We start from the raw sequence: 104,913 nt of genomic DNA, 5'->3' as shown, positions 1-104,913 counted from the left end.
CTAGAGCTTTCTATACCATCACACTCTAGAGCTCTCTATACTATTACAGTCTAGAGCTCTCTATACAATTACAGTTAGAGCTTTCTATACCATTACACTCTAGAGCTCTCTATACTATTACAGTCTAGAGCTCTCTATACAATTACAGTCTAGAGCTCTATACCATCACAGTCTAGAGCTTTCTATACCATCACAGTCTAGAGCTCTCTATACCATTACAGTCTAGAGCTTTCTATACCATCACAGTCTAGAGCTTTCTATACCATCACAGTCTAGAGCTTTCTATACCATCACAGGCTAGAGCTCTCTATACCATCACAGTTTAGAGCTCTCTATACCATCACAGTCTAGAGCTCTCTATACCATCACAGTCTAGAGCTCTCTATACCATCACATGCTAATGCTCTCTATACCATCACAGTCTAGAGCTCTCTATACCATCACAGTCTATAGCTCTCTATACAATTACAGTCTAGAGCTCTCTATACCATCACAGTCTAGAGCTCTCTATACCATCACAGTCTAGAGCTCTCTATACCATCACAGTCTAGAGCTTTCTATACCATCACACTCTAGAGCTCTCTATACTATTACAGTCTAGAGCTCTCTATACCATCACAGTCTAGAGCTTTCTATACCATCACAGTCTAGAGCTCTTTATACCATCACAGGCTAGAGCTCTCTATACCATCACAGTTTAGAGCTCTTTATACCATCACAGTCTAGAGCTCTCTATACTATCACAGTCTAGAGCTCTCTATACAACTACAGTCTAAAGCTCTCTTTACCATCACAGTTTAGAGCTCTCTTTACCATTACAGTCTAGAGCTCTCTATACCATCACAGTTTAGAGCTATCTATACAATTACAGTTTAGAGCTCTCTATACAATCACAGTCTAGAGCTCTCTATACCATCACACTCTAGAGCTCTCTATACTATCACAGTCTAGAGCTCTCTATACAATTACAGTCTAGAGCTCTCTATACCATCACAGTCTAGAGCTCTCTATACCATCACAGTCTAGAGCTCGCTATACCATTACAGTCTAGTATAAGAAATAAACTGATCTATCGTCATGATCGACACCTCGAAAGATTTGTGCACAAATATATTTGCCTTCAAATTATTAACAATTCAAAACATTTTCATGCACAGGCAATATTAGAGAGGCTGAATACTGCAGTGTTGTTAGTGTAAAAACAGCAGGTGTGGGCTGCTTATCCCGCTAGTTGAGTTAGAGTAATGATAACAATAGTATATTTCTGGTACTCAAAACCAAAAACAAAAATGTCATCTTTGCCCAAAGATGCCAAAAGGTTTTTGTAACAACGCTTTAAATATCACGCAAAACTTTTTTTTTTAGATGTAAATGAAGCATAAAATGGCCTGAGAGAACATTGTAGAATACAATGTAACTACTGTACAATAGAGTACAGATGAATGATCATCATAGCCCTAGATTATTTAACATTTTTACAATTTATCCCCCCTCCAAGCACACCCCCATTCAAACCTCTCCCCACCACACCCCCACCACTACACCCCACCACCACATCCCCAGGTGTTTAATAATATCGTTCAAGTTAGTTAGCCATAGATATTATTGGCATATGATTTCTGTGATGCTTAGAAATATAGATAGAGGTAGTGATAGAGATACTAGATGTAATTTACTCTAATTTAGAATAAATGAAGTTTAAATAAATTTAACTTTTATATTTTTCATTATTTGGTATTTTTTCATGTTTTGTTTTGCATTTCCACCAGATTTTTCAAATCAAAACTGCAATGTTTCGAGAAATTCAGAATGTCGTCTACTGGTAATTACTTTGGGTGTAGAGTAAAATATTTTTTTCAAATTTCGTGTCATAAATGGCAATATTTACAAACTGAAGTACTCTTAAGCACAAGTGTGATTGTTTAAGATTTTTTTCTAATATTGTGGATATTTGTGAAATTTCTAAAGCGAAACAAAGGCATAAGAAAATGCAGGCCATGTTGTGCTCATATAGAATGATGAAAGGCAGATAGTTGGTTTATTGACATGTTATAGACTTTTTTAGGCTTTTCCTTTAAATTATGTTTTCTAAAAATAATTTTGTATTTTATTCGATGCATCATCTAGTTTATCGCCAGTCTTCTAACTTAAACAAATAATAAAATCAAATAGTAATTTCAATCATTAACACACGGAATGATTTTAGTAGATTTTGGATACACATCTGATTGTTTGCATTCGGGTACATGTATTTGAATTTGTCTTGCTCAGGCTTGTCTGGTTAATAATTGGCTGTGAGCAACATATGACACTAAGGCATAGCTCCTTAAGAATACCAGCAGGTAAATTAACAAATGACAAGGTCCAATTATATATGAATAGATACACATTCTTTCTACATTCATTCATGCGTCTGTTGTGTCTCACCTCTCCAGTTGACCGGGCACTGGGTGACAAAAATCACAAAGGGACTCTATGCCGTGATTCAGTGAACAGCGTGAACAAGGCTCAATTTACGTACGTGTACTTTAGTACTGTCTACATGTAACTTTTGTTTGTCCAGACCTCTCTTCAGTCTGGCAATCTTGCGTTACCTGATGATTGTTATTCTATTGACCAGATGCCAATAGTACTCATATTCTCACTCCTATGATATCTCTCTCACCAGACCTCATAAATTAACCTTCTCATTCGTTTAGAGTTCGCTGACCTTGAAATCTTTTACACAATTATGTACTTGTAGGAATCAATGCTTGTAGCGTGTTAACTTTGCCTAATCCATGGTTATCGATAGATTGTAAATTTGACAAACCTGTTAAAAAATTTTCTTCACTGTTGACACAAACATTTTTTAAGATAATTCTAACATATTTTTAAAAGTATGAAATATGAGCCGAAACTGCTATAAAATAACAAAATAAAAACAAAAGCATTCAAAATAAAAAAATAATTATTATTATCGGCTATTTGAAGTATTGAAAGGATTTAGCAGCCAATTTGAAACCAACATTCGTATGAAGAAGTCTAAAGAATAACCTAAAGGAATATTAGTAGCTAATATCAATGAATGCCACCTCTACTAAACGTCCTGTGAAACTAAGGCTATCAGAACTCTAGCTAAATCTAACTTTATGCATGAAATAAAAAGGCTAATCTTTATTTCACATTGTCAATAGAAAATATAAACCCACAAGCATGTAAACAGGTTTAAAACTAATGCACGGAATGTTACACAAACAAAATTCATAAATCACTTATTTGTTATGTTCCTTCACTCGTGTGCTGGGCGCTTGACCAATTCTGCGCAATTATTCTTTAGCGAAGGCTTTACACAACACTCTACTGAGCAACACTTGTTGTAGGCTTATGCTTGAGTGATTTGTATTAAGATTTACAACACCGCTGATGATTCTTGTATTATTATATGAACCTTAAATCTAAAAATTGCGAAACTCGCTAAAATATAGGGACATTAATCATCATCATCTACATTCTGATGTCACTAGCTAAAATTCATCTATATAAGCTGGAAATCTCTTTCGATTATCAAACGTCATACATTTACATGAGAAGCAGTTTTCGTGCGCTTCCAGGAAAATAGTTTGACTAGTGTTATATTGTACGGTAGATGAAAATGCTCTCTTCATATTGTCGAGCTCAGCTGTTGGGTCTTCTGGCTGTCTTAGTAAGTCAAAATATATATACATTGTATAATATAGTATTAGCCCTTAATAATCGATTATATTACAACTCCTGATAGCTTTTCGTGTACTCAAAAAGTTATATAAGAAGGATATTACATAATAATGGTTTACATTAAATACAAAAAAAGTATTAAATGATTTGCAGAGCTTTAATATATTCTATATACATGACATTCAAGTTCCGAAGCTAATCCATGAGTATGCCCAATGATAAACAAATATTAAGTAATATAAATAGTAGAATAATTCTTAACATGCTCTCTAAAACTGAATTTTAGGTTCAGTATAATTTTAATATGATAGGACTTTTATTTTTTAGTTTTTTAACTAAAAAATTTGGTTGATGGTTCATTTGGTTGTTTATGTTACAATGTTTGTTTGTTTGAACATTAGTGTTCAGCTTACTGCGGTTAAGGATTTGCCAAAGTAAGCTTTTATCAACCTGTGTGTACTGCAACATAGGTCAACACGGTTAACAGTAACACATTATCCCACCAAGTTAATAACTGTGAAACAGATGGAAATCCACTTTAACATAGCCCTCTAAAATTACCGTCTAGTTTAAAGTTAAACATATGCTAGATATTCACAAATAATTTGCTCTCTTTTTATATTTACAATCTTCACATTTGTAAAAATATAGCATGATTATTGTACTTTGTTTCTTATGTATAATATCTAATCAAATATATACACATGTTTGTCAAGGCAACATATATATGACTTATCTGTTGTCAAGGCAACATATATATGACCCATGTGGAAAGTTTAAAGCGCATAACAGAATTTACATAAAGACTAAACTGCCTACAGCTCAACATAAACACTTTTTACTGTTTTGCATGAGCCTATGTCAAGGTCATCACCAAATGCTAAGAACAACTCAAGTCTCAACTGAGCTATTAAAAACATTTAGGTTTTTGATTTTGTGTAGTCCAGTAACAAAAAAATGTGTTGTCTGTAGATCTCTATCACACTAGCCAGGAAGCAAAAGATCTTGGTGCAAAATGGGGTGGCTTCCAACAGAGTGCGACATGGCATTATCAACCTACCATTGGGTAACCAGCCATCCCTCTTCCAGCTCTTAGAAAGCAGCAGTAGAAAGAACGGTGTCTACTTTTCAAATCTCTCAGGTATCAGAAGCAGCAGCTATAGTTCTCTTTCCGAACTGTTAGAAATTGGAGAGGAGAGAGTAAAGCGAGGATCTCCACCTCAAGGTTGCTTAAGTGTCTGTCTTCAGTGCTTTCTGGTTGGAGAACATACAGACATGGAAGGATGCATGACAAGCTGCTCCTTCGGTATCTACACTTTCTGTCCCAGCTATGGCCTTGAAAGTGTATGAGGATACCTGAGGCACCTTGCCTTGTGAAACACTACTTGACATAGTAATGCTACATTGACTTGGAATCTCTTCTTTACTAACTTAAACGCAATCAGTACGTAATTCGTAATACCTCTATGTTTATGTGCATAGTACTTCTATTGTCTACTTGTTTATGTACATGCATAATAAGTCTATTGCCTATTGTTTGCCTGATCATGATATATTTATGGTCTACTTTAGGATTAGGATATATATATATATACTGTATATGCAAATGTACGAAATTGCCAGTAGTTAAAAACAAAGACATATACAAAAAATAGAGTATACAAAAACATATATATATATAAATATATATAAATATATTTATATATATATGTAGGCTATATACATATATATTTATATATGTATTTATATATACATATATATACATATATATGTATTTATTTATATTTATATATATATACATATATATACATATATATGTATTTGCAGGCATGATACCTCTTTATTTTTTATGCACATGCTTAGGTGACAGACTTGAATTTTTAGTCATTTCACAGTCACATGTGTCCTTGCAATTATTATAATTGATTCACCTGATAATCATATAGAATGCGTAGATCAGATTGCTCAATAGCATGCATTTACTTTTATCTAATAATATATAGATTTTATAACAGTTTTAAAAGACCAATTTTGAAATTTTTAAATAATTATGTGCCAATACACTTTATAGTCATGAAGTAAAACTAATGATATACTAAATGTATGGAAAGCATGTCAGCAGTATAAACAAAACGGTATTTGTGCTTAATATTGTACGTTAGCAGGTTAGTGCGTGGTAGTGGTACACGCTGGTATGTTCCAACTGTCAATCACCCTTTTTGCGCATGGGTAATCACACTAATAATGTCCACTACCAACGAACAACCTACCTATGGCACCAAATACGGATAGCCTCAAACCATTGTTGTAAAGCCTAAAATGCTGCAGCGAATTATAAAAGAAGCAGGAACTTAGCAAACTAACTGGATGGTAACATAATAAAACTGCAAAATGACCGAGTACTATTATGAGTAATCAATAAAACTATAATAGAACAATTAATGGTAAACTATGGTGTGACTCAGAACAAACAATCAAGTACCTCAAACAAACTATTAAACAACTAACAGAGAACTATTAAACAACCAACAGAGAACTATTAAACAACTCACAGAGAACTATTAAACAACTAACAGAGATCTATTAAACAACCAACAGAGAACTATTAAACAACTAACAGAGAACTATTAAACAACTAACAGAGAACTATTAAACAACTAACAGAGAACTATTAAACAACTAACAGAGAACTATTAAACAACTAACAGAGAACTATTAAACAACTAACAGAGAACTATCAAACAACTAACAGAGAACTATTAAACAACTAACAGAGAACTATTAAACAACTAACAGAGAACTATTAAACAACTAACAGAGAACTATTAAGAGTAATCTATATACAATTATAATAAAATACCTAATCCTGTACTATAAAATTGCTCAAAGCTTTAGAATAAACCACAGAAAACTAAAGAGTAAATCGTGATTAAATTATCAGATAGCTAACGAAGAGCCACAGCGAGTAGTCAACATAGAGTATGATAAAACAGCTAACTATGAATTATAATACGACTCACGGAGAGATTTAGTTACTCACAAGAAAACTGTGTGTTAACTAACAGAGATTTATAATCAGATAAACAAATATTTGGTTTGGGAGAATGGCTTTAACAATATGAAACATCAATACTCTACTCACAAATTGAAAATATTATTTACTAACCAATAAATGATGTCTGAGATGTCTATTATTTTAGATAAGGTGAATAATCAGATGTAATCAACTTATCTGGATATGGTGGGTTACTACACACCTTATCTGGATAAGGAGCAACATGAATGCATATCCTACAGTTTATAAAATAACAAGGACTGTAAAAAACGAAACTTTCATAAAACCATTTGTAAAAACAGAAGTTGAAAGCGTAGAAAGGCAGCAGAAAGCATGAGGCTTCGGAGTACGTACATGTATATGCAGAATTAACAGGGGCTAATCTAAAATGAAAGCAATTTCTGCCCACACGTTGTAACGCCTTTTAATAGGCAATTCAAGCTCTATAATCAGTGCAGTTATTAAAAAAGACGAAGGCTAAGCACAAATTCCCATTCTATATCAAACAGTTAATTGATTGAAGGTAACCGTAGGCTTCACGATTATGAATCACGGACCACATTATACAGACATTCACAGCAGCTTATTTGGTTTCTTCTTATTTCCTTTATCATATAACACTATATATTAAGCCTAAGAAGCCTGGCAGTGTCACTCTGTCTTACTCAGTGTCACTCTGTCTTACGCAGCTTCCAGATTTCCTTTCGATGATTTGCTCATCATAAAATTAGTTCAATGTTTATTTGATCTGAGGAATTATTTTTTACAAAGATTATCTGAACTAAAGGCACTAAACGCTACAGTAGGCGTGAAATACAAATTAATATCGTGGTAAAGATGAATGTTACTAACGCTTGCAGGTAAACTTTGAGACAAGTCTTAAATTCCTCCTTTGATTATTCACGAATTAGTTTCAAATTGAATAGCTGTCATTAGAGCCAACGAACTTACATCAAGGAAGTGTAAATTACAAACAGTCATTTAAAATGAAGTTACTTATTCACTAGCAGACAAGCTAGCGTTTCAGACACTTGTTAGGGTTTGTCACATCGGCGTGAAACTCATGCATATGCTCTCGTCTCTCCTATTATCAACACCTCTTTTCTTTATTCAATTCAGCTTAATAAAATATGTTGCAAGATCATTGAGAATGCAGCCAACGCTTCGTTGTGATTCAAAGAAATTAGCTTGGCATGCAGCCATCTGTTTTTATTTTACATTAATTAGTTGCATGACATGCCGCATGTCAGTTATGATGGACACTAAAATAAAAAGCCCTTTATGTCTGCGAACATTATAACTATAAAAAGTACATATTAACAATAAATTTACAATAAATTTGTGCCATGCTAAATTGGATAGTTATAAATACACATACATGTATGTTGTACCCGAGCCAAGTAACAAAGGTTTGAATGTACAGAATCTTTGTCATATCACTAACAGAAAACTGAAAAACTCCCAATTTAACGAGTCAATAAGAGTAGCGGTTTATTCCTGTGTATATCATAGAGCTTGTACTGCTCAGTGAACAATCAGGATTGGTATAAAGCAGTAAGGCATTGTTAAAAAGGCACAAATCTGGGATTTAATAGAAGTTGTAAGTTTTAGAGGCCCTCATAAAGAAACTGTATGCAGTCCCACATGCATTATGAAACAGATAGAGATATAGAAACCCAAACGGATCAGTTTGTGCTCAATTTCTCTAAATTGAATATGTCAACTGAGAAATGGGAGAAGTAGAGGAGTTAAGTAAAAAGGCGGATCATGTGTTGATGTCATATCAGGTTCGCTATAACCATATTTATTCTTGCCGTTGATTATACCTCCTGTATGTTTATCTTCTTGAAAACAATAGCTTTATTCTACTGCTTTGTCAGCATGACTAAACTTGAACAAACTGAAACAAGTTGGCCGCCAGAACTTCAGAACATGATACAGACACATTCATCGGTGTAACATTGATGCAACAACTTTTACCAGCCTTTACAAAAGCATATATCTTTAGTCTACCACTTTACACATTGGACATATGTAGGCTACATGTACTGCCAGATGATAGCTAAAACTTTATTGTTTCATATTTGTCAGAAGCTTCAATTTTCACGAATCAGCACATTTAGCAGTCAATGATGAAATTATAGTATAATATAATATACACTGTATAATATAATATAGTATAATACTTAGAATTTCTGGTCCCTTTAAACTCATTGTTTTAAGGTTCTCTTACAACAGCTACAGCGCATTAAATTATTTGCTAATGACTAAATAAATAACAATAAAAATAATTGCTAAAAGATTCTATCAAATTAAATAGATTCCCAAACAACTAGACTATACCTTTAGATGTCTTGACAGCTTTATACCCTCTCGCTGTCAGAGTGCAGGTCATACCTTTTATGACACTATCGTCGCATGTTTAGCACTTACAACTTAACAAATAATTGTTTTGTCTGGTTAAAAAAAAAAATAAATTGCTTCTTCAAATTTATCCTAACATATCCATACATCCTAAATGTATAATTTACCATTGCGGAAATCGAATAGTACACCAAGAGTCAGAATGAAAACTGGAGGTCACCATTCCTAGAAACGACATGAGGCCAAATTTGGTTGTTATTAGTAACATTTTCAAATGTGTTTAAAGACCATTGTAAATTATTTACAAGCTATTTGCAGTCGTTATGAGCAAATTTAGTCAACGAAAAGCCTCAAATATTTAGACACCGTTTATAGTGACAACAATAATTGTTATAAAAGAATACAATTCATACATATACGCCCTATACAGGAATATAACATTCAAACTGTCTTTTTCTTCAAAAATTACTTTAACTGAAGCCGCTTGATCATCGTCAAACTGAAAGGATTGCTGTTCTTATTTAGCAAAACTGATGAAAATATTATTAGCCTGCAAACTACATTTTTAGTAAAAAAAATCACTAAATTGAGAAACTCATTTGAGCGGGTACTCGGGTTGTTTTAATGAGAGCATTATGAAGTTGATGGCAGCTAGTTACTGTTACGAGAAATGATCGCCTATTTTTGTCTGACTGAATACTACTGGAATAGTTTTTCACCGCTTCTATGTCCTGAAATGGACTTGTGGCAGGGTATCTGAACCTTTATAATAAATTAGAATCATGTACAAAATCAAAAATATTTATGTTATATTCTGCTTGCTATCAGGACCAGTAGCAGAACAAGCACCAGAATCAATGGTAAGAGGAGTGCTGTAACAGTGGTAGTTTAACAGATATGCCATAGGATGCTGCCAGGTCAGGTTTACTTGCACCATACAATGTATCTTTTAAATACGCTAGCAAATGAATCATGCGGCATCTAAAACTGCATTATTTTCTACCTCCTATATGTTTACTTGCTTAAGATTAGTATTAAAGCATTGTGACAGGTTTTCCCAACAGAGGACAACGGCCACACACAAACACTATACACTATATCAGCTTGAGAGTTCACCAGTTTTCCCACAACCAAAAACGAGCGAAGCGATTGTTTGGGAGCTTTATGATAAATGCATATGTGCACACAACTCACGAAAATAATTCATGATCGGCCGTCCCAAACCCTTGTGCCCAAATCTCATCAACAAATTTAATCATTTTTCTATGGAGTCTTTTAAGTATAATAACGACACAAAACACATATAAATCTACTTAAATATGTTACCAACCCAACTAACAATTTTACGTTCCCAGAACGTTCCAGGGATGTTCCAAAAAGTCCCAGAAACGTTTCATCGTAACGTTGTCACAAGATTATTTGTAGACACATTTTCAATGTTCCAGAAACGTTGTGGGAAATACATTGCTAGAACGTAACTCTCACAACGTTTCAGCAATGTTGTGGGAAATACTTTGCTGGAACGTATTTCCCACACCATCCCAGCAACATTGCGGGAAATACATTGCTGGAATGTTAGCAAATGATCTCGCATAACATTCCCACAATATTGGGGGAACATTGCGTAATATTCCACATAGGGATTTTCCAACTTATTAGTATATAGTAGTATTTCTAGCTAATACGTATCGCTTTCCTTTTGGCGTTGGTTCGTTGAGCTGAAACAAAATTTAAAGACAGAAAAGTTGTTGACACGTTGAGCATTGGGTTCGCTCCACGAAAGTAATGATTTCATACTCGTTAGCTAGTCAGACGTAGCTTTAATCTATCGTAAAATAGACTAGCACATAACACTTGAAACCAACCATACTTGTGGCGGGGCGATCAGTTGCGATGAACTCACACTGTCGCATCATGGTATGACACTATACTGCACCCAGAAAGCTTAATGGACCCTAGTCATTTTTGCGATATGTCTAATGAAGTGCGAAAATTGAAATTTGTAGTTACTTTTCAATTCATTTACATAAATCATTCAAAATTATCATTATTGTTTATCGTTATTTTGTTTGTTTCTATATCTGTAATAAAAAATCTATAAAATCTTTAATTTGCATCATTTTAAATAGTTTTTGTTATGAAAGGGTGACAACTTCCAAAAATTAAATCATGCGTTTTTGTACCATTTTAGCTAGAAAGTTAGAGGAAAAGGTTTGCTAACGTTATTATAATGTTATTACAAAACATTGTTATTGAATGTCCCAGCAATGTTACAGGATTGCTACTTTGAAATGTTTGGGTGTAAACATTCACATATTGTTTTCTAATATATTCGAAACAGTATGGCGTTTCACCATTATGGAACATTGAGCAGATGATCTGGTGCAAAATTCCTACGACATGGAAATATATGTTACAGAATATTCCACAAGCATGCCTTCCATGATGTTGCCTCAAATATATTAGCTAACACCCCAGGAACGTTTTCGTCCAGAACATTAATTGGGTGTAACTGGGTAGACAATTTCTAACATTTTGATGTTTCACAGAATGATCCTCTAATGAATTGCGTACAACATTACTATAATGTACCGAGCATAACCGTCGACAATATTTTTTCCTTAAGCTATACAAAATTCCACCAACATTGCATCTCCAAAGCAACCTAAATATATGAATGTTAACACTCAAACATTCAAAAGTAACATTCTTGAAACATTGCTGAGACAATTATTTAAATTTAAATTTGATGTCACCCAATAATATTCCAGTTACATTTCAAGCCAATGTTACATGAATGTTTGCACTTGAACATTCCAGAGTAACGTTCCTGGGACATTCTTGGAACATTCATTTGAAGTTAAATATGAGGTCACACCATAATATTCCAACTACATTGCAAGCCAATGTTATATGAATGTTAACACTCAAACGTTCAAAAGTAACATTCCTGAAACATTGCTACTAAATTCATTTGAAGTTAAATATGGTGTCACACCCTAATATTCTAGTTACATTGCAAGCCAATGTTATATGAATGTTAACACTCAAACATTCAAAAGTAACATTCCTGAAACATTGCTACAAAATTCATTTGAAAGTACAATTGATGTAACACCATAATGTTCTAACTACATTGCAAGCCAAAGTTATATTAACATTAACCCTCGAACATTCAAAAGTAACATTCCTGAAACATTGCTGGGACAATTATTTGAATGTAAATATGATGTCTCACCATAATATTCCAACTACATTGCAAGCTAATGTTATATGAATGTTAACACTCGAACATTCCAGAGTAACGTTCTTGGGACATTCCTAGAACATTCATTTGAAGTTAAATATGATGTCACACCATAATATTCTAGTTACATTGCAAGCCAATGTTACATGAATGTTTGCACTTGAACATTCCAGAGTAACGTTCCTGGGACCTTCTTGGGACATTCATTAATAATGTTCTCTAACGACGTTATGATAACGTTAGCAAAGTATATTCCTGTAACATTCTGCTGAACGTTATGATAATATTTTTGCACAACATTCTATGCAACGTTCCTGCGACATTGTTGGAACATAATTCTACAATGATCATCAAATAACGTTTGTAGAACGTTATGACAATGTTTGTTTGGAACGTTATTTCAGCGTAACGTTACGGAACATCCCAGGAATGTCGTTGTTAGTTGGGAAGTCTTTATTATTTATAGAAAATATCCTAAAACTAACCCATCTGATCGGTTCATACATAAATAGACAGATTAATTTGGCTTAAAATTGCCATTAAAACTTGGCAAGCCTTTTTTAATCAAAATTAAGACCGGCCAACAAAACGCCGATAAGGCCGTGCAACAGAGAGTAGAACCATTAAGTCGTGCGCATTTCACAAGAAAAGCGTGCACATTTCACTAGCTTATGGCATCGTCCAATTGCCGAAGGTTTCTGTAATTAACGTAGAAATACTGAAAAGTAATTGTTTCTTTTTTACCGATTTCAAAGTAACTGACATTTTGGACATTTATAATGAGTACTTTGGTATTCCAACTGATGTCCAAAGCAGTTAAAGTAAAGGAAATGAAGATGATATTTTTCTAACAATTCTTATAAGATTATTACATTATTTAATTATAAGAATGATTATTCGATTTTATAAGATTATTCTAAGATTTAATTATAAGAATAACCATTTGAATTTACAAGATCAAAGTATATAGTGACCGATGTTGGGCAATATGTTACTGTTATTATTTTTCTAAAGACTTTGTTGATGATACTACGGCTGTGCCCAATATCACGGTACTGCCAAGCCATTTTTAATATCTGCAAAATTAAGTTTTAGGCCTACACTTTCTTATAGATATACAGCTATTTGTATGACTAGAAATTCCACTGTCATACAGCCCACGACCAAAGTGATATTGGAAAAAGGAAAGGGTACTGATGGTTGAGAAATGCAATATTAGCAGTCAAATGGCACTGCAGCGCGATAGGATAACTGCAATGGTAGCTGTAATTTACTGGGTGTGGGTGTTATTATATACAACAAACAGCAATAATGAAAGGAAAAGATTATATGTTTATATTTTTCTCTCTGCAATAGGAGAAATGCAATATTGGCCAATATTAGAAGTAAAATGCACTGAGATCATTAGAATAACCAATATTATTAATATAGTAATAATACCGTATAAAACCAATGCACAATTTTGTTTACATTTCAAAATGTCATATCTAGCAATATCAAAAAGTTGTGATATTTAAACAGATTTTTAGAAAATCTGTACTCCGTAGTCATTGTTCTGTAGTCATCCAAACTTATAATTAAATATTGTAATAACCTCATAAGGATCGTTAGAAAAAAAACATCATCGTCATTTCCTTTACTTACACTGCGTTGGACATCAGTTAGAATACCAAAGTACTCAAAAGTATCTAAAATGTCAGTTACTTTGAAATCGGCAAAAATGAAACGATTTCAGTACTCCTATGTTAATTACAGAAACCTTCTGCAATTCGACAATGCTATAGACTGGTGAAATGTGCATGTTATTTTTCCGTGAAATGCGCACGACTTAATCGTTCTATTCTCTGTCGCTCAGCGTTTGGATTTCCGGTCTTCACTTATATTAAACCAAGCTTGTCAAGCGTTTTGTGAAGAATTTCAGCCAAATTAATTCGTTTATTTGTGTATAATCCGTTCAGATGGGTAAGTTTTAAGAGAATGTCGACAATTTACAGACTTGGTAACATATTTAAATAGGCTTATATGTGTTTTGTATCGTTATTATACTTTAACGACTCCACAAAACGATGGTTAAATTTGTTGATGAGATTTTGAGACAAGGGTTCGTTTCATTGTTGATGAATAATTTTCGTAAGTTGTGTGCACATGCATTTATCATAAAAACTCTCAAACTTCGCTCCCGCTCTTTTGGTCGTGGGACAACCAACTAAAATCTGTTTAGATTTTTAAATTCAGCATAATTTTTTGCATATAAATACAAAATCTAGATAAATATTACAACTTCTTGATATTGGTTGCTATGATGTTTTAAAATGTAAACAAAATTGGGCATTGGATTTATTTTCTCAAACTTTAACACCAGTTTTCTCAAAGCTTTGTTTTTGCACTAATGGTAAACATGCATTCAGTTTATTGACCATAAAATCTGCTGTAATTAAGCTGGAATCAAATATTTTTTGCAAAATAACTAAGAATTTTCTATTTTTGCTAGTGTGGATAACTCTAAATCTCACACACCCGACTTAACCATGGTTTCTGTGATCATGACCCATTTCTTCATTTTGGTTACAGATTGCTGTCAAAACCATCCTACATTCAACACAACTAACTTTCAAACTGTGTATATTACACAGCAGCTTGCCATTTTACTTCTAACATTGCATTTCTCTTATTGCAGGAGAGAGATATAAACATATAATCTTTTCCTTTCATTATTGCTGTTTGTTGTACATAACAACACCCAGTACATTACAGCTACCATTGCAGCTACCATTGCAGTTATCCTACTGCACCGCAGTGCCATTTGACTGCTAATATTGAATTTCTCAACCAGCAGTACCCTTTCTATTTTCCAATATCACATGAATCTCTAGTAGATATACATGTACTAAAATGCTACCTCCTAGCCAAATGACAATTCTTCTTGATTGATTGGCTTGGCTACTTGGTCTCTTTCTATGCCACCCTGTCTGCAGCCTTGTTCTAGTAATGCTAATACCTACCTGCGACTTACAATTCTAACTTATTGATGAGCTATAATTGTGGTTTAATTAAACAAATCCGGTATGAAAAATGAAAATTTTTTTGTAGCTACTGTGATAAAACTTGTATTTAATTTTTTGAAAAAACTGCAACCCAATCTGTCTTGTGATGTGATTATGTTCATGAGCCACTTGTGACATTTCTTTTTTCTTTTGCTATCGACCATTTTAACTCAACACGGAACACAAAATAACAATAATTAAATACTGATCTGGGTTATTAGCCACCTGACTGAGAGAAATCATAATAATCCAGCATAAACGGATGACGCTGACAAGGTCTACAGTCACCATGACTCATGATAAGTACTCACTTACACATGAGATTCTAGTAGCGAGAAATCTGAGAACCATGTATAACTAACCAAACACAGTATTGCAATTGTTTCACAGAAAAATAAACCGTTAAGATATCTGATAAAATACAGCATGTGCAAATGTAATACAGATGACCCTCATTTGCCTGTATTAATACAGACTGGGCCATATCAGGACATTGGAAACTGAATACTGTACATTAAAAAGCCTATATTGTCTCACACTCCTAGGCTACAATACGCATATACAGTAGGCCTATATAGTAAAATATGCTTATACCTGTAATAGAGTACAGTATAATACTAATAACAGTAATAATAACAGACAAAAATTACAGCGCAACACTCTGGTTGGAAACTCACACACGCGTTGCTTGTGTCTGTCGTGAGAGCCAATTCACACAGACTCAGCCACACCAGACAATTGTTTGAACCAGGGATGGTGTCCAGACAATTGAAAATCTGGGTAAGTCAAGTCCAAAAAAGCGGGGCCAAATGTACGTCTTTTAAATGGTGCTAGTCATTAGAAAATAGGAATTCGCATCGTTTTCATAAACCATTGATTAGAGTATAAGTTCAGAGTAACCATAATAACATACTAATTTAACTGTAGTTTACTAGCTTCTAAACAACTTCTAAGTAGAATCTGCTTCATAAATTTAATAGCCCACAAATTTACAAGGAATACATGCTCTTAGTGTATTCACACAACATGCTGAAGTTATATACCATGTTTAATATATAACGACTTAGCCCTTTATATTAAAGACTAGTTGTAAAATATATGATAGCAGCAGCTACTAAATTGTGTCAACAGCTTGTGTTCAGAGAATAAGAAAATGATAGATACAACACATAGTAGTTACTATAAGAGCTGTGTCCATCTGTCTGAAGCCACGGTTGGAGAAAAGATTGAAGCAGTGTTACTACCCATTATACATGTACATGTGTAAGCTTTAATGCTGTTATTGAAAACATATACATGTATTTATATTCAAACACCTGAATTTGTTTGGTGATTGTTTTTAACAATAATAGTTGTTTGTGGAATTATTCATTCCCTTCTAATCAGAAATTTGTTAGACAAATTTTGAGAACTGGTAAGCTAGTATATTTGTATGCCTAATCAACCTGCAGTTATAGGCCATGGGCCAAGGCAGTTTACCTTGCATCTTTTGGCACCTCTTTTCAGTGGCATTTTTTTCTACTTGGTAGATAGATTTGATGGTATAGAATTCATATCCAATGCGTTGCCATGCCTACCATCACCACTAGTAAGAGAATTTTTCCATTTTAAGGAGTTGTCTCCTTTCACACTGAAATGTAATTGACTCTTTACGGAGTGAGTCACAGTTTTCCATTTGTTACAAAGATCAAGGTCAAAGCATCGTCTGCTGTAATTTATTTTCTTGTCATGCATTCATGGTTTGAGCTTTGACATGGCTTGTGTAGCACACATAAATGGTTCTCAAAAAATTAATTTGATAAATATTGACTAAGCACGCAAGTCAAACACTTAGTCACTGTCTAGAAAACTGGAAAAACACTTTTTAAAGAGCATGAAAGGTCGGTTTCCAATGGTGTATACCTTAAACTTGTCTGCAAGGGGTCTCAGATTCACAGAGCATGCTATGAATCGAACACGCCCCGACTGACTAATAACAGCAAGCTCAATGTTGCTGCTTTTGTTAGTGAGAGACTGACTAACAACAGCAAGATTGAGCTTGCTAGGAAAAAACACAGTGAGGTGAGTATTTTTTTTAGACTTAAAATACTTTACTACTCAAACATTTAAGGTGAGATGACTTATAATTATTCTATAAAATAATTATTATGTAATTTAATTACACATAATTAATAATCATTATTAAGATGGAAGGAATGCTGACATTGTAATCTGTACAAAACAGTAGTGGTGACTACTGATAAAGATGCTTGTATTCAGTTTAAAAAATAATTAAACTCCAATCCAGCCAGGCATTAACCATTAGTCTTGCCCTTGTTTATCAAATGGACCAATCATGCATGTATTCACTCTAGTTTACTGGTTTAAGCTAATTAAGTGATAGTGATTTTCTCAGTCAATGTTGTCCTGGCAATCATTTAGCCACATGAAGACAGTCGGAAACCTGCTGCTCATGATACACCTTGTCGAGATGAAGATGAACCACCAAAGAAAATCACAAGATCCAATTCTGCTGTCCACTTATATGCATCAAGACCTATATTTGAACATATATGCATGATTAGTGAAAAGGTGCGGTACTACTCACACGAATCAACTACATGTACTGGCAAAGCTGTCCTTCATGTGGCCAAAACTGTGTCTGCTGGTATGTCCATTTATCCCGTAAATAATTTTATGATTTGATTTCTTCAGTTGCTTCGGCTATAATTAAGTAATTGATAAGCAGTGACTGGTATTGTTTTGCAGAGGAACTTGTATTGGTACGGTACTAATGATTGGCATCATATCTCCCTACAAGCAACTATGTCCCCCACAACTGTTTAAAACTCCTCTCAAGCATGGTTTCGGGCAGTGTTCGAAATGGGGGGAGGGGGGGGGGGTACGGCGTACCCCTAAGAAGAATTAGTGGGAGTACTCCCTAGGACGCGTACCCCCTCCTATTAGGTTGCCCATATCTTATTAAATGCGGTAAAACCGGAATGAAGTGAAATATTCACACAACATTTTTTTCCTTTTCTTTCCGAACTTATATTAGCTCGAGTTCATTACCGCGAAAACAGTGCGCGTTTTTGGGACGAGAGAATCACGCTACTAATCTTTAATTTCTTCAGTCATTTTTTTGCTATTATAGCGGATCAACTAGATTGTTTTGTTAAAAACCTGAGAACCGATCAGTTTTCTATCAACCGATACAATCGACGGGACCCTGTGTCAGCCGCCCTGTGGAACCCTCGAATAGCTTAAGATTAATCATTGCTTGGATTCTTCTTTTGTGTTTTGGATGGTAGTTTTGAATAAATTCTTGCTTATTATACTAGTTTTTTTGTTTCTTTCAATTCATAATGAAACAGCATGGGCCAATAGATAACTTCTTTAAAGGTGAGTAAGAATTAGTGACTGTCATGAATTTATAGTCTGTATTTAAAAAAATAGTGAGTGACTGAGCTTATCATGTAATAATATTCATGGTGGCTTGGAAATGGGACTGTCTTGTGTCTGGGGTCTGTGTAGACTGTCCATAGGGTCTTTTGACTTACATCACAACCTGAAGTCTCCATAGTGATAGAGCACACAGGTTGTGCAGCTAAGCCCACTTTTAATTTCTTACTGAACACAACACAGGGTTTTAAGTTATGGAATTCAGCATAATTTAGGGGCATTCATGCTAAAAAAATTTCCGGGGAGTACCCCCGGACCCCCCTCTACTGAGAGGGTGCAGCGCCCTTTTCAGACTCACCCTGTGAGCGGCAAGCAGGGCCAACGGCCCTGGACACTACCCTCCTGGCATGACAGAGAGTACCCCCAAGAATCTCTCACCACTTCAGACACTGGTTTCGGGTAAACAACTTGCTAATTTTGTGAGCGGGTGCGCCTGCCTACATATGCAGATGGATTGAATGCTGCTGCCATCAAACAGAAAGAATGCGTACTTTATAGCACTTTGATCAAGATGCGATTGCTTTATAGATGGCCTTTCATAACAAGTGTTAAGACGAGTATATCTGCGTCATGCTCGATACACAACTGTTTAAGCGGTGAAAATTTTGGTTCATCGTGCCTCGACAGAATTAAGATTGTTCACTACTTACCTACAGTGTCTTGGAACTTTTCATGTAAAGGGACAAGCAGAGAGCTGTGCCATTAACTGTAGTTTTTGGATATTACAGCCCAGGTTCCCAAAAGCAGGCCGAGTTAGAAGCCTTCTCAAAGGACTGGTTCATATCTATGGCAGACATGATCAAACTACCGTGAATGCAGTGACCTCAAGCTATTGAAGATGTGAGGGTCATCCTTATGGATGCCATGGCGCTTATTCAAGCTCTGCCTACCAGTGCCATTCGTTCAACTTGCTGATATCATTCTTGATGTGCTTATTGCTCATGCTAAGAAGTAAAAGGCTGCTTGCGTGGATTTTGTGATAGACAGCTATTGCAAGAATAGAATCAAGGGGAGTAGTCAAGCAAAAGGTGATAAGAAACTACAAAGCAATCTTCATTTTAGTAATAAAGCTGTGAAGATATCAAACTGAAGAGCCTCTGTAAAGTCTAGAAGCAACAAATAAGTGATCTTTGCATTCATCGTTTTACACTGGGAGACTACAATACAACCAAGCATGATACTCTGATAATCTAGACTGCAACAACAAGATCATGCTACCGGCTTGATATTAACCCTTATGCTCAACCCACTACTATGGAGCCGCCTACTTTGGCTTGCGATTAACAGGAGGCAGATCCTGTCTCGTGCTACATGCATCTCATGCTGCTAATGACTATTCACAGGTGGTGATCGAATCTTTTGACATAAGCATCGCTATCATGGCACTTTCCCTTGATAAGAATATTAATTGCTGACTGTTTTTCTTATTTGACAGAGAGACGAGAAGGGGCTATTAGATGTCAGTGCAATGGCTACTAAGCTCGGAGATAATCTACCAATGTGAAAATCTCATAGGTTTGCAGTTTCTTTGGTAGTGATGCAGTTTATCCTTTGCAGGCAAAGGGAAAAAGAGTCATAAGAAACTCATCCAAACAGAACTCGACCTTCAGCAGGCAATGAAAGGACTCTGAGAATCATTTAAGTTTCGGAGCAACTTTATTCTCTCTGTGAGACTTACACACGCAGACTCTATGGCCAAGAAGATAGCACCCAGGAAAATGACACGAACTTCAAATGACTAAGGTACAGGATTTTTGTGTGCAGGTCTAGGGCAAGTCAGTCCCTCCCTGCCTTTAACCTTTGAAATAACATGTGCATGGTGCCAATTGTGTAGCGGCTACTTACATGTACTGTATATGGAAAAAGGCAACAACACAACTTGCCACTGCACCATTTCCTTCTTTACATGGGTGGATACTAGGTAAAAAATGATGAGTGTGCAGTAAAGTGTCGTACCAGAATCATTGCCCCACCTGATATTATACAAGCAGTTCTATGCGAGTGTCAAAAATCCAACTGCCGAGGGAACTGATGTGCCGGTACCATGGCAAAGCTGCGTTACACAGAGCTTTGCCATGCATGCACTGAAATAAAACTGGAGCAGCAGTGGAAGAGGATGCGGATGGTGAAGACAATGACTAAGAACTCAACATATTGAACAAATAGTTGGGATATGAGATATTTTGAAATATCCCAGCTCGTTTTGTAAGACTTGATATTAGCTACTTACATGTATAATACTACTAATAATAACCACCATGTTCACAGTGCTTGCAGTGTTCTTATTATTTTCTATGATTTATCAGTGTCAGGTTATAAAGCATAATTATCATGTTTTGAATTTTTTTGTAAAATAAAGCTATTAAACCATATACATGTATGATACACATGAGTATATAGTTTACATGTAATAATCGTAGGATATGGAATGTTAGAAAATAGATAGAACATGAATTTTGACTTTACCACTGACATCCTAAATCACTGTAAAATAATTAAAAAGTTTTAAATCTGATCCTTCTATGGAAAGAATCATATTTACAGGAGAGATAAATCCTAAAAAATATTTTTTAAGAATCTTTTCATAGAAGTGAGAATGACAGCTACAGCAACTCTTCAGTTTTGAAGTCTCCATACCAAAATCAGTCTAAATCACTGCAGAAATTGCCACTGAAAGGGGGTGCTAACGGAACATCATATCTAGAGCTCTTTTGCCTGCTCGCCCACAGCCTATTATGTAAGTTTTTAAATAATGTAAGTGTAACATTTAACGGCAGGCAAATATTTGCATTTAAAATTCGCTGGTACCAAAGCAACCTACCGACAGGTCAATGATACGTTATGTATTAACTGTATCAAGTATTAGTTTACTCATTGTAAAATAATAAAATAAGGTTCTGCTATATACGCTAATGTAAGATTTATAAATGAGGTGATTTATTTAGTATATTTGTATACATTCTGTTCAAGAAGTAACTTTAACCATTTTTATGGAATGGGTGAATGCTAATTAATGTGGTTTCCCACCTTGTTTGGACAATAACTGCCCTTCAACTCGTTTGAAAATATGAGCCAAGTCTTTGTTCAAATGTTTTTTCCAGAAAATACAAAAGCACTTTCTCCGCGTAATTACGTATAGACAACAATTATAATGACATTTACTAAGTAGAAGCTGTTCCTAAATATTCATGATAAGTAAAAGAGTTTAAAAGACCTTAACAAATGCTAAGTATGGAAATCCTTAATTGGTATAATAGCCGGCGTGGCTGTAAACACAGATATTCAAAATGGAAAGTTTCATTTGAATAAAATGAGTAAGTACAAAAAACATGCCATTCTGACTTGCAAGAACATGCATTTAACTAGAGTGAAGTCAATAGGTTGTGTGGGTTAGACAACAATGTATGTAGTTAATACAACAATATAAAGAGAACAATTCCAAAAATATGTACATATAGTTATATACCACTTTGCAGTTGAAAGCATCGTTATATATTACAAAAATTTTGTAAGTAGTTGGAAAAATCATTATATTCTTAACCTATATATGTGATATCCTAACACTAACTAGCATGGTGCTTAGCTATGATGATTAGTAAACTAGTTTAGCCAAATTGTTTGTAGCTAAAAAGAGATTTTCTAGCTACAAACGTACCCTTGAAACTTGCAATACAAACACACAGCTGCTTTTTTTCTCTATTATTCGAGCAGAATTAATGGTATTATTCTACTATTCATGGTCATAAATAGATTGCCATATACTAAAATGAGATTGGATGTTACTCTAGAATGCTCTACCTCAAATAGGCCACAGGTAAAACAAAATTTGCACCACCAGTACAAGACCTGTATGCTATCAAATGCCCGATAGATTCATGAGGATATGTGAAAACACAATTCCATAATTGTCAATAGGTCAAACAGCATACAGCGATGGTTATATACAGTGATGGTTAAGCTGATGAACTATGACACAGCAACACCATCAAAGGATTACATCGGTTTGACCAAACTGCAAGTCTTAGTCAAATGTTTTCCATCATGAATACCCAAGAACTACCTTCGTATTGTCACCTAGACTGTACCAAATAAGGACTGTGTCTGCCTTAAAGCAAACCAGGTCTTTTAAGCACTGTCTTTTTCCCCAAATGCTATCCCAACTAGTTGTGCATCGGCTTCAAGAAGAGTCAGATCGGTGTCATAACCCATGAACCTTGCTGCCATTTCATGATCTCTCACCTTAATCACCACATTTGAACCAACTTTGTACACATCCTCCCTGCAATGCCAAACAAGCTTTAGCTAATACATGCAACGAAGACACAGGAAAGCCATAAGTAATAATTATCAAGGACACTCATAAAGTTCATCTGGACCAAGAATACATTTTCAAGTCACAAGTCAATCACGTCACGCACCAAGTCACAGAATTCATTAACTTGGCATGTAATGCCTATACCTGGAAGAATTTGACCACTTTGCGCTCTTCGGCTGCGGCACTCGGCAAACACAGTCAAACTTTCCTCCATAGTCGATGTATAGTTCATTGTCTACACGCGCTACAATCTTTCCAATCACGGTCTGATTTGAAAAGTTACCTAACTTCACCATTGGACTTTGCTTAAATAATTCCGCAAAACTCTTTGCTTCTCTGGGAGGGCTTGCGACATGCTAAATTATAAAATAAGTTTGATTAAGAACAGATGTAATACCAACAAAGAACCATATGATACTTGCCTAACATTAAGCCTTAGCCAAATGGTACACCAGCCAGATCAGCTTTATGAGATTCAGCAAAGTTACCAACACTATCTGGTTTGGCGTACAACAATACTTTAGTCATTCTTCAGAAGGCCTTTTCTGCCCAACCACTTTCACTGATTATAATCACAATAGCAATATGTCTCAAATAGCAGGAGGTAACAATTTATAGCAAGAAACACCCTCGGCTGAATAAATAAACTTATAAAAGATAAAGCAAGTACCCTTTTTTGTAGCAACATAGCAAGTGAACAATCATAGTAAACAATTTTCTCTAAAGGCTATTTCACTGTCTTAAACTGATATGGGTACGTCAATACATTCACGTGTTGAGAATTTTTGGCATAACAACAGGTTGTTTGCTTTTTGGCAGACAACAAAATCATTGTGATAGGTCTGATTTAAGCTAGCCTGAAACCATCTAAGAGAGTGGTCCCCAACCACCGGGCACGGACCGGTACCCGTTCGTGGATCAATCAGTACCGGGTCGCACAAAAATTAATTAGTGTACTTGTTTTATATATTATATAAGTCTAAAATGAAAACGACGTACGTATAGGGCTTTCTTTTTATGAGCTAATAATACTTAGCAATCTAGTTTGCTGTTACAGATCATCAAGTATGTAAACAAAGCACATATTACTGTTCAGTCTTCAAATTAAAAAAGTTAAGTCTAGTTTTCTTCTTTTTAAAAGACTAAAGGCGTGGCTTTAAAAAGATCTTAGAACATATTAGGCAATTGGCATGCCTTTTACAGTTCACATAATTTAAAACTCCTAAAATGTAAATCTATATATAGTTTCAAACTTGTAAACCTTATAATATGCTTTATTGTTGGAGCAACTTGGCGATAAAGCTCCATGTGAGTGCACGAAGGATTCACATTTACTATTATTATTATAACTACGAACCCAGGTGTACAACAAAAGCACATTAAACTGTTATGCCATTATATTTCTACTCTAAGATTTTGAGACTAAGATTTGTCTAAGATTTAGAGTCTAAGATTTGTCACCCTATGTGTCACCCATGATTATTACTTGACAATTTCAAGTAGAGCGTTTACGAAAATACATTTTTTTATATTAAATATATATTCATTCGAACCTGCGGTGATGGCGTTTCACTGTCAAGTATTGCACGTAAAGTTTTTTGAGCTTTTAAAAAACCTCTAGTTTCGGGCTCTATGTCGGTATGTGATTCATTCTCACAAAAAGTTGTAGCAGATGCTGTAAATTGTCTAGATATATTGCCAACAGTCACACCAATGACTCGTTGAATAGAAAACAAAGTAACTTTTGCGCCGGCAAACATCATCGAGCTAAGCCAAGTCCAGCAATTAGCAAGAGTATGCTACGTGAAGTTTGAGATCATGCTTAGCAAGCTTTAACCTGCACACTACACACTGCGCTTCAACGACACTCGGGTTGCATTTACGAACGATTACGAATACCGCTGCTTTACTGCTGGCCCGCTTAAAATAATGTCGATTCGTCGGTAGTTTAACTCACGCAAGGTCGCCACTTACGCAGGAGAGCACAACTGCAATCATTTCCGGGCCATCTGGCAAAGCTATAACACTCCAGAAAAGGACCTCTTCGTGACACTTTTCAAATTGTTAAAAATATTAAAACTTTTACATACTCTGAAGTTATGGCTCAGCTTGCAAAATACAATTTTACAAGAAAGGATAGTAGACAATACCAGTGCTACCAGTGATATTCTTCTTCTTGCTCTCACTTTTGACAGCTTTCATAAATTATATAAGATGTGACATAACACATAAATCATTGTATAATAAGAATACTATGCTAAATACAAGTTCATCAAAAAGTGTTCTGTGCTGAATAAATATAACCAAAATTTTTCTAAATATTTGAGTTAAATTTACAAGTTTAACAGCAATTGTCAAGTTGAGTTTACTGCTTAGCGCTTCGTCAAAAAGAGAAGTAATCGCAAATTGAATTTCACACTGAAAATTATAGTAGACTTGTAGTCAATACAAAGCTTTCCGGTTGCTAGCACTTAAGTTTGTAAGTTGTCAGATGAAGAGGGAGTAGTGAACCGGTAACTAGAGACAAATAGGCGATGTATACCGGTGACTGTAACCGCTGCTTTTAAGAATTCTAAATTGGTTTTCCTATAGCGGTAGAGACAGTTGAAATGAGCAAAGTTTTTTGTACTTGCATGTAGCAGTTTTACAAACCCCTCATACTAGTCAGCCAAAACAGAGACATCCCTTTAGAAGCTTTAATACTAAACAAATTATGCACTACATGTATCCTCACAATATGCAAAGATGGCCATCTTACAATAAAAACCATTAAAAAACAACTTTGCAAACTTCTTCAACAAATCTTGAGATGCTGTACCAAATTCAGTACCAAATTCAGTACCAAATTCAGTACCAAATTCAGTACCAAATTCAATACCAAATTCAGTACCAAATTCAGTACCAAATTCAGTACCAAATTCAGTACCAAATTCAGTACCAAGCACTTTTATTCTTGTTGATTTGTAATACATAGCATGCCTTGATAATGCAACCCTGGTCTATTTGTTATTGCTATATAAAGGTATAGAAAGTCTGACATTAGGCTGAATAATTGTATTTCTGTTTTCCTTTTGTTGAAAAATATCCATCAGAGCTTTTAGCCTATCCTTAAGCATGTTTTGAAACTAATTTTCCTTGTTCTTTATTCAACAAATTTTTAAAGATGGATGAGTTATAAATCGCCATAGTCTGATCAGATTTTGTGAGAAGTTAACTTTTACAGATAAAGAAATTTAGAAGCTACAAACCAACAATTAAGTAACTCACAAAAACACATAATATATTAAATTGTCAAAAAAGGAACAACATGAGCATATAACTGAATTAATAAAGCAAAAAATGTTCATTTAATTAGATGGTTAGTACCACTGAAATTAATAGTTTTGGTTCAATGAACCAGCACTCGAATGTTGAGTGGATACAGCTGAGCTGCTTTCTGTAACCTTTAAACAATGTAATGCTATAACTCATATGGAGCAGGTTAGTAGCTATAATACTGTTGGATTAGCAGTAATAAATGTCTTTGAAAGCTGCAGATTTGTCTATCCATTTCCCACTTACGCTTTAAATGTACTTTGTTCTATTTGCATGCTTGGATATACTTTACATGTGCATGAACTCTAGAAAGTTGTAAATTCATTTGATGATTAATCAAGAACAAGTACAAAAAATGTCTTATATATCAGCTGCAGTATTCTACTGTATAGAATGAAGTTATGTCAACAAAGACACATTTTGTGGGCAAACAAAACTTTGAATTATTTTTACCAAATATAACATTGACAAGCAAATCCTGACTCTAGTTCCGTTTGTGTAACATGTAGAACTACCAGAAAGGTGCTTATAATAGCACACAATACAAAGTGATACAGAATTTGTCCAAAGCTATGATAAAAACATATCATCAATGATGTACAGCCCCACCATGGAGGGCTGTATATCATTGATATCATAAATATCAAGTTTTGCTGATCTGTTATACATTGCTTTAGTTTTAAATTTTGTTGTGTTATATCATGCTAATGCTAGGCCTAAGCCTTCAAAACGTGAGAAGATTACAAAAAACATGTACTGTACATGTATGTAGAGTGGGTGTAGAGTTACTAGAGTATCATAATTTCTCAAATGTCAGTTGCCAAAAGCGTCTGGCTCGAGTTGTGTTTCTCTGAGCAAGGCGAATTGGTTAATACTTTTCGGCAACACGGTTGTCGATTTGGCGTTATTATTGATGACAAAACCTATTAGGTATAAATAAAAAGAAGCGTGAGATGCTTCACGTTAGGACAATATGACGCGCGACTTGCAGATCTTTTAAAACAAAACTAGGGTTTAACATTTTTATCAGAGTTAAACTGCTGAGGTCGCACTTATTACAACTTGTAGTATTATTAGAGCATAAAAAGTATTAACCGTCACAAGTAGCATCTGACGATATGTAATTGGAATTGTACTTATATAGCCTAAGGTCTCACGGATTATTTACGTCTCCTTTTACCGTCTTCAGTCTGATGATAAGTTGATAACGCAGTCTACATATGTAAATATGTACGTACGCTAGCTGTGCTACCCAGCGTTGCCCGGGTAATAAAAAGATCTGGACAGAAAATTGATTTGTATTTAACATATTACAACATTTACCATTCTAACTTTTAAACTACATATCATGAGAGAAGTGTTATGTGTAGTTGAAATAAATTAAGAGAAAAATGAAAGCAACTAAAGGTTTCAAAACTTTGTCAAACAACTGTAACTTTTAAGCTATTAGCCTGGCACATTGCCAATGGAAAATTGCAGTAAGCTGCTAGGCTTCTAATGTACTCTAATGACATTGTGTCAGCATTGTTGCCCAGCTAGGCAATTCTAATAATAGCTATAGCCGGAACGCAGACAGACATATGACATACACATGGACATACTTTGAGAAATATATATATAGATGTACATGTACCTGAGTTTATTATTATAAGAGTTTAGACAATGATGTCATAGCTAGTTAGCTGTGGCGGCGCTAACTTTCGCCTTCCAAAAAACCCACTTCAAAAAGTAGTTAGGGTTACTTATCCACAACAATTCTACTTTTCCATTCTTAATTTTGTTAGTGATTCTGATTCCCATTAATTAATAGTTTTCGTTTTCTAAATGTTAAAAAAAACTCCAATTTAATTAAATATCAAGTAATTTAAAAAATCCGTTTTTTGAATAGTAATTAATTTTTTAATTATTATTAGAATTTAAACTTCTTTGTTAATTTAGATTAATATAAAAGTCTTCCAGCCACTGTTTATTTTTAGCACTGGTTCTAAGCTTCAAAAAGTGTAAGAAAAATTCAGCTCAATGCAAGTGTATGCAACTTTTTTTAACCTACGCCGCCACCAGAAGTGAGGCTTAATATAAAACAATGTTTACACGATTGTCTATACTCTTCTATGTTCTACTCAGGCATGTACATGTAGCTAAAAACATTCACGTATTGATTGGAATCGCGTTTATGCAGCCTCAGAGCTGGTGTGTCGATAACCTTTTTTATGATGGTCATATAACGATTAAGTACATATGTAGGCACATGTACTGTATATACAAGTTTTTCTATCATTATTACAAGCATACAGCTTGTATATCAGCGGTTATCTTGGCAATAACAGTAGCTACGCGTTTTTACAATGATCTCACATAAGAATGCATAAACCTTTTAGAAGTTTGGTTAGTTTAGTACTCCAATATCTTTAGTGAATCGTGTTATTTATTGTTGTCTATGATATAAACATATGTTACTATGGCCACCGGTCTGCAGACGACTTGTAAAACGACATGTGGTTTCCGAGAATGCAACAGCTAGAGTATGGACGCCGATTATTACATAGAAGTACTGCTTTCAGTTACCACTGGAAGCTACTGTTCCATTTACTACTGCTACTACTCATAGTTTTTGATTAAAAAATACCATTCTCTGGCCGGCCAGCCCCTGTCTCATTTTATATAATCTACAGACATGTCAAAACCCCATATGTACAAATACCAACAAAAGACTTATGATTGAGGGAGTAACTTTATACCAGCTGCTTAATCATTTGAAATATGTTTTTGTCTATCTATTTATTTTGCCTACTATCACAACACTTGATTCATGGTTGTACTTCTAATCTACATGTAATGATAATATCAATAGATGCATCTTATTGACAACTAGTGCATAAGTTCTGATATTGTCTGAAAATGCAATGTGCTGACAGTCATGTTCTATTTGCCTCTACTCTTTCTCATTTCTTTATTTTAATTGGTCTTAGGTTCACTATGAGTATAAGATGCCAACCAAGCACCGCTTTGTTTAAGTTTAGCTGCTTTTGCTGCTGTTTAAGATTTCAGTTGGAGTATGATATGCAGCTATTTATGTCTATTAATGCATTTTATGGTGTCATCACAACTTCTGTGTGTAAAACAGAAACGTGACCTAAAAACCTTTTGGCGCACAAAGCATTTTAATGAGCTGTACTAAACTCTCTATATTTACAGTGTACAAACATGCTGTACTTTGCATGAATAACAAAAGCTTTCTCATGCTAGATGCTAAACAGGTTAACATTAACAAAGGGTACAGCATAAAATCTTTACACAACTTCCTGTTTTTCACAGTCTGTTTCACGGACTATGCAGCACATTATAGTTAAGCTACAATTGTTAGTACCTTGTTTACATTGATGCTGTCGGTAAGAGGAATAATACAGGATTAGATTATACTCCCACATATGTTTTTCAATTGCATGAACACCTCTCAGCAAGGCTGACCTAGAATGCAACATGTTTAACTTATAGTTACACTCTAAGTTTAAGTGTAAATGAGTCAAGCTACTATTTATTGCGAGTTATCTGCTGTACAGTCAAACCTCGACTTATGATCACCTCTCTCTATACACCAGACTGTTTACTTATATCATGAAATTCTAGCAAATATTTGTCATGATGTATAAAGTAATACCATGACCTCTACTGAGACAACTCATAGAGACAGATACTTTCTTGGACCAAAGCATTTTAATGCCTATTCCACTGTCACATACTTGAGCTACTTTAATAACAATTCCTCAGTCCATTTGACTATCAAGTTCACTCAAGACTTAGGTGGGTTTTTAGCTAGAAAACATTTATGCAGTATTGCTCTCATTGAAACCAGATTCGTTTAAGAGCAAAGTCGCTACATAACTTTCATGCACAAAGGTGTACTGTAATTACAGCAAATGAAATCTCATAAATTACTAAATTTTTCCGTGAGGGAAAACCTATATGGCGTTGGTTGCATCGGTCATGAACTAGAGTCACGTATCTGCTAGTAAAATAAGGTCAGCTATGTGTATTTTGCTGTTTATTTCCCACCTTCCTGCACTTGCAATCTCTGCACCTTGCTATTCTAACACGCTGATGATATCTGTAGAATGATGGATGCCGCCAGCGCAGTTACTCTCATCGAGTTCTTCACCACAGTTGGCAAGCTGAAGGTGACTCTATTTCATATTTTTATCATTGTATATTCTCACTTACATAAATATGTAGTAAGGATTATCAAGTATGTTTTGTGATTACTACTATCTCATGACTAGGCAGCAGATTAATGTCTGATTTAAGTCAATGCCAGTGTTCAATGCAGAATTTCAGCAGTCATATTTTTATTAACGCGTTTCATAAACGTAAGCGTGTTAAGGGCTGAGGTTTAACTCAATTTCTCCGTAGCACCCTACCATTACCAGCTTGCATTAAAGACTTATTGTGGTGAGAATGCTTGCTAAGCTTCTAAAAAATTGTTATGGATATCGGGTGGTAACGTAGCCACCACCCTCGTAAAAGATGATATTACCAGTGCAAGCTGAATAAATTGCTACAGATTTCGTATGAGTGTTTACAGGGTTAACGTGAGTGTTCGTGGAACAGTACAAAGGTAACCTGTGTACACAAACAACAGTACGAGGTTAACCTAAAGAATAGTATAGGGCTAGTCTGAGTGTTGAAAGTGCAGTACAGTGTTAACCTGAGCAGTTTATTGGACATAAAGGATTCTTCTGACTATCACCATTAACTAATGCTGACATTCAATATTGCATGCAATGCCAACTCTGTGTAGGTCAATAGGTGTTTTTTAACTTATTCATCAAAAGAATTTATCAACTGTCAGTCAAAGAAGTAGTATGTACAGTAATACTTCAACTTACGAGTGCTCCGATGTACGAGAAACTTGAGATACGAGCCAGCATTTAAGCAAGTTTTAGCACTAACATACGAGCCATGTTTGAGATACGAGCACGTGAGTCAGTTGCCAAGTATGCCGGAGGTGTTTTATGAGAACAGCATCACTCTGTATTTTTCAACTGCTCAGGTTATACTTTTGTACCATGTTTTTTGTGCGCAATTTTCAGTGCAGATTTATGTGAATTAAAAGTACTGTGCATAGACCGAAAATTTGCCAGTAAAATGAAAGATAATGCAAAAAAAAGCAAATGATAACAATTGATATTAAACAGAAAATTATTGAAAAATATGCGAAATGTGTATGCGTGATTGGGCTAGCTCAGCAGTATGACAGAAATACATTCACAACTATCAAACAGAAGGATTATATTCAGGGCATTTAGTTCGCAAAAGGACTAACCATACTTTCTAAACGGCGCAGCGATCTTCACGACCCCTGATGGAGAGACTGCTCAGGCGTGGAATAAAAGATACCTAAACAATTGGCCGGTTACATCGTAACTGAAACTATGCTATGTGAAAAGGCCGGCGCTATCTATCAAAACTATACAAATAGACATTTGGACAAGTTGGCTAGTGGTCGTGCATTAACCCTTCGTGACGACACCTGTCTTCGTCCTAATCACATCATGTTGAAAGGGCGACAAAGGCAAACGTCCTTAGATACCGTAAGTTTATCTTAAAATGGCTGGCTAGTCGTGAAAACGAAACAAAGGAAAAATTAGCTAACCAGCGAGAAACTTCAAACTATGAACGCCGAAGAAATTTTAATTACGTTTAATTAAAAATGAAAGTTTGCTTCTAAGCTTGTCTTTTAAGACTTTGATAAAATCCAAATTTATCAAAGTCAGCTGTAGTAATGAAGGTAAGTAGTAGTAAAGTAATATAGTACTCATATCTCCCTCTCTGGCAAATGCTAGCGTTAGCCGCGATTGTATGTATTTAATTTTACATTTTAATTAATCACATTTCCTTGCATTATTTTTTATTTGTTGCTTTTTGAAAGCATGTGGTAAGTTAGGACAATAACCAACATGTTCTTTCTGTTACAATATCTTGTTTTGAGTGATTTATTTGCATTTTTTAGTGTATGGAAACCAATCAATATATATTTAATTGTTTTATATATAAATAAATTGCACCAACATGCGAGTAAATTGACATACGAGCTCAGTCTCGGAACGCATTAAGCTCGTAAGTCGATGTATGACTGTAAGTACATGATCAGGTATGGGATGTCTGATTGTTTTTAGCATTTAAAAAGAACTGGCTGGGTGAAGTGTGGGGTTTTGGAACCTGAAACCGTTGCCTCTCACATGTACCGCATGGCTGTCATGGGCATGATGATTCCAGAAACCTTGACTGTGAATAAATACAAGTAAGCTGAGAGGAACTTTTTCCATATCATGCATAGGGAATTTGGCATGTGATATTAGAAAACCTCTCGACAATCTGGTCTAGAATGCAATGTGTATAACCTGGAGTTACACTTTAAAGTTTGTTGAAGTTTAAATGTAGATGAGTTACCGTAAGACCTCTATTGGAACGCCACCTATATTTGAACGCCATTATAGGAAGAGGGTTTAAAAATACAGCGCCACCCTTTAATTGAACGCCATCTCTATTTGACTGCCATTTTGACATTCTTTGATCTTTATGAACCCATAATAAAAAGTGACCATTCAAAAAATGTTTGCAAAATGGTACTAATAAATTGTTGTTATTGCTTGTAGTTGTTGTTGCTGTAGTTGGTTGCCATGGTTTTAGTGACAGTGTACTTGAGAATTCGATCGTCACAACCATCCGAACTACACCGATTCGAGGTGACTAAGGTCTAAATCCAATTCATTTTTTTCAGATTCCTCTATAATGTGGTTTACAATCTTACCTGAACACTTTAAAGCGTTTTGACAAACCATGAGAATACTCTTCAGGAACACGGTACGATGTAATAGCAGCTATTGTTATAGCGTACCGAGGTCGGTTTTCCAACTCCAAACCTTTAGAGTTTTTTTCTTTAAAACTGAAAACAACACCATCAAAATAATTAATAGCTATATCCGACTAATACTTTTTTACTCAAAGTAGTTCCTTGTTTAACCTGGTCTGATACTTTGGCGTATATGAAAAACTGTTTAGCAAAGATGCTGAAGTCGACCGCATTAATGTCGCTCTGCCCAGAAGAGATTGCAAAATATAGGTAACACTTTAGCATTGCCCGTAAAAGGGTTAAATTTGTCTTCCTTAAATGCTGATGAGCTAGTCACAAAATACAGCGCCACCCTCTATTTAAACATCAACTCTAATAAAACACCACTTTAGAGGAAGGATTAAAAAATAGAGCACCATGTCATTCAAATAGAGGTTTTACGGTCAGTGTCAGTATTTATTGTGAGCTATTAGTTACAGTCAAACCTGGACTTATGATCACTTCTATACACCAGTTTTTAGATCACCTCTATACACCAGTTTTTACATTTGTGTCATAAAATTTGAGCAAATCTTTGTCTTGATGTAGAAAGTAATTTTTAACGTACAATGTCCAAATTTCTTCGAAACATAATTTGCTAAATAAAAGTAAAAAAGTCAATCCAAAATAAAAATAACAAAAACTTTTTAAACAAGTAATTAAAATCATATAGATGAGTAAGTTACGCGCACATCAGTCATCGCTGGTCTACACCTGCATTGTCATGTTTTTAAAGTAAAGTAACAATATAAATTTTTTTATGGATTATTATTTGTTTATTTAGATTTTCGATGCATTTTAAGTTTTATGTTTAGTTGTTTACATAATTTCATACATTATATTTACATTAGTGCTACATATAATCATTCAAACATTTATTCTAGCTTTTTAAGCCTTGCAGGGCATTTAACAGAATACAATGTACTCTTATACAGTGCGCCCTTGGGTTACGATAATCCTGTTATATGATGCCTTACAATGTCACACATGATATTTTTTCATCCTCGCCATATGAGATTTTTTCATCCTCGCCATATGATATTTTTTCATCCTCGCCATATGATATTTTTTCATCCTCGCCATATGATATTTTTTTGCCATACGATGTGAAAAAATTTCTTTCTCAAAATTAAATTTTTGCAGTTGGTGTTCTGAATACGTCGAAATAACGAAGATGCCAATATGCTATTCGCCCAAATCCCTCCCGCAACGCCTGAAAGAGATACGATGCTCGTTCTCTCTAAGTTCAGCATTATTCGTTATAAATTATAGTGAAAACAAAACCGGTAACAGATAGGTGATAAAATTTTAGCCAATGACAAGGTTGAAGTATAGTTTAGCAAAATACATACTAAAACTTGGCTTGTGTATGTTGTATGTGTTTAGTTAGCTAAATTCATTTAAGTTAAATTTAACATTTTTGTTGTATGTCTGTCTCAAAGGTGAGAACTCCCTACAGTGCGCACTACTGCTACTGCACATAGTACATTGTAATGTTACATTTTATTGCAGATCATAACCACTAAAGTTACTATAGGTAACTATAGTTACTAAGGTTACATATAGTATTTTGTTACTAATTTTTAACATTTACAGTATGTATATAAAATTTTGATGATGGCGGCAATTAACTGTTCGTTTTGAAGCTTTTAAGAGCTTGTAATCACATTTCCACATATTTTGCACCTAAAACGCAGCAGAGTAAGACATGGTGAACCTTTTGATACCAAATAACTGTAATGTAAATTTTGTTGCCAGTCAACCTTTAATATTAAAATAGTTTTGACATATAAAGCCAATAGCATTGAGCTTTATCCGTGCACTTAACACAATGTCTACTCTGGTCTACTCACACCATCTACTTTTGCCATGGGGGATCATGAGAAATGTTTGACCCACAAGATATTCTAATTTATTGCTGTTTAAAGATTTAAGTATCATGGCATCATTATAAACAGGAGATGGCTCATTATATAGTGACTGATCTCTACTTAAATATTAGTATCACATGGACACTTTTTATGTTTCCATAGAGTGATGAAGATGGCTATAGTGCATGACATGGCTGAGGCTGTTGTGGGAGACATAACTCCTCATTGTGGAGTTTCAGAGTCAGACAAATATACCCTAGAAAAGGTCAGATAGCTTGTTTGCTATACACTCCTATCCCAGATAGGGATATTTATGGGCTATCAGCCACACTATTTGAGCTATCAGTCACACATTCAGCCACGTGTTTACTTTTGAGTTTTCAGTTTTCACAAAGCGACCTTTTACTCCTAAAAACCATTGTTTGAACTCTTTGACTAGCTTTACAAATGTATGTAGGTAGATGTAGAGGTGGTGATGTAGGTAGATGTAGAGGTGGTGATGAAGGTAGATGTAGAGGTGGCGATGAAGGTAGATGTAGAGGTGGCGATGAAGGTAGATGTAGAGGTGGGGATGAAGGTAGATGTAGAGGTGGTGATGAAGGTAGATGTAGAGGTGGTGATGAAGGTAGATGTAGAGGTGGTGATGAAGGTAGATGTAGAGGTGGTGATGAAGGTAGATGTAGAGGTGGTGATGAAGGTAGATGTAGAGGTGGCGATGTATGTAGATGTAGAGGTGGCGATGAAGGTAGATGTAGAGGTGGTGATGTAGGTAGATGTAGAGGTGGTGATGTAGGTAGATGTAGAGGTGGTGATGAAGGTAGATGTAGAGGTGGTGATGAAGGTAGATGTAGAGGTGGTGATGAAGGTAGATGTAGAGGTGGCGCTGAAGGTAAATGTAGAGGTGGTGATGAAGGTAGATGTAGAGGTGGTGATGAAGGTAGATGTAGAGGTGGTGATGAAGGTAAATGTAGAGGTGGTGATGAAGGTAGATGTAGAGGTGGTGATGAAGGTAGATGTAGAGGTGGTGATGAAGGTAGATGTAGAGGTGGCGATGAAGGTAGATGTAGAGGTGGTGATGAAGGTAGATGTAGAGGTGGTGATGAAGGTAGATGTAGAGGTGGTGATGAAGGTAGATGTAGAGGTGGTGATGAAGGTAGATGTTGAGGTGGCGATGTATGTAGATGTAGAGGTGGCGATGAAGGTAGATGTAGAGGTGGTGATGAAGGTAGATGTAGAGGTGGTGATGAAGGTAGATGTAGAGGTGGTGATGAAGGTAGATGTAGAGGTGGTGATGAAGGTAGATGTAGAGGTGGCGATGAAGGTAAATGTAGAGGTGGTGATGAAGGTAGATGTAGAGGTGGTGATGAAGGTAGATGTAGAGGTGTCGATGAAGGTAGATGTAGAGGTGGTGATGAAGGTAGATGTAGAGGTGGTGATGAAGGTAGATGTAGAGGTGGTGATGAAGGTAGATGTAGAGGTGGTGATGAAGGTAGATGTAGAGGTGGTGATGAAGGTAGATGTAGAGGTGGCGATGAAGGTAGATGTAGAGGTGGTGATGAAGGTAGATGTAGAGGTGGTGATGAAGGTAGATGTAGAGGTGGTGATGAAGGTAGATGTAGAGGTGGTGATGAAGGTAGATGTAGAGGTGGTGATGAAGGTAGATGTAGAGGTGGTGATGAAGGTAGATGTAGAGGTGGTGATGAAGGTAGATGTAGAGGTGGTGATGAAGGTAGATGTAGAGGTGGCGATGAAGGTAGATGTAGAGGTGGTGATGAAGGTACAGAGCTAGTCGATATTATACTACTTTAACTTTAAAGGTTGACTTGCAAGAAAATTCACATTACAGTTATTTGGTATGAAAAGATTCACCATGTCTTACTCTGTTGTGTTGCAGGTGCAAAATATGTGGGAATTTGATTACAAGCTCTTAAAAGCTCAAAAACGAAAAGCCGCCGTAGATCGGAATTTATTTATTTCGATGACGTAACCACGAAATTTGGTTATCGTCTTGTCACGTATGTTCTCACGTGAATTGAAAGGCCAATAAAAAGCTCAATATAAAACTTATCGTAGTACTAGTTTATGACAAACACTTCGGGTTTTACCGAAGACCCCGTATCAAGTATAGATGCTCGCTACTTCACAGTTTTGTTTCGGCATTATTCAATCGTCACATCGTAATCTGATCATGTGACCCAATACTTCGCAAATAATTTTTGCAGCATTTTTTGATTATCACAGGTGACCAACAGGCTCGTCATGATTATCAGACAATGATATGCACCCCTTCGAGCTAAGGTTAAAAAGTTTAACGATTTTTTACGGTAAGTTATAAGATATCAGTGCTAAAAGTGACAGCATTAAAATGATGATAAAACAGACGCGTAAAAACATTAGACATGGTTTTATTGAATGCATGAAGTATATTTGTGAAATATTTCGACGAATAATGTTGCATGAAAGTGTAAACAGAAACCATCTCTCATAACTACGTCACATTTGAGCCGTTTTGGAAAGCGAATCCAAACTACGGCGGTCTCGTGTGGCTGCGATTAACTGTTCGTTTTTGAGCTTTTAAGGGCTTGTAATCACATTTCCACATATTTTGCACTTACAACACAACAGAGTAAGACACGGCGAATCTTTTCATACCAAATAACTGTAATGCGAATTTTCTTGCAAGTTAACCTTTAAATTAACATAACTAATTTGTATTTTTGTTTTTGTTAATTTTATTTTCTAATTAACATGTCCAGCTTTTCCAGCTTTTCCACTTTCAAGTGCTTCAGGCTTTTTTGCTTGACACCATTTTCTCAATCTTCCTCTCATTTACTACAGACAAACTTCTCGCGACTATCAGCTCTACATATAAGTCTTTTTGTTTGATACGCAATGTAAGATTTGAGCAAACATTCATTACATCATAACAGATTAATATTACAAAATAAACACTCAGTTTCATTGATGTATAATCATATTTGTATTACCACAATGGTGGTTCACAACAATTTTAGACCGTTCAAAACCAACAGTATTAACTGTTCTGCTACGATTTATTTCTTCAATATAAGCAAAACATGCCTTCAATTGCCTTCTTGAATATTTTCAATGGTTATATTTGGTGATACAATATGTTTTTGTTGTATCAACATTAATCAATTCATTAATCATTATTAAATTTTATTGTATTCTTGCAGAGTTTTAAGTATTTCATCATTATGCTGATGAATAGTTGATGTTTATATTGAAAGATGCACACCTCAATGTACATGGGACTATTTTAGAAAGATGGACAAGTTTAGTTCCGCGAAGCTACAAAGTTCTGTATGAAACTGTCTTAAATGCGCTGTATCTCATGATACAAATTCTGGCCCTTGTAACCTTTCGGTATATACATAGCATTATGAATACATGTATATATGGCTGGTATCAAATTCATATTGTGAGCTAAGGGAGCCTCCAATTTCTTACCTTGTCTGTAGAATGCCCTAACAGACATGACTAGTCATTTGCCTGACCAATCCATAGCAGAGGATATTCTTGCCCTGTGGCAGGTAAGTGTGTAAGTCACATCACTTTGCAGCAGTCATGTGCTGGAAGGGTGCTTTAGGGAGTGTGGTGGATCATTTCCTTACTTTCTATCACACTCTTCATGTCTAAATATTCACTTACAGATAAGTTGAATTTTTATAGTACAGTGGATTCTTGCCATACGACTTTAATTCGTTCCAGTGTTGGCATAGTAAGGCAAAAATTTCATATATAGCGGGGTATAGAAACTTATAGTAATTATCTAATGCAAACGTCTCCTAGTAAATAACTTTAAAATCATCCTCATTAAAAATTAGTAACAAAATAATATGTTAACCTTAGTAACTATAGGTACCTACTATGACTCGAGTGCATTTTGTGGTTATGATCTGCGAGATAATATAACATTGCAATGTACTATGTACAGAGTTCTCACCTTCAAGACAGACGTGTAACATATAAACACTGAATCTAACTTGAATGAATTTAGTTCACTAAACACAAACTTGAAGGAAGTCTTAGTATGTATTTTAATAAACTTTTAACGCTGAGCTGAACTCGCCATGGTGAGCAATGTATATTTTTTAATAACGTATATAATCAGTACACAAATTGCCAAATTTTAATTTCGAGAAAAGTTATTGTTGATATTGTGTTACAGAAAAAATTCGCCCCAACGAAAAAGCATCGTGTTCTATGGAGTTAAGCAAAAAATGTTTTATAACAGGGGAATCGTTATGCGCGGGCGCGACGCTCAACTAATACGCTGTTTAGCGTGTGCGTATGGTGTACACTATTTGATAACAGCGTGTTAAAATGCTAAGAGTGCTATAGCTCAGTGGTTAAAGTTGTGGATTTGAGATTTCAAGCAAACAGCCGACAGTACTCTTTGGATTTTCAGAAGAAGTTGCTACACTGGTTTCATAACAATAATCCATGAAGGATTCATTGAGGACAATTGTCCTTGATGCATGTGAAGGAGCATTCTTCTTGAGTGTCTAACCAGATACATTGTGGCACATTTACATTTATATGGAAGTGAAAGTTCTAGGGTTGCCAATTAAGCCTGGCATTGCTTGGAGTGGGCCTGTCTTTTCTAGGATTGCCAATTAAGCCTGGCATTGCTTGGAGTGGGCCTGTCTTTTCTAGGGTTGCCAATTAAGCCTGGCATTGCTTGGAGTGGGCCTGTCTTTTCTAGGGTTGCCAATTAAGCCTGGCATTGCTTGGAGTGGGCCTGTCTTTTCTAGGGTTGTCAATTAAGCCTGGCATTGCTTGGAGTGGGCCTGTCTTTTCTAGGGTTGCCAATTAAGCCTGGCATTGCTTGGAGTGGGCCTGTCTTTTCTAGGGTTGCCAATTAAGCCTGGCATTGCTTGGAGTGGGCCTGTCTTTTCTAGGGTTGCCAATTAAGCCTGGCATTGGTTGGAGTGGGCCTGTCTTTTCTAGGGTTGCCAATTAAGCCTGGCATTGCTTGGAGTGGGCCTGTCTTTTCTAGGGTTGCCAATTAAGCCTGGCATTGCTTGGAGTGGGCCTGTCTTTTCTAGGGTTGCCAATTAAGCCTGGCATTGCTTGGAGTGGGCCTGTCTTTTCCCATTGAATAAATTTTAAGTAATACGTGGAGTTCATACAGTCTGTTCTTATAATTCTTCCTTCACATGATAATTTTCTGACGTCACAGAACACCTCTTTTACTATACTAAAGATGATTGTGCAAAGCCGGAAAGCAATTGATTACTTATACTGATAAAACTCTGATGACTTGTAATCTTGCTTGAATCTGTTGCGCTGAAGAAATAACAGGCAATAACAAAGCTGCTTCATAATGTATTGTTTCATACGGGGCTCGAACTTGGGAATTTCAGCTTAGTAGACCGATACTCCATGACCCGCCCTAATCGAATGCCTGCTGGCTTTTTGCCGGGCTAGCAGTAGGCCTGGCTTTTGCCCGAGATGTCTTTTATTTTTGATCAGATACCCCGAAGGTGGGTGTTTAAATGGCTGGTTTTCAGGAAACAGGGAAAGTTTAAAGGCTCAATACTTTTAGCGACCTTGCGGAAGACGCCGGCATAGGTGTGTAAAATTTGGATGCAATCGGGCAAAAAATGTGTAAACGCATCACGTTTACTCTGACAGACACAATGACAAAGGGAGCTTTATTAATATAGCAAAAATATGGCAAATTAGACGATGAAACAATGCAGTCTCGTTTATCCTGTTCTTCTTGGTGTGTTATGTAAAATATTAAAAAGCTCGGCTGTGATAAACTTGGCTGGTTTTCAGCATGCCATAATAGGGACCCAACTAGCAATTTAGCAACTTAGCAATATGCAGTTGGAATATGTTTTATGAAAAAACGATGTTGAATGACAAATAAAATTGTCTGCTCGCAGCTTCACATGCCTGTGCGATCTTGAAATTGTATTTGCCTTTCAATTGCATGATTGTAAGGTAGCTGACAGTGAATTGAGCCTATCATTAACCTGTTCGTGGTTGCAGGAATATGAAGACAACTGTACAAACGAAGCTAAATTTGTTAAAGATTTTGACAAGTTTGACATGGTGCTACAGGCATATGAATATGAGAATGATCAAGCACACATCGGACCCAGCGGGCTAGAGCAGTTCTTCGCTAGCACACAAGGTAGGCGCCATTTTCGGAGGCCAAACTACTGGGCTACTGACTGCTATTTTGCTAAATAACATGGAGGTTGTTTCGTTTGTAGTGAAGCACTTGAAGAACATTTATATTGTTGTATTTTCACCACATCTTCTAGAGCGAACTCTTCACTGTCATATTTATTTATAGCCACAGTTTTGCCTTCACATCTAGTATCTGATGCTGGAGTTCATTTACTCACCAGAGTGTAATACAGCAGTAACCTGGTAGTTGAGCCTCTTTCTCGTCATACAAATTGGACTAACCAAAAAGTTTGAGTTTTAATGCTTCTAAAGTTGAGTAGGATATTGGTGGATGGCAAAACTGCATAGCAACACCTCTAGCTGTATGGCAGTGAAGAAACAATGAAACGGTGCGGTCTTGCTTCTCCAGTGCTGTTTGGTTCGTGTTGGCCATTCAGATAGCATCTTCTTAGCATGATTCTTCACCAAGTAAGATTTAGGCATCATGAAAGAGGACTCCCTGCCAAGTAGTAACCTTCTCCTTTACCTTCTCTGTATGATATCATACTGAAGATGTCAAGGAAGTGAGTCCTTTATCTTCCTTGACAAGGATTCAGCTTTATTCAATAAAGTAAATATAAAATTCAGCTATCAGCTTTTGGGTGATCAATCTATTATGTAATTCGTTGTTCAGCTGCTTTAAACAATAAAGTATAAATTATTTTATACACGACTAGCTGAATGTCCGGCGTTGCACGGGTAATAAGGTTAAAGTTTTACTTTAAGTTACTCAAATTCATTAGGTAATAATAATTGCCCAATGAATTCGAGTAACTTAAACTATTAACTTGAGCTAGTCTAAATTTTTACTAAATTAAGAATCATCTGAAGCCAGCTTAATAATCGCTACGTTTTGCGTAATGATATCTATGATTTTCAAGTGCGCTAGTAATAACCAATAGTATTTTCCCAAGTGCTTTAAGCTTCAGCATTTCAACTTTTAGCTTAAGCATGTAATAACTATGACCGCAATTATTCCTTTGTATAGCAATGTAGCCGCAATTTTTTCTTTGGACAGGAAGTTTGTTTTCATTTAACATCTACAGCATTTACCATTCTAACTTTCAAACTTCGTATCATGAGAAAACTATTTTTGTGCAGTTCAAATGAATAAAAAACAACTGTCAAGGTTTTCAAACTTTTTTTCAAACAACCGTAAGTTTTAAATTTCATAACTTGAAAGAAGTGTTTCATTGAAAAAATTTAGGAGGAAAAATAAAAATATAAAGGTGTATAAATGTGAAATTGTTAGCAAGTAATGGCTAAATATCGTTTGTTTTGCTACGATTACAATGAAGAATTATTTGGTATACAATTATATGATTTTAGTTCATTTCAGTGTTGGCATGCGAAAATTGGCATGCCAGTTTTTGATGCCAACACTGGCATGCGAAGATATCGTAGGCTATATACATGGTAGAATATGGTATAGGAACCCATAGTAATTATCTAATGCAATCACCTTGTAAAAAGCATCATTATTTATGAAATAATAATACTGTAATATAATAACATAGTATGTTAGCCTTAGTAACTATAGGTACCTACCATGACTAGTGAATTCTGTGGTTATGATCTGCGTGCTCAAGATAATATAGCATTGCAATGTACTACATGGAGAGTTGTTACCTTTGAGACAGACGTCTAACATAAACACTGAGTCTACCTTAAATGAATTTAGTTTACTAAGCACTTACTTGAAGGAAGTTTTAGTATGTATTTTAGTAAACTTCAAACTTGTAACTAAAATTGTATTATTTATCCGTTTGCGAATCCATTTTTACCATAACGGATACCGCTGGACTCGTCATGGCGAGCAAGGTATATCTCTTAATAACGTATATAATCGGTACACAAATCGCCAAATTTAATTTCGAAAGAAATTATTGCTGATATCAAGTGGCAGAAAAAATTTGCCGTAATGAAAAAGCATCATGCTTTTTTGAGGTAGGCAAAATATTTCATAACAGCTGCATCGTAACGCTTGGGCGCAATGCTCAAATAATACATCATTTAGCGTGTACATACGCTATACCATATATGATAGTGTTTACGCCTTACATAACTCAGAGGTAGAGCTTGCGATCTCCGTGAGTTCAAATTTATTAAAGCGCAAAATTTTAATTCCAAGACTTTAATAGGTGTAGCTGGACATACACACAAACTTTGAAAATTTTTTTTAGATTAAACAGCTGGTCGAAACAAGAATTATTTTTTGAGCTATTACCAAAATAATGCGTGTTCATTTTAGCCAGTTACAAGATAACTGAAGGTCAACATGACAATAGGTGATTCTACTTAAAAAAGACTGCTTAATAACAAATTGTATCAACTGAACATAGCCCAAAGGGACCTTTAGTTACTTTTCTAACTTAAGAATTGAAATTATTACAATTATTTTTTATGGAAAAAAGGTTTGTTGTCCAAATTGGGAATAGTATGCCAGCCTTGAACGAATTATGGTCGACTTCTCTGGTCCCACTGTACTTGGATGCTTTACTACAGCCCATACTAATCAAATCTGCTTTTTTTATTGTATTGCACAGGAGTATTCCGAACAGACCTGGTGAAATCATGGAATCAAACGTTACGTCTGCGGCGATCCGAAGCATCTACTAATGTACAAACGCAATCGCAGTAAAGAGAAGAGCTCTGGGAACTACCATCTACAAGTTCCAGTATTTTGATCATTGGCCAGCAAGAGTTGACATGATTAACACCTCTGGTAGAATGAGAACTTCAGAGGTGAATTCTGTAAATTTTTATTAAAGAATAAATTTTATATAATCGATTTTATTACCTGGTCCTATTGGAAGCAATTATAAGCCTTGCTTAAAACTGTTTCACATGTGTTTATGTGTTCTCTCAGTAATATCCTTTGCATGTTCATAGTGTTATATTATGCTCAAAACTACTTTGGAATGCCAGTCATAATAATTCATACCAGTTTCATTACTGTTTTAGCATTTTACAATAATTTTATTCTTTGTTGAATAATGAAACTGTTGTTTATTTTCTACTGTTTTTGATACCTTGTTCACCATCCTAGTCAATGAGACAAACAAATAAGCTTTCCTAGCTTATACTTTGTTTCACACCCAGCATGTCATGGAAATGCAATATTTTATTGCTGTTCAGCAGTTTTCTACCTGCTGCGATACCTCTTTCTGATGATAAACTGAATACAGGAATATGACACGTGTTTGTACTGTTCTTTGTTATACCGATGGTGTTGAAAAAACCCTCGTGACTCCTCGAGCTCACGATGTAGCACTTCTCGAGGTTGCCATCTTAGCTGGATGGATTGATGCTGGTACTGCATACATTCATTACATTTTTTAGCTCTTGCTCATGATAATACACCCAAAAAGTTTTTGTACCCGTTGGTATGACTGCTATTGGTTGTGAGCTGGCTGAACAGAGCTTATTGTAACCTTTAAGATTGGCTGTATCACTCGTTACAAGCTGTAGGTGATATTCGCAACAAGTAAGTCGCACTAGAGATAGTGTAAGTGTGCTGTGGCAGTTCCTAAATTGTGTTGGTAGTGTTACAACTAGGTTGGTAAGCAAAAGGTTTGTTATGTCTGCTGTGTGAGCGGAAAGGTCTGCTCTAGTCTCATGTTATGCCTACTGTTTGAGCACAAATACTAAAATTGAACATTATTGCTCCGACTCAATTTATGCATTAAATCTTACCGTTTAATGGTACCTTTTACCTTTCTAGCTTGAATATTATACAAAGGGAGATCTCTAGTTAGTAGAATTGAGATGGCTTTTGAAACAGCTAGCGTCTAGTATATCATACGTGTTGTTACAAACTTTTACCTGTTATGTATCAAGATACAAGAACTTCTACCATTGCTTGTCTGTCAAGGTCACACAAGTTAAACAAGAATTATATTTAGTTCTTTGAGTTCTTATGTCATGTTGAGTGTGAAATACCACATAGGCATGTGGTAGTTGAGGTATTATATCAATCATGGCTAATGATCTGAAGGCTACCGTCTAGAACAGGTTACAGTATAATTTTATCAGAGTTGGGGAAACAACAATATATAATCATGTGTGTTTGCAGTGTACAAGCGTATTGTGCGTAGTTCACACATCTGTAGTTTAGAAACTACTATTGTCATTACTTCAGAAGACCAGTTTGTTTCAGTGTCTCCCAGGAACTGTGAGAATGGGGAAGGAAGCGGAGAGCAGATGCATATTTGAAATGCGTAAGAGAGATAGAGTACACCATAGCTAACTTCTTCAATTTGTGTTCTCAACTTAATCAATATAATCACTTTACACTTTTAATTAACTTTTCTATAGGAGAGCAGAATGGGACTAGCTACACAGGCAAGCCTTCTCTGTCTAATGAGTCTGTTGGTGCTTATTGGAGTATCAGTACAAGAAGGAGGTATATTAAAGATAAATTGAATAGTGAATAAATTCTTTTCATGTTTTGTTTGTTTAAGATGAATTAAAATAGTGGTTGTCTATATTCCTTTTTGGATCTATAGACACATGCTATATTGAACCGTTTACAATATACATAAACTGTAACTAATAGTTCAGTGTTACATGTTCATCCGTTACTTTCAACTGATTGAGCCGAGTTTCATTTATTTATAGTTAATCTATTGCCATTTAAGGCCTGCGCTGTATTATAGAAATTTATTACATTCATATCTTAAATCACTTTTTTTTCTAAAATAAGTCCAATTATTTTTTGGAGATGGACCAATCAAATGAAAATTAGCTTAAATTTGTTTCCAATATTTGAGTGTTCGCATATATTTAAATGTTCAGATATTTGAATCACTTCTGATTTAGCACAACTCAGCATTTCTGCCAAACCGCTGCATCGCTCTCACAAAAACAACATGGTTGTGGTGTTAAACGGTACCAGCACCTTTCTACATTACTATGTAGAGTATCAAAATATTATTGCATCGGCTTCAATGGCATTTTCTTTTAGGTGCTGCTGATGTATAATCTGTGGGAGTTATTTGCCCATTAATACCACTGCTTTATTATCGGGTAAATTTCATAAGTATTATAGCTAGTAAATGTTGTATTTTATGTGTATTTTTTAGTCCCTGATAATGAGGGAACAGAGTTTATCTTTGCCTTTGGAGTGACCCAAGTTTGGAGAAAAGAAACTTTTCTTCTTGAAGTCTTTGTTACAACCCAGAGGGAAGGCCCAGTTTCTTTTAACTTTACATCCGGAAATAAGGTCAAGGTCAGTTTTGCAGTCTAGGGATTGGAAAATCAATAAGTTACAGTAGCCATAGAGTGTCAATAGAGATTTTGTGCAGTAGTCCTAGGAGAGTACAGGGTGGGGTAAGTATGGACCAGCCAAGCATTTTTAATGTCAGTTGTAGAACGTAATCACTTTTATCTCCTTAAAACAAGGAATAGAATAACATTTGATGTAAACAAAACAAATACTCTTGTGATTAGTTATCACTTTTGCCTCTGTGATTAGTTTTATGTAACTTTTTATCTTTAACTCGAATTAAATGGTGACTACAATTGCTTGATTGGTTGTGAAACTTATATGAATGCTGTCTGCACACACGAGTAATGTAGCTACTGCCATTGTTTGCCTGTTGCATGCAGTACGGGAGTGTATCGCGAGGTGAAGTCATCAAGCTAACAGTTGATAAAGAGCAACTAATGGATGACCAGTTTGAAACAACAAATAATAAAAGTCAAGTGCTCATGGCAAGTGATGATGTGGTAGTTTTTGGCAGCAACAGACAGGTGAGTTGAAATGTTGGCTATGGTGGATTGGTAAATGCGACTTTTAGTTCTTGGTATTTATTCTTTGTGTACTATTTTATGCTATCATTTAGCATCTGATGCATTTATACTACTGCTTCTCTCTAATTACATTTATACTACGGTTTCTATCTTACTACACTTATACCATTTATACCATTGTAGTACATGAGTGCAGATGTTTTTCTCGCATTACCTACGGATGTCCTTGGACTCTCTTATGTGATTCCTTGTTGGCCGACGACGCAATCAAATTCTGGAACATTGCTAGGTGAGTTTTCTGGCTCATCAAGTTGTTCTTCTCTCACCTTTTCTGAATACAAGTGACATGCTTGCTGAGTGATGCTGAGTGTTTTCAGCTGGTTAATTTAGCCTGGAACCCATTTTGTATGAGTCTCAATTTGTCACAACAAAAAATCTTCAACTGGAAGCTGTACTGAATTACACACTTCAAGTATTTTCCTTGCACGTTGCACCACAGACTTCATTTCTATTTTGCTACATGCTGAATTACTATTTTACTATTAAATTCTTTAGTTACAATAAAATCTATTTGGGTTTTACATTTAAAAGTTTGCAAAGTGAGTTCAACTCTATTCTCTCGGTGTCTCAAATTTTATTGTTATCATTACATGCATTTAAAAACATTGAGCGGCATCTTACTATGATGCACATTTTAGTAGAACGATCATGTCAGCAACTTTATCGTTTTCTGTCCATTGGAAACGCTTACTTTAGGTTGTTAGAAATGTTTGTTTGAGTTTCTATTTTTATATTTTTCATCAGGTAATTAGGGTTTTTCAAATTATCTACATAAATCCTAGAGAGGTACACTTGACCAAGTATCTGAAAATATCTATTATCGAATTAGGGTGTACTATAAACAACCTTTTGTCTGGTGTGTGTCCATGAACTTGGAGTTATCTTCTTTATGCAGCTTTTTATGATGCTCGCATGACACGGTAATAATAATTATTATTCTATCATCAAAAGAATAGCTCACTAACTAATCCAATTCAATCATTTTTAGCGTTCACCAAATGTATTTGCTATACCCCAATGATTTAGTTACTGTAAGACCTCTATTTAAACACCAATCTTATTTGAACGAACGCTTCCTCTATTTGGCCCCCGCTATAGGAGAAGAGTTGAAAAATGGAGTGTCACCCTTTAGTTGAACACCACTGCTATTTGACCAACACCTTGACATTCTTTGCTCTTTATGAACCCATCATAACGAATAATCAGTAGAAAAATGTCCACAAACTGGTACTAATAATGACTCGGTTACATCTATACCCAACTATTAATTCTTTCGTTGTAGCTGTTTGTATCGAAGTCCGTTTTTTAACTCCAAAGCTTTACAGTTTTTCGTTAAAATTTGAAAGCAACACCCTAGAGATAATTATTAACCATATCAGGCTAACGGTAGTTATTTGTTTAACGCGGTTTTGATAATTTGATGTATATTAAAAACGGTTTAGCAATCACGATGGAATCTGCACTAATATTATGAGGCTAAAACTTCTGCTTAGCACGCATGCATAAGCTCACACGTGGCTAAAAGTTTCTCTTCATTTGTGCAAAAAGTAATGTTGTTGCCACAGTATCTTCCTCAACTTTTCTTCTGCGTTGCTGAACTTTCGGATATTAGCATCCAAATTTTTTAGCGGAGTAAAACTTATGTTGTTGCCATTTAGAATAAAGTTTTACTCTGCTAAAAAATTTGGATGCTAATATCCAAAAGTTCAGCAGTGCAGAAGAAAAGTTGAGGAAGATACTGTGGAAGGTATTCAACAGCCAGAAAAAGATTAAATGAAAGCAACAATCAGAACGCAACTGGCCAAGCCAGCGATGCAAATATTTTTGTTTCAAAAATGTTGATTTTTGTTTTTGTATGTATTATAATAAAGGTTTGTTTATGTCACTTGCTCTTGAATGTATATTTGTAGCGTCTAATAGATTATTATTATATAACTTATAAATTTGCCGAATTATAGTGTATTATTTGCTAGCATCTTTGCCATTACCTAAACTTGGCATTCGATGGATCAACGCTTATAACTCCTTTGCTATTGCACATAAAATGTCAGTTTTTGCTGCAAACTGTTGCAAACATATCAATGAGTGCATTGAGTCTTTAATCAACATTGTCAAATATAGTTATAAAATAAAAATATGCCTTCAAATTTAAAATGAAATAAAAAATTGAAAGCTCCAACAATTTGCAACGCAGGCAATAAGATAATTGTAAATTAATTGATGCAATAGATATCAACTGGTAGAGATATTTTTCAGCTTCCCAATGCATATTGACTATGACAAGTTGGAGGTAAGTTATAGCGGTTTTTTGCATCCCAAAGGGTCGAAGACGCTTCGCCCGCAGGAGAGTGCAAAATTTAGACAGCGTTCGCTTTGCCCATATAAAGAATAAATTTATTTTCTCGATATTCTGACGAGGTGTTTGAAAAATACAACCCAACCCTATGTTTGAACGTCACCTCCAATAACGCGCCACTATGGAGAAAGGGTTGAATGATAGAGCGCTGTGGTGTTTACGTAGAGGTTTTACAATATTTTAATTTACAAAGATTAACTATTAATATAGATCTCAGGTCATTGTTTTACTTATTCATCAAGGAATGTACAGTTACTACCCACTGCCCACTCGATTATCGTGAACCTTTTTTGTCAAATAATATGGCAAATGACAGGACTACTTTTTATTTTTGAAAAGTTCGCAATTGGAATCAGCTACATTCCATATGCGTGCTTCTATGGCAGCGAATCAAAAAATACTCTTGGAAGCAGTTTTCAGTACATGTTGTACATGTATATAAAAATGAGACTGTGGTTTGCTATGGTACATGTACATGTAGTCTTTGGGGCTAAATTTCTTTAAGCCACACAAATACATCCAGTTTGTGCTATTGCTATCATATAATTATGAAAACCTGTATACAGTGGTCAGTCCGGTGTATGACAACACCAATATAAATATCACGCTGCGAGGACAGGTCATCAAGAACAATTTCTCATTGAATCGTGGTCAAGTCTACCAGTACAAAGGAGATTACATTAAGTCTGGGAGAAGAAGACGATCTCTTGATGACGAAGGACAACTTAGCAGAGTGAGACGAGCTGCAGAAGCAGGTAAGACTAGACCAATATTCTTGACCTGATTATATATAGTCCAGTTAATAGATTTGTCAAAGCTTGGGTTACTAATGGTCACCCCAGCACATTTGGAATTACATGAATGTAAGAGATGCTATGAGAGGACAATTCTCGCAATCAAATGCTTATTGTATTCAAAATTCAAAGAGAACATTTTGTGCGAATAGAATATATTGTTTGATAGCTTTAGCTCATGATCCACTGTGTACAGCTTGATAACTTAAGGTCTGAAGAAAGACAATATTATATCTAATATTGTACTGTTAGGACTATAATAATAGAATAACGCTGCATGTATGCATTTTGGTTACAGTTAATGTTGATGACCTGACAGGTGCTTTGGTGTCAGCAGACAAGCCTATTGCCGTGCTATCAGGTATTTGACCCCTGTTGGTCCTTCATGACTCTTACATGCATATATTGTGAATAGAAGACTAACATACTAGGTGTGCTTTTAATAAAAATGACTAACTATCGTCTCTAGGTAATAAAAAGACATCAATCGCAAACAGTGACTCAGGAGATCACCTGATTGAGATGATTCCTCCGTTGAATACGCTGGGCAGAGAGTTTCTTATTTCTAACTTTGTTGAAAGACAGAGATCCATCCTTAGGATAACTGGTGAGCATTATGTTATTGCCTGTTAAAAGCAGACATACTTCTGACTCACATTAGACCTAGTAGCAAAAACAGCGATAGTACTAACAAATGTGTAGGTCTGTTATTTCGAGTTTTTAGTATTAATATTATTATGAGTGTTGTTGCTATTGGCTAGATTGTGGATAGCCATACTTGTCTACATGTAATTGTACTTTTGAACAGCTGCGGATGACAATGTCACCATTGATGTCTACAGTTCATCAAATGAGTATAATAGTAGTTCATCAGAAGTGCTGAAATCTACTGGGGAGTTCACAGAACTGGTTACCAACGCGACACAAGTAACCCAAGTCATCGCCTCAAAGGCTGTGCTCATTGCTCAGTATTCAGAGACAGGCAAGTCTCTTTGCCGGCGTCATTAGCTATATATTCACTACCCACAACAGATCTGTTGAGATGAGAATAATCAAGGTTTTATTAATGTTGATAGCCCCACCGTCAATTTTGTATCAATTCTGTAGCAAGTTGTTTCATTATCGTAAAAAATCACTTGCAAAGCACTAGATCATATATTTATAAATTTTAGCATCAATTGTAGCATTTTCCTCAGTAGAATTGCAAGGTGACACTCGTGTTACCCGCAGAAACTACATCAACCCACTAAATATTTTTATAGTAGAGAGTGCTGACAACTCCCATTTCAGACATTTTTGACTGCTGAAATTCCAATGACAAGAAAAGTTGGTATCAAATACCAAAGCACAGGTAACAACAGATTTAAAAAGTTCATCTAATAAATCATATAGTTACTAGAATCGGATCCTTTGTTATGTTTGCAGGTAAAGCTGATGGGACAAGGGCTGACCCACTTATGGCTATCGTCCCCGCTAAGGAGCAGTATGCCAACTATTACACTTTTACAACCCCGGCTGGAATTAGTTCGTCTTACCGGTAACACTTCCCCATTTCTGTATAGACAATAGACATATTCAATGGTCATGCCATTAACCATACGATTGTTTTGCTATTATTAACATTTGTCTGTAAAAGGCTATAATCATGTTGTTTAAGGTTGTTATATTGATACTATTTCGGGAGTTGTCACTACTTGTTATGTCTGTGTCAGAAACTATGTAAACATAATAATGAAGAGCGGAGAGCGAGATGGCATCCTGTTGAACGGTGCTGCTCTAAACACCACTCTTCAGCAACTCAATCTGAAAGAAGGGGATACTTTCTATAACAATAGCTGGGTAGGTGTTCTTGTTGCATGGCTAATCTTGCATGTGACATCTTCTCACCAAGTTGTAGGTGGTTGCATTACATTTGTAGTCTCTTTTTCTCTGGTCCAAAAGACTACCCACTTTCACAACTATATGTAGCTATTTCAAAATCCTCAATGTAGAGTCGTCCCTCTTTATGAACCATTTATAGATAGAAGAGGTTAAAGAGAGAAAAATTTTTCATTTTAATATCGGATTAGATAAAGGTCAACTTTGTGTTGAGTACTGATATCTGAAAACATATCAGAACAATTTTTTCTAAACATTGCATAAATAGCAGTAGTTCTTTTTAAAATGATTTCTGAAAATGAGACAGTAGTTCCTTATATGTTGACAAATTGAATATTGTAAGTCAAACAGATGCTAGCTTGTTTTTCTGTTACCCACATTTATGATGCACTTCTTTTATTCCTGTGTTACAGATGTCTAATTGTGTTCAAGGTATCACCAGTTGCACCTTCTTTTATTCCTGTGTTACAGATGTCTAATTGTGTTCAAGGTTTCACCAGTTGCACCTTCTTTTAGCCGGTACAACCAGTTATACCTGCTTTTAGCCGGTAGTATTGTTTCAAATACTTCATATTTGCCAGGTTTTGATCGTTTGGTTTTGATCATTTCAGCTCTATTGAAAGTCTTGACTTTAAAATGCACTGAGATACAAAGCAATGAAACCGGATATATTTAATGCTATTTCACATCTTTGGTTATTAACTTGTAATCATATGTAAATCTAAAAGTCAAATATTGAAGCTCAGTAATGTCATTGGGCATGAGAATAAAATGAATATGTTTTTATTTATCGTAAAAGTTATATGCCTCTCAATTGTCAGTGCATATTCTGTTTGATACTATGCATACAGCATGTGTTTACTGTTATTATAGTATGCTCCTTTCTGGTCTAGTAGAGGCAGACCTTTAGCATAGTCATATCTCTTTTGAATATCTTCAATAAATGTGGCATTTTGAAGTCAATGTTAGCATTTGGCCATATTAGGAAGCGTTAAGGAGTTCAGAAGCCTCTTCGAGAATCTGTAAGCTGTAAGACTTGTTATGTAACAACCAAGGATGGTTTTTATACACCGTTTTGCTCAATTCAAATCTTTAACATTTGTTAAGTGATAATCACCATAGAGCTCTGTTGAGAGTTGGAATAAATGGTCCACCAGTTCTTGATGGTTAGATGAGTAAGAAGAGACATGTTCACAGTTTCTGCAACGAGTAATGGATGAGAAAATGGTATGATGTAGGTTCAGAGTGACTGGCAGGTCATAGGAGACACTGGTTATTCCGCAAGAACAATTGCTGTCATAAACGGCACTCATAGTATTAACCATGCAAACCCAACTGTAACCATATATGCTATGATGTATGGACATGGAGATCTTGAGACGTATGGATTTCCGGCAGGTTGGTGCGCCTAACGCAGTCAGATCATTTGCCACAATTCTTTAAAGCTGATTTCTGTTGAGTTGCTTGTATTTACTGCCCACAGTCAGAGTCAACACAAGTTGTGTATTTGGTTTGGAATTACATGTGTGGTTGGTGAAGTTGTGCGCTTTAGAAGCCTTAGTTTTTTTAAAATAGAGGCACCATCATGGAACGTGCCTAGTTCTTTCAGGATATAGGTAGTCTCATGGCACCTACCTATTTTTTGAGGATAGAGGCTCCATCATAGCACCTGCCTTACTTCTTTGAGAATATAAAGGCACCATCATGGCACGTGCCTTGGTACTATTAGCAAGGTTTACTCCTGTATATGTATGTTGAGATGGTTAGTATTTATCCTCAGGAATGAGACTGGCAAAGACTGGCTCTTACTGTAAAGCCTCCACAAGTCTGGTTAATGATGGAGTAGACAATGACTGTGACGGATTGATTGATGAAGAACTTCATAATGGCATAGATGATGATGGGGACGGTGACATAGGTATGTCAAAATAATGTTCTGATTATAAGTAGTGAGGCAAAAACATCATGCAAGTAAGCCAAGCTTTTGGTTACGAATGTCATGGCATGACCATATCTTCAATTAAGTTGGTACAAAAGCAAATAATCTCGATAACACATCACACTAGTGAATTATACCAAAATTGTGTTTTATTGCACCACAAATGAACTCTCCTATGCAGAGCGTGCAATACTCTATGTTATGTTTCCCAATTGCAACCTTATGTGGCAATCTCTTTCAAGTTACACTCGTATAATAACTTTCAATCATAATCAAATTATTACATTCTTTACAATAACGTGTTAACATAGCGTGTTAATAGCGTGTTAACATCAATTTGTTGATATTTTAAATTTATGACATTGAATTACATGCCAGGTAAGCTTTTAAAGCCTGTAAGCAGTGAATATTTTACATTTTTATTTCAGATGAAGATTTGGCAGAAAGTCCCGCGTTTCCAGTCAAGACCATCATGTCAAGTACAAGTAGGAATGTTTCTGAAAACTAAAAATTCATGTCTAGTCTGGATGTAGTTTGAATGAACACTTGAAAGTTTATCACTGATAAGCCAGGTGTGGAAGTGTCAGTATGTTTAACCATAACTGCCAATGCATGCTTAGGAAAATGACAGGCTAAGCCAGATCACAATTTTTTCTGCAGATTCAGCAACCACAATGTCAGCTATAGATTCAGCAATCGTTTTATCAACTACAGACACAATAACCACAATGTCCACTACAGACCCAACAACCACAATGCCCACTACAGACACAACAACCACAATGTCCACTACAGACACAACAACCACAATGCCCACTACAGACACAACAACCACAATGTCCACTACAGACACAACAACCACGATGTCAACCTCAGACACAACAACCACAATGTCAGCTATAGATACAATATCAACTACTGGGATTCCAGCTACCATGAGAGGTGTAGCAAGTTCAGCAGCTACACTGATTACTACAGGTATAGCAGCTACAAATACTACAGCTGCAGCAAGTTCTACAGCTGTGGGAAATGCAACAACAACATTGTCAGCTTCAAGTACGGCATTTCCAATGTCTACTCACGCTACAACATCCTCTACCGCCCTAACATCCACTCCAGCTCCCTCCACAACAGGAGTTGGAGTTATTTGCCCATTAATACCACTGCTTTAATATAGAATAAATGTCATAAGTATTATAGCTAGTAAATGTTGTATTTTATGTGTATTTTTAGTCCCTGATAATGAGGGAACAGAGTTTATCTTTGCCTTTGGAGTGACTAAAATTCAGAAAAAAGGTACTGTTCATCTCGAAGTCTTTGTTACAACACAGAGGGAAGGTCCAGTTTCCTTTAACTTTACATCCGGGAGTAAGGTCAAGGTCAGTTTTGCAGTCTACGAGAGTTTAATGACCGGGTAATAAAAGTCTTTGCTCAGAAAAAATATTTTTCTTTAACACATAACAACAGTTGCCATTCTAACTTTCAAACTACATACCATGGGAAAAGTGTTTTGTGCAGTTTAAATAAATTAAGAAAAAAAATTCAAACAACTGTAAAGGTTTTCAAACTTTGTCAAACAACTGTAACTTACAAACTTCATATTATGAGGAAAATGTTTTGTGCAGGTCAAATAAATTAAGAAACAAATAAAACAACTATAAAAGGGCTTAAATGTAAATATGAAATGATTAGCAAGTAACAGCAAAATTAAGTCGGGTTTGCTACGATTACAGTAAAAGATGATTTGGTAATGATACAATTAATACAAACTGAGAAAACAAAATAGAAATTCTGAAAATGTTGAATTAATAAAAACAATTCATGCATAGAAGTTTGTGTGTATAAAAAAGGTTATTGTTCTAGCGGAGGCTATCCATCAAAACTTTGAATGCGATGATACTGGTACCTCTCGATGCTGGTACAAATGTAAAAATCAGATATCAAACTGTTTTTGTCTAGTACTTTGTCTGACCGAATGAAGAGAGAATTTAAAAGCTATTCCTACTCGAGATAATACAAATGTTTGCATGAAAAGCAAAAGGTAATATTAGTTAATAATCAAAAGTACACATTAAGCGTGTGCATAGGGTATACAGCATGTTGATAATAGCGTTATGTTCACAAGAACAGCGTAGCTTGGTGGCTAAATGCACGGTCGAAATTGTGGTTGTAATTTTCTTATGTTCAAACCTAGCAGATTGTGAGCTTTTATTTCCAAGATTTTAATAGCTATTGCCAGACATACCGGACATACCGAAGGAGATACCGACAAACTTTGAGATTTATGTATACCGTAGATTGTAAGTTACAATAGCCATAGAGTGACAATAAAGTTTTTTGTGCAGTAGTCCTAGGTGAGTACAGGGTGGAGAGTACAAGTATGAACCAGCTTAGCGTTTCTAATTTCTGTTGTAGAACATAATAATTTTTGTCTCCTTAAAACAAGGAATAAAATAAAACTGATTAGTTATCACTTTTGCCTCTGTAATTAGTCTTATGTAACTTTTTATCTTTATCTCGAGTTAAATGGTGGCTACAATTGCTTGATTGGTTGTGAAACTGATATGAATGCAGTCTGCACTCACGAGTAATGTAGCTACTGCTATTGTTTGCCTGTTGCATGCAGTACGGGAGTGTATCACAAGGTGAAGTTGTCAAGCTAGCAGTTGATAAAGAGCAACTCATGGATGACCAGTTTGAAACAACAAATAATAAAAGTCAAGTGCTCATGGCAAGTGATGATGTGGTAGTTTTTGGCAGCAACAGACAGGTGAGTTGAGATGTTGGCTATGGTGGATTGGTAAATGTGAATTTTAGTTCCCGGTACTTTTTCTTTGTGTACTATTTTAGGCTATCATTTAGCATCTGATGCATTTATACTAGAGCTGCGCAATGATCGTGTTAATGAAACGATTAACTCGATCAATACAAATACACGATTAAGTGAGTTGAGCCGATTAATCTTCAAATAAAATGCAACCGAGGTGATGATCATGATGTGGTTTTTTGTAATGTTTAATATATTGTAAATGATTTTTCCAGTCTTTACTCAGGCATGATCTAGGTTGTAATAATTGTTACATAAATTGTAAGAGAAGTGAGTATGGTTTTTCATTTGTTTTATTCCGAAGGATTTTCATTAGTCCAGGAGCTGCACCTATTCTGCTCCTCTAGAGAGAGCGCTCCCTATATATACCCTACATATATTTTTTCCTGGACCGTATAAGTTGGCTTAATAACGTTTAAACTAACAAAGTAGGCCTATTAGCGAAAGGATACATAACAAAGACAGACCCAATATGTTAAAGATACATCATATAAGAATAATTATATGTGAGTATATAAAACATCCAATATACATTCGTGGCTCGGCGTCTGCCAAAATATGACGTTAACATAGCAGGTTACTACCATTTAATTTACTAACAAATAAATATTATGACAAGCAACACTTTCTTACCAATTAAATACAACCACAACTATCTTGCACTCAACTATGAAAACACTAAGTGAGTCACTAACGTAAAACTTTTTTATACAACGAAAAAAGCACCTCGAAGATCTAGTTGAAGCGGCCATGTTGTTAGTAGTTTGAACATGTTTCTAGGTAATACCAACAAAAACTGTTTCAGTATTATTTAATATCTTACAGTCTATTTTTTGTTTATATTTAAAAAATCTTTTAGGTAAATTATACGTGTACTTCATTTTGTTCAAAAAAATCATCATATTTCAGCTTTAGAATAATAGTTATATAAGGTTGACACTTTATTGGAACATGAAAGCAGACAAATATCCTCCCTACTAGTTGACGCATTTTCATACGTTGTTGGAAGCATAAACAAGAAAGTGAAGCGCAAAATATGCCAGAAAGAGTTTGCCTACCACCACAGCATATCATTTAACTTATTCTTAGCATACCGCTCAGAATTTTTCACCAGCTGTCACAGACAATAACTACTACTACTGACTACTGCCACTACTGTCTCCTGTGAGCGGCTATTCTCTAAAGCTGGCAATGTTGTATGTAAGGAGAGGGCATCTCTTCATTCGGTAAACGTGAAAAAAGGTCCTGCCTCAACTTTTGACTGGCTTAATTATAGACTTTCATGGACTATTTTCATATTCATACTAATTAATACATTGTAATTTATGTACATTGTACATAACATGTACTCCTGTTAACAATTATTGTCTCAAATGTAATTAGTTTATATGTAGCTGTATCATTTGTTTTCAAATATTCAGGTTTTGGCTAGATTAATTCTAAGATTAATCGAAGAATAACTGGTTCAGACCAGTTATTAATCACAATTAATCTTTTTTAACCGTTGTGCAGCTCTAATTTATACTATTGCTTCTCTCTAATTACATTTATACCATTGCAGTACAAGAGCGCAGATGTTTTTCTCGCATTACCTACGGATGTCCTTGGACTCTCTTATGTGATTCCTTGTTGGCAGACGACGAAATCAGTTTCTGGAACATTGCTAGGTGAGTTTTCTGGCTCATCAAGTTGTTCTTCTCTCATCTTTCCAGAATAGAAGTGACATGCTTGCTGAGTTTTTTCAGCTGGTTTATTTAACTTGGAACCTATTTTGTATGAGTCTTGATTTATCACAGCTAAATATCTTCAACTGACAGCTGTACTGAATGACATACTTCAAGTATTTTCCTTGCACGTTGTAGCACCGCAGACTTCATTTCTATTTTACTACATGCTGATTAAATTCTTAATGATAATAAGTTCTATTTGTGTTTTACATTTAAAAGTTTGCAAAGTTAGTTCAACTCTGTTCTCTCAGTGTCTCAATGTTTATTGTTAGCGTTACATACATTTAAAAAATTTAAAAAAACATTGAGCGGCATCTTACTATGATGCACATTTTAGTAGAACAATCATGTCAGCAACTTTATTGTTTTCTGTCCGCTGGAAACGTTTACTTTAGGTTGTTAGAAATGTTTGTTTGACTTTTCATTTTTATATTTTTATCAAGCATTTGGGTATTTCAAATTACTTACATAAACCCTAGAGAGGTACACTTGACCAAGTATCTGAAAATATCTATTATCGAATTACGGTGTACTATAAACAACCTTTCGAATGGTGTGTATCCTTTAACTTGGAGTTATCTTCCTTATGCAGTTTTTTTATGAACGTTTGACACGGTAATTATTCTATCATCAAGAGAACAGTTCACTAATGAATCCAATTCAATTATTTTAGCATTCATCAAATGTATTTGTTATACCGCAATCATTTAGTTACAGTAAAATCCCTATTTAAACATCACCTTTTTTTGAAGGCTACCTCTATTTGGCATCCACTATAGGAGAGGGGTTGAGAAATTGGGCGCTACCTTTTAATTGATCGTGACTCCTATTTGACCGCCACTTTGACATGCTTTGATTTTCATGAACCCATCATAGCAAATTATCAGTAGAAAAATGTCCACAAAATGGTACTAATGATGACTCGGTTACATCGATAACAACTAATTCTTTTGTTGTTGCTGTTTGTATTAAAGTCCATTTTTTAACTCCAAAGCTTTACAGTTTTTTGGTAAAATTTGAAAGCAACACCATAGAAATAATTATTAACCGTAGTAGTAATTGGTATAGTAGTAGTAGTAGTGGTAGTAGTAGTGGTATACCGTACCAGGCTAGTAGTAGTTATTTGTTTAACTCGGTTTAGATTTTTTGAGGTGTATTAAAAACGGTTCAGCAATTACGATGGAATCTGCATTGATATCATGAGGTTAAACCTTTTGCTGAGCACGCATGCATAAGCTTACACGTGGCTAAAAGTTTCTCTTCATTTGTGCATAGAGTGTACTCTAAATGGCAACAACATAAGTTTTACTCTGCTAAAAAGTTGTTTGGATGCTAATATCGAGTAGTTCAGCAGTGCAGAAGAAAAGTTGAGGTCAGAGGTTTTGTGGAAGGTATTGAACAGCCAAAAGACGATGAAATGGGTCCATACAAAGGCAGAAATCAGAACGCATTTGACCGAGCAAACAATGCTGAGATTTTCGTTTCCAAATGTTAATTTTTGTTTCTGCCTGTATTATAAATATGGTTCGTTTGTCATTTGTTTTTGAATATATATTTGTAGCGTTTAATAGATTAATTTTATACAACTTGTAAATTTGCAGATTTATAGCGTAATAACTGGTAGCATCATTGTCGTTACCTAAACTTAACATTTGATGGATCAAAGCTTATAACTTCACCTCTATCGTGTATAAAAAGTCAGTTTTGGCTGCAAACTGTCGCAAACATGAGGGCAATAAGCTTTTATGCAGTATTGTTAAATATAGTTATAAAATAAAAATATGCCTTCAAATTTAGAATGAAATAAAAAATCGACAGCTCCAACAATTTGCAACGCAGGCTATAAATTCATTGTAGGTTAATTGCAGGTAATAGCTAAGGGTTTAATTTTATTTTCTCAAAATTCTGATGAGCTATTCAAAAGATACAACACCACCCTCTATTTGAACATCACCTTTAATAACCCACCACTATTGTAAGGGAAAAGTTGAAAATTAGAGCGCCATGTCATTTACATAGAGGTTTCACGGTATCTACAGTTCTTAGTCTACAAACATCAACTATCATAAAGATCTCAGGCTATGGCTTTACTTATTCATCAAAGAATGTACAGGTACTACTCACAGTCTACGCGGTTATCCCGCACCATTTTTTGTCAAATAACATGGCAAATGACAGAACTTATTGTTATTTTTGTTTTTGAAAAGTTCGCAATTTCAATCAGCTACTTTTCATATGCATGCCTTTTACAGTTACTGTAGCGAATCTAAAATACCCTTGGAAGCAGTGTTCAGTACATGTTGAACATGTACATAAAAATGAGACTGTGGTTTGCTACAGTACATATAGTCTTTGGGGCTGAACGTCTTGAAGCCACACAAATACATCCAGTTTGTGCTATTACTATCATATAATTATGAAAACCTGTATACAGTGGTCAGTCCGGTGTATGACAACACCAATATAAATATCACTCTGCGAGGACAAGTCATCAAGAACAATTTCTCATTGAATCGTGGTCAAGTCTACCAGTACAAAGGAGATTACATTAAGTCTGGGAGAAGAAGACGATCCCTCGATGAAGAGGGACAACTTAGCAGAGTGAGACGAGCTACAGAAGCAGGTAAGACTAGGTGGATATCACTTTATATAATGACAAGTTGATAGATTTGTTAAAGCTTAGATTACTAATGGTCACCCCAGCACATTTGGAATTTCTTAAATGCATAGATATATAAGGTTTATATATCTATGCTTAAATGTAAGAGATGCTATGAGAGGACAATTCTCGCAATCAAATGCTTATTGTATTCAAAATTCAAAGAGAACATTTTGTGCGAATAGAATATATTGTTTGATAGCTTTAGCTCATGATCCACTGTGTACAGCTTGATAACTTAAGGTCTGAAGAAAGACTGTATTATATCTAATATTGCACTGTTAGGACTAAAATAATAAAATAATGCTGTATGTATCCATTTTGGTTACAGCTAATGTTGATGACCTGACGGGTGCTTTGGTGTCAGCAGACAAGCCTATTGCCGTGCTATCAGGTATTTTACCCCTGTTGGTCCTTCATGACTCTTACATGCAATTATTGTGAAAAGGAGACTAACATACTAGATGTGCTTTTAATAAAAATAACTAACTATTGTCTCTAGGTAACAAAAAGACATCAATCGCACATACCAAATCAGGAGATCATCTAATGGAGATGATTCCTCCTTTGGATAAGCTGGGCAGAGAGTTTCTTATTTCTAATTTTGTTGAAAGACAGAGATCCATCCTTAGGATAATTGGTGAGCATTATTTTATTGCCTGTTAAAAGCAGACATACTTGTAACTCACATTAGACCTAATAGCAAAACAGCGATAGTACTAACAAACGTGTAGGTCTGTTATTTCTAGGTTTTAGTATTTATGTTATTATGAGTTTTGTTGCTATTGGCTAGATTGTGGATAGCCATTCTTGTCTACATGTAATTGTACTTTTGAACAGCTGCGGATGACAATGTCACCGTTGATGTCTACAGTTCATCAAATGAGTATAATAGTAGTTCATCAGAAGTGCTGAAATCTACTGGGGAGTTCAAGGAACTGGTTACCAACGCGACACAAGTAACCCAAGTCATCGCCTCAAAGGCTGTGCTCATTGCTCAGTATTCAGAGACAGGCAAGTCTCTTTGCCGGCGTCATTAGCCATATATTCACTACCCACAACAGATATGTTGAGATGAGAATAATCAAGGCTTTATTAATGTTGATAGGCCCACCATCAATTTTGTATCAATTCTGTAGCAAGTTGTTTCATTATCATAAAAATTCACTTGCAAAGCACTAGATCATATTTTATAGATTTTTAGGTTTTAATTCAATTGTAGCATTTTCCCCAGTAAAATTGCAAGGTGAGACTCATTTTCCCCGCAGAAATAACATCAATGCACTAAACATTTTTATGATAGAGTGCTGACAACTCCCATTTCAGACATTTTTGACTGCTGAAATTCCAATGACAAAAAAAGTTGGTATCAAATATCAAAGCACAGGTAACAACAGATTTAAAAAGTTCTTCTAATAAGTTATATAGTTACTAGAATCAGATCCTCTGTTATGTTTGCAGGTAAGGCTGATGGGACAAGGGCTGACCCACTTATGGCTATCGTCCCCGCTAAGGAGCAATATGCCAACTATTACACTTTTACAACCCCGGCTGGAATTAGTTCGTCTTACCGGTAACACTTACCCACTTCTATATAGATAATAGACATATTCAGTGATCATGCCATCAACCACATGATTGTTTTGCTATTATTAACATTTGTCTGTAAAAGGCTATAATCATCTTGTTTAAGGTTGTTATATTGATCCCATTTCGGGAGTTGTCACTACTTGTTATGTCTGTGTCAGAAACTACGTAAACATAATAATGAAGAGCGGAGAGCGAGATGGCATCCTGTTGAACGGTGCTGCTCTAAACACCACTCTTCAGCAACTCAATCTGAAAGAAGGGGATACTTTCTATAACAATAGTTGGGTAGGTGTTCTTGTTGCATGGCTAATCTTGCATGTGACATCTTCTCACCAAGTTGTAGGTAGTTGCATTACATTTGTAGTCTCTTTTTCTCTGGTCCAAAAGACTACCCACTTTCACAACTATATGTAGCTATTTCAAAATCGTCAATGTAGAGTCGTCCCTCTTTTTGAACTATTTATAGATAAGAGGTTTAGGAGAGAACAAGTTTATTTTAGTGTCGGAATAAATAAAGGTCAACTGTAAAAATATATCGTGACAAGTTAGTCTAAACATTGCATAAATAGCAGTAATTCTATCTTTAGATTGATTTCTGAAAATGAGACAGTAGTTCCTTGTTTATTGACAAACTGAATATTATAGGTCAAACAGATGCTAGCTTGTTTTTCTGTTACGCTATAAAACCTGGCTGCGATTCCCAGCTCTTACGAGGAAAAAATGGTATAATGCAGGTTCAGAGTGACTGGCAGGTCATAGGAAACACTGGTTATTCTGCAAGAACGATTGCTGTCATAAATGGCACTCATAGTATTAACCATGCAAACCCAACTGTAACCATATATGCTATGATGTATGGACATGGAGATCTTGAGACGTATGGATTCCCAGCAGGTTGGTGCGCCTAACGCAGTGAGATCGTTTGCCACAATTCTTTAGAGCTGATTTCTGTTGAGTTACTTGTCTTTACTTCCCACAGCTAAAGTCAACATGCGTTGTCTATTTGGTTTGGAGGTACATGTGTGGTTGGTGAAGTTGTGCACTTTAGAAGCCTTAGTTTTTCGAGAATAGAGGCACCCTTATGACACCTGCCTTACTTCTTTGAGAATATAAAGGCACCATCATAGCATCCGCCTCTGTTACTATTGGCAAGGTTTACTCCTGTATATGTATGTTGAGATGGTTAGTATTTATCTTCAGGAATGAGACTGGCAAAGACTGGCTCTTACTGTAAAACCTCCGCAAGTCTGGTTAATGATGGAGTAGACAATGACTGTGATGGATCGATTGATGAAGAACTTCATAACGGCATAGATGATGATGGGGACGGTGCCATAGGTGCGTCACAATAATGTTCTTAGTATAAGTAGTGAGGCTAAAACAACATGCGGGTAAGCCTTGGTTATGAATGTTGTTATGATATTATGTACATCATGCTGTTACAATGTCATCAAGTTCACCAATTTGTGGTTTATACCGCACTGACTTAGTTTGTGTATTAGCTGGATGTAGTGGCCTTTGTATTGTTTATCATCAGTTGGTAATTGCTCTTAGAACTGGTTGCTTGTGATGTCTCTGCTCTTCAATAAATGTAATTAAAGTGAACCATATACAATTAAAGTGTATGACAAGTGTAACAGCATGGCCATATCTTAAATTACATTGAAACAAAAGCAATTAATCTCAATAACACATCAAACTAATGAAATATACCAAAATTGTGTTTTATTGCACCACAAACGGACTTTGCTATGCAGAACATGCAATACTCTGTGTTATGTTTCCCAATTGCAACCTTATGTGGCAATCTCTTTCAAGTCACACTTGTATAATAACTTTCAATCATAATCAAATTATTACATTCTTTACAATATTAGGCATGTTAACATCAATTTGTTGATATTTTAAATTGATGACATTAAATTACTTGTCAGGTAAGCTTTTCAAGTATGTAAGCATTTCAAATATTCTACATCTTTATTTTAGATGAAGATTTGGCAGAAAGTCCCGCGTTTCCAGTCAAAACCATCACGTCAACTACAAGTAGGAACGCCTGTAAAAACTATAGTTTCATGTTTAGTCTGGATGTTGTTTGAATGAACACTTGAAAGTTTATCACTAATAAGCCAGGTGTGGAAGTGTCAGTATGTTTAACAATAACTGCAAATGCATGCTTAGGAAGATGACAGGCTAAGGTATTTTACACAGAATACTGACCATGTTATGACATACCTGTAGATTGAATCTGCAATCCGTGTAACTCTTGATGCAGAGCTCAAACGCAGTCATTTGCTGTTTCCACATTCTTGCTAGTTAATATATTTTAAAATAATATATGCTGCTGAGCTTTTGATGATCCCTGTCATTCATTTAACTGCGGAATCTTGATGATAGTGTGTTTAAGGCATATAGTTAGTGTTTATAGTAAATATCAACAAATGAAGACTGTTGTATTAGGTCCGTTTCACCTTTTTTGCTCTGTATCACTCTAGTGCGATGCATTCATGCTGTGAGTCATAAAGGTTACGTCATTCGTCACTACAGATGCAATAGACACAACAGCTACTGCAACTAAAATCAGAATAACTATTATAAAACATTCAAGATCTACAATTACAAGTGTCACAGCTTTAACCACATCAACAGGTACTTCCACAACAGTATTGTGTATCAGTACCAAAGCTACAACAATCATTGTAGGTAAATTGGCTAAAGAATCTACTGTAGAGACAACAGCCACTATGTCAACAACAGATTGTCTAACTACTATGTCAACTACAGATGTTCTAACCATTATGTCAACAACAGATGTTCTAACCACTATGTCAACTACAGATGGTCTAACCATTATGTCAACTACAGATTCAACAGTCCCTTTATCAATTGCAAACCCACCAGCCACAATGTCAACTGTACACCAAACAACCGCAAGATCAACTACAGGCCAAACAGCCACAAGCCAGATCACAATGTTTTCTGCAGATTCAACAACCACAATGTCAGCTACAGATTCATCAATTTCTTTATCAACTACAGACCCAATAACCTCAATGTCCACTACAGACTCAACAACCACAATGTCCACTACAGACCCAATAACCACAATGTCCACTACAGACCCAATAACCACAATGTCCACTACAGACTCAATAACCACAATGTCCACTACAGACACTACAACCACAATGTCCACTACAGACCCAGTAACCACAATGTCCACTACAGACCCAATAACCACAATGTCCACTACAGACTCAATAACCACAATGTCCACTACAAACACAACAACCACAATGTCCACTACAGACCCAATAACCACAATGTCCACTACAGACCCAATAACCACAATGTCCACTACAGACTCAATAACCACAATGTCTACTACAGACATAACAACCACAATGTCCACTACAGACCAGATAACCACAATGTCCACTACAGACCCAATTACAACAATATCAACTACAGACCGAACAACCACGATGTCAACTGCAAACACAACAACCACAATGTCCACTACAGACACAACAACCACAATGTCAGCTACAGGTACAATATCAACTATTGGGATTCCAGCTACAAGCACCATGAGAGGTGTAGCAAGTTCAGCAGCTACACTGATCACTACAGGTATAGCAGCTGCAAATACTACAGCAAGTGCTACAGCTATAGGAAATGCAACAACAACATTATCAGCTTCAAGTACAACACTTTTAATGTCTACTACCCCTACAACATCCTCTACAGCCCTAAAATCCACTCCAGCTCCCTCCACAACAGGTACGTGTGTAACTGTTTATATTGATGAATACTTAAAATTGCAAAAAATGATTCTGCAAATCTCTGCAGTACTTCATTCAATTTTATTTAATAAGTCCTGTTGAATAATATTTATTCAACACGACTGCTTCACAGCACTCAAGTGGGTCTTTGAGAACAAAATAATATCTTGCATGTCCGCCAAATCACTAAGTAAACCTGACAAGTTTTGAATTAAACATCTATCCTCGTGCGAGTAGTTGAAACCAACAGGTGACAATACATTGCATCTGACTGTTAGACAGTCCAAGTGTGTGACTTAGTAGCAGAAAAAGCGGTAAACAATTGTTCTAAACTATACAGACAATGCTCCCACACCGGTCTGTTACCATGAAAGCTTACTTGCCCTTCATATAAACCCTTTTTCATTGATTCTCTCACCATTATTGAAGAGTCAGCATTATATTTAGTGAATGTATAAGCTTTGTAGGCATTCGGTTTCATTTTCATGGGCACCCTTACTGCTCTCCAGCATAGCACAAGGATCCTAAGATTAGAGTTACAGTTAGAGTTAGATTAGAGTTGCAACCAAATCATGTTAATTGCAAGCGCACATGATGTGTGCCTAATAGATTATTTAGAGCAAGGCATGTTTGTAAATCTGTCAAACGCTGTAGTCTGCTTACAAGTATTAGATTTATCTTATCGTGTAATTGAAGGACGGCTTTATCATCTTTTATCATGCCTCATATTGAGTTATCTCACCATACTTTGTAAATAGATCTATCACTCACTTTCGGATGTAAACGCTCTGTTATTATCAAACAAAACTTTTTCAGAATATAGTGATATTTTTGTATTTTCCTAAATAAGCATTAAGTATTAGTTCAGCTGTCTTATATTCCCTCCTGAATCCCACACAAGTCAGCTTTAAAGTAATTATTTTTATACGCTCATTGTGAGTTTATCTCACTTTGTACTACGTTTTCTCTCACAAAATTGACTCTGAAGGGCACAATTGTTGGCTTGACACGCGTCTCTCACTAAATGACATATTGGTTTTTACAATTCTTCTATCTTCAACTATTCTATGTAATCTAGGCAGCAGGGAGTTGTATTTTTGAGCTTGGGAACAAAGTTTGCTAAATGCTAACAGATTACAAGATACGCTCTCATATGAAGCATACATCTATATTCTCTGTGGCTAGATGAGTACACAAACAGTATAGCCGTTAATATTCTGTCTTGGTAGTCGCCAAAGTTGCATACATGAACACTACCAATTACTGATTGTTCAGACACAAGTTTTATTTTATAAGGAAGCCAGTCTTATCCTGTCCAGACATGTTGCCAACCACTTCTACAGATGAGAAAGCTCTTTGAAAGGATGTTGTAACACATTTATCCTTTTGTGCCCTTTTTTTGTCGTTCAAAAAAGAGCACTCCATTTTGTAGTCAAAAGCTTGATTAGTTGATCAAGAGGCTGATCGGTTCGTTAGCGCATCGCAAAATTATTATACACTATATTAGGCACTTTGTCACTTATAATATTAAATAATCTTTTACTAATGTACATTTATAAATGAATCGACTTCGTGGTCTCACAGGCTATGTAGCCAAGTTGTTCTTGCATTCCGGGAAATCCTATTATACTACACGCCACACTATTTATAATAATGAGGTCTTACAGGATTTATGTTGTGTTTTAGAAAGTATACCTTCTACGCCGTCTGCTGTGACACCAAGGCCAGGTACTCATGGTGCAACACCACTATATTCTTACCTTCTGCCAGACCTGGGGCTGGGATGACACAAGTTTTTGCTCTGCAAGACCTAAACTAATTTAGCTTACTTTTGCACATTTTCTAATAGCAGCTAACGTTGAACCGTTTATTCGTTGCTCACAATGATTTCACATGCAAGTGTGTTGCTTGAATGAAGTAATCTTATACATTGTATAGGGAAGGGGTTGCTTGGTGTTGGAGATGGAGACAAAAGATATGAGAGTGACGCTGTGAAGATGATTCTGTTTGTGACAACAGCCATCGTTGTTGTAGTACTAATCATCATAATCATCCGCTGCTGCGTGTTGACTGGATGTAACCTGCAGGTAAATAATGATCTGTCTGTCTATTGGTGCAGTCTCTCTGTGCAGTTGTAATAAGCTTGATGAACAGCAGTTTGATATCAAATATGTCTACTAAAAGTTGATGCTTGTGGAAATTAAAAGATCACACCAAGTATACAAGTTGGAACTTATGTTAACCTCTAACTTAGGCCATACCGGATACCTTATTTTAACCTCTGCATTCCCAATTGAAAATTAATCACCATTATCAATTAAGACTGTAATTCTACTCCTATATTACTTGTCATTATTGTTTAAATTGATATTGTATTGAATATGTTTGTTTGCGCTATTAATTTTACCTATATAGAAAAAGAGACTCCTTTTATATGTACGAGTAAAATCAATAAAGCAACCACAACCACTAAAATTGCAGTATTCATATGAAAATCTAGCCAAAGATTTCTTCAATACCTCTGAGTGATAATCAGCTTTTGTAGAGAAGTTATGTTTATCTAACAATGTTATAATATTGTAGCAAAGTTTTAACTACAAGCGAAAGATAAGACTCAACATCAATGAATCTGTTGAGGCGTCTGATTCGCTAACGCAAGGTATGTAGTTATATTGTAGGAGAAAAGCTTAAAAGTTTACTTGCAACAAAGTTCACATTACAGTTATTTGGTACCAAAAGGTTCACCATGTCTTACTCTGCTGTGTTGTAGGTGCAAAATATGTGGAAATGTGATTACAAGCTTTTAAAAGCTCAAAAACGAACAGTTAATCGCAGCCATCACGAAAACGCCATAGTTTGGAATCTTTGTATTTTGATGACAAACTCAAACATTGTAGTTATTGTTTTGACATGTAATGTTATCACGTGAAATAAAAGGCTCAATATAAAACGTCTCGTAGCACTAGTTTATGACAAACACTTCGGGTTTTACCGGAAAGCCCGAATCAAATATAGATGCTCGCTACTTTACAGTCTCATTTCAGCTTGGTCTAATCATCTAGTCGTAATCTTATCATGTGACCCTTACTTCCTGCCAAATGGCGCGAACAATTTCTGCAGCATTTTTCGACTATGACAGGTGACCAACAGGCTCGTCATGTTTATCAGAGGATGATATGCACTCCTTCAAGCTAAGGTTAAAAATTAAATGAATTTTTACGATAGGTTTTGAGATATCAGTGCTCAACGTGACAGCATTACAATGATAATGGAATAAGCTTGTAAGGACAATAGACATGGTTTTAGTGAATGCGTGAAGTATACATACAGTATACGTACAAGTATACATACATACCTCATTCGTCGAAATATTTGTGAAAATATTTCGACGAATGAGGTTGCATGAAAGTGTAAACAGAAACCATCGTTTTCAGCTACGTCCCATTTGAGCCGTTTTGAAAATGGATATCAATCTACGGCATTTTCACGATGGCTGCGATTAACTGTTTGTTTTTGAGCTTTTAAGAGCTTGTAATCACATTTCCACATATTTTGCACCTATAACACACCAGAGTAAGACATGATGAATCTTTTGATACTAGATAGCTGTAATGTGAATTTTGTTGCAAGTCAACCTTTAAAGGTTGACTTGCAATAAAATTCACAGTACAGTTATTTGGTATCAAAAGATTCGCCATGTCTTACTCTGTTGTGTGGTAGGTGCCAAATATGTGGGAATGTGATTAAAAGCTCTTAAAAGCTCAAAAACGAACAGAAAATCGCAGCGACATGAGACCGCCCTAGTTTGGATTCGTTTTCCAAAACGGCTAAAATGTGACATATGTGTGCGAGATAGTTTATGTTTACACTTTCATGCATCCTTATTCGTCGAAATATTTTCACAACTATACTTCACGCTTGTAATAAAAACCATGTCTGTTGTTCTTACGCGTCTATTTTATCGGCATCGCAATGCTGCAACTTTGAGCAGTGATATCTCAAAACCTAGCATAAAAATATGTTTAATTTTTTAAACTTAGCTTGAACGATTGCATATCATCCTCTGACAAACATGATGAGCCTTTTGGTCCGCTATGATGGTCGAAAAATGCTGTAGAAATTGTTCGCGCCATATGGCGAGAATTGTAAGTCACATGATCCGATAATGTTAGTTTCAGTTCAAGTTTGATCTATCGCAAATAACAGACACGCTTTCTCGTATTAAATTTGTTAATTTCAATTTGTCATAATGTCTAACGCGCCACATCGTGTTTGTGCAGCTGGCAAGCTGAGAAGCACCTTTTTTCTTGGCCAAGAGCAGAGAAAAGACCAGACCATCATCGGGCGTGGAGCAACTGGGTGAAGCTGGATGTGACAAACTTTATTTATTCGCCTGCTTACTCTTACCTTTGTTTTTGCCATTTCAAAGACAACATGTTTTCTAACCTGTTTGCATACTCCACATGTCACCAAAGCACGTGAGTAATTTATTTTATGAACTACTTGTATTAGTAGTAGTAACTCGGGTTATTTTCTAGTATTCTCCTAATACTAATGTATTAATCTATATTTAATATTACAATATTAATGTCATTTAATTGTAATATGATATTATTAGTATTTTATCTTTTTAATTACGTGTATTATTTTTATTATAATAACAAAACTAATTCATACTGCATATCTATCTGTAAAACGTAATATATTAATCTATAATTGATAAAATAATGTTATAAGTTTTACGATTAATTTCGCCAAATTTTTTAACCCCACTCACTTATAGATATGTTATACAAAATAGTTATTGTCATTTTCTGGTATCATCGTTAATAGCATATTAGTATTATTAGATGATTATTATTAGTATTAGATGATGAAGAGTTTGTGCCAACCACTGAAGACTGGGAAAAGTTTGAGCGCTATGTTGGCAAGCGTCAAACACTCTCCAATTACATGTAAGAGAGAGCTGAACTTAACCAAACTTGACAAAATATAAAGAATATCCATAGAGTTATTACTCACATTTTTATGCTTACAATTTCATGGATTCTGATAAGGTTTTGTAAAATCTGTGTCATGATTGCATGGCTATATATTTATTCTTTTTCTGATCAAGCAAATATGATATAACAGGAAATGATGTTGTACAAATCTTATTGCAAGTCAACTATTGTGTTGTGATTTCAGACCCGAATCCTCCTTCAAAGAAGAGAAAATAATAGTAAGTGTGACAGCACTCCAGCGACTATTTCGCTGTCACGCCTGCACCCTCCCCTGCTCATTCACAATGGTGCGAGAAGGCGGATGGGTAGAGTTCAAGGTTACATGTGCCTCCTGTCACTAATCGTACACTTGGGAAACAACTGCCAGGGTGAACAGAGCTCACATCATCAACCCCCTGCTGGCAGCTGCATCACTCTTTTCTGGCGGATGCCTTACGCAGAACCTCCGTTTTCTGTTGCTCCTGAACATCGCTATACTAAGCCACAGCGTTTGCCTCTACCAACAAAGAGAATGCTTACATGGTGTGAGTGTTAATATTTACCCATAAACTTGGAAAATATGAGTAAAAGCTAGGCACACTAATTGAATAACGACATTTAGAAACAATTTTTTTCTTGAAATGAAAATATGTCATCCTTCAAGCAAAATATATTATAATTTAAAATTCTGATTCTTCATCATAATATAACACAAAAAGGGGAAGAGGATTCTACATTTTTAGACTAATGATAATGATACAAATTAATCTTGTATAATGAAGTTTTACAATATTTTACAGTGTATTGCTGAGCAGTACACCCTGCATAACGAGGGATTGATGGCAGCAATTGATTGGGAGCATGATTTGGCAGGTGACGGTAGATGCGATAGTCCGGAGCATTGCGCACTATACGGGGCCTACACTATGATGGATCAGAGCTGCGGTTTAATAGTCAGCAGCCATCTTGTCAAGGTAAAACTTTGACATTGACAGTTTTTACTTCACAGCCTGATAAAAACCCAAATGTTTTAGTAGTTATCAATACATAAACATGAAGTTGCTGATCTAGCTAAATAATTCATTCAAATAATGTGAAAGTGATTGTTGGTCGTAACTTATTTTACTTTGCAGTCAACGGAGACCACCAGCTTTAATGCCATGGAGCTGGAAGGCTTCAAGCAATGCCAGTCCGATCTAATTTTCCACAGCCTGAAAGTGAGGTCCATTACAACAGATGTTGTTACAAGGGTTGTGTGCATACCGCAAGCTTGTGTTTTGGCTTATGCCGCAAATTCGTCACGGTGAGCGATGGCCTTTACCTGCCTCTTGGTGTCTAAGATTCGGGCTCTTCCCACCAACGGATGATGAAGAAGAGTTTGCAGACTTGCAAACAAGATTTGCGGCATAAACCAAAACACAAGATTGAGGTATGCACACAACCTTTTCCGAGCATTTGGTGATGGCTCTCCAAATGGGAATAGATTATCTACCAAAACAATTATTGAAAAACAATAATTGCTGATCATCAAAATAATCTCGATCTTTATATAATAAAATCATAAAACTAATACACTCTCTACTGTAGGAAGTGTACAAGCCAAATATAACAATTCTCCTTGAGTTCCACGAGTTCAGAATATTTGTGTTCAACCGATGCATTAAATGTGTAACACAAGAATTGTAGACAATGCTTGACACACTAGCATAGCTTTGATGTTGTTGGCATTAAATGAAAATCCAACTCAGTATGATATCGCAGGTAATTATTCCACCCCAACTCCAGGGGTGCAGGCGCCACAAGTTCGTCCACACCAGGATGCATACACAGGCATTCATGCTCCCTGTGGTTATGGAGACGATGCGCAAACTCAGCATCATGGCAGCACAAACATTCAGGAAGAGATGGCATGTCTTGACAGCGCTTGCAGACACACCACTCTGTAGTCGGTGGTATTAGCTCCTAAAGAAATGAACAGATATGTCTATGCAACCATAGCTAATACATCTGGTCGATGTTATCCAACAGTATATCAGTGCAGCACTAGATTTAAATGTTAAAATTGTTAATGTTGTCATTCGAGAAAAATCTAATTATTTTTTCGCAATATGAAGCGATCATTATCATCATTAAAATCATATATACAATAATATTCGTTCTATCACTCTCTAGCTAAAACTATTACTACTAGCTAGCTTGGCACATAAGAGCTGGCTAGTGGCGGTGCTTACTTGCTGGGAGGTTTGATTCTGTCGAGGATCTTCTTCAGATAGAGCGTCAGGCTCGAAACGCCAGGGTCTTAACTCTTCAGAATTTGAAAAATTTTTATGATTGCAACTCGGACATGTACACGTATGTTGAATTGTCGGACGGAATGGCCAAGCTGAAACTGTAAAGTAGCGAGCATCTATATTTGATACGGGGTCTTAGGTAAAACCCGAAGTGTTTGTCATAAACTATTGCTACGATAAGTTTTATATTGAGCTTTTTATTGGCCTTTCAATTCATGCGAGAACATCACGTGACAAGACAATAACCAAACTCTGCGGATACGTCATCGAAATCAAGAGACTCCAATCTACGGCGGCTTTTCGTTTTTGAGCTTTTAAGAGCTTGTAATCACATTTCTACATATTTGACACCTACAACACAACAGAGCAAGACATGGCGAATCTTTTGATACCAAATAACTGTAATGTGAATTTTGTTGCAAGTCAACCTTTAATCATAGTATTTGTGAATACTGTGTAAAAGCATACATATGTACTTGTGGGGCTTTCATGCTCTTCTCTCTTATCAATTGTTAGTCACTTGAATAAAACTGATTATTAGTAGACATGAACTCTTCACACATCTACAAGTCTTTGTTCTCTGTTATTAGAGCTACTTGGAGATTAGTTTCAAATCGTACAGATCACACTATTTAGAGCGAAGGCTAAGAATATTTGGTTACTGAACATATTTGATACCTCGACTGATCAAACAGTTTACAGACACTAGCATTTCAAAACCTTTTACAAATAATGTACATAATATAGTATCTTTGTTTTGTAGCTAGTATGGACATATATAAATCTAAAACTGTGACACTGACCTTGGCCACAGTTGGGGGTTTGCACAACAAGTGAAGGCAGGACAGACACTCGAACTACTGTCTTTGCAATTTGGTACCTTTATGCATACATTTCTTCGAAGGCTTATAATCATATACCAGCGCTAGTGTTTAGTTTTTTTTCTTGAAATACTTTTATGCACAAAATATTATATGTCTTTTACTCTCTTCAATGCTGGTGGCAATAAAAGGTCGCAATAGTATGTAACAACATTTTCCCATAATGTGGTTCTAATATTCTACTCGTATTTTAGTTATATGTAATGTCAGAGTTTGAAACGGTTGATGGATGACAAGTTGAGAGAAATAACAAATTGTGGTTCATAAAAACCGTAACTGCTGAAAAACAGTGCCGTAACCACTGCATTACATCAACAGTAAACATGAGGATCTAGCACAACTGCTATGTTGCTTGGATGTGAATATCTGAGAACTCAGTAAGCAAGGGAGTTGTCTGACCATTACAACGACGAACTTATGAATATAAACTAGCCAGAAGACTAACTGAATCAAGACTATTCGTGATCATCACCTCTAAATATAAAAGAGAATAGTGTACCACAGCAATGGCCAATAGATATTTTACAAACAGTACACCTTTTCTGAGTGGCAGGCAGATGTAATAGAAAATCCTGAAAGACGTAATAGAGCAAGCACAATTCCTACAAGAAGGTGGTCTTGCTTCTCCTGTTCTTCTTGGTTCCTGTTAGTCATTCAGATAGCATGATTTATGACCAGATCAAATAGCGTCCTTCCTAGCATGACTTTTTACCGAGTAAGACTTAGCCCTTTGACAGGGGAAACGACCAGAATGTCGTTTACCGGTTGCGTGGGGAAACGACATTTATGTCTATTTCGGTAGACGATTATAAAGCTGTCGTCTAGTAACGTTAAACAAAGGATATGAACACTAGTAAGTTTTAAATATCATCAACAAGATATCAGTCGATGATTTACAATATGAAACGATTATCTGAGAGGCGTTGCTTTGTGCTAAAAGCTAAACAAATCGCGATTCCTTGGAAAAGATTAAAAGTTGGAAAAACCAGTCAACATCGGCTCGACTTTCAAAACGGTAAAATAAAAGATTATTTTATCCTGCGATCGTTGGTGATTTTTTGTCTGATCAGAATAAAATTAATTCAAATGATAGAAGTGATGTAAACTTTTTTGGACTTTTAATATACTTGGAATATTCAGAGAACACGATCGTTATGGTGGCTCGCACGGCTACGTTATAGCGTTTGACTCTACCGAAAAAGATGCTTCCAAGCATTTCATACAGGGACAATTGGGGGTCCTACCACACAAAGCTGTCGTCAGAATAGTCACTTTTAAAATCACTGTCGTCACTTTTAAAATCACTGTCGTCACTTTTGAAATCACTGTCACCTTTTTCAAATTGGTAACCAAAACAACCTCTTTCTTCACATTCGTTATTTCAATACAAATATCTATACCGGTGGCACTGGGTTGCGTTAAAAATCTGAAACTCGCTAGGTTTGAACTTCTGCTAACCAAAAGCATGGCTCAACCAGCGACCTTCACAAACATATTAGTGATGTTTGGGAGCGTTGCTGATTACTCCGCGAAGAGTGACAGCCGTCTTAGGTTTTTAGAGCTATATTTCTTGTACGGAAAATAGACCGAGATTGCCTTTAATAATCACTGTCAGTCACAGACTTGGAAACGGATTTGCTGTCAATGTCGTGGCATTTCATTGCTTTAATTATTTGGCAGTCTATAAATGCTGGGCCAGATGCTTCAAACCAAAACTAGTGAAGTTTCGGTTGACCGTGGTGATTTATGAACAAATAATAAGTTAGTAACGGTACGGCAACACGTAACAAAATTTCCGTTGGTTCTAACCAAAATCACGAAATGATTGAAACACACAGAATTATTCTGCGCTGCTAGAATCGTGCTAACGAGCACGATCTCAGCAGCTTTTGCAATTAGTATAGTCAAAGAGACGTATAATGACACACAATAGTAAAAGTATAAGTGCAAATCAACATAGTACACACGATGCAATTGCTTAAAGTGCGTTATTGAATGTATTTATTGTTTGGACGCTATAGCTACAATTTGTTTATTTTTTAATTATATTTCCTTTTTAGCAGCAAAAGTTTTGTGGTAGAGAATGTCGACATCTCTAGCGCAAACAAGTCAGTTGCATCGTATTTACTATGATAACTTTCTTAAATAATTTTCTTGTGTGTCGCATTATGTTTTCGGACTACGTATATCTTAAAATTTGCTAAAGTCGCGTTTGCTAACTAATAATAGCGCGACTTAGACAGTTACATCGTGTATTCTATGTTGAAATGCTTCCGTATTTTTATTGTGTGTCACGGTACATGTCTTGGACTATACTAATTGCTAAAGCTGCTAGAATCGTGCTCGCTAATAATTTGTTTAATCTGTTAAAAGCGTTTCGTCGACGAACTCGGTGGGCATGCACAGCTCAAATAATTCTGTGAATTTTGACCGATTAATTCTGCGTTTTTCGTGATTTCGGCCAGAACTCCGAACCAACGAAAAATTCGTTACGTGCAGCCGTACCTTTAGTAATCCTATTTACGCAATCCTCGTCACCTACATTGGTAAATGGTCGTCTCGTCTGTCACTTTTTAAATATCCCTGTCGTCGGGTCGTCAGAATCGTCACAAAACATGGGAGGACCCCCACAATTGCACATGGTTGTAATTTTTTTTGAGTAGTAGATATGTGAATAAATGTATATGGACAAAAAATTTTGTTCATTGAACTAAATTTAAGATTTGAGCTATGCATGTTCATAAAATATCGATTTTTTTGAATTTTCGAAAATAAATTACACGAGTCTCGGTTGTTTTTTTTGGGGGGGGGGGCTTATACCCGGTCAAAGGGTTAGGCATCACGGAAGAGGATGTTGAAATATTATTGTCCTTTTTGTCAAGCTTTTCATAGCTTATTTCTAGTGTAATGTAATTATAGTTTACTGGTTTATGTGGCTTTTTTGCTTTTCTAGCTTGGCTTGCCAGCTGTTGATAATACTTGTTATGGTGTGATTAAAAGGTTGGTCACTCCTGTCGTAGCTGTCATATTGAACTGATATAAAAAATATACTGTCTTAACGTTCACTATAGTAATTTATGTTTCAGCTATAAAACATAGACAATCAACAGGTTATGGGCCCAGTTACCAGATTGACTACTGTGTGACTCTTTGTTGGAAAACTGGATTATTTAGTTGCAATGACTATATTATACCTCTGGAGTAATCACTCGAAATGACTGAGGAAAAATGGTCGATAGACAAACTGAGTGGAACCAACTACTCAACATGGAAATTCAAAATGGAACATTTGCTGATAGCCAAAGACTTGTATGGTTTTGTTGAGGGTACCGAAGAAGCTTCTGCAGATGATGCAGCTGCCGATGTCAAATCTGCATTCACGAAGAATTGCAGCAAAGCATTCTCTACTATAGTGCTTGCAGTAGGTGACAATGTACTGTATCTTATAACAGAATGTGCAGATGCAAAATCTGCATTGGATAAATTGCAAGCACATTTTGAACGAAATACCTTGGCGAACAAACTGTTTTTAAAAAAGCAATACTTTCGAAGTGTCATGAAAGAAGGTACACCTATAGAACATCACCTTGAACAAATGAAGAGCAGAAACGACTAGAAAGGCAACGTGATGGATCATGGAAGCAACTTAAATCACCCGCCAGATGCTGCTCTGGTCACACAAAAAACATTACAGGAGACCGAGACAGCCTTTGGTATGTTTTGGCTGCCACAACCAAGGACATATTTGTCGTTACTGTCCAGACAATCAAAAGAGATCACAGCAGCACACAGCAAAACAAGTATCAACAGATAATAGTAATACTGACTTTGCATTCGTTGTAGAAAACTCTACATCAACACAAAATTCACCATGGATTATAGACTCAGGTGCATCTCGTCACATTACACCTCACCGCGAAAGGTTTAGTGAGTACCTTAGATACCTCGGAGAAAGTCAGCCTGGGTGATGGACACATAGTTGATGCCATAGGCGTTGGTAACGTTCGTGTAATGCTCAACCTAGGGCGCAAAGTTCGTATAGAACTGCTATTATCTATGACGTCTTACACGTGCCAAGTCTAGCTGGAAGCTTGTTTTCTGTAAGATCAGCCACCGAGAAAGGAAAAATTGTCCAGTTTGGTAAAAGTAGATGTTGGTTAAATGATGAACAGAAAAGAGTACACGCTATGGGTACTATGAAGAATAAACTTTATTATCTGGATTGTGAGCCAGTATGCAGAAATACAGATGAAATTGCAGCCACAGCTATCGACACTTGGCATAAACGCTTTGCTCATGCAAGTGAAACAACTCTAAGTAAGTTGAATTATAACAATGTATTAATGGGGACCAAAATTCCAAGTGACAGTATTTCCTTCTGTGAGAGCTGTGTGCAAGGAAAAATGACTCGAAAACCATTTCACTCAGTGGGAAGTATCAGATCTAAACGTAGATTATAATTAATTCATTCAGATGTGTGCTCTTTTGAAACTGAATCGATTAGTGGCAGTAAATATATTGTATCAATCATTGATGATTTTTCTCGATATTCTGCTGTGTATTTTTTACGTTATAAATCTGAAGTGCTTGACAAATTTAAGGAATTTGAAGTTCTAGTTAGAAACTTTTCAGGGAAAAGATAGGTACTCTTAGGTCTGATGGTGGGGGCGAGTATATGTCAAACGAGTTCAATAGCTATTTAAAGACACTAGGAATTCGTCACGAAGTAACTTCAGCCTACTCTCCAGAACAAAATGGTGTGGCAGAAAGGCTCAATCGTACACTTGGTGAACCTGCTCGAACTATGATGTCTCATGCAAAACTTTCAAAAGAATACTGGGCTGAAGCAGTTGCTACAGCGGTATATGTTAGGAATCGTCTTCTCACTAAATCGCACAATGACAACATAACTCCTTACGAAAAAAAGGTATGGACGGCACCAAATGTTAGGCATTTACGAGTGTTTGGATGCGCAGCCTATGCCCATATCCCAGATCAAAAGAGGCAAAAGGGAGTCAGATAAAGATATCATCAAGTAATGTACCAGTAGCCACTGTAGACGTTGTTGTGCCTGCACCCCAAGAAGCTAACAAGGACAATATACATGAAATCGTTGCAGAGCCGAGGCGATCTAATTGTGTACGAGGAGCTCCTGTACGATACGGCATAGACGAATATGCGGATCAAACATCACAAATTTCTCATACCGCACATCAAGCTTGTCAAATTATTGAACCACAAACATTTGAGCAAGCAAGAGGGAGTTCTGAGGCTAAGGAGTGGCTGACTGCTGCTAATTCTGAATACCAATCTCTAATAGAAAATGATACATGGGACCTTGTACCGTTACTTCCAGGCAGAACGCCAATATGTTCTAAATGGGTGTTTAAAGCCAAACTCGCTGCTGATGGGACTGCAGACAGATTTAAGGGGCGTTTAGTCACCAAAGGATATGCACAAAAGGCTGGAATAGATTATGAAGAAACATTTGCACCAGTTGTCAAATTCACATCTATTCGTACACTGTTGGCATATGCTCTACAGCACAAAATGAGTATACATCAGATGGATGTTGTCACTGCTTTCTTGAACGGAGTACTGGAAAAATGATATCTATATGACTTAACATGAAGGATTCATTGAACCACAACAGGCCGACATAGGATGCAAACTTCGCAAATCGCTGTACGGAATTAAGCAATCACCAAAATGTTGGAACACTGTCTTGGATGAATATATCAAATCAATCAATTTCAGACGATCTGGCGCAGATTCCTGTGTTTATGTTCGAGATAATGATAGTGTTAAAACAATTATAGCTGTGTATGTTGATGATCTCATTATCATAAGTGACACTGAAGAAGAGATGAGCTTGGTCAAAGAAAATTTGGCAACACGTTTCAAAATGAAAGGTCTTGGACAGTTGCATTACTGCTTGGGCATCAACATTAAACAAGAGGAAGAAACTCTTAGTCTACATCAAAATCACTATATCTTACAGATTCTAAAACGATTTGGCATGGAAGATGCATAACCGGTGTCAACACCAGCCGATGTGAATGTTAAGCCCGTAAAGGATGATGGTGTTAGCAAGCCTGTGCAACCGCAGAGCTACCAAGCTATGGTGGGAAGTCTCTTATATTCAACTATAGCAACTCGTCCAGACATTTCTCATGCAGTGGGAGCAGTCTCTAAATACTGTGCGGCCCCAACAGAAGCTCATCTAACAGCAGCAAAGCGCATATTACGCTACCTCAAGGATCACTCGACATCAGAATCACATATCACCGATCTAGTAATAACAAATTGTTTGGCTACACTGATGCTAACTGGGCAGGAGATCTGGATGGTCGACACTCTACGTCTGGAAACATATTCTTACTATCTGGTGCGCCGATCAGCTGGTTAAGCAAAAGGCAAAGCGTGGTAGCAGTATCTACGGCTGAATCTGAATATATTTCACTCTTCCATGGTACTAAAAAAACAATGTGGCTGAATAAACTCATCACCGACATTGGTCTATCAGCGTCTGCTGAACCAACCAAGAGGATGGTTGACAATCAAGCCGCCATAAAAATCGCACAGAATTTTCATGGATATGGCCGCATAAAACATATAGACATCAAATTTCACTTTACGAGAGAAGCTGTAGTAAACAAGCAGATTAGTTTAGAGTATTGCCCTACTGATAGTATGGTAGCTGATATCCTGACTAAACCGATACCACGTAAGAGATTCACAAAATTACTAAATCTGATGGGACTTACTTGATATTACAAAACCAGTAACCTAGTGGGAGTGTTGAAAGATTATTGTCCTTTTTGTCAAGCTTTTCATAGCTTATTTCTAGTATAATGTAATTATAGCTTACTGGTTTATGTGGCTTTTTTGGCTTTTCTAGCTTGGCTTGCCAGCTGTTGATAATACTTGTTATGGTGTGATTAAAAGGTTGGTCACTCCTGTCGTAGCTGTCATATTGAACTGATATAAAAATATAATGTCTCAACGTTCGCTATAGTAATTTATGTTACAGCTGTAAAAAATAAACAAACAACAGAGGACTCCCTGCCAAATAGTAAACTTCTTCCTTGCTGTCTCTCCACAGCCTTTACTGTATGATATCATACTGGAGATGCCAAGGAAGGTAGTCCTTTATCTTCCATGACAATGATTCAGCTTTACTCAATAAAGTAAATATTAAATTCAGCTATCAGCTTTTGGGTGATCAATCTATTATGTAAAGTTTAGCAATAATGCACAATTTCTTTTATACATCATCAACTGACTAGTTGATACAGAAGTTACTTTTGAGCCATTACCAAATAAAATAAAATATATGTGTTCATTTTAATCAGTTACAAGATAACTCATGCTTCACATGGCCTTAAAGTAGGTGATTTCTACTTAAAGCATACTGCATAACAGGGAGTTGTTTTGCCTTGGAGATGAACTTGCACTAAATTGTTGTAGATTTTATTAGAAAGTGTCAGTATTTTTTAACATTTGCAATTGTTTTCGATGTTTAATAAAGTTATATGACTGCCAGGATGTTTTAAGACTGAAATCAACAAAATTTTATCGCAGTTAAAATGCTCAGATCAAGCAAAAGTTTTCATAGTTTTAAAGAGGCAGACAGAATAGAACCGCGCAAAGCTGGAACTTGAACGCAATTGCTGGTATCAATTATAGTAACAATAGCAACTAGAAAACGTTATTTTGCACGAATTTTTTTCTGATCATTTTAACCAAGATCAAGTTTTGTTGATTTTAATCTTAAAACATCCCGGCGGTCAGTGCACCTCAAACATCAAAAACAATTGCAAATGATAGAGAAATACCGATACTTTCTGATAAAATATAATAAAATTTGTGTAAATTCATGATCAATTTGTCTCAACATAACCTTTAATATTTGATTTACTTTTTTGGCTTTAGAATTAATGGAAATTATTACGATTATTTTTTATGGAAAAAAAGTTTCAGTTGTCCAAATCGGGAATAGTATGCCAGCCTTGAACAAATTATGGTCGACTACTGAGGTTCCACTCAACTTGGATTCTCTACTACAGCCCATACTAATCAAATCTGCTTTCTCTATTGTATTGCACAGGAGTATTCCGAACAGACCTGGTAAAATCATAGAATCAAATGTTACGTCTGAGCCGATCCGAAGCATCTACTAATGTACAAACGCAATCGCAGTAAAAAGAAGAGCTCTGGGAACTACCATCTACAAGTTCCAGTATTTTGATCATTGGCCAGCAAGAGTTGACATGATTAACACCTCTGGTAGAATGAGAACTTCAGAGGTGAATTCTGTAAATTTTTATTAAAGAATAAATTTTATATAATCGATTCTATTACCTGGTCCTATTGGAAGCATTTCTATGCCTTGCTTAAAACCGTTTCATATGTGTTTATGTGTTCTCTCAGTAATATCCTTTGCATGTTCATAATGTCTAATGATGCTCAAAACTACTTTGGAATGCCAGTCATAATAATTCATACCAGTTTCATTACTGTTTTAGCATTTTGCAATAGTTTTATTCTGTGTTGAATAATGAAACTGTTGTTTATTTTCTACTGTTTTTTATACCTTTGTTCACCATCCTAGTCAATGAGACAAATAAGCTTTCCTAGCTTATACTTTGTTTCACACCCAGCATGTCATGGAAATGCAATATTTTATTGCTGTTCAGAGGTTTTCTACCTGCTGCGATACCTCTTTCTGATGATAAACTGAATACAGGAATGTGGCATTGCATGTTTGCACCGCTAGATTATGGTATTGAACAGACACTCATGACCCTGGTTAACAGCTCATGATGTAATACTTCTTTAGGTTTCCATCTTAACTGGATGGATTGATGCTGGTACTGCGTAGATTCATTCCATTTTCAGTTCCTGCTCATGACATAACCACTAAAGTTCACATACCTGTTTGGTATGACTGGTATTGGCTGTGAGCTGGCTGAACATAGCTTACAGCCAGACCTTTAAGACTGGCTGTATCACTCGTCACAAGCTGTTGGTGGTATTCGCAACAAGTAAGTCACACTAGAGATAGTGTAAGTGTGCTGTGGCAGTTCCTGAATTGTGTCGGTAGTGTTACAACTAGGTTTGTAAGCAAAAGGTTTGTTATGTCTCATGTTATGACTTACATACTGTACCAATGCAAAGGTTCAATCCGGTCTCGTATTTTATACTTTAATCCTGTATATTTTTATGCAATAGTTTATATTTATTTTTTATTTATGCATTTACAATTTTTTTATTTATATTTATTTTTATACTATTTTCATCTATTTTATATATTTCTATACTCTAGTTTACTCCTGTTTTGTCTCTTATGTGAGCAGAGTTGGTTCACTCTGGTCTCATTCTATGTTTACTGTTTGAGCACAAATACTAAAGGTTAAAATTATTGCTCCAACTCAATTTATGCATTAAATCTTACTGTTTAATGTTACCTTTTACCTTTCTAGGCTGAATAAGGGATATCTCTAGCAACTAGAATTGGGATGACATTTTGAAGCTGCTACTAGTATATAAAACTTTGCCTGTTATGAAACTTATGACCTGCCTTGTATCAAGACTTAGCAAACACTCTCAATAACCTTTTCTACAGTTGCATAACAGTCAAGGTCACAGCCAAGGTCACACCAATTAAACAAGAATGGTATCTAGTTCTGAAGTTCTTATAGCTTCTTGATTCGCTTGTCGAGTGTGAACTACCACTTAGGCATGTGGTAGTTGAGGTAATTTGTTATATTAATCATTACTAAATGATATGAAGGCTCCTCTATCAGATATATAGTGTACCTATGGTGGCAATGTACAAGTGTGTTTTGTGTAGTTGATACTGCTGTGGTATAGAAACTACTATTGTCATTGCTCCAGAGGAGCAGTTTATTTTAGTAAGGCAAAGTAGATAAAGGCGATAGCTCACACAATAGGTAGCGTCTTCAATTTGTGTTTTCAACGTAATAAATACAATCACTGTTCTTCGATTGAAATTTTCTATAGGAGAGCGGAATGGGACTGGCTACCCAGGCATGCTTTTTTGGTCTACCAAGTCTGATAGCGCTTATTGGAGTATCGGTACAAGGCGGAGGTACGTGTAAAGTAAATTGAATAGTACATTAATTTGTTTTTTTTAATGAAATTGTATTTGCAACTTTCATTGTCGCCGTAGTCATTAATATTACTGAAGTCATTTTTGCAGAACTATGCCCAAGTCTGACTGAAGAAAAATCACCTCTTTTTGGCACATAATATCCAGCGGATAAATCAGCTGCCTAATATCACAGTTCAAATCTTACATCACTAACAATTGATTTGGGATATTTGACAAGTCGTTGAGATTGAAAAACATTTAAGATGAAAATCAGACGAACTACATGATCTCTCAATCTTCTCTTGTGTTAAGCAGTTGAACACTTATGTTAAAATATTTTATGGGCCATTATTATATATATAATAAACTTCTTGTTGTCATCACATAGAACACGAATACATTTAAATTGTTGAAAGTTAATGATAGCCCGCTGTTAAATTAAAAGAGAACTTGTTTTTTTCATGTTTTGTTTGTTTAAGATGAATTTAAATAGTGCTTGTCTATATTCCTTTTTGGATCTATAGACATATGCTGTACTGAACCGTTCACAATATACATAAACTGTAAATAATAGTTCAGTATTACATGTTCATCCGTTACTTTCGACTGATGATTATATTGAGCCGAGTTTTATTTATTTATAGTTAATATATTGCCATTTAAGGCCTGCACTGTATTATAGAAATTTATATCAACAATTATAGAACAGGATGCAGTTCCTTGTGCTGGTTATATTAGTATTTTTACTTCATCACATAAATATATCAAACCAAAATATCTAAATCTTTGAAGGTTAGTTATAGCCAACAGTTGAATTAAAAGAGAACTTCTCTACTATCAATGTCAACCACATGTCTACTACCTTAGAATATCCATAACAGAGCACAGTATTTAACACTGCTCTAGATCTTATTATATAATAACAGCCATGTTACTCAAATTATCTTCCGCTCTAGTTTCACAATAACAGTTCTAAGGAGCTGAGCAAACGCTTTTCCGTTTTATAATATTCCATTAACATGGGAATATAGAAATATGTGCCTTAATCTATAACTTGTCATGTTTATTGAATCCATACCCTGAGTAACTTTATTTTAAAGTCAAGTCAAGCTCTTTCCTTCACTTGCGCAAAAATCAAAAAAAATTTGCTCAAAAAATTACAAAAGAAATTTGTTTCCAATAAATAAATATTTATACATATTGAGATATTCAAAGCACTTTTAATTTGATACAACTCAGCATTGTTGCCAAGCCTCTTTGTATCGCTCTGACAAAAAGAACATGGTTACATGTATGTCATTAGCCAGCACCTTTCTACATTGCTATCTAGAGCACAGTATTGATTCCAAATAAATATAATTGAAATGTAACTGATTCAACAAAACTACTTTCATGTTAACTAGTATATACTAGCACGAAGGTAGTTGCTCTAAGTATTATTGCACCAGCTTCAATAGATTCAATTCAATAGCCTACAAATTATATATGATGCGGATGTATAATCAGTGGGAGTTATTTGCCCATTAATACCACTGCTTTAATATAGAATAAATGTCATAAGTATTATAGCTGGTAAATGTTGTGTTTTATGTGTATTTTGTAGTCCCTGATAATGAGGGAACAGAGTTTATCTTTGCCTTTGGAGTGACCCCAGTTTGGAAAAAAGAAACTTTTCTTCTCGAAGTCTTTGTTACAACACAGAGGGAAGGTCCAGTTTCCTTTAACTTTACATCCGGGAGTAAGGTCAAGGTCAGTTTTGCAGTTTTCATGATTGGAGAGGTTATAAGTTACAATAGGCTAAGAGTGACAATAATTTTTTTGTGTAGTAGTCCTAGGAGAGTACAGGGTGGGGTAAGTATGGACCAGCTAGGCGTTTCTAATTTCTTTTGTACAACATAATCAGTTGTACAACATAGTCATTTTTGTTTCCTTAAAACAAGAAATAGAATAACATTTGATGTAAACAGAACAAACACACTCTTGTGATTAGTTATCACTTTTGCCTCTGTAATTAGTCTTATGTAACTTTTGATTTTTTAAAATCGAGTTAAATGGTGACTACAATTGCTTGATTGGTTGTGAAACTTATATGAATGCTGTCTGCACACACGAGTAATGTAGCTACTGCCATTGTTTGTCTGTTGCTTGCAGTCTGGGAGTGTATCACGAGGTAAAGTCATCAAGCTAGCAGTTGATGAAGGGCAACTGATGAATGACCAGTTTGAAACAACAAATAAAAAAAGTCAAGTGCTCATGGCAAGTGATGATGTGGTAGTTTTTGGCAGCAACAGACAGGTGAGTTGAAATGTTGGCTATGGTGGATTGGTAAATGCGACTTTTAGTTCTTGGTATTTCTTTGATGTGTACTATTTTATGCTATCATTTAGTATCTGATGCATTGATACTATATCTTCTCTTTTACTACATATATAACATTGCAGTACATGAGTGCAGATGTCTTTCTCGCATTACCTACAGATGTCCTTGGACTCTCTTATGTGATTCCTTGTTGGCCGACAACGCAATCAAATTCTGGAACATTGCTAGGTGAGTTTTCTGGGTCATCAAGTTGCTCTTCTCTCACCTTTCCAGAATAGAAGTGACATGCTCACTGAGTGTTTTCAGCTGGTTTGTTTAATCTGCAACCTATTGTGTATGAGTCTCAATTTATCACAGCTAAAAATCTTCAACTAGCAGCTGTACTGAATGACACACTTCAAGTAATTTTTTTGGGTTTGATTTTAATTATTCATCAACAAGTGTACAGCTACTACCCACTGCTACCCACTAGAAGTGTACAGCTACTACCCACTGCTACCCACTAGAAGTGTACAGCTACTACCCACTGCTACCCACTAGAAGTGTACAGCTACTACCCACTGCCACCCACTAGAAGTGTACAGCTACTACCCACTGCTACCCACTAGAAGTGTACAGCTACTACCCACTGCTACCCACTAGAAGTGTACAGCTACTACCCACTGCTACCCACTAGAAGTGTACAGCTACTACCCACTGCTACCCACTAGAAGTGTACAGCTACTACCCACTGCTACCCACTAGAAGTGTACAGCTACTACCCACTGCTACCCACTAGAAGTGTACAGCTACTACCCACTGCTACCCACTAGAAGTGTACAGCTACTACCCACTGCTACCCACTAGAAGTGTACAGCTACTACCCACTGCTACCCACTAGAAGTGTACAGCTACTACCCACTGCTACCCACTAGAAGTGTACAGCTACTACCCACTGCTACCCACTAGAAGTGTACAGCTACTACCCACTGCTACCCACTATAAGTGTACAGCTACTACCCACTGCTACCTACTAGAAGTGTGCAGCTACTACCCACTGCTACCCACTAGAAGTGTACAGCTGCTACCCACTGCCTACTTGGTTATCTTGTACCATTTTCTGTCAAATATAATAAGACAAAACTATTGTAATTTTTCTAGTCTTGAGAGGTTTGCAATTGGAATTAGCTCCATCCCATATGCATACAATAGCAAATCAAAAAGTACCAGCAGTGTTCAGTACATGTTGTACATGTATATGAAAATGAGACTGTGGTTTGCTACAGTAATTGTAGTTTTTGAGGCTGAATTTCTTGAAGCCACAAAAAATACATCCAGTTTTTTGCCATTACTATCATATAATTATGAAAACCTGTATACAGTGGTCAGTCCGGTGTATGACAACACCAATATAAATATCACGCTGCGAGGACAAGTCATCAAGAACAATTTCTTATTGAATCGTGGTCAAGTCTACCAGTACAAAGGAGATTACATTAAGTCTGGGAGAAGAAGACGATCCCTCGATGAAGAGGGACAACTTAGCAGAGTGAGACGAGCTACCAAAGCAGGTAAGACTAGGTGGATATCACTTTATTATTGACAAGTTGATTGATTTATTAAAGCTTAGATTCCCAATGGTAAACTATTACAGCACATCTGGAGTTTCCTGGAAGCCAAGAGACGCCATGAGAGGACAATTCTTGCAATCATATGCTTATTGTAGTCAAAGTTTAAAGAGAACATTTTGTGTGAATAGAATATATTGTCTGATAGCTTTAGCTCATGATCTACTATGTACAGCTTGATAACTTAAGGTCTGAAGAAAGACTGTATTATATCTAATATTGCACTGTTAGGACTAGAATAATAGAATAACGCTGTGTGTATGCATTTTGGTTACAGTTAATGTTGATGACCTAACAGGTGCTTTGGTGTCAGCAGACAAGCCTATTGCCGTGCTATCAGGTATTTGATTCCTATTTGTCCTACATGATGCCTATATGCTTAGATTGTGCATAGAAGACTAACATACTAGGTGTGCTTTTGATTAAAATGACTAACTATCGTCTCTAGGTAATAAAAAGACGTCAATCGCAAACAGTGACTCAGGAGATCACCTGATTGAGATGATTCCACCTCTGGATACGCTGGGCAGAGAGTTTCTTATTTCTAACTTTGTTGAAAGACAAAGGTCCATCCTTAGAATAATTGGTGAGCATTATTTTATTGCCTGTTAAAAGCAGACATACTTGTAACTTACATTAGACCTAGTAGCAAAAAACAGCGATAGTACTAACAAATGTGTAGGTTTGCCATTTCGAGTTTTTGGCATTAATATTATTATGAGTATAGTTCCTATTGGCTACACTGCGGATAACCATTTTTGTCTACATGTAATAATGCTTTTGAACAGCTGCGGATGACAATGTCACCATTGATGTCTACAGTTCATCAAATGAGTATAATAGTAGTTCATCAGAAGTGCTGAAATCTACTGGAGAGTTCAAGGAACTGGTTACCAACGCGACACAAGTAACCCAAGTCATCACCTCAAAGGCTGTGCTCATTGCTCAGTATTCAGAGACAGGCAAGTCTCTTTCCTGACTTCATTAACCATATATTCACTACTGACAGCAGATCAACTGAGATGATAATAATCTAATCTTTACTATACTAAGAGTCATGTCTGTCTATCCAAAGCCGCACTAAGAACATTAGGAAAGCATGCTGCACTGCACAGGATTTGAACCCAAATATCCGGATCCACAGCCAAGCACGCTACCTATTGTGCCACCGGACCAACTTTTCATGTCTCAGAATGATTGTGCGCATACTTAATACTCATGACAATCTTTTCCGATGTACAGTCCTGCCAGCGTACTAGTCTATTAATTTTTAGAGTCCCGCCATAACTTTTATATCAAGTTCAGTAGCATTGCTCTATTGGTTGTACTGTTAACTCTACAACCACTGTACAAATACTACCTTCCTGATAGTCAGCTTTATGGTGCTAACAGTGAGTTCTAGCATCTGTATGGTTGCCCCACCTGTCTCTTTCCTCTAGACATCTTGGCATAATTGGCACTATGGGTGCGTACCATAGTACCAGTTATGCCATTTTGCTAATTCGAAATGCTATTTCAGTATTTAACCTTTGGGAGACATACAAATGTACAAATGTCAGGAAAATGGCACATGCTAGCGTGTATTACTAACCTTGCTGCTAATACAAGGGAAGGTGTATAAGAATTTCGGAAGATCAGCAGCATCATTTCAGCATCGTGTTAATTGTAGTGCTGTCTGAAAAACCACAAGCAAGTGGTCTTCTGTACAAGTTGATGATCACTGTACAATCTGAGGATCACTGTACAAGCTAATGATCACTGTACAAGCTGATGATCACTGTACAAGCTGATGATCACTGTACAAGTTGGTGATCACTGTACAAGCTGATGATCACTGTACAAGTTGGTGATCACTGTACAAGCTGATGATCACTGTACAAGTTGATGATCACTGTACAAGTTGATGATCACTGTACAATCTGAGGATCACTGTACAAGCTAATGATCACTGTACAAGCTGATGATCACTGTACAAGCTGATGATCACTGTACAAGTTGGTGATCACTGTACAAGCTGATGATCACTGTACAAGTTGGTGATCACTGTACAAGCTAATGATCACTGTACAAGCTGATGATCACTGTACAAGCTGATGATCACTGTACAAGTTGGTGATCACTGTACAAGCTGAGGATCACTGTACAAGTTGATGATCGCTGTACAAGCTGAGGATCACTGTACAAGTTGATGATCACTGTACAAGTTGATGATCACTGTACAAGTTGATGATCACTGTACAAGTTGATGATCACTGTACCAGCTGATGATCACTGTACAAGCTGATGATCATTGTACAAGTTGACAATCCCTGTACAAGTTGATGATCACTGTACAAGCTGATGATCACTCGCTGTACAAGTATGATCACCGTACACACGAGTTTGTTTAATTGGTGGAATACAATATTTTAGTATAATTTTACCTAGAGACAGCATTACTTGTTTTATTTTCATGAAAATCACTTGCGAAGGGCTAGTTGAAATATTTCAAGATTTTGGGTTTTAATTAATATAGAACCTTTTGCTCAGTAGATTGCTGTTGTGTGACACTTGTGTGATCCACGGAAACCACCCAAATTTTCTAAAGATTTTATTCTATAGAGAGTGCAGGCAACTCCTTTTTCAGAAATCCTTGACTGCTAAAATTCCAACAACAACACAACATGGTGTCAAATATAAAATCGCAGGTAACAGAGTTAAAAGAGTTCATCTAATACAAACAGTTTTGCAGTCATATCGTTATTAAAATCAGATTCTTTATCATATATACACAGGTAAGACTGATGGGACAAGGGCTGACCCACTTATGGCTATCGTCCCCGCTAAGGAGCAGTATGCCAACTATTACACTTTTACAACTCCGGCTGGAATTAGTTCGTCTTACCGGTAACACTTACCCACTTCTATATAGACAATAGACGTATTCAGTGATCATGCCATTAACCACATGATTGTTTTGCTATTATTAACATTTGTCTGTAAAAGGCTATAATCATGTTGTTTAAGGTTGTTACATTAATATTATTTTGGGAGTTGTCACTTCTTGTTATGTCTGTGTCAGAAACTACGTAAACATAATAATGAAGAGCGGAGAGCGAGATGGCATCCTGTTGAACGGTGCTGCTCTAAACACCACTCTTCAGCAACTCAATCTGAAAGAAGGGGATACTTTCTATAACAATAGCTGGGTAGGTGTTCTTGTTGCATGGCTAACCTTGCATGTGACATCTTCTCACCAAGTTGTAGGTGGTTGCATTACATTTGTAGTCTCTTTTTCTCTGGTCCAAAAGACTACCCACTTTCACAACTATATGTAGCTATTTCAAAATCGTCAATGTAGAGTCGTCCCTCTTTTTGAACTATTTATAGATAAGAGGGTTAGGAGAGAACAAGTTATTTTAGTGTCGGAATAGATAGAGGTCAACTTTGTGTTGGGTACCGAATTCAGAAAATATATCGTGACAAGTTAGTCTAAACATTGCATAAATAGCAGTAATTCTATCTTTAGATTGATTTCTGAAAATGAGACAGTAGTTCCTTGTTTATTGACAAACTGAATATTATAGGTCAAACAGATGCTAGCTTGTTTTTCTGTTACGCTATAAAACCTGGCTGCGATTCCCAGCTCTTACACGGATACTGCCCACCCACCCATATGAAAGCTTCAGAGTGGATTAGAATATTGTAGCATTTGACATTTATGATGCACTTTTTATTCCCGTGTTACGCATGTCTAATTGTGTTCAAGATATCACCAGTTTTACCTTTTTTTAGCCAGTACAACCAGTTGTTCATGCTTTTAGCGGGTGCTAATGTTTCAAATACTTCATATTTGCGAGGTTTTGATTGTTTGGTTGTGATAATTTTAGTTTATTGAATGTCTTGACTTTAAAATGCACTGAAATACAAAGCAATGAAACCGGATATACGAGTATTTAATGTTATTTCACACCTTTGGTTATTAACTTGTGATCAAATATGAATCTAGAAGTCAAATATTGAAGCTCAATAATTTCATTGGGCTGAGAATAAAATGGACGTGGTTTTATTTATCGTACAAGTTATATACCTCTCAATTGTCAGTGCATATCCTGTTTGATACTATGCATACAGCATGTGTTTACTGTTATTATAGTATGCTCCATTCTGGTCTAGTAGAGGCAGACCTTTAGCATAATCATTTCTCTTTTCAATATCTTCAATAAATGTGGCAATTTGAAGCCAATGTGAATGTTGTGCCAGAATAGGAAGGACTAAGGAATTCAGAAGCCATTACAAGATTCATGTTATTTTAAGAGAACTTCTTGTAAGACGTGTTATGTAACAACTAAGGATGGTTTTATACACTGTTTTGCTCAATTCACGTATTTAAAATTTGTCAAGTGATAATCACCATAGAGCTCTGTTGCGAGTGTGAACAGATGGTTTACCAGTTCTTGATGGTTAGTTGAGTAAGAAGAGACATGTTCACAGTGTCTGCAGCGAGTAATGGATGAGAAAATGGTATGATGTAGGTTCAGAGTGACTGGCAGGTCATAGGAAACACTGGTTATTCTGCAAGAACAATTGCTGTCATAAACGGCACTCATAGTATTAACCATGCAAACCCAACTGTAACCATATATGCTATGATGTATGGACATGGAGATCTTGAGACCTATGGATTCCCGGCAGGTTGGTGCTCCTTACGCAGTCAGATTGTTTGCCACAATTCTTTAGAGCTGATTTCTGTTTAGTTGCTTGTATTTACTTCCCACAGCTAGAGCCAACATACTTTGTCTATTTGGTTTGGAGGTACATGTGTGGTTGGTGAAATTGTGCACTTTAGAGGCCTTAGTTTTTCGAGAATAGAGGCACCATTATAGCACCTGCCTTACTTCTTTGAGAATATAAAGACACCATCATGGCACCCGCCTCTGGTTTTATTGGCAATGTTTACTCCTCTATGTTGAGATGGTTAGTAGTGTATTTATCCTCAGGAATGAGACTGGCAAAGACTGGCTCTTACTGTAAAGTTTCCACAAGTCTGGTTAATGATGGAGTGGACAATGACTGTGATGGATTGATTGATGAAGAACTTCATAATGGCATAGATGATGATGGGGACGGTGAGATTGGTGCGTCAAAATAATGTTCTGAGTATATGTAGTGAGGCATAAACATCTTGCGAGCAAGCCAAGCTTTCGGTTATGAATAGATATCTTCCAGGCCTGTCTTCCCTGGGGCGGCTGGGCAGCTGTGCCTTTCCAACTTTTTAGTGATTTTTGGTGGATAAGTACTAAAAATTGCAGTCGAAGCTCATTCACTTGAAATTTCTAAGTTGGAAATTCTAAAAACTGTTGGAAATTCCAACGACTGATTTACTAGCAACTAGCGTTCTATATTGTCTCCGTGGTGATCTTGCCAAAAGAGTGATCTTGTGAGACTTTGTTAAGACTTGGAAACTGATCTTTTTTTGCTTATAGTTGGGTGGAAAGAACACCCCTAAACTTGCATTTTCCTTATCATATAAAACTTGTCCCATTGCAAACTTGTTTTAAAAAGCCCTTTTGTTGAGAGATAGAGAGCTTCTGCTATTTAAATGAGCACTGACTACACTACAATGAATAAACAAAAGAAATTAACTGCATTCTTTTCCAGGTAAGCATTGTGCTGTAGTAACTAGGTGTTTTGGTTGATTCTGCCACTAAAAATAAACAGGCTGATCATGAGCCATACACTCTGATCCTTCTTAATCAATCAATCAATCAATCAATCAATGACTCTCCAAATCATCAATCTTTCCTCCTAGCATCAATCGAACCATACCAATGAATATGCCAGCTGGATAAGATGTTGATCTCAATGGAGAGTGCATTGATGATGATTGGTGACATCACTACAAATTGAATCTAGATTCTTGCCCACTTTATTAATAAAGCAAACCAGTCAAACATGTTAGACCATGCCAATGATGAATCATGAGCATAAGTTAGATGTGACTGATGGTAGTGACACATCCACCCACACACCAATGATCTTACACTCATGAACCATAAACAATATGGTTATGTAGATTTTGATGCTTACAATTAATTGCATTTATGCATACCTTGAGGGTTGTTGATGCTTAAAAGGTTCAGAGCTTCGCGGCGCTGCCCCGAACTCTATTGGGGGCTTACACCCCCCTCAAACTCCCAAGTGTTCATAACTAGTCGCCTAAAATTTGCAGCCCCAACTTGCAACCATAGAATACAGGCCTGATATATTCAATTAAATTGGAACAAAAGCAAATAATCTCGATTACACAACACACTAGTGAAATAAAACAAAATTGTGTTTTATTGCACCACAAATGGACTCTACTATGCGGAGCGTGCAATATTCTATGTTGTTTCCCAGTTGCAACCTTGTGTGGCAATCTCTTTCAAGCTACGCTTGTATAATAACTTTCCATTATAATCGAATTATTACATTCTTTACAATATTGGGCGCGTTAACATCGATTTGTTGTAATTTTAAATTGATGGCATTAAATTACATGCCAGGTAAGCTTTTTAAGCCTGTAAGAGTTGAATATTTTACATTTTTATTTTAGATGAAGATTTGGCAGAAAGTCCCGCGTTTCCAGTCAACATCATCACGACAACTACAAGTAGGAATGCCTTTAAAACTATAATTTCATGTCTAGTCTGGATGTAGTTTGGATGAACACTTAAAAATTTATCATTGATAAGCCAGGTGTGGAAGTGTCAATACGTTTAACCATAACTGCGAATGCATGCTTAGGGAGATGACAGGCTAAGGTCTTTTACACAGACTAATTATCATGTTATGACATAGATTGACTCTGCTATCCGTGTAACCTTTGATGCAGAACTCAAACGCAGTCATTTGTTGTTGCCGCATTCTTGCTAATTAATATATTTTTAAATAATATAGATGTTAATATATGCTAGGTGTGGAATCTCAATAATAGTGCTAGATATAGCTATTGTTTATAGCAAATAGCAACAAATGGAGAATGTATTTTATTAGGTCGATTTCTCTTTTTTGCTCTGTTTCGCACTTTTGCTAGCGTGATGCATTCATTCTGTGAGTCAGAAAAGGTTACGACATTCGACTCTACAGACGCATTAGATACAACAGCAACTGAAGCTAAAATCAGCATTACTTCTATAATATATTCAACATTTTCTATTACAAGTGTTACAGTTCCACCCACAATCAACAATTGCATTCACTACAATATCGTGTATTAGCACTAAAAATACAGCATTCATTGTAGATAATCCAGCGAAAGAAGCTAATGTAGAAACAGCAACCACAAGATCAAATACAGATCCGTTAACCACAATGTCAACTACAGACCCATCAACCACCATATCAGCTACAGACCCATCAACCACAATATCAGCTACAGACCCATCAACCACAATATCAACTACAGACCCATCAACCACAATATCAGGTGCAGATGCATCAACTATGATGTCAAATACAGATTCAACACCCTCAATATCAACTACTGATACAACAACCACAATTTCAACTACAGAAAAAACAACCACAGTATCAACTACGCATCCAACCACAACATCAACTACAGGCCCAACAACCACAATGTCCACTACAGACCCATCAACCACAATACCAACTACTGATACAACAACCACAATTTCAACTACAGAAAAAACAACCACAATATCAACTACGCATCCAACCAGCACAACATCAACTACAGACCCAACAACCACAGTGGCAAATACAGACCCATCAACCACAATACCAACTACTGATACAACAACCACAATTTCAACTACAGAAAAAACAACCAAAGTATCCACTACGCATCCAACCAGCACAACATCAACTACAGACCCAACAACCACAGTGGCAAATACAGGTAAAACAGCCACAATCTTTACAGGTTAAGCAACAACTATTGGCATTTCAGCAACAAGCACCATAATATTTGTAGTAAATGCAACATCTACACTGATCACTACAGGTATAGCGACTACAAATACAACTACTGCAACAAATGCTACATATGTAGGAAGTGCAAGGACAACACTATCAGCAAGTACAACACCATTTTCTGTGTCTACTGCCCCTGTGACATCCCTTAACTTTCTAGCATCTACTTCAACAGGTACAGGCGCACCTGTCTTTGTCCACAAATAATTAAAAATTACAACACTTGTTTCTCCAGATTTTTGTGGTAATTCATTCAGTTTTATTTTATAACTAACTGAATGCTCGGCGTTGCACAGGTAATAAAAAGGTTTTTGCACAAAAAATTTATTTTTCATCAACATATACAACATTTATCATTCTAACTTTTACATGAAGGCGTTTGTTTATTTTTGTGTGTACTACAAAGTTAATTAAATTTATACAATATATACATATTAGAATATGCCCGGCGTTGCCCGGGTAATAATAGTCTTTGCACAGAAAATCTATTTTTATTTTAGCATATAACAACAGCTACCATTTTAACTTTCCAACTTCATATCATGAGAAAAGTGTTTTGTGCAGTTTAAATAAATTGAGAAAAAAATAAAACAACTGTAAAAGTTTTCGAACTTTGTCAAACAACTGTAACTTTCAAACTTTATATCATGAAAAAAATGTTTTGTGCGAGTCAAGTAAATTAAGAAACGAAATAAAACAACTATAAAAATGTTTAAATGTAAATATGAATTAAATAGCAAATAATAGCTAAATTAAGTCTGTTTTCCTAAGATTACAAGAAAAGATGATTTGGTAACGATACAATTGATATGAACTGAGAAATAAAAATAAAAATTTTGAATAAGTTGAATTAATGATAACAATTTGTGCATAGAAGTGCGTGTGTGTGTGCGTGTGTGCTTGTGTGTGTGTGTGGTGTGTGTAAAAAAGGTTACTGTTCCACCAGAAGCTATCCATCAAAACTTTGAATACGACGATACTGGTACCTCTTGATACTGGTACAAATGTAAAAATGAGTAATTGGACTGTCTTTGTCTGAACAAATGGAGAAAGAATGTAGAGGCTAGTCCTACTCGTGATAATACAATTGTCCATGTGAAAAGCCTTGACCGGTATTAGCAATTGTACATTAATAAAACCGGAAATAAAGTTCACAGAAACATGAAAAATCATCGCACTTCATAGAGTTAATAGAGTTTCAATTAATACGTCATTTAGACAAAACTACCCTCAGAATGTCTGTCTATGATAAAATATAGAGTGAACCTACGCAAACGCTGTTTTAGATCTAAGTGTATATCGTGTCTTAATCAGGTTTTCACCAAGTATTATGATTTTTATGGTATTAAACTTTTATATACATGTATTTATGTAATTCTCTTATGAGCACAAATACAAACATTTTTATTTCTTTTACTGAGACAAATATACACACACTTTAAATTAGATTACTTTAAATTGCTTTGAAATTAAAAGTTAAATTAGCGCGTACAATTGGGAATTGAGTGTATACAGTACTGTAGCTATGAATCGTTAGAGAATTGGATTACTAACCTCTATTTTTGCTCTTTGTGAGTTCAAGTCCAGCGTATTGTGAAATTTTAATTCCAAAATTTTAATAGCTATAGCCGGACATACCGAAAGACACACACACATACATACAGATGACAAACTTTGAGATTTATATGCATAGATTTATAGCTTTTGGGTGAAGTATTTGCTTCTGATAGTTCAAGTGAGCTAGCTGAAGTGTGCCCAGGGATATATTTTGCTTTTGCACCATTGCCAAAATAGCAGGTGTAACAAATATGACCACAATTATTCTATAGTGTAACTAGGTGGCCGCATGGTCTAGTGAATAGCATACCTGTCTGCAGAGATAGCGTTTTGGAGTTCAATTCCATTGCTAAGCATAAATTTTTTGTTCCCAGATTTTCATCTCGGTGGACTGGCTTTGTGTTTGTTTGTATGTTGGACAACAAGCAAACATACAAACAATAACATTCATATATATCTATATAGACGTAACACGGCTGATTCCCTGCACTCACATGTGTTTTTGAGAACAACGTAATATTTTGTATGTCAGGCAACTTACTACGTAAACCTGACATGTAGCCTTGGATAAAACACCCATCCCTGCATGGGGAGCTTGAGGTTTAAACCTGACTGAAAGAAACATGGTCTTCGGCAGTCAACAGTGCGAGTGTGTGGTGGAAAAAGCTGTGAACATTTTTTCGAAGCTGTGCAGACAACGTTCCTGCAAATCTTTGTTGCCATAACGGCTTACTTGCCCTTCTTGCTTACTTACTTACTTCTGGCTTACTTTCTAAATGCTAACAAATTACAATATATGCTCTCATATGAAGAATACAAATTGTAGTCAGATTTTTGTATTTTCCTAAATAAGCATTAAGTATTAGTTCAGCTGTCTTATATTCCCTCCTGAATCCCACACAAGTCGGCTTTAAAGTAATTATTTTTATACGCTCATTGTGAGTTTGTCTCACTTAGTACTATGTTTTCTCCCACATAATTGACTCTGAAGGGCCCAATTGTTGGCTTGACACGCGTCTCTCACTAAATGACATTGGTTTTTACAATTCTTCTATCTTCAACTATTCTATGTAATCTAGGCAGCAGGGAGTTGTATTTTTGAGCTTGGGAACAAACTTTGCTAAATGCTAGCAGATTACAGGATACGCTCTCATATGAAGCATACATCTATATTCTCCATGGCTAGATGAGTACATCAAGAGTATAGCTTTTAATATTCTGTCTTGGTAGTCTCCAAAGTTGCATACATGAACACTACCAATTACTGATTGTTCAGACACAAGTCTTATTTTTTAGGAAAGCCAGTCTTATCCTGTCCAGACATGTTGCCAACCACTTCTACAGGTGAGAAAGCTCTTTGACAGGATGTTGTAACACATTTATCCTTTTGTGCCCATTTTGGCGTGTTCAAAAAGGAGCACACCATTTTGTAGTCAAAAACCTAATCTTAAGCTGATTAATTAAGAGCTTGAGCGCCTCGCATCACAAAATTATATCAAAATCTTTCAACCATTTTGTAACTCGTGACATTAAACAACCTACTAATATAGATTTATAAATGAAGTGTCTATTTGGTTTCGCAGGCTGTTTATTTATTTTATTTATTTAGCCCACATTCTATGAAATCCTACAATGAAAGTACTATTTACAATAAATGAGGTCTTACAGGATTTATGTTGTGTTTTAGAAGGTATACCTTCCACACCGTCTGCTGTGACACCAAGGCCAGGTAATCGTGGTGCAACACCACTATACTCTTACCTTCTGCCAGACCTGAGATTGGCATGACACAATTGTTTGCTCTGCAAGACCTAAACTAATTTAGCTTACTTTTGCACATTTTCTGATAGCAGCTAACGTTGAACCGTTTATTCGTTGCTCACAATGGTATTGGATGCGGTGTTGTTTGTATAATAAAGCAATCTTATATATCGTTATAGAGACGGGCGTGCTGGAAGTCGGACATCAAGAAAAAGAAAGAAGTGAGAGTGAAGCTGTGAAGATAATTCTGTTCGTGTCAGCAGCCATCGTTGTTGTAGTACTAATCATCATTGTCGTTTGCTGCTGCATGGCCACATCATGGAACCCTCAAGTAAATACTGATTTGCCTGCTTATTGGTGCAAAGATTGTGCAGTCTATGTGCAGTTGTGGTTAGGTTGATGAACAACGATTTCTACCAAATAGGTTTACTAGATGTTGATGTCTGTCCCATGCGTGAGTTAAATAAAAGTTCCAAAGATCCCTCTAAGTTGTCTTACTCTTTCGACAACCTTATTCATGACCTATGCATTAATTGATGTATTTCGGCTCCTATATTATTGGCCATTTTTACTTAAACTGATGTTGTATTGAATATGTTTACTTGTGCTTATGAGACCCTTTTCTATACATCCTCATGCTAGCAAGGCAGCAAACGCAACCATCAAAATCAATATGTAGACATTTGTGTAAGGAGGTTAACACTATCTAACGGTATTATAATTTTTTAGAAAAAGTCAAAGATAACATTCACTGAATCTGTTGAAAGATCTGATTCGCTAACGCAAGGTATGCAATTTTATTGTAGGAAAAACTTTAATCACAGGAGTTGTGAAAACTGTCTAAAAGACTACATACATACTTGTGGGAGTTGATGCTTTTCTCTCTTATCAATTGTTAGTCACTTGAGTATAACTGATTATTAGTAGACATGAACTCCTCCCACATCTACAAGTCCTTGTTGTCTGTTATTAGAGCTATACTAGCAGATTAGTTTCAAATCGTACAGATCACACTATTTGGAGCACATGCTAGAAAACCTTTTGGTCACTGAACATATTTGATACCTCGACTGATCAAATAGCTTACAGAAACTAGCATCTCAAAACGTTTTACAAATAATGTAAAATAGCATCTTTGTTTTGCAGCAAACAGTAAGGACATATATAAATCTAAAAATGTGAGACTGACCCTGGCCGCAGTGGGTGGCTCGCATAACAAGTGAAGGCAGGACAGACATTGGAACTGTTACCTTTGTAATTTGGTACCTTTATGCATACATTTCCTTGAAGGCTTATAATCACATTAATATGATTATATTATTATATTATGATCATAACCAGCGCTAATGTTTAGTTTTTTATGTTGAACTATTTTTATACACTAAATGTCTCATTTATTTCACACTCCCTGGTGGCAGTAGTGTGTCACAATAGTATGTAACGGCGTATAATGTGGTTCTAATTTTTCTCTACTTTTATTTTGGTTATATGTAATCTCATAACCTTTGCTTGTGTGTTACATATTCTGCCTTTTTACGTAGCGTTTGTTTAATGAATAAAAGAAAGTTGCCGTATTGTAGTACTAATTAGCAAGATGAAGGGTTAAATGATGAGGCTGTGGCTTATCTTATCAATCTATATAAAGCAGCTACTTGTCACAAATTTTCGCCTGTCACCTACCACGGTCTTTTACATTTGGTTTATATTCCAAAGGCTTATAGTGTTATAAATGCTTGTTTTGTAATAATTGGGTTATTTTTTTTAGGTACGATTTGATGTAACCAAGAATTTGTTTTGGAACCTGTCTGTTTGGCCAAATTATATACACAGTAACTTATTCAGATCATTGTTAAGGTGCTGAGCAAAGTGCTTTAGCCCACAAGTACTGTGTTTAATGGCGAATCCACTGTTCTGATTAGCACAAATATAAATAGTTTTGGTCTAAACCAAAATCATGAGTCTTCTTGTTTTATCTAAAGTGTTTATCTGCAATCATCGAGGTATGTCAGCAACAAACAAACAATCTAACATAGTGGCAGCGTACATCTTTACCCACTTTTCAATTATGAATGGTATTTCACCCCTGGACAACTAGATTAAGTTCTAAGGACATTGCCGGTGAATGGAGAAAATAGTCAAGCGGCTTTGAGGATTATCCTCTCGTATTGATGTGACTGCAGAAAACCCAGCTGTTGAAAAAAGAAGGTCAGCTTTGTTTCCCAATGTCAAAGGGGAAGATGTACGTAAAATGTACAGTCAAATGGAATCTACTAAGGTGGATGATGGTGTGACTCCGGATATCACAGAGAGTACAGAAGGCAGGAAATTGGTTGATGTCCTGAATAGATTCTATGTTTACTGTAACCCAAGATCTGGTCCAGGTATGAATTCCATAACAGTTTCCAAAATGGTGAGACTGTAGATGTTTATCTCATGAGGCTGAGATGCTTGGCAGAGCGTTTCAACTTCGGTGATCAACGTGATTCTTTTGTGAAAGACAAGACGTAGTTCAGATTGAATGATGGCAAAACTATAGTGACATTGATGAAAAAGTCTAATGAGAAGCCTTCATTAGATTTCGTTATCAGGGCTGTTCAAGTAGCTGAGGCAGCTAAAGTAGCGAAGTTAAGTAAAAAGCTGTTTGCCGATGTAAATGCGGTTGGTCTTGGAGGTAGACAAAACACAAGTCATCCATCAAACAAGGACCGTAAGAGACAAAAGTACACCGTGGAAAATGCGAGATGGAGCATTTTCCAAATGGATGCCCGGCATTTAGTTCAGTTCAAAGTGTGTAAAGAGAAAAACCATTACACTAGTATTTGTAAAGGTGAACCAGTTGTAAATGAGTTGTTTGAGGATAAAAATAGCTGGACAGAAAAAGTCTATTCTGAAGAAATAGTGCAGATAGACAACATTGAAACAAGTTCATGGTATTCCATTCTCAATGTTGGTACAAAAGTGAAGTCCGTTATGTTCAAACTTGTCACTGCTGCGGCATTGAGTGTCTGTGGACTTACACATGTAGTTGATCAGATGAAACCAACTAACAAAAGGTTATTTGGACCAGGTCAAACACCAATGAAGTGTCTAGAAGTTATCAGTTCTCGTGCAGGCACAGGTAATTGGTCATGTTCTTTCTATAGAAATCTATGTAGTAGATAATCAGACTATCTCCCTTCTGAGTAGAAAAGCTTGCAAGAATTTTCCGCTGATGAAAGTGGACAAGGAAAAGTGTGCAGTTGAATTTGTGACCGTGAGCAAACAGCTGTTTCGAGGTCGGAAAAAAGTCTATTTATGTCGACATTTTCTGCCATGTACCTTTTCTGTTATGAGATAAAGTTAAACTGGTTATTGAGGTATATGGTAAAGCAGGGCATAATAATGGCTGTAGAATTATCAACCTGATGGGTAGTGCCAATAATAGTCATTCCCAAACTTGGTAATTACAAAGTTAGAATTTGCACAGACTATACTGAACTTACTGACTATACTGACTCGAAAGTAGTCTGGCTTCTGTTGGTAAAGCAAAAATCTCTTCCATGATTGACACCAATATTAGCTTCTGGCAGAATCCACTGAGCAAAGAGTCCAGCAGACTTTTGACACTCCTAACTCATCAACGACAATATCAATATCTTTGGTTACTTAAGGTCTATATAGTGCACCAAAAATCTTCCATGCTGAGATGAACAGGATTTTGAAGGATATATCAGGCGTAGTCAATCGTATGGTCAATATTTTTGTATGTGGTTAGATTGAGGAAAAGCATGACTTAAGATTAAGAGAGGTATTGGGTAGCATAATAAAGCAGCTCTCACATTGAGCGAATCAAAGTGCGAATTCGGAGTGAAAAGTGTTTTTTTATGGGAGTATCTGATCGATGAGCAAGGTATACATGCTGGCCTTAGGACTTGGATAAATTTAGAGTTCCCAATGCCTACTGATAGTAAGAGTGTGAGGCCTTTTTTTGACCTAGTAAATCGGTATGCCTGGTTTTCCTGCCGCTTAGCGGAAGTGAGCAAACTCATTCGAGAGCTTTTACAGAAATATGTTGTTTGGACCTGGGGAAAAGCACAGAATGATGCTTGCCAAGACACCAAAGAGTTTTTCAAAGAGTAGCTGGTGTTAGCTGTTTACAACTTACATAGAGAAACTATCATATCAACGGACTGGTAATCATGCACTGGGTGCTACTTTTGCGTCAAATTCAGAATGATGGTTCAAAATGGTTAGTTTGTCTGAGACAGAGCAGCCGTATGCTACTATAGAGAAGGAAGTGCTTGGGATATGCTGGACGATAGAAAATTTTCCACATTACATACTTAGTATGTAGAGTGTAGTCATGGAAACAGACCAAAAGCCCTTGATCAGTCTTTTTGGCAACAAATTTTTGGACAAGTTGCCTTCCAGGGTATAGAGTTTCAAACCGAGACTAATGTTTTCAATATAAAATCCAGCATATTTCGGGTGTTCGTAAATTCTCTGCAATACTTTGTGTAAGTTTAATGTTTCGAGAGGAGGTTGATGAGTTTAGAGAAGAGGAGACCACACACTTGTTAATGAAACAGTGATCTTGAACGGTGTAGATAATCGATTAGAGGAGATGATGGCTGCTGAGAAAAATGATGA

At 36.0% G+C, this 104,913-nt stretch overlaps 4 protein-coding genes and 1 long non-coding RNA gene across 7 annotated transcripts; 4 read left to right on the top strand and 1 right to left on the bottom strand.

Moving 5' to 3' along the window:
• Positions 1 to 22,059: 22,059 nt before the first annotated feature.
• On the bottom strand, positions 22,060 to 24,933 carry LOC137394479 (small ribosomal subunit protein bS1m-like). The gene is made up of 3 exons (XM_068081203.1): positions 24,716 to 24,933; positions 23,307 to 23,518; positions 22,060 to 23,126 (listed from the first exon to the last, which is right to left on the bottom strand). The coding sequence occupies exons 1-3, from the start codon at positions 24,923 to 24,925 to the stop codon at positions 22,973 to 22,975; spliced, it is 576 nt and encodes a 191-aa protein (XP_067937304.1). The 5' UTR covers positions 24,926 to 24,933; the 3' UTR covers positions 22,060 to 22,972.
• Positions 24,934 to 30,592: 5,659 nt separating this feature from the next.
• On the top strand, positions 30,593 to 44,629 carry LOC137394482 (5'-deoxynucleotidase HDDC2-like). Its single transcript, XM_068081206.1, has 6 exons — positions 30,593 to 30,652; positions 32,651 to 32,775; positions 35,400 to 35,502; positions 38,720 to 38,791; positions 41,262 to 41,406; positions 43,991 to 44,629. Exons 1-6 carry the CDS (start codon positions 30,593 to 30,595, stop codon positions 44,083 to 44,085), a joined length of 600 nt encoding a protein of 199 aa, XP_067937307.1. The 3' UTR covers positions 44,086 to 44,629.
• Positions 44,630 to 44,850: 221 nt separating this feature from the next.
• LOC137394444 (serine-rich adhesin for platelets-like) lies at positions 44,851 to 75,107 on the top strand. Of its 3 annotated transcripts, none has more exons than XM_068081166.1 (20): positions 44,851 to 44,931; positions 45,604 to 45,664; positions 45,762 to 45,849; positions 46,529 to 46,674; positions 47,055 to 47,198; positions 47,382 to 47,487; positions 50,181 to 50,369; positions 50,707 to 50,769; positions 50,878 to 51,015; positions 51,217 to 51,390; positions 51,834 to 51,945; positions 52,121 to 52,247; positions 53,525 to 53,684; positions 54,067 to 54,204; positions 54,654 to 54,710; positions 65,729 to 66,658; positions 68,497 to 68,538; positions 68,749 to 68,897; positions 69,394 to 69,469; positions 74,847 to 75,107. In XM_068081166.1, the coding sequence occupies exons 3-20, from the start codon at positions 45,771 to 45,773 to the stop codon at positions 74,918 to 74,920; spliced, it is 2,904 nt and encodes a 967-aa protein (XP_067937267.1). In that variant the 5' UTR covers positions 44,851 to 44,931; positions 45,604 to 45,664; positions 45,762 to 45,770; the 3' UTR covers positions 74,921 to 75,107. The 3 variants fall into 3 exon arrangements, with proteins under 3 accessions (XP_067937267.1, XP_067937264.1, XP_067937265.1); XM_068081163.1 differs by having other exon boundaries at positions 65,729 to 66,808; XM_068081164.1 differs by lacking the exon at positions 45,604 to 45,664 and having other exon boundaries at positions 44,879 to 44,931; positions 65,729 to 66,808.
• LOC137392933 (uncharacterized) lies at positions 54,946 to 65,124 on the top strand. Its single transcript, XM_068079297.1, has 13 exons — positions 54,946 to 55,203; positions 55,459 to 55,604; positions 56,852 to 56,995; positions 58,614 to 58,719; positions 61,214 to 61,402; positions 61,770 to 61,832; positions 61,941 to 62,078; positions 62,279 to 62,452; positions 62,900 to 63,011; positions 63,187 to 63,313; positions 63,733 to 63,922; positions 64,229 to 64,366; positions 65,015 to 65,124. The coding sequence occupies exons 1-13, from the start codon at positions 54,954 to 54,956 to the stop codon at positions 65,122 to 65,124; spliced, it is 1,887 nt and encodes a 628-aa protein (XP_067935398.1). The 5' UTR covers positions 54,946 to 54,953.
• A 13,806-nt stretch (positions 75,108 to 88,913) lies between the features above and the next one.
• LOC137392847 (uncharacterized) lies at positions 88,914 to 89,555 on the top strand. The gene is made up of 3 exons (XR_010978255.1): positions 88,914 to 88,950; positions 89,285 to 89,347; positions 89,456 to 89,555. It is a non-coding gene; the product is annotated as an uncharacterized lncRNA (long non-coding RNA).
• Positions 89,556 to 104,913: the final 15,358 nt, after the last annotated feature.

Source organism: Watersipora subatra, chromosome 4, assembly GCF_963576615.1.
Source record: "Watersipora subatra chromosome 4, tzWatSuba1.1, whole genome shotgun sequence".
Taxonomy (NCBI): domain Eukaryota; kingdom Metazoa; phylum Bryozoa; class Gymnolaemata; order Cheilostomatida; family Watersiporidae; genus Watersipora; species Watersipora subatra.
The sequence above is the reverse complement of the archived record's forward strand: the minus strand, read 5'-3'. Positions and strand labels throughout refer to the sequence as shown.

Excerpts from the sequence above, each read along its gene's own strand:
- LOC137392933 (XM_068079297.1), top strand. The coding sequence starts at position 54,954 with ATGTCCACTACAGACCCAACAACCACAATGCCCACTACAGACACAACA. Across the intron at positions 55,204-55,458 it reads AGCTACACTGATTACTACAG|TCCCTGATAATGAGGGAACA; the intron begins GTATAGCAGCTA and ends GTGTATTTTTAG. Across the intron at positions 62,079-62,278 it reads ATCCATCCTTAGGATAATTG|CTGCGGATGACAATGTCACC; the intron begins GTGAGCATTATT and ends ACTTTTGAACAG.
- LOC137394479 (XM_068081203.1), bottom strand. The coding sequence starts at position 24,925 with ATGATGTTTGCCGGCGCAAAAGTTACTTTGTTTTCTATTCAACGAGTC. Across the intron at positions 23,519-24,715 it reads GTGAAACGCCATCACCGCAG|CATGTCGCAAGCCCTCCCAG; the intron begins GTTCGAATGAAT and ends TTTATAATTTAG. Across the intron at positions 23,127-23,306 it reads AAGTGGTCAAATTCTTCCAG|GGAGGATGTGTACAAAGTTG; the intron begins GTATAGGCATTA and ends TTGGCATTGCAG.
- LOC137394444 (XM_068081163.1), top strand. The coding sequence starts at position 45,771 with ATGGGACTAGCTACACAGGCAAGCCTTCTCTGTCTAATGAGTCTGTTG. Across the intron at positions 47,199-47,381 it reads TTTTTGGCAGCAACAGACAG|TACATGAGTGCAGATGTTTT; the intron begins GTGAGTTGAAAT and ends ATACCATTGTAG. Across the intron at positions 53,685-54,066 it reads GACGTATGGATTTCCGGCAG|GAATGAGACTGGCAAAGACT; the intron begins GTTGGTGCGCCT and ends ATTTATCCTCAG.
- LOC137394482 (XM_068081206.1), top strand. The coding sequence starts at position 30,593 with ATGGATGCCGCCAGCGCAGTTACTCTCATCGAGTTCTTCACCACAGTT. Across the intron at positions 32,776-35,399 it reads TTGACTGTGAATAAATACAA|AGTGATGAAGATGGCTATAG; the intron begins GTAAGCTGAGAG and ends ATGTTTCCATAG. Across the intron at positions 35,503-38,719 it reads ACAAATATACCCTAGAAAAG|AATGCCCTAACAGACATGAC; the intron begins GTCAGATAGCTT and ends CCTTGTCTGTAG.